Below are 144,179 nucleotides of genomic sequence, written 5' to 3'. Positions count from 1 at the left end.
GTATAAGACAATGTCTGATAGCGTTATCGGCTTTTGTCCCATATGTAGCCGAATGCCGACGAAGCAAGTTGAAAAGTTAGTAGTAACGGTAATATAATAGAGCCGTTTTTATTATTGTTTTGCTGTTTAATAAACTATAAGAAAAACCACCGAATTTGTTTTGATTTTCGTTCACCATTTAGCAGTCAGCTGTCAGTTTCAATTTTCTTTCATTATGTGACAAACAGAATCCATTGTATCCTTTGTGTCTATTGTCAGCCGATATCCGTCAGGCGATGGTCATGTTTACCGTTATTTGTATGGGATTTCAAAAAGGCGTGATTAACAAAAATTATCATACCATTATAATGCACAGATAAAAATGTTTGCAAAATATAGATTTAGACATGTTTCGTGTCTGTTTGGTATGATCGTATTCGTAAAATGACTGTTTCTCCTTGCATTTAACAATTAACATTATATGATGATGACGATGTTACATCAGTACCCGTCAACTTTTATTTTCAAACCGGAATCCAACATAACTGTCAAAATAACAACAAAATACGTACCTGTCTATTTGAAATTAATGAAACAACCGTAGAATACAAAACCGCAGAAATAAATCCCATCAACGTGAGAAGGAAGACACCGCAGAAATGAGATACGCAGAAATTTAATACCACCTCATTTTTGAAAAAAAATCGCAGAATATTAAGCCCGCAGAAATAAGTATTTATACGGTATATGAAAACGATTGTGTAGTGTAGATGTTAAGCACTGGTCTGTAGAAATATCGTCCAAAATCACAAGATATGTTTTCAAATACGAGGATAAATGTATGTGATGCCAGTTCAGTGTTTATCTATCATGGATGTCAAGTCGTCCCTAAAATTTATAAATTCACTTTCGCCATATGATAGAATTTAATAAATCTCAACTTTTGTCATCGCATTATGACTTTCCAAAGTTACACGTATATGCATGTACACCGTCAACCCTGCACATAAATCCTACTTGCTGGAATATTATTTCACGGAACAAGTTCTTAACATCCTTATGATTATCTAAATCTATATTTAAACATTGAAACCTCGCTCTAGCGCTTTCGCACCCACAGTCTAGCCATTCACTCTTTTCTAGACTAAACAAACAGGGAACATACTTGAAGTGAAAGCTCTAAAGTTTAGTCTGAAAGTCCACATAAGCATTTTGGTTATGAGGACAGCTTCAATTTTTCATATACAATTAAGATCATTAAGCTTGTAAAAGTTGTAGCAGAACCATATGTGTTAAGGTCTTATATGTATATGATCTGCGGAGGTGCTTGAAAATACGCTGATAAATAGCATAACGACGGTGTCGATCGAAAATCCCGAATAATGAAAATGCATTTTTTTTGCCGAATAATGTTCAGTATTTTCCCGCGCACATTCTCTCCAAATCTGGGATCAATTAGCCAATGGAAAAGGGGTGAAACATGAAGAAACAAAATACCGAATAACGAGAAAATAGAAAATGCCGATTGATTTCGCTGTTTTGAACAAATAAAGCCGAAAAGTGAATTTCAACATTTTCTTAAGTTAAAAGTGTCTTATCAATACTTTTCAATAAGCATGTAGCTAATCCAAATATCAACCAGCATTGCAAGTATGGATGTTCTGTGTTGTTTACTTTTTTCAGAAATTGATCTGAAAAATTCATTATTTGATATTTTATTTTTGATTTAGAAAAGGCGGGAAAACACTAAAAATAGTTTTTTGCCTCCGATTATTATATATTATGCTACCCCGAACTTTGTCTCTATGCACGCTACTAATCTCATATGCTATCCCGAATTTTGTCTCTATGCAAGCTAGTTATCTCATATGCTACCCCGAATTTTGTCTCTGTTCAAGCTAGTGATCTCATATGCTACCCCGAATTTTGTACTATGCAAGCTAGTGATCTCATATGCTACCCCGAATTGTTTTCTCTATGCAAGCTAGTGATCTCATATGCTACCCTGAATTTTGTCTCTATGCAAACTAGTGATCTCATATGCTACCCCGAATTTTGTCTCTATGCAAGCTAGTGATCTCATATACTACCCCGATTTTATTCTCTATGCAAGCTAGTGATCTCATATGCTACCCCGAATTGTTTTCTCTATGCAAGCTAGTGATCTCATATGCTACCCCGAATTGTTTTCTCTATGCAAGCTACTGATCTGATATGCTACCCCGAATTTTGTCTCTATGCAAGCTAGTGATCTCATATGCTACCCAGAATTTTGTCTCAATGCAAGCTAGTGATATCATATGCTACCCCGAAATTTGTCACTATGCAAGCTAGTGATCTCATATGCTACCCTGAAATTTACCTCTATGCAAGCTAGAGATCTCATATGCTACCCTGAATTTTGTTTCTATGCAAGCTAGAGATCTCATATGTTACCCTGAATTTTGTCTCTATGCAAGCTAGTGATCTCATATGCTACCCTGAATTTTGTCTCTATGCAAGCTAGTGATCTCATATGTTACCCTGAATTTTGTCTCTATGCAAGCTAGTGATCTCATATGCTACCCCGAATTTTCTCACTATGCAAGCTAGTGATCTCATATGCTACCCTGAATTTTGTCTCTATGCAAGCAAGTGATCTCATATGCTACCCTGAATTTTGTTTCTATGCAAGCTAGTGATCTCATATGTTACCCTGATTTTTTACGCTACACAAGCTACCCATTTATCAAGTTTAATTGCAATTAGTCATTTTTAAATTTGTTCAAGACACACCTCTAATTTAATCATTATGCATCAAAACTCCTAACTGTATTTTATTCAATGGTAACATGGAAACATTAATTATTCATTAAACAGCTCAGAACAAGGTCATGATTACCCTGGATCACTCACCTGGGTTATATGAGCTACCTGTTTCAAATATCAAACTGATGCTAAAGTATTAAGAAAGTAGGTCAGTAGGTCATATTCATGGTAACTGAAAGTCAGTTTTAGGATTAGTGCGCATAACTGTACATGTCATCCAAATTTCAAGGTTGTATCTTAAAAAAAAGAAAGTAGGTCAGTTGATCACAGTCATAGTCACTGAAAGTCAATTTTAAGATCGGTGTGCTAAACTGTACATGTCATCCAAATTTCAAGAAAGTAGGTCAGTAGATCACATTCATGATCACTGAAAGTCAGTTTTAAGATCGGAGTGCTAAACTGTACATGTCATCCAAATTTCAAGGCTGTATCTTAAAAGATAAGCAAGAAAGGTCAAGGTCACAATCGGGTGACCCCTTATCACTTGGACAATTATAATTAAACAGTTTAGGAAATATGATCTGATAATTTTTGAAGTATTTTTTCCTGTATAACTCATATAACATGTGACCCCCAGGGTGGGGGCCTCTTTTTATACCAGGGGCATAATTTGAACAATCTTGTTAGAGATCAACTAGGCAATGATACATACAAAATATCTAAGGCCTAGGACTTGAAATTTCAGACAAGAAGATTTTCAAAGGTTTTTTCCTATATACATCTACATGTATGTAAAACTTGGGACCTCCAGGGCAGGACCTCTTTTCATCTCAGAGGCATAATTTGAATAATTTTGGTAGTAGACCACTACTCAATGCAACACACCAAATATCAAAAGCATAGGCCTTGCAGTTTCAGGCAAAACGATTTTTAAATATTGTTCCTATATAAGTCTATGTAAAACTTGGGACCGCCCGAGTGGGGCCTCTTTTCAACTCGGGGGCTTAATTTGAATAATCTTCGCAGAGGACCACTAGGCAATGCAACATGCAAAATATCAAAAGCCTAGACCTTGCAGTTTCAGACAAGAAAAGATTCATTTTTTTCCCTACAGAAATCTATATAAAACTGAGTGTGTGTGTGGGGGGGGGGGGGGGGGGGGGGGGGGGCCTCTTTTCACCCCAGGGTAATAATTTGTACAATCTTGGTAGAGGACCACAACGCAATGATAGATACAAAATATCAAAGGCCTAGGTCTTATGATTTCAGGCAAGACAATTTTTAAAGTTATTTTCAATGCAAGTCTATTTAAACCATGTGTTGATTATAAATATTGATGGAAACTTAAAAATGAAAAAAAATAAATGAATAAAATGGGTGCGTGTGTGTAGGGGGGGGGGAGGGGGAGGGGCGTCATGATCAAGGTGGTAAGCATGACTGGGTGGAGGAGTGAGATGGGGGAATGGTACAACTTTGCATGTAGATAAATATTCATGGAAGGTTTGAAAAAAAAAATAATAAAAAGAAATTTTGTGGGGGGGGGGGGGTAGGGGGGGGGAGAGGGGTGTGACCAAGGCAAGGTTGTGACCAGGTGTAGGTAAACAACTTCACATGTTTATAATCTGTCGATTTTTAAACAATTAAAGGGCAATAACTCTAAGGGAAACCGACCAATTAAAAAAAAATTGACAGGCATCATCGAAGTATGTTGGTTCGTATTTATTTCAAATTACATCAAAAGGATTCAAATTACATGAAATTCTACCAGCTTGTTACTGAGAAATGGCTGCAGACGTGGATTTTTCATTAAATCAAGGGCAATAACTCTAAGGAAAATTGACCAATCTAAGAAAAAACTTGACGGGCATCATTGCAGTATATTGGTGCATGTTTATTTTAAGTTTTATGAAATTCTACCTGATAGTTACTGAGAAATGGCTGCGGACGGACATTTTTGGGCATTTTTAATTAAATCAATGGCAATAACTCTAAGGAAAATTGACCAATATAAAAAAAAAAAAAAACTCGACGGGCATCATCGCAGTATGCTGGTACAAGTTTATTTCAAGTTTCATGAAATTCTACCTGCTAGTTACTGAGAAATGGCTGTGGACGGACGTGACGGACGGACAACGCCATTTCAATAACCTCCTCCCGATTTCTTCGGCGTTGGATAAAAATATCAAAGCCCTAGACCCTGTGCTTTTGGACAAGAAGATTTTCAAAGTTTTCCATATATGTCTTTGTAAACCATGTGACCCTCAGGGTAGAGCCATATTTGACCCAGGGGAGATAATTTTAACACTCTTAGAAGACCACTAGATGATGCTACATACCAAATACAAAAGCCCTAGGACCTGTGGTTTTGGACAAGAAAATTGTTGAAGGTGTTTCCTTTCGATTGACATGGCAACCAGAATTCTTCATGGATTTCAATTCTTTGGGCAATTTTGAAAGGTGGCCATCTAAGGATCATTCCTGTAAAGTTTGGTATAAACCTGCCCAGTGGTTTTGAAGACGATTTTTGACAGGCATGGAACAGATACAAAAGCTCACCTTGAGCCTTTGGCTCAGGTGAGCCAAAATGAAAATAAAAGGCTGAATCTGGAAAATTCAGTTACTAATACCTTAAATGTGTTTCCCTTAACTGTTATTTTCAGTGTGAGTCTTTCGTATCTTAACAATACAAATGAGCAAATGTGCAAAAAAAAACTCAATGAGGCTATTCTAGCTATATGCAAGCACACTTTGTGCATAGTTTTATCACATGTACAAACCACAGTGATAACTGAAATTGTACAGCAAAAACAACCTCTTCTGTTTTAAGTAATGGTGGCCCAAGCAACCGAAAATGAAATTGAACATATTGTCTGCATGCAGGCTACATCTATGTACCTAGCCGTGTCCCAATATTTCTTTTCTTACTGGTTACCTTGTCTCCAGTGAGGACACTGCAATTCTTCAGTCTAACTTCAAAAACAAGAGGGTCATGATGACTCTGGATCGCTCACCAGAGTAGTATGATCTTCATGTTTCAATGATTCATGTTTCATGTTTTTTCCTACATAAGTCTATGTAAAACTTGGAATCCCTGGGGCGTAATTTGAACAACCTTTATAGAGGACCATTAGATAATGTTACATGCCAAATATCAAGACTCTACGCCTTGTGGTTTTGGATAAGAAGATTTTTTTCAATTTTTCCTTTCGTATGCCATCGACCAGAGTTCTGTGTGGAATTCAATTCTTTGAACAACTTTGAAAGGAGTCTGCTTAAGAAACATCCCTGTGAAGTTTCATCAAAATTGGCTTTGTGGTTCAGGTGATTTTGTTTAAAGGAGTGTGGACGGTCAAAGGACGCCGGACGGTGAGCGATCAAAAGAGCTTACCCGAGCACTTTGTTCTCAGGTGAGCTAATAAATCTACATGTTTGTAAAACTTGGGACCACCAGGGCGGGGCCTCTTTTCACCCCAAGTTAATAATTTGAACAATCCTGGTACAGGACCACACTGCAATGCTACATACCATATATCAAAGATGTCTTTGGTTTCAGACAAAAATATTTTTAAAGTTTTTTCCTGTATAAGTTTATGTAAAACTTGAAATCATCGAGACGGGGCTTCTTTTCACACCAGAGGCATAATTTGTACAATCGTCATAGAGGGCCATTAGATGATGTGACATGACAAATATCGAGGCTCTGCGCCTTGTGGCTTTGGACATGAAGACTTTTCAAGGTTTTACTTTTGGTTGCCATGGCAACTACAGTTCTCTTTGGAATTCAAGTTTTTGAACATCTCTGGAAGAGAACTATCCAAGGACCATTTAGGCCAAGTTTCATCAACTTCCACCAAATGGTTTCACAGGAGATGCTGTTTAAATGAAAGTGCAGACGGACGCCGGACAGTGAGCAATCACAATAGCTCAACCCAAGTACTTTGTGCTCTGGTGAGCTAGCAACATCATGCTTGTGACAAGTAGTATTGCTAATTGAAAACCTGTATAAAATAATATTGTAATAAACCCTAATGTTGAACGAATACCATATTTCAAACTGATTTGACTTCTTCATGATTGTATGTAAATGTCTACTTTATAAGTTTGCATTATTATCATTTTGATGACTATTGTTTTAATAAACTGTTGACTCTCTTCCTATCCCGGAACAAGTAGGGTATAATTAATGTAAACAATATTAAGTACACTTTTATCATTTCAAATTTATTACCAACCTGACGACATGCGAACATACATTTTTCTTTTGTTATATTTTCACTGCAAATGTAACAATACTTATTCATTTCTTATATTTTCACTGCTATTCTAATGTTGTCTCTATTATAATACACTTTTGCTTCTTGGCTAGAGATACAGTGCTGCAAGTCTTATTCTTAAATATTTCTTGAGCATGGTCCATGAAAGTCGATTTAGATATTAATTTTGGTCTTTATAGGAGTACCATATTCAAAGTTTGTTTCTGTAATGTTTTTTTTTGAAGAGACGTTTCGATAGCTGATTTGTCTTTTCAGCTCCACGATGTTCTTCATCATCCGTTTTGGTGGCCCTCCATACCTTAAAAAAATAAAATGTTATTTCATAGTTTCATGTTAACGTATTATGATGCATAAACTAATAATCCAAAGGCATGCTACACAATTAATAAATGACCTAATTTAGGGTTAGTCACTGGTGTTTGTTTTTTGATTTAATAAAGGGATCCTCACTGCTGTAAATATCATATTGGCCTGCAACGGAGGTGTGTGAAAGAACACCAGCGATCGAGACAATATCATTCCTGTAAACTCAGAGGTCCAGTATAATTTGGTATACAGTTTGTACTAATTAATCCGTTTTAGACCAACTGCAAAAGGTCAATTTATGTAACTTATCCTTTGAGAGAGAGAGAGAGAGAGAGAGAGAGAGAGAGAGAGACAGCGAGACAGAGGGAGAAAGAGATTTTCATGACTTGCATCCATTTTCAGCTGAGTAGACTGAGACACATGTGGTATCTGGAGTATTTTCCAAAGGAGACACCTCAAAACAATTGACCTGATTCGGTCGGCCGTTACCTATATATGAAAACAAAAAGCAGAAGGATAAAAATTTGTGTGAAAAACTTTTATCAGATCGTTTGTTTAAAATGTATTTATACTTATTTGCTATATATATATATAAGTGATAACTTGTGACTGGGTTTGCATTCTGCAAGTCTACAATTGCTAAAAGATTTTTACAGCTGTAAATACCAATCATCTTACTTTAAACAAACATTTATTCTTCAATTAGTTGGAAAACCAGTGTATTGTATGTTATCATCAATATCTTCTGAACTTGTTATCCGATATAAGCCTATGAAATTGAATTGCTGTAAACCCTATGGCTGTAAACCCTATGGCTGACGAGATACTTCACTTTAAAGATTTTGCATTATACACATGTATATGTGTTCGCCATGAACTGTTAATTTCCCCAACAAAGTTACAGCAATGGCTGCATTGTACGTTTAGTTTGACAGTCTATCCAAGTCCATCAGAAAGCAATTATCATGAATGATGAACTTATTTCCTGTTCATCAATGTTTACAATCATTTTCCATACTTCATACAGATCTGTCATGGCTGACTTGTCTGGAGTATTATTAATCCTTCTGCACATAAATGTAGTCCTGTAGAAATGTTTTCTGAAAACAAACAAAACAACTGTTACATACTTAAGAAATAATGTATACATTTAAAATGAAAATGTAACCAGTCTTCAAATTCGGGACTGCACAATTTCAAAGAACAACTTCCTAGGATACAACAACCCAGAAGTCTTCAGTATCATGGTACCCATTAAATGATTTATAACATTAAGAATGGCAATGAGTTTGATACTAGAGTACTCGCCGATTTTTTTACCGAGTACTCGGTTACTAATTAAAAGTGATTTCCGTAACCGGAATAGGTGAGAATCGGCCATATTTAGTAGGACTAGGATAATTAGGTTTCAAATGTGCAAAACCGGTAATCGCTCTCAAACAATAAATACCAAGGGTCGTACTTTATCTTTATACATTTCTTTGGCCACCAGCACATCAACTTGAACATGATCAATACTCTCGGATTTGCATGTCGTGATATATTTAAAATAAAATACGCAAAAATATGACTTATTAATTGTCACACTGCTTGCAAACGATAAAGCCTGTAAGTTTCTAATGAAGTCAGCTTCTGGAAGTACTTTGATATGGTCGTCAGGAAAAAATACAGCATTTTCAATATGGCGGCCGATTACTGTGAAATCATTAAAATTCGCGGAGGACTTACTTTCGAGGATTTCATGGTTGAAGAACTTGAGTTGACTGTTCAGTGTCCACAGAAAAAAATCCTTACCATGTACAGATTTGTCAAAGTGAAAGTTCATCACTTCATGGCATTTCGGCCGATGAAATTATAGCACAACATATTTTAGGGTAGATTTCTAATAAGGTTTCAACACGGGATTCGTTTCAGCTATAGCATATAAATATCTCTGAAGCTGATTTTTTGGAAGTGGCTAGAGGTCAGATTATCAATAATCAGACCTGTCAAGTCTGACGCTTGAATCGTGATTCTCACGAATTCAAGGTTTGATCATGACTTAACTAATTTGGAGCATTTTCTCACGCTTTCTAAAAAAGCAGACCTTAAATTTGTAGACCACATATTTTGTCTAATTTGCCATCTGGCATCGTTATTGAGATGCCAATAAACAGTAAACATATGTCAAGTGTCATTTTCAATATATACGGATTACTTAACAGATGAAATTTAGCTGTTCCCAAAGCTTCCTGAGAGAGATTGTACCAATCAAATTGATACATTTCCATATGACTACGAGCAAATTAAGTAAATCATCGATATTTACTGACTGGTTACTATGTATGCTATTCGTGGACGTTGCAATGTCGGAAAAGTATTGGAATCATTCGCACACTTGACCTTGACCGACACTAAAACAAATAAAGACGCCAGAAAAAAGAAGAATTATTCGTCAAAATATAATAACGCTTCGGAACTAGATTTTCCTTTGCTTAGAAAACAGACAATGAACCTAGTTTTGCTTTCTGCAAGCTATGTAGGAAGTAAGATAAAGCACAACCGTACAGGTTCAAACCAAAAGTACATTTCAAATCAAAAGACTTGTACAATATGTAGACCAGTCAGACGTTTATTTATATTAAACATTTAAGTTCTTAGATACATTTTTATATCACGGCAGTAATGAAATGTTTAAAGTAATTGCTGGTAAAAATTATGATTGTCATAAAGTAGCTGTTATCACGTATTTTTGTAAATTTTATTTTATTTATAATTAACTCTGACTTCGGTTCGGGGCATATACTTGAATATGAAATTTTAACAGCGATTTAGGGCAGTCATCATTATTTATTTAATTGATCAAGCAGTAAAACAAATTTAACAATCCATGCCTTAAATACTAAGGAAAACATTAGGTTTATTATTTCAGTTCATCAGTCCCGAGACTGAATTAATAAAAGCTTCCAATTACGGCGTACACATTTCTATTTATTATTTATCGAATTTGCAATTGTATTTCCCCAAACCCCGAGGCTAAAGAATTATAAAGACTTATGTTTCCTTTCACTTACAATGTAAATGACAAGAAAAATACAAGAGCGAACTTAAGAAATCATTTCCCGTTTTTAAAGATGAAATACGTCTTCTTTTTGTAAATACCCTTTTCAGTATTCATATTGATTACTGGACATCTAGACAGTCCTATACACGTTGTACAAGTCCGGTTACTGGACATCTAGACTCCGGGTCTAGACTACGGGACTAGAGGCCTGGTTACTGGACCCCTCGCTACTGATGATTGTTTTAGCTAGAATGTTTTCTGTTCCACATTTCATAGACACAAGGAAGTGTCTAGACCTATGGTAATCAGACGCCTAGCCTGCGTTCTAGCCGTTCGGTTACCATCTGTAAACAAAATTTTATGTGAATACATACCAAATTATATTTTTCATCGTCTTTAATATTTTACTAATTTTTCAGTCAATAAAACGAATGAGATCGTGTTTGTATACAAATCTGTTGATATTCTATATTTAGAATGAATAAACATTGATCTCCGAATGTTATTTTGTAAAAAGTGATGTTTTTCTAAGTTAGGCCTGAACTTTAATATAAGACAATTTATAAAAAAAAAAATTGATGAATGGAAAGTTTTAAGACTTTTGAACATCACACTTCCGCTAATGAAGTTAAATGTCATTTCAAATAGTTATTCATTTGAAAAAAAATATTTGAATACTAAAATATGAAAACTGCAAGTATTTCAAACTTTTAATTTTGAAAATCCAGTGGAAAAGTTGTTAAAATTCTGATCCAATAAAAACATTGTTTTGCCCGCCACTAAATGAATAGATTTTAATGAGTGACGTCAAGGCGATTTCGCCAATAATTTAACTGATTTTTGCAAACTTTTTTTTTTATCGGCTGAATGCCGTGTTTATTCGAGAAGGTTTCCATGCAATGTTTTTGCTTCAAACACACGCTAAAATGCACCATTTGCTGTTCTCACATTTATAAATAATCAAGGGGAGGATACACCAACAAACCCCCATTATGACTGCTTACTATGAAAAATGTCCTAGCTACGTGCTTGAATACTGATTTTGGCAAACTTCCGTTTTATTGGCTGAATGCAAATGTTTATTTGAGATGATTAAAGCTAAAAGCAAATCTTTCCTATGTACTCATACAAACCTTTGTTTGCATAAGTATCGATATCTTAAGTAAATAACAGATATCATTTAACTTATTCATTAGGAAACCTATTACCGAACGACTAGAAAATCCCCTGAGAATTTTCTAGCCGTTCCGGTCCAGATACCGGTAGCTACACACTTTCTTCATACAACATGTACAAATAATTCATGTCATGTCAATCATTAGTCCAACTAATTTGTCGCGATCCTAGGAAATATTGAGATATTTTTTTCATATGAGCAATATCCCCACTCGCGTCAAACACTCAAAAGACCAAAATAACTGAAAAAAACTCCGATGAAATTTTCATCGCTACCTGCGCTTTACATGCTATAGGTTTAAATGCCGATTATTTCATGAATTGGCCATAAATTCAAATAAAACTTACATGTATCGAAATGGGATTCAATTTCTCATTGATTTATGTAAAAAAAAATTATCAAAGAATATCCAACATTACGAATTTTCTGGTTATTTAAACCTAATTTTAACCTATATATGTACAGCACACGATTAACGTTTACCGTGCTGACACGCTTATATGCACAAGCGATAAAACCAATAACTTTACATGACGGTGTACTGTATCCTCCATTATTTTGGTCAGTCACAATTCTGACGTTTAGATTGCCCGTCACAAAATTGTGACAAATATAAAACAATCTGAACGTCGAATTAATTTGACTAGTCAATCATCAACTCAACTCACCTCGACTTAAACTGTTTCATAGTCCAACTAATTTGATGCGATCCTAGGAAATATTGAAATAATCTAAATGGGCAATATCCCCACTCGATGAAATTTTCAGCGCTGTCGACGCTTTACATGCTATAGGTTTAAATGCCGATTATTTCATGAATTGGCCATAAATTCAAATAAAACTTATATGTATCGAAAGGGGATTCAATTCCTCATGGACTTATGTAAACATTATCAAATAATAACAAATATTACACATTTTCTGGTGGTTTAAACCTATTTAAACCTATGTATATACTGTAAACGATTAACGTTTACCGTGTGTACTCACCAATATGCGAAAGTGATATATAGTCAATAACTTTACATGACTGTATACTGTGATTTATCTTCCATTATTTCCTTCAAAGTTTTGACGTTTAGATTGCCCGTCACAAATATAACACAATCTGAACGTCGAATTATTTTGACTAAACTGTTTCATTGATATTTCCTTGGAGTTCAATGTAGTTAAACACAGAAATGAACACATATGTACTGAGCTACATAACTTTACTAACCAATCACATATTATAACCATCATGCTCGTTTTTAAATCTTATCCGAATCTTGTTCACGTTTACTTGGTTTAACTTTAGGAGAGACAGTTTCGGCTGGTGTATGTATAATATTCATTTTGTATCATTATCCAGCATTCGAATCACTAAAGCTTAGGCGAAATAAATCTTCTAAGCATTTCACTGATTGTTAAAGACAAATGTCAACCTTTAGTTCAATCCGGGCTTGTATAAATCGTCAATATTTTTCTCCGAGAGCTGTCACATTTCCTTGCAGGATGTGTATAATTCCCAAGTTGCATTGTGGGATAATTTATCAATAACATTAAGTATCTATGTCATCCTCAAAGATTTAAACCCCTGTTATTCATAACTTTATCATGACATCACCGTACACTAGGGGTTTTAACTGACCAATCAGAGAGCTGCATTTTCGAGTATCTGCACGTTTCCACTTGGGTATTAGACATTTTCGAATCCGAATCTGATTTCGGGTATAGCCTAGGGACTTTCTCAAAACATTTATTGGTTCAAATAATAAAATGGTTGTTTGTTGGCTAACATTTTAACGTTGGTCGATTGACTCCATAGTTTGATAAACTGACTATCATACTTACCATATTTCTAAGTAGTTGTCGGGAAAAAAAAGAAAACTTTACAAGATTTAGCTTCTTTACGTTAACGGTTCCGTATCTCCACATATCCTTAAGAGAGCAGGCTCTATACAATCTCGCCAGGCATACGTATATTTTTTCGACAATACAGAAAATGACGTCAGACGACCTTCAGCTTTCAGCGGCAGTAAAGAAAATGAAAGTTCACATGCTAAACTTGAAAATAAATGTCGCATTTGCATCGTTCTATAGTCAGAGTTCACGCGCAGGGGTCACCCTTTTTAAATGTATGGACGTGGACTTTCTTTCTTTTTGCTAATGGGGAGTCAATTTTCAGCACTTTCTTGTGATTTGAAAATACCTCGGTTTTAGCACGACGTGGCAGCGTTTCATGTGCGAAAAAAATGTTTGCACTCGGTAAACAAATACCACAGGTGTCCATAACGGAGCAAGGGTATAAGGCGTTTTTGGAGCTTCGTCAAATCGTCCAAAAGGTCCTTTTTGATGTTGTCTAAAAATAACAGTACCTGCCTCGAATGTCAGATATTTCCGTATTTGAAAGCTGCAGACCTAGAATTTCAGAAATATTTTCAAAATAAATTTCGTGCTATAAATGTTGATTCTTTACGGAAGCATGAGAGGGCCATCAGAGACTAATACGTTTCAGTACGTTACGGCTACGGAAATGATATGATAATTATTAAAATCATATTTATTTATAAAATGTTGTTCATCGAATATGGAACTCGAGCTGCCACAACATTTATTTCATAATCCCTGGTAAATATATTATAACTGCATTGATAACAAGCATATTGTAATTTTTGTTAGACCTTTCTACAATTTAAAAAGTAAAATTCCGGTGCACTGAAGAAATTTTACGTTAGATAAAATAAAGGATACGAATTCCATTGGTAAGTTTGCCTTATCTGTAAGTTAAGATTAACGTGGATTTATCCAGTGGTGTACTTCTTGATTTAATACGTTAGGAATATTTTGGCGAAAGAATGTTTTCAGTATGATCTACCGAGCTCATAACTTCGAAAAGCTTTTATACTGTAATAAAATGTTTAAAACAATACATAGACATCAGGAGATCTGAAATACATAATGCAAAATAATGGCCAAATGCAAAATTTAGTATGGCTGAATCACTTTCCCAGATCGCATATATGCTCTCCATATTTACTGTCGTGTATGGCATCAAGCAGGAAAACGCATGACAAGATTTGTTACCCTATTTCATACTTTTGTTTCCTAAAGTTTTGTGTTAAAATTATAAAAGACCGTCTAAATTCTTTCGAACTTACGTTCTTATATATAAAATATATACTCCTGAAAAGCGCCAAAACTCCACATTTCTCACAGCCCTAACAGGCCGGACATATTTCTGCCAAATAGCTTTGAAAACCTGACAGTAGATTCAGAGTAGAAGGTTCTGCTTCTTACAAAGAAGACCTTAAAATTTTATGCTATGATTGTATGAGGCAACTCTGTTCCGCTCCCTGACCGTCACACTCTTTTAACGTACCAACTGATCAGAAGGAACCTGGTAGATTGTCACCAAGGAATCATATTGAAATCAGCCTAGCAGTTTTTAAAAACTTTAAGGCGATTCTCAAAAGTTCCTTTACAATATGGAAACCTCCATTGCCCCCTGGTGGCCTTGTTTAATACAGCGAAATTATCTAAAGGAATTTGTCCGAGGGCCATACAATAAATATGTTTTGAAAAATAGTCAGTGAGGAGCAGCGCTTACGTTCGGTTGCTATCGCAACCGGAACTCTGTATCGAAGAACTAAATGTTTATGTATCGAAAAGAGCACACCAAAGAAATAATCCTGTAAGTTTGGACAAAACTGGCTCTGTGGTTAAGAAGACGATGCTCATGACAAAATGTACGGGAGCTGATGACGGATGTACGACGGACATCAAAGGATCATAAGTACACCACGAGCACGGCATGCTTAGATGAGGTAAATATTCTTAGGATTTTCTGTTAAAGAAATTAGAAAAAAAAACTACAACACGTCTTCGTGTAATGCAAATATCTTCACTGAACCTTTTAAGAAAATCAAATCTTAACTGATCAATGAAGTAAAAATCCGTAAAATATACAAAGGATACGTCTATTTTGTTGCAACGCAGAACGACTAATGTTTTAGGATAATATGCAGCCACAGGTTCAAGCCTTACAAAGAATTGACCGGATAGCGTATAACATAATGCCAGAAATAGGAAGGAAGACGTCCACTGTCCTTCCTTTGTGAATCCTCGGACAAAAGGCCATAGCGTCTGAGACAGAAACCTTGCCGTGTGTGACTTTGTTTCGGAAGAAAAATAAAACACTCTACAGATTTCGTTGTTGTCATCTAATATAAAAAAAATCGAGTGATTAAAGCTAAAACAGTGAATTATATAGACAAATGCGAATATTGCCAATTGATGTAAATAAAAATAAATTAATGTTTTGAGATTATCCCTTAAAATACCGTATGAATATCGGATTACGATCTCGGATTCGGTATCGGCTTAATTCGCAAATGTCTATTACAACGTATATTTACAATGAACATATACTGACTTTAGAAATAAATATACACTATTTTTAAAAAAAAATAAGATTTTTCACTGCACATGCCCCAAATGATGCTACAAACAACAAAACTTTGAAGTTTCATTGAAATATTATACGGATTTAATATCTTTATTTTAGTTTAAAGTTTGAGATTTTACACAGGGAGTCTATGATAAAGTCCGAGTAAAATGTAATCATTACCCAAGTGAAATAAGTATCATTCCGCAATGTTTTGGACATGTTAAAGTTATGAATATCCTGTTGCTGTACATCACTTTATTGAAAGAGTATCCATTTCGAAAGCTTAAGTTTAGGTTTTCCATGTAAGATTGTCTTTGTGACCAATTTTTGGTCCTAATGGTTAGTGACCCATTGGTCACAGTCAGCAAATTGGTCACTGATAATATAAATTTGGTTAATTAATATACAGCCTGATTACAGGTCTTGTAACCTGATTTAATTATTATAAACTTTATTATACACTTACTAAGCAGCAAAGATGGGTCTGAAGTTTTCATTAGCACGACTTAACCTATATTGCACTATTGCCAGGTTTCAGAGTGCTTATAACTATGTAAGGAACCTGATGTCATGCATGTATTCTACTTAAATACAATATCAATTCCTAATTGCTTGAATCATTAAATCCTGTAAACTATATTAACGTTTGCAAACTTTTAATTGCAACAACACAGGGTAAAACAACATCAACAATCTTGAGCTGCATGTCCATAAGACAGTCAATACTTGACCATTTTCAAATTATTTTCTCAGAAACAGGAATTATAATTACCAAAATGTTAAATTAATATCTAAAGAGCATAGGTGCCCCATAACCCCAACCCCTCCCACACTCACCACCTTTCCTATGCGTATAATTGATATTGCCCTGGGTACGCTATCACCCAGGTTTATATCCACTGAAGTTTCAATTCAATAATTATCTGCATTGACTTCAACCAAGAAGTCCAGAAGGGGGCATAATTTTGCAAAATACATGTCAGAGTTCTGAGACTCACCCAACGAGTTTGGTAACTGACCCAGAAAAAAAAATTCAAAGCTATATGCCATTAAATAAAATCCATATACTTTAACCAATGTTACGATGACGCCGACGCCAGGTCGAGTACGTAGAATAGCTAGACTATTCTTCGAATAGTAAGGCTAAAATAAAATGTGATTTAACCAGGATGGACCAATAACCCTAACCCACTTCTGGTTAGGTGTAAAAAATTGTTTGTTTCAGGTATCCCGAACGACCCTAAATTTTTGGCCTGACCCTTAATGTTTGTATGGCCTTGGAGAATATTGTTTTCAACTTTTGAACAAAATAGTTGCCAAACTTCACTTTTTATGCTTTAAATATTTTTTTAGCATGTTACCAGAAACAAAGAATATTTTAGGCCTTTTATCACATGTTTGGCGTCGCGGGAGTGTAAAAAAATGATAATACACTAGTGTAATAAAGCTTTGACGTCGACGTCATTTATAGTGTAGGAGACGTCGACGTCAAATTGACTAGCTTGTTTATATAGTAAAAAAGTAGACTTTTTGATGTTCCAACAAGAAAGGTTAAAAAATTATGATAAAAAGAATATTAAATTTGTGTTTTTCCACATATTGATCTTTGAAATGTCTAAAGTTCCCTACAATATGCCACAAAATGCGTCAGAATGCACCTGTTTTGTCTAAGTCTCCAAATTTTCCCAGAGACCCTTTTAGCGGTTAAAAATTGAATTAAGTTTGAACAATCAACCTGGAACACTTTTATTACATATTATCTGTCGTAGCGAAATCCGATCACAGTTGGACCTGTCCGAAAACAATAGCAGGGTTGGACGTGGAGGGTCAGGCTATAATCCTGGGTTGTTGTCTTACCAAATGTCAAACAAGTCTTGAAACGCATGCATTGGCCATGACTGTATTATTTCTGTAACACAAAAAAATCTGCATTTGGATCGTCTATATCCTAATATTTCTAGTCGGGAATTATTTGTCTAATTAACCGGATCTTTACAAATTGTATAAAATGTAAATAAACTGTCTTTAAATGTTTATAGCACTAGCGGATCCAGAGGGGGCCGCACCAGGCCCGCGCACCCTCTAAGATCGCAAAAGCATAGGTAATTTGTTTTCTGTTCTGGGTAAAATAAGCTAGTGCAAAATATACATTTTTTCCCGTTCGCTACGCTACATTCGCATAGATAATTTATCTTTTCTTTTCTGGGTGAATATCGTTCGCTCGCTACATTCGCATAGATAATTTATCTTTTCTTTTCTGGGTGAATTCACGCTTGTTAAGCTCGAATACGTTATTTGTCATCTGTTCTGGGTGAAAATATAAAATATGCAATTTTTCTCTATCGCATACTTAATTTGTCTTCTGTTCTGGGTGAACAAAATATGCATTGTTTCTCACTCGCTATGCTCCAGGATAAAGCTCATTACATTTTTTATGTTATTAATCCTAGGTAAACCCTCCCTATAAAAATCCTCAGAACTCGTGCTAAGAAATTACGAAATACTTGCGCAAGAATAATTCTGGAAATTGATAAAACATGACTACAGTTTGCATGTTATTTGTGTTGATTTTGTCACAAAATCTGTCTTCTGGTCAATACCAAATAAAGTACCTCAGAACACCCAGAATGCACAAAATGGAGCCATATTTTCTAAAATATTCCGGGGGAGCAAGCCGGACCCCTCCACCTACTTGCTTTACACTACAAATATTTACGCCCCTTCTAACACCAAATTCTGTATCCGCCCATGTATAGTGCACTGCATGTCCTCTGCTGTGAGGAATATTCTGCGGTGTTTGAATGTTTTTCTCTTTAAAGATAATGTTTATATAACGGTTTTCGGATGCAATTTTGGGACATGACATAATGTTTCATAAATTATTTTTGTCAACTAAATACAAGGCCGTCGCGGACAAGCCGGCCAGTCCGGTCATGGCCGGACCACAATATCGGCCGTGCCATTTTTTGCATTTAGTTTCATCTGTTGCTTTGATTAAAAGTGCCGAAGTATTGCCTTCTTAGTGTAATATAAATAATTCACAAAGAGCGGTATCTGTTATGAAATCTTGCCCACGGGTGTGAAAACAACTGGCACACTGGATTAATCATAATTTAAAGATTATCTGGTGGATATTAAATCCGGCATGATTTTGTCACAGGGTGATAAAAATGTGCAGTCAGTCCGGGGCGTAAACTTGGGACCCCTCGCTTACAGGGCGACTGCTCTACCGACTGAGCTAACCGGCTGCCTGACACATATGATCTACTACCCTTACGTGATCAAATCCGCACCGTGACATACACCCCCACAAAGTGGAAATTTATCCTCAAATTCCGGATGTACATTATATTACATGCAAGTGTGCCTCGGTCCCATGTTGGGCGCCAAATGTCACAGGGTGATAAAAATGTGCAGTCCGACTGGAGCTTGAACCCTGGATCCCTCGCTTATAGGGCGAGTGCTCTACCGACTGAGCTAACCGGCTGCCTGCACATCTACTCCTTTAACCTGACCAAGTCCGTACCCTGACAATTTTTAAGACGATTCCTTTAACATACCTAATTGTGAATAGTTATCCTTGAAAAATATTATGAAATTTACTTAAAATCTTAACCAAAATTGTTTCAAGATGCAAGAAAAACGCACTTACTGGCATCCTAGACCTAAAAATGTTCTCGGTGGGGACCCCTGAATCCCCCTTCTGAGAGAGGGGGTCCCTCCTCATGATGTCCACCCTTTCCTGCCTTCGGCATTTTGGCGTCCATTGGCGGGACCACTTTTTCGAAGCCAGCGACGGCCCTGGAATTTGGGCATTTTTCCCTTTTTTCTTTGGTGGCGGAGCATACTTGTTTAGCTGGGGACTGATTCCATTTACTAGAATAGTTTATGAAGAAAAGCAATCCCTGCAGACAGTAACACATTTATATTTACATTTATATTTTTATGGGACTTTATGTAAAGCGGCTTGTGTCCCATGTTTCTTAGCTACATTCCAGTGGTGATCTAATCTTTTTTTGGACTGTTTCAATTGTCTGTACACTTACAGAACATGGGAGATAAGTTCAAATTGCAGTTACTTTATTTTCGTTTCATTCAAATTTGCTGAAATAGCTGCAACATGCTTCTGATGATTCATAGATGTCGTCTCAATCAAAAGCATTGAAACAGATTCAAAAACATTTGTTCTGTTGATAAAAATACAACAAGTGGGTGGGGTGAATGACATTATATTAATTTGGACTCGTTAATTTGCAATCTATGGCCAATATTATTACTGTATGTCCGTTTCATTATAATTTCCTAAACAGGTCTGAGAGCTGTTTTCGATGTAACAGGAACAGAGAATAATGTAACATAATAAATACCTTTTTGGTTCCGGGTTTCCCCGACATTATTTTATATTGACCGAAGTAAAGAAAATAAACTCAAAGCACGCAAAATACCAGTAAAGAAACATATTTAGACAACTTTACCTAAAAAATCCGGCATTTACCTTTCATTATGTCTTTTATGATATATTATCGTTCGTTTTTTCAATGGATAATCAATCATCATGGGTACATGTACTATGAACTGTGCGGAGAGCTTTTACTGATGAAATATGCCCACTCCCCATCTGTAGATTCAAATTTAAAACGTTTGGGAAAATCCGAAGAAATACCCTGTAACTTATCTGGTATTTGCGAAAAAAAAAAACATCCGAGAGGGTTCATTGCCAGTCAGCATTATGTCAGACTAAACAAGATAAGACTACAAGCTCTCCGCATTTCAACACGCATTTTTGTACCGCGAAAATATGTAACAATTTCAGGTGTGTATGTCACAAATTGACATACGGGCCTTATTTTATCTGTAGTGTAAATGCAGGTATTGCATCATCTTTTTGTAAATTTTTGAGTTATTGAGGTAAATGTCAGATTTCACGCATGAAATACCTCTTATATTTTTCTATATTTCATAACATAAATTTCCATGTAAATTTCATTAAATTCTGTTCAGTAATAAGAAAGTTGATATTTTATAAACTTCAGTAATTTATGTTTTTATCCCCAAAACCACTATAATGGGCCTCAAATTGTCAATTTAAATTCGCGCCAAAGTAGTTAGATTTCCCGGCTATATCGTGAATCCCGTGAAAATGACAATAGTCATAGCTCACGGCTTAGCCGTGAATCCCATGAAATTTAGTATTTGGCGGGACATTATCCTTTAAATAGACTGGACTAGATATGCCTTGCGCACACCACCTTACGACTTTATAGACGAATCTATGTCTGAATTATTTTCTTGCTAGAAATTTATGCTCGATCGAGGTAAGAAATTTATTTCTTAGATTTTTGTATGATTTTTACATTGCGATTTTTATTTGATAAATTTTTGTTCATTCTACAGAATTCTGTAACATTTACTTTTTGGCACATGATTTTGGCTAGTTTCGGTATGTCAGGATAATTTATTAAATTTTTCAGACTTTTGTAAATTATTTAGAAAGAGGAGTCTAAATGTTTCGTTTATATAAGATGTAAAATTTATACTGAAATTTGTAACATGATAATTGTAAAGCACTGTTTCAAAAACTTATGTCAAACATTTTGTTAATTACGGAACGCCATTACTGCACTGTATTGTTATGTATAACTCTATATGGCAAGTCTAGTACCATGTATGTAATATATTATTGTAATATGAAATTGTGTGCCAGTCTATTGCATACACATACAATGTCCGTTTTAGTGTATGGCATTTGATATTATATGGATGCCAACTATCATATAACGTTTGATTTACATTGAATTTTGTTAATTTGTAGTTGTAAATAATAGCTGCAGTTTATCATTTCCATTACTATAATGTTTCATCATATACTTTTCATATCTTTTTCATACTTTAACTTTAGTCTTTTAAGTAAGTAATCTTTGTAATAATGGAAGTAATAAGTGACGTATTTTAATCATGTGACGTTTGAACTTAGTAGCACATATGTTTTGTATAAGTAGCACGTATTATTTATGGGAGCCTACGGAGGTATGGTGTACCCAAAGGAGCAGCTTTATGCCCTGACTTATTTGTTTTGCTATGGTGCTTACCATATGTTATATATTTTAGCTTCTTCCGCCAGACGATTTTACCTGGTGATGTCATAACCGGAAGTACAATGCCCGAGGTTCACTTGTCTTCACTCGCCTGGATGTGATATTCCCAGCGCAGAGCTTTCGTCCAGGGTTGTGCCGTAAACCGCAAAGACGATGATTTTTGTTATCCTCTGAAGTCAGCTCAGGGATGCAATCACCTACCACCATAGGGAGCCAACACGGAATCAACGTATTCACGGTTTAAAGGGACTGTATTTTGAATTTAGAAGCTATGTTTTGTTTGTGCTACTTAAAGTTCACAATTACATTAAAGACCTGTGTCACGTCAGATTAGAATGGAAGTATAAGAACTTTTGTATCTAGAGATACTGAACTTTCTTTTTTTTTCTTTCTTATAATCAGTTTTTTTTTTTTTTCATATCTATTCATTGTTAATAATCATCTTTTGTAAATAAACTTGTAAATATTGTAAAGGGTGTTGATTTGTTCTGATGGTTACTGTCGCCGGTACGGCCTTTCCTGTCACAATGGTGTCAGAAGTGGGATTGGTCGACCAGACACAGTAGCTATTCGAACATTATTAACACCCATTTAACTGCAGCAATAATTTGTAAAGATTCCTCTTGTTTTGTTCTATTGGTACACATATAATAGTTTTATTCATTTTTCAGAGTGACGTCTTACCTCAGACAAGACAAGGACAGATCCGTAGCTTCAGCTAACCAGCTTTTGTGGTCACAGACTAATAGACAGTTGTATACGACACTTGGATTCTGGGGTGAGTTCGTTCCTTTTATTTTTCTTTTGGGTTTTTGTGTCACTCTATGATTAAGCCATCATATATCTGTGCTGAGAGTGATCGCCCTTGACAAGGAGAGTTATCCTACTCTTAATTGTGCGTCGCCCTACTTCTCCCAGTGATCCTATTTTGTATTAGTGTACTGTATACATACCAGATACAGTATTTTTCTTTGTGTGTGTTAGCAAGATTGTTTACTTGCATATACTTTTACCTACTTTTAAGTTTTAGTGCTACACAGTTGTGTTATACCTATACTTTATCTTAGGATAAACACTTTGATTTATATTTGTTTTATTTGTTACACTAAAGTGTTAACACTAGTTACAGTTGATTGATATTTGATAAGGCTAGGGTATTGTTGCAGCCTACCGTCACTGTACTTTGTTGATTGTTGCCTGTGCAACCTTGGTTGACACATAGTACTGTTGCGCAACTTAGTGTATTATTTTAGTGAGGACGTTTTGTGTAGTATATACGTAGAGTATAGTATTTTGTTTTGGCTTCAGTGGTAACTGTAGAGCCTTAGTGTAAACTAGTGTAGTCTAGTATTCCCTCACGATTGTTTATTTAGTGTCTCAGGTTGTTATAGTAGCTGTTGTACTGTAGTGTTATATAGTGTTAACGTAGTGTAATCATGACTAGTGTAGTAGAGTTAACGAAGGTAGGACAGGAGTTAGGTTATGAAGGAGAGGAGTTACGTAACTTTGTTAAGGAAGAGCAGGCTAGGGAACGTGAGGAAAGACATAGTAGATTAGAAGCAGAGAAAGATAGATTAGAGGCAGAGAAATTAAGAGTAGAAGCAGAGAAAGATAGATTAGAGTTAGAAGCTAGGTTGCAGAAAGAAAAGATAGAATATGAAAAACAAAGTAGTTTAGAAGCAGAGAGATTAAGAGTAGAAACAGAGAGAGAAAGAGAGAAGGAAAGGTTAGAAGCAGATAGGGAAAGATTAGAGTTAGAAGTTAGGTTGCAGAAGGAAAAGATAGAATATGAACGACGTAGTAGCTTAGAGGCTGAGAAGGAAAAGTTAGAGTTAGAACGTAAGTTAGAACTAGATAAGTTAGAAATGGAAAAGGAGAAGTTAATGTTAGCTAGGAAGTTAGAAACAGAGAAGGAGGAAGCAGAAAGTAGGAAATTAGAAACAGAGCATAAGTTTAAGACAGACTTAGAAAAGATGAGTAAGAAAAAGGTAAAGGTTAAGATGTCTCCCTTTGATGAGAAAATTGATTCCATGGATGCGTACTTGAATGTGTACGAAACGTACGCTGTTGCGCAGGATTGGGATAAAGAGATATGGTCACTTAACTTACCGTTCCTTCTTAAGGGTACGGCAAGAGAGGTTTTTGATAGACTTCCGTTGGAAGATAGGAAGGATTATGATAAACTGAAAGCCGCTTTGCTACGTCAGTTCGAACTCACTGACGATGGCTATAAGAAAAGGTTTAGAACTGAGAGGCCTCGTGATAATGAGACCTTTGTGATGTTTCTAGCCAGAATAAGTAGATATTTAGATGGTTGGCTTAGACTGAGTAAGGTAGATAAAACGTACGAAGGATTGTTAGATTTTATTCTTAGGGACCAATTTTTAGATGTATGTAATAGAGAACTATACCAGAATTTGAGTAGTAAGAAGTTAGTTAAAGCTAGGGATGTAGCAGAAGATGCAGATTTGTTTGCAAAGACTCGTGGAGGTCCCAAGTATGTCGTGAATCGAACCAATAAGGACCGGAGCTATAAACCATATGAAACACCTCAGAGACAGTATCCTAGTAGTCGTAATGTAGGCACTAGTAATAGAGGTAGTAGCAATGTTGCTAATAGAGGTAGAGGTTTTCAACCCTTTGGTGTACTGAAGTGTTATAAGTGTGGTCGAATAGGGCATAGTTCATATTACTGTAGGAGTGGAAAGTATGGCGGTAATAGTGCTAATGCAGCAGCAGAGTTAGAAGTAGAGCAGGAACAGGAAAGTAGTAAAGGGGAGAATAGAAATAGTAAGGAAAATAGAAATAGAGGTAGAGGCCGTGACCGATCTAGAGGTAGAGGAAGAAATAGAGATAGAGATAGGAGTAAGTCAAGTAGGTCAGAGAGTGGAAATAGCATTATAGAACTAAGTGATGTTGAGGAGTTAGGTATGCTTAGTGTAAGTACATGTCCTACAAAACCCGGTACTTGTAATGGTAGGGATGTAATCGCTATGCGGGATACAGGTTGTACATGTGTGATAGTGAAACGGGACTTAGTAGAAGCAAGTCAGTTTTTAGAGAAAACCCGTAGATGTAAGTACATAGATGGGAGTGAACATAGGCTAGATGTAGCTAGAATAGATATTGATTGTCCGTATTTCAAGGGTACAGTAGAGGCGTTGGTTGTAGATAATCCTACCAATGATGTTATAATTGGTAATGTAGAGGGAGCTGTAGAACCTCAGTTTAGTAGTTTAGCGTCAGCAGTAGAAACTAGGGCGCAAGCCAAAGTTAAGAAGCAAGTAAAGCTTAAAGTTCCGTCTCAGATTTTAGATATATCTAGAGAGGAATTCTTAGAAAAGCAACAGAAAGATAGCACGTTAGATTTGTGTAGAAAGAAGGCTGAGGAAGGTACGATTAAGCAGTGTAGAGGTAAAGGTTCAGTTAGGTTTGAGATAAGGAATAGATTGTTATATAGAGAGTATACCGCCCAGAATTTAGACAAAAGTAGACAGTTGATTGTACCTAAATGTCTTAGAGAAACTGTGATGAAAGTTGCACATGATTCGTTACTGTCAGGCCATTTAGGTATAAGGAAAACTAGTGATAGGGTATTAGGCGAATTTTACTGGCCAGGAGTAATGGCAGAGGTTAGGAGGTACTGTCAGTCATGTAGTATTTGTCAACGTACTATAGCTAAGGGTAGAGTAAGTAAAGTTCCGTTAGGAAAAATGCCTTTGATTGATACTCCGTTTAAGAGAGTTGCCGTCGATATCGTTGGTCCGATCGAACCTATGACTGATAGGAAAAACAGGTACATTTTGACTATGGTAGATTATGCTACTAGATATCCAGAAGCTATAGCACTACCTAGTATTGAAACTGAGAGAGTAGCAGAGGCATTAGTAGATATGTACAGTAGATTAGGAGTGCCAGAGGAAATGCTTACCGATTGTGGATCGCAGTTTAAGTCAGACCTTATGGCAGAAGTTAGTAGGTTATTGTCATTAAGGCAGTTAACTACAACACCGTATCACCCTATGTGTAACGGTTTAGTAGAGAAGTTTAACGGTAGTTTAAAGCAGATGTTGAAGCGTATGTGTAGTGAGAGACCTAGAGATTGGGATAGGTATTTGAATGCTATGTTGTTTGCTTACCGTGAAGTTCCGCAAGAAAGTTTGGGATTTTCTCCCTTTGAGTTACTTTATGGTAGAACAATCCGTGGACCGATAACTGTGCTAAGAGAGTTATGGGCTGGTAAGACGGAGAATGATGAGGTTAAAACCACTTACCAGTATGTTATGGATTTGCAAGAAAAGTTGGAGGATACGTGTAAGATAGCTCAGCAACAGTTAGCAAAAAGTAGTGCTAGATACAAGAAGTATTACAATAGGAAGGCTAGAGATAGGAGGTTTAAGGCAGGTAGTAAGGTACTTGTATTGTTACCTACGAAACATAATAAGTTGTTGTTACATTGGAAGGGTCCTTACGTAGTAGTAGAGGTAGTAAATAGACTAGATTACAGGATAGATGTAGACGGAAAGTTGAAAACTTTTCACGCAAACATGCTGAAACAGTACTGTGAAAGGAAGGATGATAGTAAGTCTATACCAGATAAGGGTATTTTAAGTAAGGTTGAAGCAGCTATTGTAGAGGAGGATCAGAGAGATTATGACAGATTAGATCCGAATGAAAGTAGTGATGAGTTTTCGAGTAGAGTAGAAAAGGATATAGTTTTGTGTCCTATAAAGCAGGGTACAGAAACGTACAAAGATGTAGAGGTAAATCCAGAGTTACCAGTAGAATGTAAACAGGAAGTAGTAGATTTGTTAGAAAATTTCTCAGATGTACTGACAGATATTCCTGGAAATACTAACTTAGTTGAACATGATATTCAGTTGTCAACTACAGATCCGATAAGAGTAAAGGGTTATCCTATTCCTTTTCATTCGCAGCCAGTAGTGAAAGAGGAAGTAGATAAAATGTTGGAGTTGGGAGTAATCGAACCATCCAATGCTCCATTTTCCTCCCTATCGTCCTCATAAGGAAAAAAGATAACAGTATAAGGTTCTGTATAGATTTTCGTCAGGTCAACAAACTGACGGTTTTCGATGCTGAACCTATGCCAAACATGGAGGAAATGTTTTCAAAGCTATCTAAGTATAGATATTTTTCTAAACTAGACTTGAGCAAAGGTTACTGGCAGGTTCCTTTGTCTGAAAAGGCAAAACCCATGACTGCTTTTGAAACCCGAAAGGTTTGTTCCAGTTCCGTAAGATGCCCTTTGGATTAGTTAACGCACCAGCAACGTTTTGTAGACTGATGCGGAAGGTTTTGAAGGACCTAGGGCACTCAGATAGCTTCATAGATGATATCCTGGTGTATACAATCACATGGCCAGAACATGTAGTAGTCCTTACTGAGTTGTTAACCAGACTAAGAGAGGCTAAGTTAACAGCAAAACCGACTAAGTGTTTTATAGGTTTTCAGAAGTTAGAATGTTTAGGGCACATGATAGGAGATGTTCAGACCCTTGAACCAGTTCCAAATAAGGTACAGGCTATACAGGATGCCGAAAGACCGAAAACCAAGAAGGCAATACGTTCATTCTTAGGTGTAGTTGGATTTTACAGAAAGTTTATCCCAAATTTTGCCGCCATTGCAGTTCCGCTCACAGATTTGACGAAAAAGGGTCAGCCAAATCTTGTAGAGTGGGGTGAAAGTCAAGAAAAGGCTTTTCAGACTTTGAAGGCTAGCTTAATGGGTCCGCCTATTTTGAAGTTGCCAGATTTAGATCAGACTTTTATATTGAGAGTAGATGCTTCAGATTTAGGTTTAGGCTCAGTATTGCTTCAGGAAAGTGATGGAGAGAAATTACCTGTAGCGTATGCTAGTAGAAAATTGCTACCTAGGGAGCAAAAGTACTCAGTGATAGAGAAGGAGTGTTTAGCGATAGTATGGGCAGTAGCTAAGTTTCACCGGTATTTGTTCGGTAAAGACTTTGTATTAGAGACAGATCATCAGCCGCTCACTTATTTGAATAAAGCGAAACTTAGCAATTCCAGGCTGATGAGATGGGCATTGGCATTGCAGCCATATAGGATCAGTATCAGAGCAATTCCTGGTAGAGAAAATGTAGGTGCAGATTATTTAAGTAGAGTGTAGACAGGTGGCTATATTATATGATGTACAGATAGTGACAGTGTGTGTTTTCTTTTTGTGTTTGCTATTTTCAGTATGTCATTTTGCTTTCAATTAAGAAAATTATAAATTTTCTTTTTAAGGGGGGACGTGTGTCACAAATTGACATACGGGCCTTATTTTATCTGTAGTGTAAATGCAGGTATTGCATCATCTTTTTGTAAATTTTTGAGTTATTGAGGTAAATGTCAGATTTCACGCATGAAATACCTCTTATATTTTTCTATATTTCATAACATAAATTTCCATGTAAATTTCATTAAATTCTGTTCAGTAATAAGAAAGTTGATATTTTATAAACTTCAGTAATTTATGTTTTTATCCCCAAAACCACTATAATGGGCCTCAAATTGTCAATTTAAATTCGCGCCAAAGTAGTTAGATTTCCCGGCTATATCGTGAATCCCGTGAAAATGACAATAGTCATAGCTCACGGCTTAGCCGTGAATCCCATGAAATTTAGTATTTGGCGGGACATTATCCTTTAAATAGACTGGACTAGATATGCCTTGCGCACACCACCTTACGACTTTATAGACGAATCTATGTCTGAATTATTTTCTTGCTAGAAATTTATGCTCGATCGAGGTAAGAAATTTATTTCTTAGATTTTTGTATGATTTTTACATTGCGATTTTTATTTGATAAATTTTTGTTCATTCTACAGAATTCTGTAACATTTACTTTTTGGCACATGATTTTGGCTAGTTTCGGTATGTCAGGATAATTTATTAAATTTTTCAGACTTTTGTAAATTATTTAGAAAGAGGAGTCTAAATGTTTCGTTTATATAAGATGTAAAATTTATACTGAAATTTGTAACATGATAATTGTAAAGCACTGTTTCAAAAACTTATGTCAAACATTTTGTTAATTATGGAACGCCATTACTGCACTGTATTGTTATGTATAACTCTATATGGCAAGTCTAGTACCATGTATGTAATATATTATTGTAATATGAAATTGTGTGCCAGTCTATTGCATACACATACAATGTCCGTTTTAGTGTATGGCATTTGATATTATATGGATGCCAACTATCATATAACGTTTGATTTACATTGAATTTTGTTAATTTGTAGTTGTAAATAATAGCTGCAGTTTATCATTTCCATTACTATAATGTTTCATCATATACTTTTCATATCTTTTTCATACTTTAACTTTAGTCTTTTAAGTAAGTAATCTTTGTAATAATGGAAGTAATAAGTGACGTATTTTAATCATGTGACGTTTGAACTTAGTAGCACATATGTTTTGTATAAGTAGCACGTATTATTTATGGGAGCCTACGGAGGTATGGTGTACCCAAAGGAGCAGCTTTATGCCCTGACTTATTTGTTTTGCTATGGTGCTTACCATATGTTATATATTTTAGCTTCTTCCGCCAGACGATTTTACCTGGTGATGTCATAACCCGGAAGTACAATGCCCGAGGTTCACTTGTCTTCACTCGCCTGGATGTGATATTCCCAGCGCAGAGCTTTCGTCCCATGGTTGTGCCGTAAACCGCAAAGACGATGATTTTTGTTATCCTCTGAAGTCAGCTCAGGGATGCAATCACCTACCACCATAGGAAGCCAACACGGAATCAACGTATTCACGGTTTAAAGGGACTGTATTTTGAATTTAGAAGCTATGTTTTGTTTGTGCTACTTAAAGTTCACAATTACATTAAAGACCTGTGTCACGTCAGATTAGAATGGAAGTATAAGAACTTTTGTATCTAGAGATACTGAACTTTCTTTTTTTTTTCTTTCTTATAATCAGTTTTTTTTTCTTTTCATATCTATTCATTGTTAATAATCATCTTTTGTAAATAAACTTGTAAATATTGTAAAGGGTATTGATTTGTTCTGATGGTTACTGTCGCCGGTACGGCCTTTCCTGTCACAGTGTATCATCTAAAAGTTTCTGGCGATGATCCACAGTAGAAAAACTTAAACACCTTTCGAAGCAAATATGATCTATCATTTCATAATGTTGTTGACGATATTTGGCGATATCCCAGAATAAAAAAAAATAAAGTTACTTACTTGAGACTGAAATTTTAAGTGCAAATGAAGACTTTCGCGACCAACTCGGAAACCCACTGATGAAATGTCGGCTTTTAAATATGCTACGCACCGCCGACCCACCCGTTGTTTGGGGCCGGCAACCAGGGACTCATCATTTTAATCATTTTTTTACATGTTTCAGATAAAATCAAGCATTTTGAGAGGGGTCAAAATTTTTGTCAAATGGGACAGTCCTCAATTGCAAAGGAAGTCCCCAATTGTTGCTGTTAATTCTGATTGATGTCCGCAATTGGAGGCGCGTACACAGTTGAGGACACATTAAAAATGCAGTGTGGTGATAATTAGTACCCAAACAGGAAAAAAAGTCCTATAGTTGAGGACAAACTTATCCACCGCCAAATGAGGAACTAACAGCCAGATGAGGTCACAGACGCACTGACTGCCCAATATACCCGGTATTCAATTAAGTACGCACCATCAAATGAGAACTTAACATGAGAATAAGATTAAACATACTAATACTTACTAACTAAACAGTGCATACGTGAGAACAAACAGGTGCTAAACGGTAAGAAAGTCGAGAGAGAATTATAAAACTTGGCTAAGGCATTATTGTACTTTTTAAAAAAGTTTTTATGCACTTTAACTTTTAATATTTAAGTTTTATGGATCAATGTTTGGTACGTTGGTATGATTTAGACACGGTATAATCAATTTTAGCTCATCTAAACACTAAGTGAGCTTTTACAATCGTCGGATATCCGTCGTCCGTCCATTGTCCGTTCGTTGTCACCGACAATTTCTTTAAAGGAACTCTCATAATATTAATAGCTACAATGCCAGTTGCAACCAAATTAATCAGAAGTGTTTCTAAGGTGGTTTCTTTTCATATTCCTTGAAATCTAGATTATCAATGTAGTTCCCACGATAGCCAAAAGGTTAGCCAAAAGCCATGAATTAAACATTTCTTCTCATGAAATGCTGGTACGATTTTGCACTAACTTCACAGAAATGTTCATTGGGCAATCTTTTTCTTTTTCCTTTTAATACCTTCTAATAATTATATGTCGTTACTAATTTTCCTTATATAGGATATGATTGGTTCTAATTCTAGTATCTTGACACCAGCACTTCGAACTTAAATACTCTTTCTGTCAATTTTTGTTTGCCTTTATTAATCGTTCTAGGTAGTTCTGTTTCGATATGTCTTTTTTTCTGCTACCCTGTACTTTAAGAAAAAGAAATATTGAGACCAGCTCATATGTAATATTTTTAATAAATTTGTATGATAACCCGTCTTTCGGGGGCTTCAGTGCTCATTCTCTGGAATATAACGGGAATTTTATTTGCAGGATAGATAATACTTTAAATGGTATTCTATTTGTTTTAAGTCTTAAGGCATCCATGGCAACAGAGACGTTTAAGATATGTGATATCTTGCTTAAGATTGTAATTTCTTAGAAAATATAAGATAAGGTTATCATTCTCTTTTCATGTAGCTTCAAAATAGCATTTCAAAGTAAGTTATATGTCTTTGTCATTTGCATTAATTTAAACAAATATGTAAGCTTTAATATGCCTACAGCAGTTCTCGCCATCTCACTGTTAAATGGAAAAGTCGTTGTATTTGCAATTATTATTCTCATTAATTTTGTTGAAATACAGATAAAAGTTGAAAATTCATTTAAATGCTGGTTTTTTCCCATGGAAACATTAATTTAGTTCCGAATATCCCCATTGTTTACTCACATATGAAAGTTTAAGTACAAAAGACAAATGTATACAAGCACCAAATTATCAATGGAAACGGAAAATAAGATATAACAAATCAACCTGCCAAATTTAGTCGACCGTAATAAGTAACCTTCCAACCCAGCAAAGTTTCAAATTACACTAGTAGCCGTAAACGATTTTCTTACATTCTTCATGACACATCAATATAAGTACATAAAAGCTGCACATATATATTATTATTTGAATTGAATGACACATAAAAAGTATTTCATGTGTATATTTGTAGGTCAGTAGCCCTTATATTAATAGCAAGTGCTTTTGCCGCTGTATCCAATAATCACTCAACATCAACTTGTATATAATGAAATGAATAAACTAGCACGCAGAAAAAGTTCTATTCAAATATTTCAAATAAATGTAAACACAAATCTCCGCATCCGAACGTTTAGATGAAGTATAGATAACTATAGTTATACACCAAACATCATCACAATCAAACAATTCCATTCAGAATTTACAGTTCCATTAAGTCTGTAATTAATGAAAAAACATTATTTTAACATGTCTTTACATCCTTGAAAAATTATTTGAAGATGTATCATGCTTGAAACAACATTTTTTTCCCTGTAATTTTAGAAGAGGAATTTTACCATAATATTATTTTAAGATAGCTGTTTTATTCTTAATGTAGTAGTCCTAAGGCAGCGATTTGTATATATTCTCAAGGTATCAATTTTAAAAGAAGACGAAAATAAGATGGCATATATACTTAGTCAGCACTACAGGCACTGTTTTTTTTTTTTCGGTTTAGCCTGTGCTGGAACAACCAAAGCCTATATGACATTATACATTCCTTGTAAAATGTGCTAGTGCCTAAACATGTTTTATTTAGCTGAAACACTCGCCACTCTTATAATATAACAGACTAAGGAGATGATACAAGCAAAGGATAATGGAATTTTTTTACTTCATAAATTTTAGGTTTTAATATTAATTTCAGTTCCCAATGAGTGATTAAAAAATGCCCGTAAGGACATCTGGGTCATCCGCCATGAAAATTGCCAGACGACTTATAGTTGTATTGGTATGACGTTTTACGCAGAAATAATAAAAACAATATCCAAGTACTACATTACTTTGATTAATGTTTGTGAGGATAATTGTGAACATCGTTCTTGACACATTATTATTATACCTAGACATGTGTTTCATAAGTTCAATCGGCCATATTGTCGCATTCGTTTTTCTCTGATAAAGCCCTTTTCAGGCTTTCTATACTGATCACAATCATTCCTTGTAATGTTGAAACAACTGTCCCATTTAGACGGAAGTATAAACATTGACATAATTGTTTCGGCATGGCAAAATAAAGAGATGGTTTCTATTACTTGTGCAAAATGCTTAACCTCTTCATTGAAATCGTCTGGCATACGGTCTACTTTTCTACTAAATTCCTTCAAGGCAAAATCATAAAGCGAATAATCTAAATGAAGATACGATCCGATGGTATGCTTCTCGCTCTGAAGAAATCTCCTTTTATGTCTTGAGCGACTACATCCAGATATATATAATATATCCTTCACATGCCAGTTCATTATTCTCTTCATTAAAATTATGGAATGATTTAATCGCTCATGTATTAATATTAAATCAAACTCAGCATGAAGTCTAGCTAAGAGGTCATCAATTAATCTTTTGTCCCGCACAGTGACATTTGTTGAATTAGTTCAAAGAAAAAAAATAGAGGAAACCCAAACGCAAAAGACATTTTGTTGTTAGTCATTGAGCCTACAAAGTGATGATAGAGGTATGGATTCTTAGTATATTCAGATAGATTTGTGCTTTTTAATTGCTCCCCAAAAAAATACATATGCAGACTCAAGTCTTTCAATAGGTTCACGAACAAGCCCTACATAGAATGTGTCCTTGGGCAGATATCTCTCAAACCTATCGCGGTTATATATAACATGACAACACAGTATATCATTATTTTTTCCGGTTGGTGGTGGAACAATGTTTAGATCAGTCAGGCTTTCTTTTAAGCTGATTACGTTTGGTAAATAATCGATTTCTGCAAGATCAGTTTTGTCATGGGCAAGAATAATAGTAAAATTTCTCGACGGACCGAACCCCAACATTATATTTTGGACTGTTGTACATGCCGTTTTATGAACCTTAAGAAAGGCTACATGTGTTGTTTCGAATTTGTTGGGAATACTTTGAGCAAAGCATTCATTTCTTGGCTCAAGAGATGCATCTGAATAGATAATATTCTGTCTATTTATGTAAAGTCGCATTTGAAGCGAGAACAAAACAAACAATAAAAGAGAACCGAACCACAACCTGAAATAGAAAACAAAGTTGTAATCTACGTCATTAAGTCTGGTACATATCCACCGCACTAGACCAAACAATTTTACATAAGAAATACGTAGTCAATAAAGGAATGACTGTGAGTTCGTGTTTAAAGTCGCACTACGCCACACTTTCATGTCAGGGGGCTACCTTGCAGCTTTCTATGGCGAAGGAAAACACCGTGCATATTTGGAAGCATAAGCGGGGACCTTGAATGGCTTCATCTCATGAAAGAAATTGCACACCAAGCGAGGTTAAAGCGACTTTAAATCACTTTGCCAAGGACGCACCCAGTAACTTAGTAAGTACAACTTGACAACAACATATATTTACATACAATGTTGGCACCGAGGTTTAATAACAAATGCGTAAATTTTTCTCAGATAAAAGAGGACTTGATATTTACTAAAACGGAATGTTTCTTATTGCCTTTTATATAACGGCAAGAATTCACCGTTATATAGATGAGCAGTAACTTTTACTACAGATCGTCGGAACTGTTTCTCTGTATATATACTATAATACAATAAACTGTAAATTATAGGATAATATGTATCATCTTACTCATTTTTTCCATGCTGATAATTTCAAAACCAACCGCTCTTCCAGCTCATGTACGTGATCATATCTCAATATTACTCTACCTCTATCTCTACCACACTGTCCTTTCTACCCTTTTTACCGTTTTTCAAACAAACAAAATGAGATAAAAGTTGTCTAGCTTTGGTAATGTATTATTGATATGCATGTTTCATTTGCATGTTTTCCATAGTTTATAAATACTTTATTTTCTAAGTTACCAGCTATCCCTGTTATCTATTAGGAACGAGTTTCTAAATAAGCTTAGCTTTATACTCAATACTTGATTTGTGCAAATGTATGTTTAAAAGAAGAAAAAAAAAACTATAGTTCAGAGAGCATCCAAACAGTGGCTCAATAAAAAAATTACAACATCTAAAGCAACAAGTTAGAAAGTCAGCGTACATGGAGGCGTTATGGTAAAACAGATCAGTCTGAGTCGTATAAACAAGTAAAAAATAAATACAATTTTGAAATCAAACGTCAAAAGAGAAACACTCTGTGAAAAGATAGAGAACGCTAAGGGTGGTTTCAAGACTCTATTTGGATTGGTATCTGAGCTAACTGGTATCAAACCTGAAAACCCACTTCCTCAAGGAGAGTCTAATAATTCATTTGCCGAAAAAATTGCTGACTTTTTCGTGGCAAAAATCTCAAAAATACGTCAATCGCTTAGTGAATACCAAAAATTTGAACCTCAAGTAAGGATATACAAAATTTAAACAAATTCACTGATCTGACTCAAGATTAAGTAAAAAATCTCATCAATGAATTGAATACTACGTCTTCAGAGTTAGATATTTTGCCAACACGTATTCAGAAATCACATGTAGATGAACCTTTTTCTAGTATCAATAAATTGGTGAATCTCTCATTAGAACAAGGTTTATTTCCCTGTGAAATACAAACAAGCAGTTGTTAGACCTTTGCTAAAAAACGGTTTTGAACTAGAGCTGTCCAATTATCGTCCTGTTAGTAATTTATCATTTCTATCAAAATTATTGAGAAAGCTGTTCTTGTCAGATTAAACAAACATGTAAATCAAAACAGTATTTTGCCTAAGAACAAGTCTTCAAACAAGGTTTTGAGATGACCCCAAGTACAAGAACTTAGCTGTTTTATCGGTCAGGCAAATACAGAGGGTCGCGGAAAGCATGCACCCTCGCTTTTCAGTACTTTTTCTGTGTATTGACCTGGCTAATACGGGCATTGTACACTGACATTACACATTTTATGACTTTCTGAGATCACCTTTCTTTATATTGATAACTTCGTCATGGCAAACGGTAACATAAGACAGCATTTAACTGAAGTTGAGCTTTGGAGAGCAGTAGGGATGGTAAAGCAAGGGGCTACAAATCGTCAGGTTGGTGAGGCCCTTGGTATTCACCATACTGTTATAACGAGAGCGTGAGTGAGGTTTCGGGAGCATGACGCACCGGTCAGAAGGCATGCTGGTGGCAGGGAAAGAGTAACGACCGCAGCAGAATACCGATTTCTGATCATTCAGGCGGGTCGAAGCCGCTTTGCAACTGCAACTAGCCTTCGTAATGACCTCCTAAATGCTTCAGGAGTAAATGTTTCCACTCAAACGGACCAAAGAAGGTTGCATGAAGGTAGTATTTGATCAAGACGGCCATGTATATGGATTCCTCTCACTCGTAATCATCGACGGGCTCGTTATGACTGGCCAGGGACCACGTTGGATGGAGAAGACGAGACTGGTGGCATGTCCTGTTCAGTGATGAGTCTATGTTTTGCCTAGACTTTACAGATAGGCGTGATAGAGTATGGAGAAGGCGTGGAGAGAGATTCCATGCAGCCAATATTGCTGAACATGACCGGTATGGGAGTGGGTCAGTTATGGTATGGAGCGGCATTAGCTGGGATGGATGAACTGCCCTCACTGTACTCGAAAGGGGTATACTGACTGGTCAGCGGCATGATGATGACTTCTTAGATCCTCATGTCAGGCTGATGCAGTTGGTGATGACTTCATGTTAATGGATGATAATGCCCGTCCTCATACTGCCGGAGTGGTCCGCGAGTACAGGGAAAGAGAAGGCATTGTGCACATAGACTGGCCAGCTCGATCTCTCGACGTGAATCCTATAGAACACATGTGGATGAGCTGCAAGTACGCATTTCAGCTCGTCAAGTGCAACCAAAAAGCCTTCAAGAACATGAAGTCATGTTGGTCCAGGAATGGAAACCCATTCCAGAAAGAACAGTAAGATAGGGATAGGGAGCATGCAATGGCGCTGTCAAGCAGTAATGAATAGCCACGGGTGTCATACCCGATATTGAAACCCCAAAAATGCAGCCCATTGGTTTTTTGACAGTTTTAGAAAAATGCTCATTTAATGAAAAAACTCCATTTTTGGGGGTCATCCTTTTGACAGCTCAAAACTAAGGCAAATGAAATTGCAACTGTACAATTGTGTTTAAATCGTATGGAATAAACATACAATGAAAGGTGTAAACCCTTTGCCAACCCGTAATGAAAATGTACTCCTTAAAAACGTTGGTGCTTAGCAAAAGTTGATTAGTATATCATTTCTGTGAATCTGCGCTACTTTGGTTGGTCAATGATCTTGTAAGTGGTATGGAGAAAAAGGAAGTCACGGCCCTTTTTGCGATTGACTTAAGTGCGGTATTTGACACTGCCGACCACGACATTCTTCTAGATTTCCTAAAAGCACAATATGGCGTCTGTGATACAGCTCTTCAATGGGTAGTCTCCTATTCAAGGCCTCGTACTTGTAAGATTAATATCAACAATGCTAGACTACGTTATCGTAAGTAATCATCAGCAAGACATTTTGCACTCAAACATCATTTTTGATGATGAATTATGTCTTGTCTCTGATCATCTCCCACTTTTGTCTGTTTTTGCATTCCCTGTAGATGCGTATACCTCTGTTACGAGCCCTAGTATACAATGGAAAAAAATGTACATCGGATCAAATCTCCGCGTACCAGCATAAAATGTCTATGCTGTTAGGAAATTTTGATACCAATGCATTAGGCAAAACTACCTCCCCGCCAGTAGTCATTGATTCTTTGTACTGTCACATAGTATCTTCCATTAAAACCGCTGCAGCTGAAACATTGCCATCATCCCATTTTAACAGCCACTCAAAACCTTATTGGACAAATGATGTAAAGATAGCTCATTCAATACAGAGAGCTAAACGGAGGCAATGGGTTTCTGCTGGCAGACCGCGCAGTCCTACTAATAACCTATTTAGGTCATACAAGGACGCTAAACGTAGTTTTAGAAATGTGCAAAAGGCTTCCATTTCTGAATGCGAGTCAAAATATTATGACGAACTCAACAATGCCGCGGAATGTGACATGCGCTTATCTTGGCAATTGGTCAATAAAAAGAAAAATCGCAGAACAGGCTTAATAACTGAAATCTCTACGGAAAACGGTGTTTTCAGAGATCCAAATGAGATTTCAAATGCATTTAAAGACCATTATTCTAAGGTATTTACGCCTATCGAAAGCGACAGCTTTAATTACCCACATTATCAGAGTATCAATACGCGTATTTTAAATTTCTTAAAAGAAAATGTCAATCATTCTTGTGATAATCTTAACAAAGAAGTTGATATTCAGGAACTATCAGAACACGTGAAGTGCCTTAAACGGCGGAAAGCACCAGGTTTTGATGGCATCGTGCATGAACATCTCATAAATGGTGGTCAAAAATTGCTAGAATATCTTAAGTATTTGTTTGATTTAATACTCAGATATTCGTATGTCCCTAACCAGTGTAAATTAGGTGTTATCATCCCAGTTCTGAAAGATGGTAAGCCCAAGACAACTACAAACAGTTACCGTCCCATTACTCTGTTGCCAGTGATTTACAAATTATTGGAAAGAGTTGCTCATACGAGACTAAAAATTGGGTAGATTGCAATGGCAAACAATTCCCAAGTTTACAACAGAATGCCTACCAGGAACATCTAGGTTCTATAACTCTTTCTTTTAATCTTCAAGAAACCATAGCACATTGTATAGAACATTCTAACAAGGTATTTGCCCTGTTCCTGGACGCGAGCGCAGCCTTCGATACGGTATGGCACAATGGGCTATTAGTCAAGTTGTTAGACTTCGAAGTAAGCAAGCAGTTTGTGAGAACAATACACGCAAGCTATTCACAAATGAAAAGCTGTGTCCTTGTTAAAGGCATAACATCCGAAAGCTTCCCTGTCCTGCAAGGGGTAAGACAGGGTGGGGTCCTGTCCACTTGGCTCTACCTATTGTACATAAACGAATTACTTATCAAGCTGCAGCAAAGTAATAACGGGTGTGTGATTGGGCAACTGGCATGCGGCAATCCTACCCTTGCAGATGACCTCACATTAGTCTGCCCCAACATGACGTCACTCAACTCAAGTGCCTCAATAGTCAGATATTATGCCTCGCTCTGAAGGTACCAGTTTAACGACGCGAAATCTAAGCTTGTTGTCTTTGGGGACTTACAATCATCACAATATTCCATGACCTTTGGGTCGTCCAGTATAGATTCCTGTTGTAGCACGAAGCATGTAGGTATAGAACTTCATAAATCTTTCCGCAGCTCAAGTGCTATCAACGCACGTTGTAGAAAAGCCAAATCATCTCTTTTCTCCGTCCTGTCGATTGAATCCGTCCCTGGAGATGTCAACCCTTTAGTTCTAGCTAGCTTAGTCGAAAAGGTTGCACTGTATGGTTGCGAACTATGGCACAACACAACCCAGAGAGATATGCTATTACTTAAGCGATTCCTGCGATTAGCAGCTAAATCCATCCAAAACTGCCCACAAGGACACGTACCGATATGGTCCTTCCTCTCTTAGGATGGCGGCCCTTTGAATCACTCGTAGACAAAAGAAAACTCTGTTTCTTACAAAAGCTATGCATAATGCCAAATGAATGCTTAACCAAGCAAATATTTGACCTACGTTTAAACTATTTCATGTTGAAAGGGGCTAAAAATCAATTAGGTTTCATTCCTGATATTTGCAGAATATTAGCCAAGTACGGCTTATTTAATTATCAAAAGGAATATATCCAAATGTCCATCTTTTCATCCAAATGGGCATGGAAATCCATTGTCGCAAGCAGTGTAAACTCCTACTATGATATACATTGGGAAGACAGAATAAATTCAGACCCTGAGTTTGATAGGTTCAAATCTGTTCATCTTGCATGTACCCCGTCCAAGTTGTACGTACTAGCAAATACCAAATCACTCATACGTCACGTCCTCAATGTCGTCAGGCTCCTTACAGCGGGTGGTATACACAGCGAAGCCATCTGTCAAGTATGCAGATCGCGTGTCACTGATATCAATAGACACATGATTTCGGAATGCATTGGTTTTCATGAAATCAGAAAATCATTCCTTGTCACAGTTCTTGAAAATTTTGGGTACACAGTATTCCAGTATCTGTGCTATGATAATTCAGAACATTTTCTGCGCTGCCTGATAGACCCGGATATACTGACAGTACTAGGTTCAGAGGCTAGCAAGTCCCATGACTATATGAACTTAACATATAAGTTCATTGGTTCTGTGCAAAGCGCTTATAAGTTATCTGCTAATTTTTAATAGTTTAACTGTACTTGTAATCAATTCCCAGGCCCTTCCTTAAAGTGATCTTGATTTTTCGTTTCGGCAAGATTTCTAACAATAAGGAATGGTTGATTATATATAGCGCATACTAATTTGATGAATCACTCAAGTGATTAAATTTAACATGACGACAAAATTCTGCTTGCATTACTTGAAGTCTTAACATATATTGATATGTATTAACATATATTGATATGTGTATATGTATGTTTACGTATAAGTATACCAGTTTTGACCAATATGTAGATGAAACGCGTGATTTTAAATATGTATCATAAAACTTTTTGTACATGAAATTTATTTATAATATTATTTGAACCTGTGAATTCTATATATATTACTATAAAATCACAATTCCTTGATACCTCTTGCATTAACTTTTGACAAGGGGATTAAATATAAATGTTACCATTATCCCTATAACTATTTTATCTACTTTTTCCAGCCGGTGTTGAATAATATTAAATGTATGTTATTGTTGTGTATTGCTACCTGATATTTGTACTTCTCTCCGCTTTTTCATGTTTATACTAAAGTCTTGTATTATATGTTGCACACTTCTCTGAAACTTACAAAATGTTTGTTTCATGTACACTATTGTAAAATATGTTAAACGTTTTTCAGTTTTGAATGCCACACATTTTATATGTTATTGTTGCTCACTTTATTGTTTGTTAAAAATCTCAGCAAATAGGGAAATAAAGAGTATATATATATTCATCAGACCGTCATCTTGAATGCCGTGTGCCTCAGGGCAGTTGCCTTGGACCGTGGCTGTATATCACCTATGCTGGAACTCTTTTTGATGTCATTTCAAAATCCATATCAGTCTACGGTTTTGCTGATGATCATATAGCAAATAAATGCTTTCGTCCTACATCTGTTTCCGCAGAATCACAAGCGATCAGAGACCTTCAGTTATAATCAATGACTGGATGAATAGAAACAAACTGAAAATCAACACTTCCAAAACTGAATTTATTATGTTTAGTAGCAGACCTCAGTTGAACGTATGTTTTACACATTCTATAAACATTGCGGTTGATGATGTCAAACAAACGTATAACCACAATTAGATATCTCGGTTCACTTCTTGACGAAACCTTGAACTTTAAAGAATATGTAAATCGCAAATTCCGTACATCTATGTTGAACTCACTACCTACGGATTAAGAACATCCGAAAATACTTAACAAAAGCAGCCACTAAAAGTTTAGTTTAGTCTCTAGTTATTTCACATCTGGATTATTGCAATGTCATACTGTATAGTGTAGCTAACTGCGAGGCGCATAAGATATAGCGTATTCAAAACATGTGCTCAAAACTTGTCCTTAACAGGAGGAAATTTGACAACTCTAAACAAGCATTGTAACACTTATATTGGTTACCGTGAAAGTACGAATTGAGTTCAAGACACTTTCTTTCATGTATAGTTGTCACATTGACAGAGAACCTCTGTATTTAACAGAATTGCTTACAGAATATATTCCTAGTAGACAGTAGACAGTTTGAGATTATCTGAAAATTCTGAATGTCGTTATGTTATTCCATACAACAAGTGCAAAACATTCAATAATAGAAGTTTCTGTACCTTTGGTCCAACTTTGGAATGAACTGCCGTTAGAACTACGCAACAGTAAATCACTTATCACTTATCAAATTCAAAAAAAAAAAAAAATCTTAAGACACTGTATTTCAGAGATTTTGCTGTATTCTTTAAATTTTTTGATAACTGTTTATCATGCGAAAACAGCGGGTGATAGTTCTTAAATTTTTGTAAAAGGTTTCACATTTCAACATTTATGTTTCCAAGGTTTGTTCAATAAACGCACTTGTGGGTAAGGCTTCGTGGGTAGGGGAGTGTGTGGTATTTCTTTCTTAAATAGTATATGATGACACCATTAACCGGGGGTTTGAACCTCTCTATGCAGCTCGTCTGGGCGTACCAGATGCTTTAAGCACTGTTATTCGCAATAGGGGTAAAATGACCTCAAGGTAAGGGGTGGGCTCATGACTGTTCATTACAATAAGGCTGTCATTATTAATATTGTTATAATAACTATTATTATTATTTTGTACAACGCCATTGAATATATCATTGTATAAAATAGGCGTTTAATAAAATCATTCAGTTTCAGTTTCAGTTTGCTGTATATCTGCTGAAAAATAAATATTGTTTAAACTAAACGCGTTTAAACACCCAATTTCCTTTATACAGATTACTGACCGTTCCAAGGCGGTGCCCCTATTTTAAACTAGTTTTCTGTCTGTCTTATATTGTCTGTTGCGTATGTTTTCTTGTTTCTTGTGAAAGTTTTGTCTTCCATTTCTTCACTCCCCCTATTGCCCCGCCCCCCTTCATTTCCCTTTGCATTTGCGCTGTTTTTTGCATCACTTTCCCCCTTTACTTAGTTTTCGTGGCCCCCTTTATTTTTGCTGCCGGAATCCGAAGGCGATACAAGATTGTTTTCCTGCTTATAGGGGATCGTTTGTGTGCTTGTGAGTCTAAAGCGGTGCCCTACTGTGTTCTTGAATCTTACTTGTATGTTTATCTATGTTAGTTAGATCAGTGTGGTTGTGTGTTTAACTTTGGTACATAAAGCATACGCTATTGTGGTTTACGTTGTAGTGTAAATGTGATCGTAGCATTTCCCTCATATATTCATCCATATCCTACTTCCCCCTTCAACTTCCTTACCCATTCCACCCCACTCCCCATTTTACCCATTACCACATCCTCCCCCTCTTTCTACATTTGGCATAAATTTATATGGACTTTTTAAGCTACCCGTCTGTAATATTTTTTTCATTACAGCTTGTTTATGTTATGGGCATACTTTGAAAATGCTTGGCGTGGCTCTGAGGCTGTCTTTGGTGCTCTTTGCTTCCGAGAAATCTACCCTTACTTATCACTTTTTAAAGAAGTAAAACCTTACTAGTAAAAAAGGAAAATAAGGAAAAAATGGTCTCATTGAGGCTTGAACCCACACCCACCTGAAAATTGCATTCAAAGTAGGTTTATAGTAGGAATTGAATGCGCTTCAAAAAGGAGTACCTTATTACGGGTCTAATACCTTAAAATATTAGTATGGCCTTGACACAATCGTTCTCTTACAATAAAACGAAATCAAATCAAGATATTTAACAACATTTTAAATTGTTAGGAAAAATGTTGATTTTGAAATACCATGTTAAGATTTTGTTAAAATACATGGTGTCACTGTGAATATATAGTTGACTTGAATGCTCATGTTTTCGACATATGTAAGGAAGATTCCAGGCAATTAGATTTTATCATTTTATTTTTGCTTTTCATAAATATATACTAAGCTATGTTATGCCATATTTCATCGACTGCTCTCTTACTTGTTTCTTAGTGGTGAAACACTAAGAAATTAAATTTTATTTAAGTCTTAATAACAATAATTAGAAGTTAGTGTCAGCTTTATAAGCATTTAATATGATAAGTCAAGATTCACCTGATAACTTACACTCTATTCAATATCAAAGACACATCTTACTCTTCAGATAAACAGAAATTGCAATTATTCCTATTGTAAGGATCTAAAAGTACGATGTCAACTCCTTCTGCTACTGTAACAGTGGAGGGCGACTGTGATATGAACGCCCTACATGATATTAGGTACCAGTCAATCTACAGTCTGAATCTGGTAAACACAGGTAATAGAAAAATGGTTCCTGTTATTGTTGAGCGGTAACCGATATAATTTATCTTATTCTGCTTATTAGGCCATATGTTCTTTATCGTTTTTTATTTATATTTTCGTTTTAACTGCATTTCAGATTAAAGCCAAGATTAACCAAAATATGTCAGGTATTATCCTGTTTAAGATATTATCAATACGTAATTTTATGTCACAGTTTGTATTCAGTTAAGATTGTATGTGTAATTGCGTTTTAGTTTTGCATCTTTTTTTATCTAAACTCTTACATCTTGATTTTCAAAGATAAATTGTTTAACTTTAAAACCAATAGCTGTATATGGCTAATGGTGTTTATTTATGTGAAAACCGATTTGAAATATTATGTTGTTTTGCATTTTGTAGTTTAAAACGGTTTCTGGGTTGTGATTTTCCTAAATAACCTTAAAACCAACGTTTTCAGCATTTGCTTAAAGCTACTTGAAACATTATATATTTTCAGAAAGAGAGACACTTTAAGTTATTTCAGCATTATTTTAATTCAAAAGATATTGGGCAGTTAACCCACCGTCCGCCACGTTATTAGCAGTTCATTTGATTCGTTTCCTAAAATCCTGTCTTATAATTACCAACGCTGATCTGATTTTTACTGATATTTGGTTCTACTTTATATGCACGGCGATGTGTATTCAGCCGAAACTACGAAACTAAATGGAAAGTCGTCAGACGACGCTATTTTGTATGTAGAACAGGGATCACGGTGGCCGATTGGTTAAGGTCACTGGCTTTAAATCACTTGCCCCTCACCAATGTTTGTTCAAGCCGCACTCAAGGCGTAGCATTCTTCATGTGTGGAGGCTATTCAACCGGCATATGCCGGTGATTCTATCAAGGTACTCGCAAGTGATGAAATGATGCATGGGGAGGCACCTAGGGTCTTTCTCCAGCATCAAAGCTTGAAAATCCCCATATGACGTTATATTACCAGTGTGACGTTTAAACCAACAAAATAAATTGTACATAGAGTTAATCGGTGCGTACTTTATAATATATGTAATACTTTTTAAAACACAAAATTTCTAGACAAATTACAATATTAATTATTCAGATACTTCTCATAGTTAAAGTGGTATGTATATGTTATTTGCAATCATGCTTTGTTGTTTTTATAACATTTTGAACGTTGATGACTCTGTCAAGACTGTCCTAGTTTAAGCCATCATATGTATGAACAAGTTATTGATGGTTTAAGGTTTTCTAGACGTTTGCACAACAATTGCTTGTAAACAGGGTGTTAACATTATTGTTGGGTTTCTTGGTTTTCCAGAATACTTGTTTTATACTAGTCGATACATACAAGTGCTAGAATCTTCCATGGTGTTTAATTGGGAAGCTGTTTGAGGGCATATAAAACCTGAGCAAGATTTCATTGTAAAATGTTTCCGTTTTTCTAAGTTGCAAAATACTAAGAGTTTGAAGATTTAGAAATTGATATATTTACATTAACAGTTTTAATTTTAAAACTTTCCTTTAAGTAGAAGTTTTTTTCTATTTGGATATATTAAATTCAGTTTCAGTTCTGTGTAAGTTTTATAAATTTAAAATTTATAAGATTTAAATTTTACGTGGATAGCATTTGGACTGTTCTTGAATATTACAACTGCACCCTACAATTGCTACTTTTCAAAATAAACTGTTATAGTAGAATGACTGCATTTTTTTCTTAAGTCAGCCCAACATGTTGTGAAAAACCATCTTTATTCGGTACATATGGTGTTTAACATTTGTTACATATTTGTAAAAAAACAATTATGTCATTGCTGGATGAAGAACAGAATTAAAATTAATATTATAAAATCCTGCATAGTCTTTATATTAAAAATAACAATCTCTGCAAAAGATCAACACTTATCGTTCAAATGAGTTTATATCAATTTAAGAGTAAGAACTCAATTTTTATGCGCATTATTTAAGAATGAATGGTAAAGCATAATTGTCTTCATGAAAACGGACATGATTTGATTTTATTCGCAACGAGAAACAGCTGGTTAATGTGTATGCAAGTAAAAAAGTTGGAATTAATGTGTCTTACCTCTTGTTTTGAGTATAATGACACAAAGAATGTGCTTGGACAAATGCAATAACTGATACTATTGGTACAGGAGAATATGTTCTATGTTTTAGGAAGAGACATTAAGTAATAATATAAATGTGAAGTTGCTTTTTTACTTCATAACTAGTGATATGCTTCTGTCAGACATTAAAACATGATGTCCTTTAATTTGACTAGGGCGCGCATCAGAATAATTTTAACTGGGTATGTATCACAACTTTGTGTTCACAAATCGGAACAGTTTTCTTTTCATAGATATATTAAATGTCTTATACGGTTAGTGCAAGGCGAATTTGGAACATACATGTTATTCTTTTTCGGAAATATGCTGTTTTATGTTGAATATATATGTTGTGTATTATTGACGTTGTAGAATACAATTATTTCGTATTTGACCTTGACCAAAACATCGAATTTTGCAGTTCATGACATTCAACATTGATCATGCATGTCCATGTTTTGTTAAGCGTCTTTGTGTCAGGAAACATCGGAAATGTTTTTTATTGTGTGGAATAAGATAAACGAAAACAATTTTAGTCCAAATTAGTCCGTTTGTTATATTTTTACGAAGCCAACATAAAGTTAAATATTTCCAAACACAATCAAACTCCTATTTCCATATAATTGTTTGTCTTTAAATGCAAGATGGCGTAATGCAGCGTCATCTAGAGGGACGTCAACTATTACACTTAAAGACGCCACGTCTGTGCGTTCTAAGCGTTGACGGTAAACAGCTTAAATGCTAAGTATTTCATTTTGCATTCAGGTTTTCGTCATATCTAAACAATAAAATATGCACTTTTAGTCCATAATTTGAGTGTATATAACTATTGTCTACTTTTAATATATTAAATTTACTGATTTATCATTTTCCATCAAAGCTAGAATGACCTCCTAGAAACAAAATAATATTTATTTAACTTATGCCTAAGATTTTGTCAGCATTTTACCGTATTCATATTTAACACTCAGATAAAAATTTCAACCGTTTTTATCATTTATCAGTATGATTTTTATTTTTATTTTTATTTTTTTTTCTTAATAACGTGAATATTGTAACTGTATATAGGCGCTAAATTGTTCTCGTGTTTAATTTCATCTTGAAACAAAACCGGGTGATATGATTGAACTAAGGTATAAAATATTAAAGACCAGTGCAGTTTCCACACATTAACCCAAAAATTTAGAATCAGCATCCATCGAAACATAACAGCTAATTGTCTGTTTTAAAACGGCCTTATCAAAAAGAAAGAAAAAAAAACTTTCAAAAGCGATATGAATAAACGGGAGGGTAGAACTAAGAATGAACTTTTTTCGCGTTTTAACAGTTAACCTATTTTCCTTCTAGTTTAATCATATTTGATAGAGCCCGCCCGCTTAGCTCAGTAGGTAAGAGCGTTGGTCTACGGATCGCGGGGTCGTGAGTTCGATCCTCGGGCGGGGCGTATGTTCTCCGTGACTATTTGATAAACGACATTGTGTCTGAAATCATTAGTCCTCCACCTCTGATTCATGTGGGGAAGTTGGCAGTTACTTGCGGAGAACAGGTTTGTACTGGTACAGAATCCAGGAACACTGGTTAGGTTAACTGCCCGCCGTTACATGACTGAAATACTGTTGAAAAACGGCGTTAAACCCAAAACAAACAAACAAACATATTTGATAGTTCTTTGTTTCAAGATAAAATGAAACAAGCGTATCTGTTTAACGCAGAACAAAAAAAAAAAAGAAAAAAAACATCGGGCTGCAAGTTATTTCAAAATCGGCATATCAAGCCATTCTCACAATGTTCACTTTCATATTTTTAAATAAACATTTTAAATCATGTTTAATTGATATTTGCAATTCAATTTTTAAGATAATTTCAGTTTTGAAACTTAAATACAACTGATTCTTAGAAAATAGTCTCTTGTCTAATTCACCTAGTCCAAAAGTACCCCCACCCCTCATGTCGGACCAAATCACACACTGATTTGAGCTTTCGACTATTAATCGACCGATCTTGGGTTTGTTCTCCTGTGTAATCACCCTATCCGTTAATAATATGTGTCCATGGTAATTGAGTTGCATTTGAAAAAGGGTTAATTATTATCATTATTATTATTATTAATATTATTATTATTATTATCATTATATACCACATTTATATAGCACTCATTTTATGTAAAAATACGTTCGAAAGTGCTTTACATAAACAACATTTATATAATGATCAATACAAATTGTAATTGAACTATTATAGAAAAAAAAAATTATAATTACATTACGATGATAAGATACCTAGCATTTTAAATTTGATGTAAGCAGATCCAAACATGAAACAAAAAACAATATCGTAAAAAAAACATTAACTGGCCTATTAAAGACACAGATTAGAGCAGAAAAGAACAGAAGTTATCTTACGTTCTGAACAGACAGAATAAACCAGTATGATGCCTGCGAAATGCATCACGGCATGCAAACCGCCCCTGATGATTGGGTCAATCCCCACTTAAGCGGCCCGGAGAACATCCACGATACATCCCACAGAAAAAAAAACACTGTCTATATTATTCTGTCACACTAGATTTCTTGATTAGAATTGATTGGTAATTAATTAGGTTACTTTCCATAGAATTGTATGAAATAATGCGTCTTTAGCGCTTTTTTGAAACTTTGCAAGATCTTGCACTCTCTTATGCCAGATGGGAGGGGATTCCATAACCTCGCCACTGCTGTCTGAAAGCTCCTGTCACCGAATCGCACTGTCCGACATTTGGGCACCACTAGTTGTAATGCATTATTCTGCGATCTCAGATTTCTGGATGGAGTATATATTTCCAACATGTTCACTACATACGCTGGTGATTGACTTTCGATTGCCTTATATCTATGTGTTAGAATTTTGTATTCTACCATACTCTGCACAGGAAGCCAATGGAGATCACGCAGCACAGGGTTTATATGGTCGTATCTAGATGTTCTGGTGACGATTAAGGGCTTGTAACAAGATGCAATGAAAATAGACGAAAACGGACGTAAAACCCCTAAACAATAACTATTCCTGGCTAATTCTGAGTTTTAAGTTGGTCGAAATATGCACAGTCAAAACGATGTGAAGTTAACCTCAGGTGTTAAAAATGTATGGACATGAAATAAATAAGTTATTGCACGTATGCATTTGATAATCATTGTGTTGAGTTAACACCATATTTCACCGACCTTCCAGTTACGTCACGGCGGTCTGCTTACAAAACCTGTCTTTATACTTTCTTACCAGCAGGCGATCTCCGTAAGCATTTGAAACCTTCCCACTTCATGCAGTGCAGTTGCTAGTCGAGCTCGAACAAACATATCAAGATTTAGGGGAAATGTGTATGTAACTGTATACAAAACAGTTAAAATGGGCTTTAACCAAAAAAACAAAACGAGCAATTATTTAAAGGTCCACTATTAAAACGCGAACGAGTATTATATGAAAACCAGAGTTTGTAGCTGAGACTTCATATTTACTTCGGATCTGACCAAATAGTCGTGAATATGTTCAAGAATAACCAACAAATAAACAAAAACCTTTTACCTATTTCAAACTGAAAGTATGCTTTCCGACTGCTTACGAACCCGTCGAGCATCTTCGGCTTGTTTCGGAAGAATGCTCCGAAACGAGGCTATAATTTATAAATAGATCCAGCCATAACGTGATGTTTACAAACATAACATAGGGAATTCAACATTTTTGTAACTCAAAAAAACTTCATTAAAATCATTCTTATAATGCTTGTAATATACAGCTATACTACAAGTTTTCGGGTGGACAATTTAGGCCTTTTTCACAACTTTTTAGAAAAGTTTTAAGAATATAGATGAATAGCTATCTCACACTTTAGAAACAAAATGTGATTGAAATTTACCTGCATACACAGATTTTACGTACACATTGCTTCATTAATTCAATAAATTTTTATACATTAAACACATTGTCTTGGCCTAATATATGTCACTGTCCATTTAAAACTATAAGCTTGTATATCTCATATTTATCATGCAAATCATATATAATTACTGTCATGGAAATAAAAAAAAATACAGTTATTTTGTGGCGCGTATTTGAACGGACATTCGTTTTGAATTAATTATAAAATCACGTGATCCCGAAGAATTTCCGATCGGTTACGGAAAAACGATAAACACGAAAGTAAGACAAAATGACCACCCATGTCAGTCTAAGAAAATACAAAAAAAAAAAAAAAAAAAAAACATCATTCTTTTCTCTGCACATGTTTTGACTTGATGGGAATATTGCACGGCTATCGTAATGTTTAGATGTATATTTCAAAATGTGTAGTATTTTTAAGATTTTTTTCTTTTTTATTTGCCTTATTTGGTACCTTTAATAATTCCAGAGCCGTAAAATGAAGGATGCAAATACATCCTACAAACAGACACTATGGGAAAAAAAAGCACGGGAATAAACTTCCCATTTTCATTGCACCGGAGCGTGAAAATAAACTGGGCAATCGGGGACGTTTTTGGCAATAGAGATGCTGAAATAACTAATTACAACAGCTCTGTACAGATACACTAATAGAAATATATACTTGGGAAAAATACTTTGCTTACTTATTATTTTTCTTTCATATAAGATACGATTAGAACTCTAGGGTTAGGGTAACTGACATGACAGTATCATATCTGTATTTTGTGGAAACCTTGAGTACAATTTGTTTCAATAGCTACTTTGAAACTTCCGTGACCTCGTGACCTTGTTAAAAATATGGTCTTGATCAAGGATAAAATGATAATGCAGCGTGTGTTCTTAAATTTGTCGTAAATATGAACTGTCTATAAACATTGGATCTTTTAGATGGACTGTTTATTTATTTTTTTTTTTTTTTTTTTTTGATTTATCTTTTTAATTATCTTTTTAAGGCTGGAGTATCTGCTTCCGTAATAAAAGAGGATCTTCCCGTCTGTCCCTTTTTTTGCCGCTATATGGAGTTTTAACCGGTGGCAAATATTGAAGAAATCGCAGACCACAGCAACAGATAATCAAAATTTGTTCGCACGTACGAACAAAATTCCAAATTAAATGTACAAATTCTTGTTCATTTCTCACATTTTTTAATGAAATTTGGAATTTTGTTCGAACGTACGAACAAATATTGGCTGTTCGTACGTACAAACAATAATCCATATTCCGTATTATTTTCAGTTCTGACATTCTGTTCGAACAGCCCAGATTTGTTCGTACGTATGAACAAAATTTCAAATTGCTTAAAAATTCTTTTTAATTTCTCACAATCATTTGTTCGTACGTACGAACAGCCTGGATTTATTCGTACGTACGAACAAATGAGAGAACTGAAAAAAATATTTGAAAATGCAATTTGGAATTTTGTTCGTCCGTACGAACAAATCAAGGGACTGCGTGCAAGAAATTAATTTTCAGTTCTGACATTTTGTTCGTACGTACGAACAAATCTTTGGACTGTCTACGTTTGAAAATGGAAATTCTTTGGATGTTCTGGTCATTTTTCAAATGCATACAGTCCACTGATTTGTCTGTACCTACGAACAAAATAAAAAAAAACACTTGTAAATGCAATTTGGAATTTTGTTAGTACCTACGAACAAATCCTGGCTGTTTGTAGTACGAACAATAATCCATATTTCCATAATATTTTTCAATTCTGACATTCTGTTTGAACAGCCCAGATTTGTTCGTACGTACGAACAAAATTCCAGATTGCATTTGAAAATTCTTTTCATTTCTCACAATCATCTGTTCGTACGTACGAACAGCCTAGATTTTTTCATCAGACCTGGGGTAATTAAAAATGTAATTGTAATTAATTGCAATTAAATTACATTTCCTAAGTAATTGAATGTAATTTGTAATTGCGTCATTTATCAATTACATGTAATTGTAATTTAATTAATTACAGGGCAGTTTTAGGGTGTAATTGACAATTACATTTCAATTACTTTTCAATTACATGACACATGCTAATCTAGTTTGTTGGACAAATAGTATATATGTTTATTACCAGTGACATTTCACTTTAACATGCTAATTTGCATTTCATTGCTGTGAAAAATAACAATAGAATATTATGGTAGGTGTTAATCCCTTGGACATAGCTCCTTTGTTCTGATATAATTGTTTTATTAGAACAAACTGGTAATCTTTGATGATGTTTGTCACTATGTTTTAGGAGAAAATGATCAAATTATGATTTGTTATTTGCATCATTATTATTTAGATTTTTATCGAAGCAAAAATTGAAATGTTTAGCATTTAGTTTAATCATTTTTATCTGTGATAAAATTCGTTGTATTAAATGATACAAACAACATAACATTTGACACCACAGTTCTAACAAGATAAAAATATAATTATTATTGTAGACATTATGAGTATTCTACAGTTTTAGTGACATAGTTATTCTAGGATGGCTCATGAATTTTTTACAAATTATTTTCAATGTGGTCCTTTGGATAACATGTAGTTTCAAGGATAAAAACTTTAAATATATGTTATAAATGTAAATGATTAAATACTGAACTATACTAGTTAAATTTGAAACATATTGCAGAACCATGATCCTATAAACTTCAGAGAAATTCAGACCTCAGAGAAATACCTGACTTTACATGCATCTTCTGTAACAGAATTCTGCTTGACAATGTACTAACTATTAATTAGGGCTGACTTTTAGCTCCTTCTGCAATAATATTAAAGACTGAGTTATGTTCTCCCGCAAACACAGATTTTATTTTGAACTTAAATTCAGTTTTGAGATAACTGAAATCAGTTTACAGGTTAATTATCATGTATATGTAGTACTAATTAAAGGACTTTGCTGCAGTGTTCATGTAAGAAGCACCACCTTTGGTATTGTAATTGAATGTAATTAATTACAATTTGCAATGTAATTGTAATTTAATTAATTACATTGCTAAATTTCATGTAATGGTAATTGTGATTTAATTTGACATTTCTCAATGTAATTGTAATTTAATTAATTGCATTTTAAAGTAATTGACCCCAGGTCTGTTTTTCATACGTACGAACAGCTTGGATTTGTTCGTACGTACGAACAGCCTGGATTTCTTCATACGTACGAACAAATAAGAACTGAAAAAATATTTGAAAATGCAAGTTGGAATTTTGTTCATACGTACGAACAAATCTAGGGACTGTATGCAAGAGATTAATTTTCAGTTCTGACATTTTGTGTGTACGTAGGAACAAATCTGTGGACTGTCTACATTTGAAAATGGAAATTCTTTGGATGCCTTGGTCATTTTTCAAATGCATACAGTCCACAGATTTGTACGAACAAATCTTTGGACTGTCTACCTTTGAAAATGGAAATTCTTTGGATGTTTTGGTCATTTTTCAAATGCATACAGTCCACAAATTTGTTTGTACCTACGAACAAAATGTCAGAACTGAAAATTAATCTCTTGCATACAGTCTCTTGATTTGTTCGCACATACGAACACAATTCCAAAAAGAATTTGTAAATGCAATTTAGAATTTTGTTCGTACGTACGAACACATCCTGGCTGTTTGTACGTACGAATAATAATCCATATTTCCAAAATATTTTTCAATTCTGACATTCTGTTTGAACAGCCCAGATTTGTTCGAACGTACGAACAAAATTCCAGGTTGCATTTAAAAATTCTTTTCATTTCTCGCAATCATCTGTTCGTACGTACGAACAGCCTGGATTTGTTCGTACGTACGAACAGCCTGGATTTGTTCGTACGTACGAGCAGCCTGGATTTGTTCATACGTACGAACAAATAAGAACTGAAAAAATATTGGAATTTTGTTCATACGTACGAACAAATATAGGGACTGTATGCAAGAGATTAATTTTCAGTTCTGACATTTTGTTCGTACGTACAAACCAATCTCTGGGCTGTCTACATTTGAAAAATGTCCAAAACATCAGTCTGAGTTGTTCGTACGTACAATCAAATGTGAGAACTGAAAAATAATTTGTAAATGTAATTTGTTAACTTGTTCGTACGTACGAACAAATCCAGGGACTGTATGCAAAAGATTAATTTTCATGGGGACGCATTTGGAATATTGTTCGTACGTGCGAACAAATCTTGGGACTGTATGCACTTGAAGACCTGAACAGTTTCTGTAACAGCCACATATGTTCGTACGTACGAACAACCCAAGCTCTGTTAAAAATTATTTGAACATCTTGAAAATATTTCAAATGCAAACAGTTCCAAGTTTTGTTCGTACGTACGAACAATATTCTAAAAGCAAACAGATTCTTATTCAGTTCTCACATTTGTTCGTATGTACGAACAGTTTTCCAAATAGCATAAAGATTAGTTTTCAGTTCTCACATTTGTTCGTACATACGAACAAACCTGGGGACTGTCTGCATTTGAAAAATGTTCAGACATCCAAACAATTTCTAAAGCAGCCTAGGCTGTTCGTACGCATGAACAATTGTGAAAACTGAAAAAGAATCTGTATGCATTTGGAATATTGTTCGTACGTACGAACAAATGCCACTTAATACCATTTTGAAAATACAACAATCACTGAAAATTTCAACAAATATTTAAATCTATTTACTTAAAAAAATAAAACAAATCAAATACACAAAATAAATATAACACGAAGTCTAACAAAAATGAAATAAGAGCTGTCATTGACAAGAGCTGTTGATGTTGTACCACAGTAAAGTGGTCTCGTTGATTTCCCTACGATTAATTATAAAAAGTTACAAAATAACCTATTTACAATAAGCCCGCCCGCTTAGCTCAGCAGGTAAGAGCGTTGGTCTACGGATCGCGGGGTCGCGCGTTCGATCCTCGGGCGGGGCGTATGTTCTCCGTGACTATTTGATAAACGACATTGTGTCTGAAATCATTAGTCCTCCACCTCTGATTCATGTGGGGAAGTTGGCAGTTACTTGCGGAGAACAGGTTTGTACTGGTACAGAATCCAGGAACACTGGTTAGGTTAACTGCCCGCCGTTATATAACTGAAATACTGTTGAAAAACGGCGTTAAACCCAAAACAAACAAAAAAAAATATTTACAATAACATAAAAGGGAAGTAATTCAATTTAAATATTTATTGTAAGTAAAAATAAAGTATCTGCCAAAGAAAAACAATCGCAACGCAATGCAAGGCAATATACAAAAGAAACAAAGTCATGCGACCTTTGAATCCTAAGTATGGCCTTGACATTAAAGCGAGCCATCCGAAGTAAAGTCGTTTCAAGGTATTTCTATTTTCAGCCCCTAGAAGTGGCCAAGTGTCCCAATTTGAACAAACTTGAGAAAGGACGTTATAGTTTGATGAAAATCTATCAAAGGGTTGATGAGAAGTTGTTTATAGGTACCCAATTTTTAGCTCTAGAAGCTCCTAAAAGGGGCCAAATGCACCCCACATTTGAAAGAAAAATGGAGAGGACCATATAATAATGATGCTATATACCAAGTTTAATGAAGGTCAATCAAGCCATTTGTGACAAGAAGTATTTTAAACATATTTCTATTTTAGCTCTGGCGGCCCCAAAAAGGGGCCAAGCGCCCCTATTTGAACAAATATGTGAGAGGACCTTATTGCTGCCACAGACCATGTTTGATGAAAGATCCATTAAGCGGTTCATGGGAAGAAGTCGTTTAAAGGTACTCCTATTTTCAGCTCTAGCGGCCCGTAAAAGGGGCAAAGTGCCCCCATTTGAAAAAAAAACTTGACAGAGGACCACATAATGATGCTAAAGACTAAGTTTGATAAATATCTATCCAGCGGTTCATGTTAAGAAGTAATTTAAATGTATTTCTCTTTTGATGAAGATCCATTTGGCAGTTCATGCGAAGAAGTTGTTTAAAGGTATTTCTATTTTTACCTCTAGCATGTCTAGGCGGCCCTAAAAGGCGCCAAATACCCTCATTTGAATAAACCTGATAGAGGACATCACCAGGATGCTACAGACCAAATTTGGTGTTATTCTGACACATAGTTTCAGAGATGTTTCTGTAAAAATGTGGACGACGGACGATAGACGCATGTCCATCCACACTATACTAATAGCTCACCCTGAAAAAGCAACCAATATCCATGCTTCTCATATTTATGAAGAAACTAAAAACACAAACTAGCTCATAAATTAAAGAACAAAATAAAAAAAAATATATTTACAAACGACGAGGAGGGTGTCAGAATACTAGACACGCAAAATCAACACACTAGATGTAAAAGATTGTGGGATAGCATAATTAAGATAAATTATGTGAAATCATTAATTTTCGTGCAGGGCTAATTTTCGTGAATTTGTGGTTGATTTTAAGCACAAAACTTAATTCATATGAACAGATAACATTTCCGTTGTCAAAACATGAAATGCATTCATTAAATCCCCATAAAATAATCTTTCTGGTTAAAATTACGAAACTTCGCAGTATTCCAATATGTTTTTTAATTTTTTTCTGGTTTAACTCCATTCTTCTACAGTATTACAGTTATGTAAAGGCGGACAATAGACCAGTATTCTTGGACTCTCTACTAGTCCATCCTGTTCTCCCAACTTCACCACATTATTTGAGGACGAATGATTTCAGACACAATGTCTTATCAAATAGTCTGGGAGAACATTTGGCCCGCCTGGGAATCAAACACTCAACCCTGTGGTCCTTATATTTGCGCTTTCCCTAATGAGCTAAGAGAGGGGGTTCATATATATATATATATATGAACATTTCTTTAACTTACAAATAAATAAATTTAATTTCAAAGATAAACATTTCATCAAACAAACATTCATTATATGCAAAAATCAAACTGCAATAATGTTGTTTTCATATTTTCAAAAGTAAAGAGCATTAAATCTAAGAAACAACTGGAATGTCAAGTTGCAAAACCACAAAAAAATGAATGTCCAACTAAAACAGATTTATCAGTAAAGATCAAATGACTGTCTGGATAAAGGAAAGGAATCCAGTCTGTAATGTACCTTCATTTATAAAGCAGGGCTGCAGCAGGCTCCTGTTCTTGATGGTTTGTGGGAGAAACTGTTTGTCTTTATGTATATGTATGTCTGTGAGGCGAGATCCGCAATAACACATTCTTACCATACCGTACTTGGTTGTGCTAGAGTCAGTTTATAGAAAAGTTTTTTGCCAGTACATTTGGCACAGGTACTGTCGATTCATATTTGAGACCAGAAGTATCTGCAGCTGAATTAACATCACTGGAGCCAGCATATAAACATGAGCGGTTTTTTTCGTCTTGTTGATGTGTTTAAGCCAGCATACGTCTTTGCTTACTATTTTAACAACAACAACAGTTGCACTATTTTTGACTTTCCTAAACACAGAGACCTGAAAGAAATCACCATCCCATAAAGTTTCATTATTCTGAGTCAAGTGGTTCTTAAGTTATTGATTAGAAACAGTTGTCCATGTTAAGGCCCCTTTGATGGAGCAATAGGGGCAATCTACTCTGCATGTGTAATCATCACAGTTTCAACATTCTGGGTCAAGTGATTGTGATTTATTGATCGGAAACGGTTGAGGACCCTGTAACCTTGACCTTTGATGGAGTGGCCCTAAAACACTACGGGTCGTCTTATACATAAGGTCTACCACCTTATGAAGTTTCAAGGTTTCAGGCGAAATGGTTCTCCAATTATTGATTGGAAATGAAGTCTGACGGACAGACAGACATGGCAAAAATAGTATGTCTCCCCCACTATGAGTGAGACATAATTTTCTACATTTTTTACTGACTAAAACTATAAAAATCTGGAGGTGTTCAGCTACATTATCTACCATTTATAAGACTCTGTGGTCAATTTACTTTCCAGAATATTACCGGCAATTTTCATTAGGATTGTACCAAAAATGTGATCTCTTGAGTTTAAACAAGTATTTATGTCCTAGTGACCTACTTTCTGACCCCAGATGACCCATATTCAAACATGACCTAGATTTGATAAAGGCAATCAGTCTTACCAAATTTCATTAAGATAAATTGAAAATAAATACAGCCTCTAAAGCATACACAAAGTTTTACTTTGATTTGACCTAGTGACCTACTTTTTGACCCCAGATGACCCATTTTCAAACTTGACCTTGATTTCATGAAGGCAATCATTCTGACCGAATATTTGAAAAATACAGCCTATATTGCATACACAAGGTTTTTATTTGGTTTGACCAAGGGAATTGGATTATGACCCTAGATGACGCATATTAAACTTCGACCTACATTTCATCAAGAAAATCATTCTGACCAAAATTCTTGAAGATCAATTGAAACATACAGCCTCTATCGCATACACATGTTTTTTACTTGATTTGACCTAGTGACCTAATTTTAGACCCAAGATAACCCATACAAAATCTCGACCTAGAATTTATCAAGACAATTATTCTGACCAAAATTCATGAAGATCAATTGGTAAATACAGCTTTTATTGCATACAAAAGTTTGTTTCTTTATCTGACCTAGTGGCCTACTTTTTAATCTGAGATGACATATATTCGAACTCGAGCTAGACTTCATCAAGGCAATCATTTTGACTAAATTTCATGCAGATCAGTTGAAAATACAGTCTTTATCGCATACAGAAGGTTTTATTCGTTTGACCTAGTGACCTAGTTTTTGACCCCAGACGACCCATATTAAAACTCGACTAAAATGTCATCAAGGATATCATTTGGCTAAATTTCATAAAAATCAAATGAAACATATGGCCTCTATTGCGTACACAAGGTTTTTCTTTGATTTAACCTAATGACCTAATTTTTGACCCCAGACGACCAATATTTAAACAAAACCTAGATTTTATCAAGACAATTACTCTGACCATATTTCATGAAGATCATTTGAAAAATACAGCCTCTATCGCATACACAAGCTAAAGGTTGACAGAGGTCAGACGGACGCTGGGCATCTACAGTCACAATAACTCCCCTGAGCATTACTCAGGTGAGCTAAAAAATGGTCATATTCTAAACATTGGGGAAAATTGTGGGCGATTATATTGCCCTATATTGCTCATATGAGTTAAGTTGCTTGCTTAGACAAATTTCTTTGCTAAAGCTTCAAAAACAAGAAAGTAGGTCAGTAGGTCTTATTCATGGTCACTGAAAGTCAGTTTTAAGATTAGTGTGCAAAACTGTACATGTCGTCCAAATTTCACGACTGTATCTTGAAAAAAAAACAAGAAAGTTGGTCAGTAGGTCAAGGTCGCAGCCAGGTGACTCTTATCGCTTGCGGTCATCATGTAAATATGATAATGTCTAGGAAATATTACTAATAATACTTTTTCCCCAATAATAGATTTTGGTAAAATGTTCTGTATTACAAGATCATAATTATTATGATGTATTGAAAAATGAAATAAAAATAATAGGTCAATAATAATAATTCTTTACTCCTAAAATATATTTCAGTAAATTACAATAACCAGCAAAAATTTGATAAGCATTTTAAAACGGAAAACAATATATCTATTTGAAACATGCTTAGAGAAATCAAACGAAAATGATTTTGTAAAAAAAGAATACTTGTTCTGCAGACTCAATGGGTATTTTTGCATATTTTTATCAATCTTGAGTTTGTATTTCTGATATTTTATCGAGTTTCACATAATATAATTAAATCAAATGCTGCACATACATTTGGTTATGTCTACCCAATCTAAAACAAGAGGAAAGTTGATAGGCCACCATATTAGATGCTTAATTCAAATTACAATGAGGTGGGAGTTTGGCGGGCATTTATACAACGCAGCTCGGTACGAAATACGTAATCAATTTTTATTTCAAACAAGGGCATATATTCAGCCAAACTCTTGACAGTATTCTGTATTTGTCCACAGCATAAGGCAAAGATATTTAACAAGAGGATCAAATGGCTCAAGGTATCTAACCTGAGGAACATTTGGAATAAACTCGCTTAAAAAGTGATTGTAGAAACCTTTCTTCTGTATTTCTATAGGAAGAAATCATTTCGGCTGCCGCATCCTTTACCTTTAACATATTGATCCTAAAAGCAATAGGTGTTATCCACTCTATTTACCCAACTAAGTTTGAAGAGTGAAGGTAAAAGGCTTCTGGACAAATGCTACGGGAACTCTTTCAGTGTTTGAGCAAATGACTTAGAGATATATCAACTTATCAAACGGCGGATTTCTTAATAAGTGGATTTTTACGTGTTTCTGGAGTATTTTGATGTCATAGAACGATGTAAGTTTCCACTTTTCTCCGAAAAACCTATACTTTACGAATATGGATGCACGGTATGGGTACGGTACGGAATCAGAAACAACCAAAATGGCACGGTGTTGGGGTAAATATCGACCCATCCAGAAAAACTACCGAGAGCGCATTTAAACCTGAAAATTCTAAGTAAAAAGGGGGGATAATTCATGAAATATTGGTGCAAGAGGTATGGCCCTTTTGTCATATAATGTGAGTGATGATGTTGAATAACTATTTTAAGTTTGAATCAAATTCATTTAGTAATAACTGAGATAAGAGTGAAAATGCACTAAAACTTTAAAATGAAGTTCTAAGTAACAGGGGGCATACTTCATAATATTGGTACCAGAGTTACTGACCTTGTGTTATATGATGAGTGTGATAAAGTGGAACAACTATTGCAAGTTTGAATCAAATCCATTTAGTAATAACTGAGATAGTGAAAGTGCATCAAAACTTTAACCTGAAATTCTAAGTAAAACGGGGAGATAATTCATGAAATATTTCTGTGAAAATTATGGCCCTTGTGCCATATGATATGGATGATGAGGAGGAATCACTACTTTAAGTTTGAAACAAATCCATCAAGTAATTACAGAGAAAAAGTGAAAGTGCATCAAAACTTTAACCTAATTGCGACCGCGGAAGGACACCAACGCCGGGTCGAGTAATACAGCTCTCCATACTTCGTATAGTCGAGCTAGAAATGACAATTTTATCTTCATAAGTTTGATAATTATGATATAACAGGAAAACTATGACAAAGGCGTACGTAGGATTTATATAGGCAGATGGCCCCCGATTTTTGAAAAATAAAAAGATTGATGACAGTGTTAAAAATCGACAATTTTCATTAACAAAACTTTAAACTACCGAACTATGTCGTTTTTAATATTAACACATTCTCAGTATTGGTGTAAAGTGAGTTCAAAGTACGAACGGTACTGGCATTTTGTGTTAAAACTGCTGAATTCGGCCATTTCAGACTCAAAATTCGCTTATTAGCAACCCTTGCTCCGGTTAACAATTTATAACAGCTATTACAATTGTTAATTCCATTTAATATTTTCCTAACCAGAATCCGGAGCAAGGGTTGCTAATAAACGAATTTTGGAAAAAACGATAATATTTGTTTGGCCTTTTTCACGTATACGAGTAGCCTCCCTTGAAGCTAGGTGCTCGTTGCCAGGCAATATTATAGGTGGCGCCACTGTCAACATGTGGATGTGAAAACGAAAGTAGATTATTTATCGTGGAATAATAACAATTGTTTACCCTTCTACGTGGAATTTATATGGTAAGTATATTAAATGCCATTTTGTTGTGTTAAATAAACCAAAAGTGTATTCATTCGATTCTCTTTCAATGGAAAGCAAGCAGAATTATTGACACACAAGTGTCACAACGATACAGTTATCTGTGACACACAATAATTTGCAGTAATGAATAGAGATATTCAATTTGACATCATTAGAGCTTCGGACATACATAGTAACCGGACGATGTTTATGAAGTCCACAACAATAATGACATAATTTCATAAAAAGTTAAAATAAATGGACTGGGAAGGGATGTCTGTTAATTTATCACGCTTAAAACGGTGGTGTTTTGGTCATAACTCTCCGCCTTGATAAGACTGCAAAAGAAAAAAAATCTACTGACATGTAGTGTTTACATTTTGCTTTTTTTTCTGATTTGTTTATAACAGTAGATTCAACCTGATGAAAGGTTTGTAGACTCTACTCATTGAATTGCATGCATGATCACTATAATATTATGAATATTTCATATTTACTGAAAGTAATGAAGCAGTAATTTGACAAATACAAGCAAGCAGATATTGTTCATTGATTATTAAAATATGGAATATTTTTTCTGATGTCCTTCACAAATGAGACAAACCCTTCAGGTATAAAAGAATGCTTCACTGTCTGCTTCATTGTCAACATAATATGATTGAAATTATAAAGGTCTTATCAAAATTATTATTGTGATGTCTTGCACTAATCAGTATTTGTTTTGTATCATATTTCAGGTAATGGTATGAATTGAGATGATTTATTTAGTTACCTTCAACTGGTCAGTGGTCAACAAGGTATGTCTTTTTGATAATTGTAAAATTTTCCTTACACACTTTTTCTTATGATATAGGCTTTCCAAGTTAAGGGGACGCATATTGCTACATTCACAGTTCAAACAGCAATGCGGAAGGGGTGCATATTCAAGAAATCGATGGTGGGAAAATAAAAATCATATTTCTAAACTGATATAATACTGATGGACACCTGTAATATTCAGTATTTTGTTGATAAGGATGTGGTACTATGAATGTAATAGGAAAACAGAGGTCTTTGTGAAAGTACATTCAACACAAAATGTTAAGCTTTTGTATAAGGAAAATACAGGTTTTTTACAATAACAGTGTTCCAAATAATGTTGAAGGGATGAGATTTTCTTTCTAACACACCAGGTTTGCTTAAACATATAAAAATTTAACGCCACGTCTGTTCATCTCGGGATGGACGCCATATTTCTCATTGATAAAAAATGTAAACAAAAAAAATCAGAGTGGGATTAGCATTGCAAGGGCATAACATGACATTCTACACAATGAATACCTTAGAACAGATATCTAAGATGTTACACAGGTCAGGCGGGTTAAATGCATAATGTCGATCACTTGAAATTCATCTTGAAAAGGTGGTTAATTTTAGTTTGTTTACATGGTTTTTAATTTTCCCACGACTTCTCGGCGATTCACTGCAAATGTATTACTGCGCCGGACGAAAGGTAACTCTAATAAACAACGGGAGACAACTTAGGTGTCAGCACGTGTACGGTTTTTTAAAAAACATGTCGATGATTATAATTTCTTATCAAATAATGAATCCTATTCAGATATTCGTCTTTAATATTAGAAAATTTTTAATTTCTGCGGACATTTGTCAAAACATTTTACTTACAGTGGACTACTTTGCGCATCAAACTGGTTTCCGCTTCAGTTGTGAGGCACTTCCGTTATACTTTTTGACAACAATAACAAAAAACAAAATGAATCAATGAAGTCACTTATAAACCGACTGCTACTTAAATCAGTGTAAGTAAAGTTGTTGTTACAACATTATACATGTTCGTTACGTTATGAGATAAAGTTTATCTTGAACTGCATAATCCATTAATTACGTTTAGATGATATTGCATTTACAACTTATTTGACCCCGTTTTTTTACGTGAATGACAGCATTCTCGTGCAACTCGTGCAAACAGAGTTATGAAAAGTATGGTGGAGAATTCAAGGACAAATTATAAATGACATTAAAGTGAGGATAACTGTATATTCGTCCAGTTTTGATCATTGACATTCCTGCTGTGTATTAGTAACTTTTGTGAACAAGATTAGAATGTTGCTTTTGCACATATACACATTGATTGGACCTCTCAACCAAATTTCATACCTTATTTTAGGGAATTTTAAGACAATACATTTTCAAAAGTTTGTTGAATGTGTTTTGATATTTAAGTGCATTGTAGTTCATGAATACCAAGTTAAAAATTAATGATGGCAACATTTCTAGGCCTTTATTGTAAGCCACTAGACTTCTGTAACGATAAATGTTTAATGTATTAAGGGGAATATACTCTTTTAGTTTTGGAATGTGGCATTCCTTGACCACCATATCTTTTCTTATGCACTACTTTGTAAACAAACTAAATAATGCTTTTAGCTCACATATGCGAAATGAAAAGCAAGACAGTGAACTTATTTCACATTCTTTCTTTAAATTAGAATCTGTAGGACATTGATAAATGTTTGGACAAAGTGAAGCACTATTATTTTCGCACCAAAAAGTCTTAATTGTTGACTTTGAATGTACACAAGAAGTCTTATGTAATTCAACAATAACTTTCTTGTTTCAGTTTTTCTCATGTTTATTTAAGTGAGCAATCCTTTGTGTACTTATAACAGTTGAAACAGTATTCATTTCTATTACCAAAACCTTGTACTTTTTTGCAGGTAAATTTTATAATACCCCGACCACTTTTTTCTAATTTCAAAGTATGCGTCCCCTTAATCTCCACAGTTCTTTAACCATCTATATACTTTGTTTCTACTGAAGGCATAAACACTTTAAAATAATTATTCTATATTCTGTATATCCAGGGTTGCAGTGTATTACAAGGTCCTTTTGAAATTTCCTTGACCTGTATTTTCTAGAATAAAAGGAAATATTTGTCATATTTATGCAAGAGTAACACCAGATCAACTATAAGACCCAAAATATAGTAGTGGTGTTATGACTTGTGTTCTCATGACACATTCTATACATTGAGAGAGCAGCTGCTATGGAATGCCAGTCTGATACATGTACCTGTCTGGACATTACCTTTTAATTCAAGAAAATTGCCTTGAAATTCATTTTGTGACTTTATACCTGAGGCCATATTCATAAAGCTTCTAAGATTATTTTCATTTAAGATATTCAATATTTTCTTGTATTTTCATCTTAAATCTATATTTTCATCTAAGATTGAATGTAAAATTTTATTTGATGAATATTAAAAGATGTTCAGTCATATTTTGCAAAACTGTTAATAATATTGCTATGAATTTGCCTTTGTAGTGTGATGAATGCTGGTTATATGAAGGCATTGTTTTGATTCTAAGCTTTGAAAGTGTTAGAGACTTGAAGTTGAAATATTTTCTGAAACATTATGGATTATAACCTCTGTAATTAAATTAACACACAATTATGCATATTGGTTATGTCATAAATTATTCTTTGACTTTTTTATTTCAGAGAGTATTACTTTGTGTCTTGAAACATTGAATGCCCCAAAACAACCAGTATGATAAGAAGGTAATTTAGAATTCTTCATTGCCTTTCACAAAACACAAAACCTGTAACTGTGGAATTGAATTGAATTACCTAAGGAAGATCTGATAAATAAAACTTCAAAATACTAATTATGCTCTGATGTACACACAGATTGTACCTTGCATTTTTGTTTTTTGTAAAGATGAGAAGATAGTACATGTATATATTTGTTTCTGAACAAGATTCAGAATCAATTTTCTATAAACTATGACAAAAGCAGACAGATTTCAATATATGTCATAACAAAATTCAATATTTCAGTAACTCCTTTTCAAAAGGATATATTAAAAATTTATCAAGTTGCTTTATATTACATTACAGGCCAGAGTATACAGCTTCCCAAAATGTTGAAAGACTAAGCTGTTTTTTTTTCTAAGGACTTGTGAGTATTTTGAGTGTTTGATTTCTCTTTTTAACCCTATGATTGAATATTTCATTTCAATTAGTGATGGCACTTTTTCTAGTAATTTGCATCTACCTTTCAACATGTTTACAAGGGACAGCAAAATAGAAATGTATCTTTCCTTAAAATTTTAACATTTAACATTTTTTACACAGAAAACAAAATATTTTAAATACTTTGAAAATTATTTTTATTTCTTTTATTCTAGGTATACTATCTAGGTTGAAATTAGCCATGGACAATGAATTTGGAGGTGCATGCAGGAGCATCAGAAATTACAGACTTGGAATAGATATTTGCATAATATACAAATAACATTTACTGAAAAATGACTAATATTTATGTTAATAAAGTGCAATATCCATGCTTGCAACATTTATATGGGGGTAATAGTTACAGTGTTCAAAGGGACTACCAGTGTTACATTTCAATCTAAGTTACAGGTTGGATGCTAATTCTAAATTCTTGATAGTCAAGTGTTTATTCCCTTTTCATCTTTTCGTTGATTATGATTTATTTAATTTTTTAATCAGATTTCATTTTTATTGTTTAAGTTGTTTGTATTTTATTAATTCTGTTCCACAGGAATGAGTCAATACTTTGTTAATTTGTTTATGTTTCATTTCTTGAGATGCGTGAGCATTTATTTGCTAATGTAATCAATCAATCCGCACATCAATCAATTAGTCAATCAGTCAGTCAATCAATCGACTAATCAATCATTAAGTCAATCAATCAATCAATCAATCAAATAACCAACAGAACCACCAAACAGTCAGTCAATCAATCAATTCAACAGCCAATCCAATCAATCAATCAATCAATCAATCACTCAATCATCAGTCCATCAATCAACCAAACAGTCTATCACTTCATCACTCAATCAAGCAGTCAGTGAAGGATCATTCACTTATGCTCGAACAAGTACTTGATGATTGTTTAATTTAGATATCATCCTTATTCATTCAATCAATCAATCAAATACATGATTAATCAGTCGGTTAGGCTTTAATCAATCATCATTTTTTCATTTAGATATTAAATGCGTAAGCAGAAATGCAGGTGTCACTGCAGTGTATAACCGTTTAGTTCATTCACATAATGTCATTTGTTGGTATTTGTTCGTTCTTACATCAGCAACTCAATCAGTCAGTCAATCAACTAATCAGTCAGCAAATCAGCCCATTTATCAATCAGTTTATTCCTCGTTTAAGTAATTTCTCTTCATTCCGTTATTTTAAAACACATTAACAGAATGCTCATTTATTCAGTAAATCAGTAGATTTAATGCATACGTATATATATTCAATCAGTCAGTCAATACTCATTCAGTCAATCAATCAGCCCTCGTATTAGAGTCTAAAAAGTCAACCACCATGTCTGCATCATACAGAGTCGATCAATAGATCAATAAATCAATCACTCAAGAAGTCAGACAGTAAGACAGTCATCAATCAGTCAGTTACACCATTGATTGATCAGTCAGTCAATCACTCAGTCAATCAATCGGTAAACAAGTCAGTCACTGATCTGTTTCCTAGAGATTATCTATTTGCTATCTTTTGAAATAATATTTATCAGTTGTTCTAAGTCATCTGAATCTGACTGTGTATCAGATAATTTCGCTCTTACTAGAGAGTCTTTTAAATTTTTCTCTCTTTTCAATGCGATCATTGGTTTATCTAGGAAGACATTTTTTAAGTATGGATCCTTCTCAATTATTTCCCAGTGTTTGATCAAGCTCGCCCGTAATCCGTATACGTGCGGGTTGTATTTTGTGACAAGTATTGGGGGTATGACTTTTTCGATCGATTTTGGTTTCTCTTTAAGATATTCTTGTCTGTCAGAATGGTTTATTTGTTCATATATTGAATTAAATTCGTGCTTGCTGTACCCTCTACTCATAAGTTTTTCTTTAAATAGTTCCGCTCTAATTTCGTAATCTTCTTTATTTGTAGAGGTTCTCACAAAACGTATGAGTTCGCCCTTGATTAGGCCGGTAAATACATTTTCTGGGTGTGACGATTGACGGTGTATGTATTGGAACTTATCACTCGGTTTTGTATACGGTTTAAAGTCTAACATGTTCTCAGAGTTAAAGCGTTTTCCTTTAAACACAATGACGTCTAAAAAGATGCCTTCTGTGTAAGACACGTTATATTTGAATTTAAGCGTGTTGTGTAGCTTATTTGCATTTTCAAAGAAGGATTTCGCCTCGTGTATGTTTCCCGTAAATATAGCAAATACGTCATCTCTAAATCTTAACCACGTAAATATTTTACCGTTGGCCATATTAAGCATTTTTTTCTCAAGGTGATATATGACAATGTCGCAAATATTTGGAGAGGCGCGATGGCCCATGGCTACGCCTCTGCACTGATAGAAATTTTCTCCATTGAAATTAAAATTGTTGCATTTGATAGATAATTCTAACAGTTTCGTGAAGGACTCCAATGACGGTCTTTTAATACATTTTTATTTTGCCTTCACTCCTCTTCTGTATTTATCCTACTTTTCAACTTAGTGAACTTACCAATGTTAGGCACTGGAGTCGGGTTTCGATCAAGTTGGACCGTCTTTTTTTCTCTCAGAGTCAAAATATCGATTTCTAAAAATGAGAATCGATAATCGATCGACCAAAAAATATCGTTGATACATCGATATCGTTTCTATCGATGACAACCCTAATGTAACAACGATATTTTTTGTCAATCAATTATCGATTCCCATTTTAATAAATCGATATTGTACAGAGAGAAAGAATCTATCCAGATAAACACTCAGACCCTAAAAACAACTTAGGTTCACAAAATGTAAATGTGGATAAATGCAAAAGAGGAGTGAAGGCAAAATAAAAATTATATATGTTATTAATTTTTATTGATTTCTTTTATTTCATAAATACAAATACAACACAGTAATATGAAAAGTAGGCAATATAACTAAAAATAGGATTCAGAGGAAGGTATATAGTATGCATATGGACAAATAGGCTGTTAATCTAATTTTATAATCGATATATCGATGTATCGTCGATATTTGTCTTCTGATATATCGGTATCGTCGATATGTTTAAGACCCAGTCAATGACAGCCCTACTCTCCCAAGTCACATCCAAGCTAGTCCCAGCCTAAATATCTTTACAGAGGGCTGGCGGCAGTCAATCTCTGGTGCATTATCTTCTTTTTTATATATTAATTTTGCACTCTTCTTTTTACTTTATTATCTTTTAACTAATGCACTTAACTATATCTATTTTATTTTAGACTAACATTGTTGCCGTGACTAGCACCTCAAAGTCATAATCTTCATTGATTGTTGGGGAGTAACCTATAGAAGTAGAAATAAACATTGAGAAGAATGTAAAGCTTTAGAGTCTACGAAGTTGAAACTTTTAAGTGAACTGTCATTTTATGATAAATGCGTACATGCTACGAAAAGAAACTTGTTAAAGCTTTTACTTACCAAGCTGCCTCTAGCTAAGTAAACAATACTTTTCAACCCCAGAGACTTTATATTCTGCAGCCGTGTACACACTAAAAACACCTCGCGTTTTGAATTGGATGCTTTCATTATTTGTACACGGGGTTGCGGATAATCAGTCACTACATTTTTAAATATTGTAGAATCTACCGACTATTAAAATGAATGGGTTAATTAAACTTTTTAACATTTGTATAAAGCTTACGAAATGTTTGTTATTAAAAACGCCTATGACCGCTGATTAGAACTTGAATAAGAAATAAGGCATTGACTAAGCTGACACCCCTTATCTTAGCGTATTATGAAATGGACGCGTTGATTCAATTACACAACGTGTGGTTTCGGCTTTTGAGACTTTCTTTAACGATTCGAAGAGTGAAAACGGCTACCAGACTACATACACGCGTTTGTTTATTCCCCCTTTGTGTTGGAAATTGATGGCCCTTCCATCACTGTCTATAATTTAGCGGTAAGTTTATTTATACATATGTAATAATGGTAGCATAACTAAATAAGGTCTATTATTTGTAATTCTCTTTATCATCGTTATTGACGTTTTAAGACTTTCGACTAAAATAAAGGGACACTGGTTTTTGGAAAATCTTCTATCGATCTATGCTGATTCAGTGCGTGTGGATAATTTGTCATAATTCCATGACCATGGCAGTTTTCGGATCAGTTTGTGGATTTCGCTATTTTAGGCCTGCTTTACTGCGCTAGATTCATAATGAGGCGTCATTCTAATATTTGTGCTCCTCTGGAAACATAAAAGTGGGCCTTTAGAATTTCTACATCTTCAGGGGTTGATAGATATTTTTCTTCTTTAATTTTTGCTTGGTTAGAGGTTCTTATAACCTCTGAATGGTCACTGTTTGACTTAGCATGCATATAGAATCTAGACAGAAAATCACTGTTTGACTGAGTCAGGGCATATTCGGTCTAGATATCTTAGCAACTTCCTAGTCCAAATAATTGTACTCCAGAGTCGAATATCGTTTTATTTTTTGACTGGTCGATATCCCTCTAGGTAGACAACGTAAAATATCAGAATGTAAAATCTGTGTACCCGAGGTCTCATTATTTAAACTAAGCAATTTCCGATGAAATTTTCATCGCTGCCGATGCTTTACATGTTATAGGTTTAAATACCGATTGTGATTTTTTTTTAAATTGGAATATAGCTGAAGATTATGTCTCTGTACAAACTTGGTCACATAAGGGAAGAATATGTGTTAGGCAGCCGGTTATACCCTGGTCACAAGAACGCTACGAGCTCCGTACGAGTAGTTTTCAGTCTAATTGTAGCAAATTCGTACGGCGACCGTACGGACATCGGTGACTATTACGAGCGTCGTACGGACTTTTTGAACTCGTAGAAAACTCGGGAAGTCTATGCAAATGTTTCACCGAGCTCCCGAGTTGTCTATGAGCTCGTAGCGATTATAGAAGTCGGGAGCAGCTCGCAAGAGCCCCGTACGAGAACCGCACGGGTCCTGGAATAGCTCACACGGGCAACGCAAGATGTCCGTGCGAATTTGGAATGATGCTCACACGACTATCGCAAGGGACTCGCACGGTCAACGTACGATGTCCATACGATATCAAGGACACCGTGCGGAGAACGTGCGATGTTCGCAAGGGACTCACAGGGCCTTACGATAGCAGTACGGTCTCCGTACGACTTCCTTAATAAGTCATGATGGTATAGAAACAATAGTATATTTCAAGTTCTGTCGAGGCGTGGTACAAAATGGAGCCACATCGTCTCAGACTGATGCACATGCGGCTCGCAACGGCGCCATTCGATACCCTCATGCAGGAACTAATGCGAGAGTCCCGGGTGGACTTAAAAATGGTTCCTTCGGATGGACCCCGAGATGTTCCTGGAGATACTGCAGAGAGTTGTACCCCACATACGGAAGTGAACAAAGTAAATGTAAATAAATTGTTGTTAATATGTTTAAAATTATGTAAATAATTAAAATTGAAAAAACATTCATTATTGGAGGCGTCTTAATTTATGATATTTTAATTAATATTGATTAAGTAATATTGACTTTTAATGTAATCGCTTCAGCTGAGTACTACAAATGGACAATTTTCAGACGCCGCCAAACTGGTTTATTTCTGTCGCATGTATACCGTGCGTGCAACGTACGAGCGCCGTACGAGCCAAAAGATATCGTTCGAGGTACGACTGGGCTCCTTGTGAGCTCCGCACGACATGTCTGCGATGTCCGTACGGATAGCCTACGACTGCATTCTCTAAAGATCGTACGGGACCCGTACATACTGTGACCACACACAACCATTGTGCAGAGATCGTAGAGGATTCTAAAACTGGTGGACTCGTACGATTTTTTTGAAACCGTACGGACATCGTACAGTCTTGTGACCAAGGTATTAGCTCAGTCAGTTTAGCACTCGCCCATGGGGTAATGGGTTCAAGCCCCGGGTTGACTGCACATTTTTCTCAACCTGTGACAGGTTGCACCATTTTGGCATGCTTGCTTGGTCAGTCTTACCACATTTGCAATATTATGTAACATGGTCTCCAGAACTCGAGAACAAATTTCCAGTTGCGGGGTTGTATTCACATAAGGGAAGAATATTGTGTCAGGCGGCTGATTAGCCATGACATCACCGTGCATTAGGGGTTCTAACTGACCAATAAGAGAGCTACATTTGCGAGTACCTGCCAGTTTCCACTTGGGTATAACGAAGTATTTTTACAATGAACATATAGTGACTTTAGAAATAAATATCACACTATTTAAGAAATCAAATTAGATCTAAGATTTTCACTGTACATGCCCCAGATGATGCTACAAACAACAACACTTTGAAGCGCCATTGAAATATATTGATTCAATACCTTCATTTTAGTTCAATGTTTTAGATTTTACACAGGGAGTCTATGATAAAGTCTGAGTAAAACGTAATCATTACCCAAGGAAAATTAGTATCCTTCCGCAATGTTTTGGACATGTGTTGAAATTATGAATACAACATAAGCATTCCAGGTGCTTTTGTACCAACTAAAAAAATCAGCTACAGTATGCTGTCAGGGACGTTACCATCAGAAAATAATATTAGCGTCAATTAAGTTTATGGTAGTCAGAACTAATTGAAATGATACTTTGAAGCTCAATCAATTAAATAGTATTGTGAAGATTAGATGTCCTTCATTTACATCATGCATGTTTCATCATAACATCCCTTCTTCTTCTTCCATTGGTGTACAGGTCCCACTCTGGGGCAACGTCGTACAGTGGTTTAGATGAATGTAGATGTGGCCTCAAAAGGGCCAATTAATTCCATTAATATCTCAGTCAATCCAAGTAGTTTTCCAAACCTTTCATTTTACCAGTTTTATTGTTGTAACCTTTCTGTAAAAGCAATCATTTATAATTCTGCTATATAATTATATATATATTCAAAATTAAAACAGAATTCTAAAACCTGATATTAATGATAATGCTTTGAAAAGTATATTTCAAGAATTTATCAAATACTGGATCTATAAACGCTCATTACAGTTACAACAAGTTACATTTCAAACACGCTAAAAGGAACATTCAATATATAACAAAACAATAAACCGGGTATTCAACTCGTACCATAAGCTATAGGTAGGTAGTCAAATTCTTTAACCACTCAACCATGCCCAGGGACACTACCACAGCATGCCCACTCATTTTTAAAGTTAAGGGTACATGCACCCCCTGCCTTTGCAAAATAGGGTACAGTCCAAAATGTGGGGGTACACTTCATGGCAGATCTGAATTTTTTTCTATTTAACTATTGAAATTTGTGTATACATGCTTTTTCTTTCTCTTTTTTTTTCTTTTATTTCATGCAGAACTCTCGTGGGTGGGGTATAACAGACGAGATGGTTTTAGATTGTTTTTTTCCAAAGTTAAGATAGGAAATTCTGAACCAAGGGCCCCATCCCATCCGTAGGTCAAAGGTCAAAGTCACATGGACCTGAACATTGCAAATGGTTTCCGCTCAGTCAACAACTTGAGAAGGGTTTCACGGGTATATTGGTCTTGATGTGTAGATATTAATTTTGGAGTCACTGGGTAAAAGGTCAAGGCCACAGGGACCTGAACTTTAAAAATGGTTTTTTCTCAATAAATAGAGAAGGGTTTCACCTTGTACCTTGGAACTTCACAGGTTTATTGGTCTTGATGTGTAGATGAATCTTTTTGATTTTCGGGTTACTGGGTCAAAAGTCAAGCTCACAGGGACCTGAACTATAAAAATGGTTTCTGCTCAATAACTGGTGAAGAGTTTAATCTAGGACCTTGAAACATTTTTTTTAATAACTTACCTGAGTTAACTATATCTTATAACTAATACAGGTTTTAAAATGCTTGAATTATGTTGAAAAGGTAACTGAATTAGGTTACATTTATAACTTAAAACAGTTACACCCCTGACTGTTTGTGTACATTAATTTTATGAAAGTCAAGTACTTTGAATAAAGCGTCATTGCCTAATTGTGTATTTATTATACACATTATTGGACAGAGAATAGTTCTGTGTTAATGAAAGAAGATTAGATATATGTATGTGACTAATGAATAAATAAATGGATATATAGATAAATAAAGCATCTCAAATCTTACATTGTACAGAAGGAATTATATATGATACTTTCTACGTTTTTGTCCAAATTGAACAAATTATTTCAGTGCATATGTGTAATGAATATTTACATCCTCTAATGCTCGAACTCTTAATTCAGTTAAATGCAAGGAATGCTGGGCCCAATTCAAGTAAATTTGTTCAATGACCAGCTACAGTGCAGAGAAATAATGATATTACGAATTCAATCATTTTTTACCGCATGTTAATAGGTCCTGATCCAGCTCCCACCCCCACCCCACCCCCACCTCACCACCACCAGTTGGGTGAGAAGTCAACTCATAAAAGTTGCACCAAATTATTTTGGCAAAGGAATAAAATTTTCTCAAAATTGAGACTCAAACCGCACCAGAAACCACTATTTCATACCTATATTTCAAAACTGTTCAGGAGGGAGATCCCCCTGACCCCTCTTAAATGAGGGAAAAGTACCCTACAGTACCTCGAAATTTAGAGAGAAAAAAATGCACCTGAGGCCACCATTTCATGTCTAATTATATCAAAAACTTTCATTGACAATAACTATTTCTGGATCCGGGCCTGCATAGAAGCTGTTCGCATATTCTATTGAATATTATTCTTCAGGAGGTTTTAAGTATTGCACTAATTTGGTATATTATTAATAAAGCCTATTAAACATTTTTCATTATTAATTCTCATTTATTTACAGATTTGCCAAGCAAGCAGCAGAAGGAGTAAAACAGGCCTCTTTTCTCGACTGCAGTGGCTTCGCATTGGATAAGAAGATTGAGTTGACTTTTTAATATAGAATTCAGCTGCATACAGTCTACCACATGGCTGCTAAACCCTATGAAAGGAGCTGTAGGTATTTCCATGGTGCAGCTATCACCGGTTTCAAAATGGAAACAGGTGAGTAAATTCATATTTTACATTCTATTTTCGTTGATAAAACCACAGGCACCTAAGCACCTGCACTGTAGAGCACGCACGCGATCCGACTTAGAGAAAGTCAAAAAATCTCCCGTTTGAAAAAGAAAGATTTTCTTCTGATATTACTAAAAAGCATTTTTACTTTTCCGGTCACAAATTATTCCGGAATACACATAAAACCGGAATACACCGGAATACACTTACCATAACTGGAATACACCTGTATTTTTTAATTAAAGGTATTTTAAAGGTTTTTTTGACATAATTAAATCAACTTTTGAATATATATACAGGTTGAGTTACAGTGCATGACATTTTACGGCATAATATGCTTTCCACATCTGTAACATAATAAAACATATTAGCGCCTTAATTGTAACGTAATTTAACATATTAGCAACTTGTTACATAATTATCAGCATTTATTACTTTGATAACAGTAAATTCGTTCTTTTAACTATTTCTGAACTGTCTAGGTCTGCAGTTGTCAAATACGGTAATGGTCAACATCCGACGCATATTTTGAACAATTTTAAGAAGTTTGAAAAATCTCCATATATACCCTTGCTCCCTGTGGACAGAGTGCTTAAGTTGAGCTTTTGTGATCGCCCTGAGTCTGTCGTCAACAATTTGACTGTTAACACTGTAGAGGCCACAATTTTGGCCAAATTTTGATAAAACTTGGTCAGAATGTTACCCTTATTAAAATATTGGGCTAATTCAATATTGGGTCATCTGGGGTCAAAAACTAGGTCACCAGGTCAAATCAAAGGAAAAGCTTGTTAACACTTTTAAGCCCAGATTTGTGACAATATCTCTATGAAACTTGGTCAGAATGTTAATCATTGATTATCTTTATATCAAGTTTAAATCGGGGTAATGTGGGGTCAAAAACTAGGTATTTGGGTCAAAATAATCAAAGGAAAAAAACTTGTCAACACTCTAGAGTCCGCATTTATGATTGTATTTTCATGACACTTGGTCAGAATATTAACCTTGAAAATCCTTAGCTCAAACTCGAATCTAGGTTAGGTGGGGTCAAAAACTAGGTCAGCAGGACAAATCAAAGGTAAAATTTAAGTTTGAAACTCATGACAATTGATCAGAATGTTTGTCTTGATGACCTCTAGGTCAAGTTTGAATTTGAGTAGCGTTGGATCAAAAACTATGTCACAAGGTCAAATAAAAGGAAAAGCTTGTTAGCATTTTAGAGGTCGCATTTATGACTGTATCTTCATGAAACTTGGTCTGAATGTTAATATTGATAATCTTGACATATTATTATTATACCAGATTTATATAGCGCCCTTTTCATGATAAACACGTTCAAAGGCGCTTTACAGCAACTGCAGCCACACAGGGCGCGAAATCATCCTCTACTAGTACAGACACAGAGCGATCTGACCAGAGGGACAGAGTGAGACAAAGCCCCCACAGAGAGATCAGAAATCAGATACAGGCTTGTCCGGCTAACTTAGCCTAGCTCGTTGCGAATAGACAGCCTGGTTCTTTAACGTGCCCAGTGTATAGCACTGATACACGCATGTTGGAATCTAGGTCATGTGGGTTCAAAAACTAAGTCACCAGATCAAAACAAAGGAAAAGCTATATCACACTATAGCGACCACATTTATGACCATATCTTAATGAAAGTTGACCAGAATGTTAATCTTAAAGCCCTGCTCCGCGGCTTTTCAAACTCTGTTGTGTGTATGCAACCCACGATTACAATAGGTAACAGTTAACGGCCATTAATCATTAATTTTCGTGGGGGACTAATTTTCGTGGATTTCGTTGTAGAGTCAATCCACGAAATTTAATCCCAACGAACAAATAAAATTCCCTTTCATTTTATGTTCAAAAGTTGAAATCCACGAATTCATATACCCACGAAATTGCCGTTTTGACCAAAACCACGAAATTTCATGCCCACGAAATAAAATGATTTTACAGTATATATAATTTTTTTATGATTTTTATGTCAGCTTCGAATCTGGGTCACGAGGGTCAAAAACAAGGTCACTAGTTCAAATCAAATGAAATGCTTGTTAACACTCTAGAGGTCACATTTATTATTAATTTGGTCAGAATTTATTCTTGATGTTTTGGTGTCCTTAGGTCAATAAATAGAGAAGGGTTTCACCTTGTACCTTGGAACTTCACAGGTTTAAGTTTTATTGGTCTTGATGTGTAGACGACTCCTTTTAATTTTCGGGTTACAGGGTCAAAAGTCAAGCTCACAGGGACCTGAACATTAAAAATGGTTTCTGCTCAATAACTGGAGAAGGGTTTAATCTAGGACCTTGAAACTTAATAGGTTTAAAGTTTGTTTTAATATGTACATGACCCCTATTGACTTTGAGGTCAGTAGTATTGGAAATACCGAAGCGAGCATTTTTAACCTAATTTAACATTCAGTCCCCGGTCCAGACTGACCAATACCGGACAACTTAAAATCTACAGGTTTTAAACCCAGTAAAAACCAACTAAAAAGTTTTAAATACATATGATATAGATGAGTTTACAGAATAAAATATATTGTTTGAAAGAAAGAAGATTTACTGATAATATAAATCCTCATTATGTTACAACAAAAAACGGGAGAAAAATGATAAGGGCTACTTGTTCATCTTGTGGAAAAATGAAATCAAAGTTTGTTAAAAGTACAGGGGGTAATTTAGATATTCACAAAGCAATGTTACCTTTATTACCTAAGAAAGGTTTAACACTTCCAGGATATAATTATTGTTGGCCAGGAAATCCCCTAGATAATGGACCCCCTGTCAATGAACTGGATGCAGTATGTATGGACCATGATTTTTGCTATGACAGTGGTGTAAAAAAGGGTACATGTGATAAGCAAATGCTTTCCAATTTAAATAAAACTAAATCAAAAACATTTGGAGAAAAGATTGCAAAACATTTAGTTGTAAAACCAGCTATCAAAACGAAATACACACTTGGTCTCGGACAAAAATCAAAAAACGGGAAAAGGGGGTAGAGTATACCCCCGGAATCACATGGAGCGATGAATTAGCAGAAGAATTACACAAACCAATTAAAAGAAAATTTATGAAACGAAGAGTGATTGTTAATGATATTGATGATACTTGGTCAGCTGATTTAGTTGACATGCAAGCTTTTTCAAAATATAATAAAGGAGTAAAGTACTTGTTAACCGTTATTGATATATTTAGTAAATATGCTTGGGTTATTCCATTAAAGAATAAAACTGGAGAATCTGTTACAGAAGCATTTGAAAAAATAATTTTAGAAGGACGATTACCAGTAAATTGATGGGTGGATGAAGGAAAAGAATTTTATAATAAAAAGTTTGAATCATTTTTGAATAAAAATAAGATTAATATGTACCATACATTTAATGAAGGAAAGGCTGTAGTAATAGAAAGATTTAATAGAAGTTTAAAAAGAATAATGTGGAAATATTTTACAGCAAATAATACTTATACTTATTTAAATAATTTGCAGGATATGGTTGATAAATATAACAAAACAAAACATTCTAGTATAAAAATGACACCAACCGAAGCTAGTAAAAACTTAAATAAAGGTACTGTTTACTTTAATTTATATGGTGATTTAAAGATACCAAAGGGTAAAACAAAATTTAAAATTGGTGATCGAGTTCGCTTAAGAAAACTTAAAAGACATTTTGAAAAAGGATATACACCAAACTGGACAGAGGAAATATTTATAATTTATAAAATTAATAATACAAATCCCAGAACGTACACTATTAAAGATTTAAATAATGAAATAATTCAAGGTTCATTTTATGAACAAGAACTTTTACCTACTACACAAGAAGTTTTTAGAATAGAAAAAGTTATTAGACGAGACTATAAGAAAAAACAAGCTTTAGTAAAATGGAAAGGTTACAATGAAAAATTTAATAGTTGGGTACCATTTAGTAAATTGAAAGAAATTTAATTTAAAATATATATTATATAAATGGTCCATAAAAATTTAATTTCTAATAATGGAATAGAAACAATAGATCAGTTAATCATTCACTTAACCAAACTAGCTGCTGCTTACAGAAAAAGTTATAAATTTTGTGGGAGAGTAAGTACCGGATTATATATTACAGCAGGTGTCTTTGGTTGTTCAGCTGCATTAGCACTTGTTCCAGCTATTCCTATATTTGTAGCAGTTGCTGGCGCTGTTCCATCAGTAATTACCATATTTACTAACAGACTAAAACTTGACGACAAGAAATTTATTTTAAAAGCACATCATCACAAAATAAAACAACTTATAACAAAAGCACGGATTGGAAAAGTAAATAAAGAAGAAGAGAAACAAGTTATTCAGGATATTTTTACAATACTATTAGAAATGCAGAAAGAAAAAAAATATTCAATGCCTTTTGAAACGTATATGAAGGAATTTAAACTTAACGGATATAAAAGTAAAAAAGAAGAAGAGTTGTATTAACTTTAATTAAAGATTTTTTCTATAAGTATTTTATATAAATGAGAAAAATTATATCAGTTGAAGGTAATATTGCATCAGGAAAAAGTACGTTTTTAGATATTATTAAAGAATATAATCCTAATTTTAATATAATTCCAGAACCAATTCACGAATGGCAAAATGTTATGGACTTTGATTATAATTCATATAACCTTTTTGAACTTGCTGCTCAAGAACCTTCCAAATATTTATTTCCTTTTCAGCTAACAACTTTAAACAGTCATATAAAAATGTTATCTTCTGCTAAACAGTTTGATGGTGTTTCTGTCCTTGAACGTTGTTATTTAACTAACAGTAACGTTTTTACAAAACAACATCACGACAATGGTGTTATAAATAACCCGAGTGGGCAGTATACAATCTTTTCTTAACTGATTATATTATAAAACCATACGGAAAAAATCCAATTGATGGATTTGTTTATGTTAAAACCGACCCAGAAATATGCTTTAAAAGGCTTCAAAAAAGAAACAGAACGGAAGAAAACAAAGTTAGTTTAGATTATTTAGAAAAACTACACAAATTACACGAAGAATGGTTAAACAGAATGTCTCAAGAAGGTATTAAAATTTTAACAGTTGATAACAATTTAGAAAAAATGACTTTAAAATCTTATTCAAAAGATATAGATAATATTACCTATTTTTTAAATGTTCTTTAGGTGCGTTTTTAAAGATTTTTTTCTATAAGTATATTATATAGATGGTTAATAGAAAGGTAGATAGAATGATTATGTCAAAATTATCTAGCACTTTAGGAGAAATAATGAATCCAGATAAAAATTCATATAAGAAAGTTCTTAAAAGAAGAAATGTTATTAAATCAAAACTTGATCAAATAGTTAGCGATGAATATAAAAATCATGTCATTGATAAATTACAAAATGTTATAGATCCTTATCTTCGTAAAAGAACTTTATTTGAATGGGACTGTGGTTGTCTATTAACTGAAGAAGAAAATACTGAAAGATTATGTGATTGTCCCAGACCAAATAATTATCGAAACAATCCTAAAAAAGTAATTGTAACCGACTGTGATACTAATGAAGAAAAAACATATAAAAGCACTTACAAAGCATCTAAAGAATTTGGTATTAATGCTGGGTTAATAAAAATGTGTTGTGAAGGGACAAACCGAGTAAAATGTGGAATATCAAAAGTTAATGGAAAAAGATATAAATTTAAATATTTTATTTCTTCTTAAAGATAATTTAAAACGTTATTTATTTTATTATTTTTTAATTATTTTTTTAATTATTTTTTTAATCTTTTTTTTGCTTGAAGATTTCTTTCTAAATATAATATATAGATGGAAATCGAGAATTCTACAAAACAATATTATAAGAAATTTGAAATTAAAATTACATATAGACAAGATCCAAAGAATCAATTATATTTAACTATAAACGACTCTTATGAAATACTTAAATCTGAACTTAAAACTTTAAAAGGTATAAAATTAAACGTTGTTTTAAAAATAACTTTTGCAAAAATGGATAAAACTGATACAATATATAAATCAGCTTATTTTCAATCAAAGGCTTTAGAAATTATTAACACAAATGAAATAAAAAAAACTTTACATCAAGCTTTTGATGAAATAATAAATAGAATTGGTAATTGGATTTCTGAAGGAAGTGGCTGGAGAATAGAGTCAGTTGATGCTCATTATATAAATAGATATAAGTATAGTCCGTTGGCTGCTTCAAGTTATTTAGAATTACCAAAACCATTACAAAATTCAATGAAAGGATTTATAAATATAAAGAATGATGATAACGAATGTTTTAGATGGTGTCATTTAGCTTACAAATTTCCTGTTGAAAAAAATCCTCAAAATATTTCAAAATATAAAAAACATATAAACGATCTTGATTATACTGGAATTAAATTTCCTGTTACATTAAATCAAATACCTAAAATTGAAGTTTTAAATGAAATATCATTTAATATATTTGGTTATGAAGAAAATAGTATTTATCCATTGTACATATCAAAATATCAATACGAAGAACACTGTGACATGTTGCTAATTACTAATGATAAAATAAATGATAAAATAAATAATGATGACTGTAGACCCCCAAGAACTATAGTCCAACATTATGTTTGGATAAAAGACTTTAACAGATTAATGACTAACAAAACCAAAGACCAACATAGAAAATATTTTTGTAAAAGTTGCTTACAACATTTTACTCAAGAAAGAATATTAAATGAACATATTCCAAATTGTTTAGCTATTAATGGTACCCAAGGTGTAAAAATGCCAAAAGAGGGAAGTAAAGTACAATTTAAAAATTATCATAAAGGTTTAGCAGTACCTTTTGTAATTTATGCTGATTTTGAATCAATAACTAAAAAAGTTTTAACTGCTTTACCATCAACTGAATCTTCATTTACTGAACCATATCAAAATCATATAGATTGTGGTTACGGCTATAAAATTGTTTGTTGTTATGACGATAAATATACTAAACCAACCCAGATTTATAGAGGTCCTAATGCAGTTTACAAGTTTATTGAAAAAATGCTTGAGGAAGAGGAATATTGTAAAGAAATATTTAAAGAGCACTTTAACAAAGAACTAAGAATGTCTAAAAAAGATGAAAGTGAATTTAAAAAACAAAAGTTTTGTCATATCTGTGAAAAAGAATATATAGAAAGTGAAGTGCCAGTACGGGATCATTGTCATACAACAGGAAAATTCAGAGGAAGTGTTCACTCAGAATGTAATATTAATTTTAAACTAACACACAAAATTCCTGTTATTTTTCATAATTTAAGAGGTTATGACGGTCATTTTATTATGCAACAAATAGGGAAATTTAAAAAAGAAATTAATGTTATTCCTAACAATATGGAAAGATATATGGCATTTATGATTTCTGACTTGGTCTTTATTGATTCATTCCAATTTATGTCTCAATCATTGGATAACCTAGTAAAAAATATTCCAGAATTTAAATATTTATCTCAAGAATTTGATTGTGAAAGCATTAATTTATTAAAGACAAAAGGTGTTTATCCATATGATTACATGGATTCATTTAAAAAATTCAAAGAAACAGAATTACCTTCTAAAGAAGAGTTTTATTCAATTTTAAATGAAACACATATATCTGACAACGAATATGAACATGCTAAAAATGTTTGGTATAAATTTAAAATTAAAACAATGGGAGAATATCATGATCTATATTTAAAAACTGACGTATTACTTTTAGCTGATGTATTTGAAAATTTTAGAAAATTATGTTTACAGTACTACAAATTAGATCCTTGTCATTATTTTAGTAGCCCTGGTTTAGCTTGGGATGCAATGTTAAAAATGACTGGAATTAAGTTAGATTTAATAACTGATATTGATATGTATCTTTTTATTGAAAAGGGATTGAGAGGAGGAATAAGTTATATTTCAAACAGATACAGTAAAGCAAACAATAAATATATGAAGGATTATAATTCAAAAGAAGAAAGCAAATACATTATGTACCTCGACGCCAATAACCTTTACGGTTGGGCTATGTGTCAACCTTTACCCTCTGGAAACTTTAAATTTATATCTGAAAAACAATTTAAGAAATTAATTGCAAAAGGTAAAACTAACTTTATTGTTGAATGTGATCTTGAATATCCGAAAGAATTACATAAAACCCACAACGATTATCCTTTAGCTCCTGAAAAAATTATTATACCAGATCAATGGCTTTCTGACTATAGTAAAAATATTAAAACAGAATTTGAAATAGGAAAAAGTAATGTAAAAAAATTAGTTCCAACTTTAATGAAAAAACAAAATTATGTAGTTCATTATAAAAATCTTGAACTATATACACAATTAGGGTTAAAAGTAACAAAAATACATAAAATATTAACTTTTGACGAAAGTCCTTGGTTAAAAAAGTATATTGATTTTAATACTCAAAAAAGATCTAAAGCAAAAAATTCATTTGAAAAGGACTTTTTAAGTTAATGAACAATTCTGTATTCGGTAAGACGATGGAGAACTTACGCAAGAGGGTTAATATTAAATTAACTCATGATGAAAATATTTTATTAAAATACATAGCCAAACCTTCATTTGTTAGTTCAACGATGTTTAACTCTAACCTTTTTGGTATTCATAGAATAAAAGAAAGTTTGTTATTAAACAGACCTTGTTATGTTGGAATGTGCATTCTAGATTTATCAAAATATTTAATGTATGATTTTCATTATAATTATATTAAGGAAAAGTACGAGGGTAATTGTAAATTACTATTCACTGACACTGATTCATTATGTTATGAAATAAAAACCAAAGATGCATATGAGGATTTTTATAAGGAAAAAGATTTATTTGATAATAGTGATTATGATAGTAATTCAAAATTTTATTTTGATAATAATAAAAAAGTAATTGGAAAATTTAAAGATGAAGCTGCCGGCATTCCCATTGTTGAATTTGTCGGATTAAGAAGTAAAATATATTCTTATTTATTAGAAAATGAAGTTAATGTTAAAAAATGTAAAGGAATTAAAAAACTTGTTGTTAAGAAAACAATAGTTCATAAAAATTACAAAGATACTTTGTTTAATTCAACCCAAAGTAATCACACCTTTAAAGTTATTCGTTCTGATAAACACAATCTTTCCAGTTATGTTATAAATAAAACATCTTTATCATGTTATGATGATAAAAGATATATTCTTGATAATGGTATTGATACATTAGCTTATTCTTAAATTAATTCTTAAATTAACTCTTAAATTAATTCTTAAATTAACTCTTAAATTAAAACTTAAATTAACTCTTAAATTAAAACTTAAATTAACTCTTAAATTAAAACTTAAATTAACTCTTAAATTAAAACTTAAATTATAGAACCATAAATTGTTAACTGAATATTCATAACGTTTAAAGAATTAATATAAATAACATCATTTATTTTAAATTCATTTGCATAATTAATAGAAATAGATTCATTTTTTCTATTATTTTTTACATGATAACTTTGAAGAATTACATTTTCTTTATTTTTTATTTGTAATTTAGCTTCTCCTTTATCTAATTTAATTGCATCAACAAGAATAATTAAAATGCAATTAAAATTAATCGTTACATTATTACCATTTTGAACTAAACCAGGACTAGCATTTACAGTTTTCCATTGAAATAATCCACCATCGGTATCTTGGGTATAACATGTTAAAAACAATGGAGGTTTTCTTATTAATTGTCTTTCTATTTTATTTACTTTTTCATTTATATTATTGAATATTCCCATTATATTAATTATTCCAGTTAAATAAATGTCCTTATTGGTTAAAATAATTTATAATAGTTTGTTCATTTTGTTTTACATTATTAATTTTTAGTATTTTATACAATAAATCATACAACGGTACTTTATCTTGTAACATTTTAATGAAAAATAAACAATAATATCCGCAAAGCATACTTGTTTTGTCTTGATATTGAACATTGTTGTATTTTACATTTGGTATATACTTAATTACTTCTTTCGGCGGAGGAAGTCCAAATGGGTCAAAGTACAAAGTATTCAAGTAACAAACCCAATGTGTTCCAGGACCAACAGAGTCGTCTAAATTTATAATTCCACATTCAACCTTTTCTTTTAATTTTAGTAAATTATTTCTACTAAACACACCCCTAAAGTTTTTAATTTTTAATTGTTTTACCCAATGTTCAATTTCAAAGTTAGAAATTGGTTTGTTTATAAATTTTATTTTCTTTTTACTAAATTTTATTTTCTTTTTACTAATTTTTTTTTTTTTTACTATAGGAATTCGTCTGTAAGCTCTCCGTTGTGAATCAATCTGAATACCCTGGCCATGTCCCTTACCACTTAACAAAGATGTAATCAAAGGTATTCCTAGACTAGCAGCCAACATACCTAAAAACCCACCGTCTTGTTTTTGTTTTTGTGTTAATTTAATCACTCCAGATCCTACTAATTGCTTTCTTTGATTAGGTGTAAGATATGGTGATATCATATTTCTCTTATCATTAGCTACTGAAATCATACCATTTCCAAGTATTTTACTAACACCAGTACTGGCCAGTCCAGAAAGGGCTCCAATGCCTAGAGGGGTTAATATTTTTGGAGCTATTTTTGCTGCCATTGGAAGAATTGTTTTTCCTAACAAACCAGCTAAAGCTCCTAAAAATCCACCATTTTGACCTTGACTGGACATTTGGCTTTTTGAAATTGTAATTTCTAATCCCTTCTTATTTGCAACAGCTTTTTTAATTTGATTAATTTGTGTTTTTGTTAAAAGTAAAGGGAAGTTTCCATGTAATTGTTCATGTTTTAATCTAAAAGTATGTGGAATTTTGTTGTTGTAGGCTCGGGCTAAATTTTTCTTTTGTCCATCTGTAAGGTTAACTTTATATTCAATATAATTTGATGTCATTATATATAATTTATATTTATTTTATTTAAACAATAACAAGTTTATTTCCAATAGTATTTATTTCAACTGTTTCCTCATACAATACAATTGCGTAAATACGATACAGTGGGAAGTGTAGTTAATTTAATTGTTAATGTAATCTGCTTAGGATCTTCTGTTGTTACTTCCTTTTTATATTCTAAGTTAAAATGAACAAATCCAAACAAACTTTGAAAATTTAATCTATTTAGCAGACTTCCAGTAGTCTTATTATTTTGTTTATAATAATAATTAATTACATCATCATATATTCTTGATATATTTGTGTATTCTGTTTCTGGATAAAAAACACCATTACCAACTTCAAGACGACAAGAACTCAAAATGCAATTTTCATCTGCTGCATTAAGTTTAAATGTATCTAATAAATGTGGGTTATGTTGTTGTGAATTACTTTTATCAGGTCGTTGTAAATAAACAAATACATGTTGTGGTTTTGTTACACCAGCCGTTATTCTAAAAGTGTAATTAATCTGTTGTGTATCAGTTGATTGCGTCATCATTTCCCGAAGGTATGACCATCTTGCTTTTGTAAATCTTTCAGAAATTAAATTAAGTCCAAATTCATTAAAAATTAAACGTGGAACCCATAGAATTAATTTTGTTACAATTACTCTACCAGCATCAGTAGCATTAGCTCTAAAAATTAATTCATCATCATCTGTCAGCTGCAGTGTTATTTGAATTTGACTTGGAGGTAAAATATTAGTTTCTAAACCCTGAAAAAATGAATAATTATTTAATGGAATTTTAGCATTTACCTCTTTATTACCCTGGATTAATAAATTCCTAGAAGCAAAACCACTATTATATCCAGCTTGGTCATTCCTACTTTCAGCAACAGCAGTAGTATCTAAATAAATAAACTCATTTGTTCCAGTTGATTTTGCATAATCTTCAGATAGTTCAACCAAACTCTTTACATTTGTTACTTTGTATAAATTATTACAATCATATACAATTTTTCCATTTTGTTTAACCACTAATTGATCAATTAATGAAGCTGCATTATTAATTAGAGCAATTTGATTATCATCTCCACCAGCAACATAATTATTACCATTAGCAAGCTTATTTACTTTAAAACTTACTTCAAAATAACCATTAAACCAATCAAAATATGAACTTCTATCGTTAATTGTGAAGTGATATCCGTTTTTTTGTTGTTTAACATTATTTCCCAGGACAGATATTAAAGCTGTATCTAATTGAATAGGAGTTAATTCATATCTTTCGCAATATTGTTTTGTTCTAAACATGTATATATTATATATTATTTTATTTTTTATTAAAGTTAAAACTTTAGTTTTTATTTTAGTTTTTATTTTAGTTTTTATTTTATTTTTTATAAATTAATCTGTTAATACGTTTTTGTTGAGCTGAAGTTCCAGATCCTGACAATATTCTATTTATTCTCATATGAATATCCTCCTCTTTATCATTATTTTTTTTATTATTATTTTTACTGTTATTCTTTTCTTGTAATTCCTTGGCAATTAAATTACCAACTGCCGGAGCAGGTTTCTTTTTAAGTTTTTCAACAATTTTATCAGCAGCTAAATTTCCAACTTCTGTTCCAACCTTTTTTGTTCCACTTTCTAGTGCTGCTTTTCCTGCTGTTTCCAAAGCTTTTTTTCCAGCTGTGCTAATTGAAGATGCAACTCCGCTTGAAAACAATTTCGTTAAAGTGTCAAAGATACCTGTTCCATGTATGATTTCTTTTCCTGTGTGAGTATCAACATAAATAAATATTCCTTTATTTTTGTCATAAACTTTTTTGTACATTATATAAAACTAAAATTTATAATTTCATATTTCTTTTAAAATTAGTGTAAAACTTATTTCAACCTCATTAAAATTAATTATTCTACCAAATACATCTGTAATATATATTCTTATTGAATTTATAATATATTTATTAATTTCAGAATATCCAACTCTTTGTGGTTCTTTTGTAAATGGATAAGCTCTTGTTAAATCTGCAGTACTTAAAGCATAAATAATATCAATGAAATTACCATCAACAAGTGAATTGTCAATAAGATCACAATGAATGTAAATTTTATCCACAGAGTTAGTTATATTTGGTGTTTTAGTTCCCCATTCAGTATTTATCAATGCTTTTTTCTCAAACCCAAGCAATGTATGAAAATTTGACATTCTTAAATCCAACATAAAATTATCTGTAATTGAAATCAAAATCTTAAAACTACTTAAATCAAATTCCAAACTTATTGGAGCAATTTCTGATTTATTAAATTCAAAATCATCATTACTTATTAATGTTTCCCTGATATAATTATTAATATCTGTGTAACTGTAAGAACCGTTTGTAAATATGATATCTTTCCATTCTTTACCATTATTGTAACGAATTCTTTTATTGTCATATTCATCACTAATATTATGCCAAGAATAGGTCATAGTGTTAATACTATCCAAACCAACAACATAAGTTTTATTTTTATCTAAAATTAAAGAACGACTAAATCTGATTGTAAAATCACTCGGTTTATTTTTATTATCTTTAACTGTTTCAGAACTTAATACTATTTTTTGTTCCATTTATATATAACTAAAATTTAAATTCAAGAAAAATATTTTTTATATAACAGTTCATGTTGTTCTGGTAAAAGTGAATTCATTTTTAATAGTTCATCAATTATTCTAATACCTTCATTTTTTAGTTCTTCATTATTATTTCCAGCATCAATTGAACCACAAATTAACTCCAAGTCATTAACCAATTCTTTTGGATTACATGGACAAACGTCATAACCTTGTCCCCTAATTACTTTTTTAAATTTCATAGATCTTTTATTGATAGGTAATCCTGACTTTTCTGTTAATTCTTTAAATATTTTTATTGAATGATTTGAATGTTTTTTATTATTGTTATATCTTTTATTAATCAAATCAATTAAATCATCATCTACTTTAGTGTTAATGACTTCTTTTCCAGTTATTCTATCCTTAGCAATTAATTTGTTTTGACCATAAAGTTTATTTAAGTTAATAATTAAATTACCATATTGTCCATTTGGTGAAACTTTATATGGGTTATGATGTTTTATTCCTTTTCCTGTATATTTTCCTTGTTTTAAAATATCATTGATTACTTCTCTATATTTTTTTAAATTTTTCTTCTCGGCTATAATTGCTTCTTTTTTCTTCAGATCAAAATATGTGGGATTTTTCATTCTGGTTATTGCACCAGATTCATTACCCAATTTTTTTTATTTCATCCGATTCATGTTCTATAATACCCTCTACTTCTTCTCTAGTCATTCTTTTATCAGGATTTTTAGATTTGCTGTGAAAAAAAGTTAAACACTTCTTGTGGTGTGTTATATTTTTTATCTATAAGTTTTAAATCAATGTCTTTATTAAAATCAATTGTTAATTCTTTTGGTCTTGCTCCCAATTCTTCTTCTAATTCTTCTAATTCTTCAGGAAATTCTCTAGTGTCTTCAAACTCATCATCTTCATCATCCAAACCCATATGATCTTCCGGTGGTAATAATCGTATTGGTTCTTGGAATAGCTGTGGTAAACCCTGGTATGTTTGTATGTCTTTCATTTCATCACCTAGTAACGCTAATTGCTCCTTAATTCCAGGTAATGCTTTTAACTGACTTGATAATTGTTCTTTTTGACTTTCTATTCCTTCAGTAATTGGCTTATAAATTTCAGTGTACATATCCCAATTTGTAGCTTTTTTAATTTTTTCTTTCATTATTTCTTCTCTAAGAGCCCTCATCTTTTGCCCGACTAAGTTTTTTCTTATTCTTATTTCATTAAGTTTTGATTGCATTTATATAATAATGTAAGATAATGTAAGATATTGTAAAATAATGTAAAATAATGTAATATTATATAAATGGAAATTCCAAATTATGATACAAAAAGTGATAAATCCAATAACTTTAAACAATTTTATCCTTTTATGCCAGATTCATGTTTTAGAATGTTAATATGTGGATCTTCTGGATCTGGAAAAACAAATACATTAATGCATATACTTCGAAAACCTCTTATATATTATGATAAATTATACTTGTATGCTAAAAACTTAGAACAATCTAAATATCAAGATTTAATTAACAACTTAAGTCAAATTGCAAAAAAAATTAAAGTAGATCCAAATGAAATACTTGAATGTTCTAATAATGAAATAATTGATGTTAATGATCTTGAATCAGAAAAACAAAAAGTAGTAATATTTGATGATTTTGTATGTGAAGATAAAAAAGTTCAAAATGAAATAACAAAATACTTTATTCAAGGACGACACAAAAACTGCTGTGTTATTTAATTAAGTCAGTCTTACTATAAAACACCAAAAGATATTCGAATTAACTGTTCACATTATATTTTATTTGAAAGTCCAGGTAAACGAGAAAATGATATGATTTGTAATGAACAAAATGTAGATCGTGATTCATTTGCTAATGCAACAATTCAAAAATATGATTTCTTATATATTGACAAACCAAGGAAGTTTTTAAGAAAAAACTTTACTGGTAATATATAATGGGAGTTTTTAATGATACAAAACAAATAAGTGAATCTGACAGTATAAGTAAAGTTAAATTTGATATTAATTTAAGTGATTATGCTACTAAAAAACAATATAAAAAGCTTAGAAAGGACATGGAATCATATCTTCACAGAAATAAGGAACTTGATAACACAATGAACAGAGCATTAGATATGGGAGGTAATGAAATAATCAACCTAGGAAATCCGGATAAACCCGCTGATGCAGTTCCAAGACGGTTTGTGTATAAAAAAATTCAAAGTGTAATAGATAACTATAATCTTGAAGATATTAAAAGTATAAAACAGACATTAGAAGCAGCAGTAAAGAATATTGAAGAATTAACAAAAGATTTTAAAAAGAATTCATTATTGATAGTTGAATTACAAGGTAAAATTGAAAAAGAAATGAAAGCTATGACTGATTCTATTAAAGAACTTGAAGAGAAATCTGATTTGACAGATGACAATATAAAAAAAGTATTTAGAACCAATTTTGAAAAGTTATACACTCAAGTTCAAGAATTAAAAGATAGTATGATTAAACATGAAGAACTAAAAGACAAGATTATTGAAGCTGAAAAAAAGTTACAAAATATGTATCAGTTAGAAATCAGAACAGAAATAAATAAACTAAATACTGAAACTGAAAAAAGCATAAAGATTTATTAGAATTAATTTCAAATAAACTTGCAGAATATAAAGCTGAACTGGAAAAGGCAGCTTCACAAAGAGGTGATGACCATGATACAGCATTAGAGGACTTTAAAAAGAGCTTAATTCTAAAATAGATGACTTTAAAAAACAAATTCGAAATTGGATTAGTATTGTTGACAACCGTCATAATTTAAAGTATGCAGACTTAAGTAATATTACAAAAAAATTACAAGAAGATATGATGCAGCTTAATGCTAAAGTTGAAGAACATAAAAATGAACTGGGCTTTGTAGTTGAAAAATCAGTTAAACAAGGAGAGTTAATTACTGCTAATACTGAAGCAATTAATATAATTAATAATCAGCTAGAAAATTTGAAGAAACAACTTGTAGACCTGATTATTAATGTTGATGCACGTCACAATATAAAGTACGAAGAGTTAAGTAAACTTAAAGGTTTGTTACAAAAAGATATTAATGAATTTAATGATAAATTTAATGATAAAATTAAAAAAATAATAAATGATTTGGACACTGTAGTTGAAATATCAGCTAAACAAGGAGAGTTAATTACTGCTAATACTGAAGTAATTACTGCTAATACTAACGCAATAACCGCTAATGTCGGAGAAATTGCTACTAATGATGAAAAAATTTCTAATAATTGGGAAAAAATTATAGAAGTAAAAGATGCTTTCTTAAAACAAGAAACACAATTAGCTAGAACAAAGAATACTGTTGACAATCTATCTGCTTCTGAAGTTGCCACAACAAAACGACTTGATGATTTAGCTGAAATAATTCTTAAACTTAAAAAGAAAGACAAAAAAATAGAAAAAAGGCTAGAGGAAGTGGGACATGAAGTGTTTCTTATTTAATATAACAGTTTTTATACATATGTAAAAATGAAAAAGTATTTTAACCGTCTTGGTGCTTGGATACATTCAACATATGAAGGTATGGATGATCTGAACTATTTAAATGGAATGGATTTAAGATTTGGAATTTTCGTAGATTATAAAGATTTTATACACATAAACCAACAATATAATGTAGCTGTACCAAATGTGGTTTTGAATGGTGTGTTTGCGGTTAAAAAAACTGGAATGTATATAATAGATATTAAATTTTTATTAACGGGGGCCAGACCCCTAGGTGAACCGGATAAACTGAGTAAAAGCCCAATATCGCAGTTTATATTTAGGCGGTGGTATGATGATGATGATCTAATTCTTGGTATATTTGGCAGTAATATAATAAATATAGTAGCTGAGGACTTTGACACTGATCGGTTAATATCTATTTATAAGAAAAGAATTAAAGTTCATCTAACACAAGGAACAATGTTTGATATTCATCCTTATAACGATTCAGAATCTACAGAAGTAACATTTACGCTTTTGCCGGGTAGTTACATCAGATTATACATATCGGATGAACCTGCATCGAATACTGTATCGGATGAATCTGTATCGGATGAACATGTATAACCTGTATCGAATGAACATGCATTCCATGATAGAAACAAACTTTTGAATTAAAAGTTTAATTAAAGTTTTAATTACTATGTGTACCCTAATAATATACTTACTAATTAAAAATAAGATCAAATACCTTACATTTTATTAATAAATATAATCTGCCAAAGTTTTGCCAAATTTCTGCCAAAAGTTTGCCAAGTTGGCAGACACTGCCACATTGCTGCCACTTTGCAGAAAAATGGCAGGCTTTTGATTGGTTGAATTTGTGGTTTCCCACATTATCATTTTTAAAAAATGCACTTGATTTACCTATGACACTTATATTAAATCAGCTGTAAAACGTAAATCGATCACAAGGAAGTTTAAACGAATTGTACTACAAATGTAAACATATCGGTTTTATGAATGAAAGTAAATACCAATAGAACGACACCGGTGTCGCTTTACATTGAGCTCACAAACGATATTGATTGATAAACTTGTTAAAGAAAATGACACCGGTGTCGTTAGATTTTGAGGGTACAAGTGTACCGAGTGCAACCGAAGACTGTAGGTCTGACTGGGTCAAAGACCCTGAAGGTTTCGGCTTCGCGAGTTAGTATTACAAGTTTAGGGTTGGGTTAATTACTTGGTTTAAAACCTGTAGATTTTAAATTGTCCGGTATTGGTCAGTCTGGACCGGGGACTGAATGTTAAATTAGGTTAAAAATGCTCGCTTCGGTATTTCTAATACTACTGAGGTCACTGGATCAAAAGTCAAGGTCAAGGAGGCCTGAAACCTAAAAACAGTTGATACTTCTATGAATTCACGAATTCATTCAAATATCTATTGCAGATGGTGAGTCTCAAGTGAAAAAGGAAAAGTGGACCTCTCCTAACAACTTAAAGGGAGAACAATATCTTGCATAGCATTTTTTTCTAAAGGGATAATTCAAACAATCACATTGTGACAAATATTCCACTGAAGGCAAGTTCTACACCAAGGAAACAGACTCCAACAATATATCGACGTTCAAAAAGAGCTTGAAATTGTTTACCGATCAAAACTATGCCATAGGACTTAAATAACCTTCCAATTAGAACAAAACATATGGAAAAGTCTGTCACTTTCAAATCAAGTAACAATTTAAGATATTAAGATATGAGACGATTCTAATGATGACAATGAATATGGAGAAGTACAATGTACTTGAAAATGTTTAGAAATGGAGGAATGTGAAACCTTTTTGTATTTATTTGCTGTACATCAAGGCTTTGCCATTAATAAGGCAGATAAGTTGATTGATTCTTTGTTTGTTTACAAAGAGAAAAGTTGAAAAAAGCTTTCTAGGAGTACTTTTGATCAAACTTGTACAAAACTTGTATTGGTATGATATCTTGGTTCTTTTCGAAAACTGGCCAGATCCCATCATGGGTTCTAGAGTTATTGCCCCTTAACTCCCTGAGGCCGAAATGTGACTATAGGCGTTATATTTTCTACCCCTGTAGCGTCGATATCCGACTATACGCGCGTTATCAGGACTCCCCAGGACGGCAATTGACGAGTATAGTCGCGGCATCGAGATCATGCTGATTACGTCATGTATTTGTTAATTTTTGATAATCCTGACAAAAGCAAAATTATTTTGCATACCGGCTATTATTTTTTAGATGTTATAATTATTAAATGTGCTAATAATTAGTTCCTTTGATAAAATAACTGTTTGTAATTATGCGGTCATGTAAAGGAAATAAAAAAGGACAAACTCCGCTGGGTTCCGTTCATACTGTATTTCAAAAGAATAAAATAATGTCGTCTGCCAAAGATCTTTCTTAAAATGAAGAAAATATTCATTATCATGCTGATTCTGACATATCAGTTCCGTCGGATGGTGATTCCGACGATGACATTCCATTATCAGAAAAATGAATGGTCGGAAAATCTTGTTTTAGAAGGCTGAAATATTCGTACACTTACATCGCATACGACACAAAAAGAAAAAAAATAACACAAGAAAAAAACGTTTCATAAAATACACAAAAAAAAATCTGTGCAAATAAACGCATGTTTGTAAATTTAATAATACTTGAATTATGGGTGTAAATATAACAACTTAACGTCTCAGCGCGTGTCACAGAACGTCTGCATTTGTAATGTTTAGAAAGAGATTATACATCAAAATCAAACAAAAACGGGTATAAATTTCGAGTAATGCAGTGATGTAAATATTCTGTGTTAATAATGTATTTCTTTTTATTGGAATTTAATGTGTTTACATGTGAAAGACGTAAGGAAATCAGAAATGTTCAACTGTTTATTAAACGCAAAAGGTGTGTTAAAATTGTGAATATTTCGAAGTGAAAATATTATTCTATTTGGATATACGTTACGGACAAAATTGGATATAAAAGTATTTGTTCAAACTTGGAAGATTTTGTAAGTTTATTTAAATTTACACCCAAGTTAATAATATTTCCCTGCATGATTTCAATTGACTGCATGCGAGTGTCATTATCATAAGATGAGATAATGTTCTTCAACGTCAGGTGGTAATTCTTATCTCTCCGCAGCAGGAATGTTACGATATCGGGCCAGAATTTGCTTGCTTGCGTCAACAATTTCTTGTCTGCACGATAATGGTTTCATTTATGATTTTCATTTAACCAAACTTGCACACAACTTGTATCACCATACGATCTTGGTTCTTTTCTTGAACTGGCCAGATTCCACTATGGGTTCCAGAGTTATGGCCTCTGAAAGGGGCAAAATTAGCTATTTTGCCCTTGTCTGCACAATAGTAGCTTCATTTATGCTTTTATTTTAACCAAACTTGCACATAACTTGTATCACCATAAGTTCTTGGTTCCTTTCTTGAACTAGCTAGATGCCATAATGGGTTCCAGAGTGATGACCCCTGAAAGGGCCAGAATTAGCTATTTTGACCTTGTCTGCACAATAGCAGCTTCATTTACGATTTAAATTCAATCAAACTTGCACACAACTTGTGTCACTATAAGATCTTGGTTCCTTTCTTGAACCGACAAGATCCCATTATGGCTTCTAGAGTTATGACCCCTGAAAGGTCCAAAATTAGTTATTTTGACCTTGTCTGCACAAAAGGAGCTTCATTTATGATTTGATTTTAACCAGACTTGCACACAACTTGACAACTTGTATCACCATTCGATCTCGATTCCTTTTTTTACGCCCAAAGGGACGTATTATGTTTTCGCTTCGGTGTACGTCTGTCTGTCTGTCTGTCTGTTGGTTAGCAATTTCCCTTCCGCTCTGTAACTTTTGAAACCCTTGAAGGATTTCAAAAAATAGAAACCTGAAAAATGTTCACCGCATCGAAACAACGTGCAGAGCGCATGTTTCAGATGGCTCACTTTAAGGTCAAGGTCACACTTAGGGGTCAAAATGCATATGACTTTGTTTTGTGTGTATATTGCTCTGCATTTGCGTTGCATTGCAGTGCTCTTTGTTTTATTTAGCAGATCCTTAAGGGTGTAACGATAAATCGCAATTCACTGTATCGCGATACCTTTGTATGGCGATACCTGTATCGTATCATGGACCATTTTCACGATACAGGAACGATACAGTGAAAAAGAAAAAAAAACATTGAATGAAAACTTTCATTACTTGATGAAAATAAACAAATGTATCATTTATAACAGTTTCTTTAACTTTAATACAAAATGTCAAGTACTTTACAAGTGTAGGAACTTTGTTTCTCCTTTTTCATTTTGTCACATAAATGCTCAATGTGTACCGCGATAGTACCGTATCTTTGCATCTGTATCATGATATGTATTGTATCGTGAGACAGCCCTATCGTAACACCCATACACATCCTTCTTTTGTTCACTTACACTACTTTTTTTAATTACTTCCCTTTTATTTTACTATAAAAAGCTTATTTAATATTTTTTTTTTATTATTTGCCGTAGGGAAAAACCGAGACCATTTTTCTGTGGTACAACATGGATGGTACCTCCAATTTTTAGGTGTATTTTCACATATCTGTACCTTGAAAGATTTTTTTTCTTTTTGGTTAAATTTCTTCCCTTTTCCGTTCCTGTTCATTTTTTCTGAGGACTAAGATTTATTTCTAATTTCTTTCCTTTGTTGTTATGAAATATCTTATGATTTTTTTATTTGGATCATGTGGGGTCAAAAACTAGGTTATCGGGTCAAATCAAAGAACAAGCTTGTTTACACCCTAGTGGGCACATTTTTCATTTTATCTTCATAAATTTTTGTCGGAGTGTTTGTTATCATAAGGTCTTGGACAAGTTCGTATCTAAGTCACGTGGGGTAAAAAATAGGTCAATAGGTCAAATCAAAGAAAATGCTTGTTTACACTCAAGAGGCCACGTTTTGTTTGGTCCAATCTTACTAAAAATTGGTCATAATATTTGACTCCTTTTAATCTTTAGGTTAAACATGTTTATATTGTTATGGTATGTTACACAGGTGAGCGACCTTAGGGCCATCTTGGCCCTCGTGTTAAATAAATAGATTAAATTATGTTGTAATTTTCAGTGATTGTTATGTTTATGTCCCCCTTGGAAGAAGATTGGGTATATTATTTTTCAGATGTTGTTCGGTCCGTAGATCAGTTGGTTGCAGGATGATAACTAAAGAATGGATATGCCTAGGATCACGAAAGTTCATGTGGAGGATGAACAGGACCAGCAGATGACCCCTAGTTTAGTTGCTAAAATGTCAAGATTACAGTGATCCGCAACAGTTAAGCGGTTTCTGGATGATAACTCAAGAACGCTTGGGCCTAAGATCATGAAAGTTGATATGGAGGTTAATAATGACAGCAGATGACCCCAATAGATTTTGAGGTCAGTTGCTAAAAGGTTAAGGTCACAATGAACCGGAACAGTTGAAAAGTTTTCGGATGATAGCTCATGGACGCTAGGGTCAAGGATCATGGAAATTGATAGGGAGGTTAATTATGACCAGCAGATGGCCCCTATTGTTCTTGAGGTCAGTAGGTCAAAAGTCAAGATCACATTGACCCATAACAGTAGATCTTCTGTTTTGCCAAGTAGCTTCTTAGACAGGGCCGTCGCCGGCTTTGAAAAAGTGGTCCGGCCTTAGGTCGAGATCACAGTAACCAGGAACAGTTAAACAGTTTAACAGTTTCTGGATGATAACTCAAGAACACTTGGGCCTAGGATCATGGAAATTCTCATAGGGATGTCACATTGACCCAGAGCAGTAGATCTTTTTTTTGGCCAAGTAGCTTCTAAGACAGGGCCGTCGCAGGCTTTGTAAAAGTGGTCCGGCCTTAGGTCAAGATCACAGTGACCAGGAACAGTTAAACAGTTAAACAGTTTCTGGATGATAACTCAAGAACACTTGGACCTAGGATCATGGAAATTAATAGGGATGTTAATTCTGACCAGATGATGGCCCCTTTTGTTCTTGAGGTCAGTAGGTCAAAGGTCAACATCACATTGACCCAGAACAGTAGCTTTTTTTTTGCCAAGTAGCTTCTTAGACAGGGCCGTCGCCGACTTTGAAAAAGTTATCCGGCCTTAGGCGTCCCGCGAGTGCCGAAGGCAGGAGGGGCAGATGGAACACAAGAGGGGGAATTTGCCCACCCCCCCTCTCTCTCTCTCTCTTAAAGGGGGTTTCGGGGATCTCCTTCGAGAAAATTTTTAAATTTTGGATGCAAGTGTATTTTTCTTGCATCTTGAAAGCGTCCCACGAGTGCTGATATGCCGTTATGATTAATCGAGTCAAGCAGGGTTAGGGTTACGGTACGTTAGAAATGAAGTGTGCTTTAGTTGTTTTTACATCTGCAGGCAATCATGAAAGAAACCGCTAGTTGTAGATAATAACATTAACAATGCATTATTCGGGCACTTTTAATCAAAGCAAAAGTTTAAATTTAATGCAAAAAAAAAAAAAAAACGGTATGGCCGATTACGGCCGTTAATATGCAAGGCCAAAAAAGTGGTCCGGCCATGGCCGGACCTTCCACGATGGCCTTGTTAGATCATATTTTATACAGAGGTTACTTATGATTGATAAATCCCTCATAATTATTGATTTGAGGTCCGTACATCAAACATGTACACAGTGACCAAATAATTTCTGTTCTTTGTGCAAATACTGAATGCATCAATGGGGGCATTTTGAGTTTTATGGGCTCTTGTATCAAAACGGTATTAAGTTGAATATGTTCCCTTTCTCTGATGTATAAGGTACTGGCAGTTAGTTCTACACAGATAAAAAATTAAGAAAACAGTACAGGAACATATTTATCTTGCAGGAGCATATTTATTATTTCTTAGGTGATGCTTCGAATCTGCATGAATAGGTTGTGGGACCATTTGAAAGAAATCCTTCAAAGAATTGACTTTGATGCTTGGAATCTTCTTTTTTATGGAACAATTTTCAGTTAATACATACCAACAATTTTCTGTAATTGTATCCAGGTTGGAAAATTGTTCAGACGTCCAAACAAATCTGGGGACTTTATGCAATTGACAAATGTTCAGATGTCTGAACAATTTTATAAGAGCAAAGGCTTTTCATACATATGAACAAGTATGAACAAACGGAAACAAATTCCAGACGTCTAAACAATTTGGGCTGTTCATATGTACAAACAACTTTGACAACTGTAAATGCAATGAAAAATTGTTCATACTTCCGAACAAATATAGGGAAATATTTGCATTAAAAAATTTCAAACATCTGAATAATTTCTTCAAAAGCCTCGGCTATTCATATGTATTTACATGTGTAGCTTGTTAATAATTAATTAATGTTGATAATTGTTTATACGTACGAACAGATCTGGGGTCTGTGTGCATTTGAAAAATTTCAGATATCTGAACAGTTTCTAAAACAGCCATTTCAAGTTCTCACATTTGTACGTACAAACATCCCAACCTGTTATAATAGTTGTTTATCCGTCTACTTGAACAATATTCAAGATGTCCAAACACTTTTTATAAGAGCTAAGGACGTTCGTATTTACGAACAAATGTAGAGTAGCTATTACAGAAACTGTTCAGATCATGAGCATTTTTCATGTGTATACAGTCCCCAGGTTTGTTCATACGTACGAACAATATTCCAATGCATAACGGGTCTTGTTCAGTTCTCACATTTGTTCGTGCGTACGAACAGTCTTGGCTGTGTTAGAAATTGTTTGGGTGTCTAAACATTTTTCAAATGCAGACAGTCCCCAGATTTGTTCGTACTTACCAACAAATATGAGAACTGAAAATTAATCTTCATGCAATTTGGAAAATTGTTCGTATGTACGAACAAGTATGAGAACTGAAAAACGATCCGTATGCTTTCGGAATATTGTTCGTACATACGAACAAATCTGGGAACTTTATGCATTATAAATACATCCAAGATGTCCAAACAATTTTTATAAGACTTTTTGTTGTTCGTACATACGAACAAATGTGGCTGTTACAGAATATGTTCCGAAATTGAGCTTTTTTCAAGTGCATACAGTCCCAAGATTTGTTTGTACGTACGAACAATATTCCTAATGCATGCTTTAATACTTCACCGTTGTTTCACGCACCGATGTCAAATAATATTCTTTCGGGATTCACAAAGATTCAAAAGTATTTGGGTAGATAAAACACAAAACATGACTGTATTGTTTAAACACAACAGAGGATATTGGAAGAAAACCCTGATTTACTCACTCAGTCATAGCTGTGTAAAAGAATTTACTGGAAAACATTTGAATACACAACAATATTTATCATATAAAGTGAATCTATTATGCCTTCGAGTTATGAATAAGGAAACTGATTTGTCAGATTTATTTTCTTTGCAAGGGCATTCCTTTCCCGCCATATATGTGTTGGCACATAATCTAGGAGTTCGGTGACATGCTCCCCGGAAAATTGTTTGGTATTCAAATGCCATGTGATACATTCTGGGCACATCTGAGTACCTCTCCAGCAACATATGACTGGAAATTTATTTTATAAATTTATTTTGACTTTTTTTCCAGAATTTGAAACTGTGGTCAGAAGCCGGTAGTGACCTTTTTCACTCACAGTTTCCCGAAGAACGACTTAGAGGCACTGAGAAATAACAATGCAAAATAGGCAGAACTGACCTTTTTTTGGCTCTATTTAATTCAGCGACCATTTCCACACCTATTTTATATTTGAAAAAACATCTTGTACTACACTAGAGTTTTACATTTGATTTCCCTCAGTTAAAAATACTACACCATGCACAAAATCGTACCAATAATTATCTTGACTTTTAGCTATTCAAATTTCACCATTGGGTTCGGTTATTTATTAATCATTTCTAACGACCGCTACAATATGTTGTACGCTTTTAACAATAATTATTCGGTAACTTTTGTCTGATATAGAAGGAAAAGGTCTAATTTACAGAATCGTAAAGAGCTGGCATTGGGTCAGAAAAATTCCATATTCAGCATTTTCTTGAAGAGAAAGCATTTAAGACGTGGTCTACATCTTTGCAAACATCCTTTTAAATGTGTATAGAGCTAGAAAAACATGATTCTATCACTTGTCATTGTTGAACGAAAGTAGTTTTTGAATGCTTTCATTTTACTGAATGAGCGTTCGCAAAATGCAGATGTTGGAGGCATAGTCAGAAGCACAAACATAATAGTGTTTACACACGGAGGGATGTATAAGAGTGGTCTGAAGTCTGTGGTTTCTGACTGGCAACATTCAAGTGTAGTTTCTACTTTGTCACCTCATTTTTAAATATTTGAAATGTGCCATGAAGATCTGGTGAATATGCGGTGTAAATAGGCACTGGCACTTCTGACTTGTTTTCAGTAGATTTTGGCAGCAAAGCGGACTTCATTTTGTAGAATGTGAGTTGCCATTTCTAGACAAAATGCTCGGACAATACATTAATACCATAAACTCAAAGTAATCCAAGAAAGATTCTGCATCATGGTTGTCTGTATGCATTTACCTCCCAACACGCCTTGATATAGATGTTTTAGTGCCGAAGTCTCTGATTATACGCCTTGCCTTTTTGTATCGGGCAAGCCACACTGCAGAGTCATTCCGCTCAGTCGAGAAAACTTGTATCTTTATCTATGTAACGGCATTTAGTAAGTCCATATCTTCCTTCTGAAAAAGGGCTCGTTAGCGCTACGATGATACTCAACACATTTTCAGATTCAAAAGAAACGACAAAGTCAAATCTAAGAACTGCAGCAAGATACTAGCCTGCCTTCTCATTTCCATCTTCATGCAGTATTTTCTGACCATGGAATATCACTGGAAACGTGCTCTTGAACATGCTGAAGGCCCGACTTGCCCACAGAGACTCAGAAAGGATTCGCATTTTAATGCGTTTTTCCAATTCCTCCCTTGGAACTTTGTCCCTTGCCAGTTCCTCGGTAAACGCTACCGATCATTCAGCTGAGTAATCGAACAGAAAGCTTATATCTTGCACAGTTGACATCAAGGTATTGAGACATGGGATTTAAGAACTGCGTACTAAGGCTAAATTCAAACAATAGATACTTTAAGTTTTAATGTCATTGTACTGTCGTTTACTTCAGTAATTAGTATTTTCTGAACAAAGTAATGTCCGTTGATACCGTCATCCCAAAAACTGCGAATGTATTCAAACTTCCCAAGTGTTCTCGGAAAATATAGGTGAATGGCACAAAGGAAAGGTACCAGAGAAAATTGGAAGGTAAGGGGCATATGATAGGACATATTAGAACATCTAAAACAAATGTTTATCAATAGAAATACCTTGATTTTCCTGACGAATCGTAGAAATTATCGGCCATTTTTCCGTGTAATCTGCCTTTGTAAGTCACGTGATTCCCCACACTGGTTAAAAAAAAGTGAAATTTTCAGGGGTGCTGCCTATGCGTCGAAGCGGCCTATACGTCATTTTATTTTTTCTAAATGGGCCTTTCATGCGGCCTATGCAACAGTTTTAACTTTCACTTGCATTTTGAAAGCCGATCGAATCAATTAGAATGTACAGAATGGACAATTTTGCCGAGAGGGCCTTTGAAAACAGCTCACGAAAAATTATATTCGGACTTAAGAGTTCACTGCCTGCGACGGATTAACAAGTGTGATTACCTGTAAATACAACCGATTTCAATGACTATTTATCGGGGACAGTCTGTATACGACATGGTCATGTTCGCCTCATTGTGGTGTATAGGCCGTGGCCAATATGATGGAGCGGCCTATGCGTTAAATTTTATTTCTGATATAGTTAAAATATATGGCTTCGGCCAATACGTTGCAGCGGCCTATTGTCCGGAAAATACGGTACAGTCCCTGGATTTGTTCGTACGTACGAACAAAATTCCAAATTGTAGTCACGATTTTTTTTCAGTTCTTACATTTGTTTGTACGTACAAACAGCTCAGACTGGTATGGAAATTCGTTGGATGTCTTGGACATTTTTCGAATGCATACAGTCCACAGATTTGTTCGTACGTACGAACAAAATGTCAGAACTGAAAATTAATCTTTTGCATACAGTCCCTGGATTTGTTCGTACGTACGAACAAGATTTCAAATCGCATTTACAAATTATTTTTCAGTTCTCACATTTGTTTGTACGTACGAACAACTGATGTGGAAATTTTGTATGTCTTGGACATTTTTCAAATGTAGACATTCCACAGGTTATTTTTCAGTTCTCACATTTGTTCGTACGTACAAACAGCTCAGACTGATATGGAAATTCTTTGGATGTCTTGGACATTTTTCTAATGCATACAGTCCACAGATTTGTTCGTACTGTCAGAACTGAAGATATTAATTAATATCTTGCATACAGTTCCTGTATTTGTTCGTACTTACGAACAATATTCCAAATTGCATTTTCAAATATTTTTTCAGTTCTCATTTGTTCGTACGTACGAACACACCCAGGCTGATGATTGTGAGAAATGAAAAAGAATTTTTAAATGCAATTTGGAATTTTGTTCGTACGTAGGAACAAATCTGGGCTGTTCAAACAGAATTTCAGAACTGAAAGATATAATGGAATATGGATATTTGTTCGTACGTACAAACAGCCACGATTTGTTCGTACGTACGAACAAAATTCTAAATTCCATTTACAAATTATTTTTGGAATTTTGTTCGTTTTGTCACGGGACTGTATGCAAGAGATTAGTTTTCAGTTCTGAAATTTTGTTCGTACGTACGATCAAATCTCTGGACTGTATCATTTGAAAAATGACGAATGTAGAAGACATCCAAAGAATTTCCATTTTTCAAATGTAGACAGCCCACAGATTTGTTCGTACGTACGAACAAAATGTCAGAACTGAAAATTAATTTCTTGCATACAGTCCCTTGATTTGTTCGTACGTACGAACAAAATTCCAAATTGCATTTTCAAATATTTTTTCAGTTCTCTCATTTGTTCGTACGTACGAACAAATGATTGTTAGAAATGAAAAAGATTCTTTTAAGCAATTTGAAATTTTGTTCGTACGTACGAACAAATCTGGCTGTTCGAACAGAATGTCAGAACTGAAAAAATAATACGGAGTATGGATTATTGTTTGTACGTACAAACAGCCATGATTTGTTCGTACGTACGAACAAAATTCCAAATTTCATTAAAAATGTGAGAAATGAGCGATGATTTGTAAGTATAATTTAGAAATTTGTTCATACGTATGAACACATTTTGATTTTCTGTTGCTGTGGTCTGCGATGTCTTTAATTTTAGCTGTGATTTTCACAGGTAAAAACTCAATATAGCGGCCAAAAAAGAGGGACAGACCGGAAGATCCTCATTAAATCTGTCTTCTTGAGGTACCCTAGGCAAAATGATATGGACAGTTTTATTTCGTGTTTTGTAATTGTTTACCAATAGTTTGATGTTTCTTTTATCAACATTAAGGGAATAATGAATACTCTGCAAGCGTTTTGGATAGTGGCCTTCATTTTGAATCTTGTCTCTATTTGAGCTTGAGGAAATAACATCAATAATGCAAAATTTATATAAAAAGACGACAAGGTAAAAGTTGTTTAGAAATTGCAACACAGTGCGAAACACGCTGAAACTTTAAGAATATACCAAGCAGATGACACTTTTTAAATATTACTATTAGGGATCCAATACCTTAAGTGATGTTCCTTGTCAATTCATTCTAGAATCTTCGATATTTAATATACAGATCAGCTCACGCGGAAAACCCATTCCACTCGATACTCGGAGGATGACCAAAACGAGTACCAAGTCTCCGACTCGAAGTTTCATCGAGTCAGTCAGTTTCCGTCAAGGAATTTCGCTGTCTGCCTCCGAGGATTTACGCGAAGTCACTCGAAGGAAATCCTTGGAGTGACTCGAGATGAAATACAAGAAGAGGAATACACACCTGTATTGGTTTCCATTGTTCCCGGTCACTTGACGGAATTCCTTCGATTGACTCCGAGACTAATAAATAATTACCTAGTATACAAATTTAATTGGATCTTCGAGTACCTTCAAGGACAGATTTAAGATTACAAGGAGCAAGATAATTATATTTTACATAGTGATACGCGAAAAAAGTAATTTATGAATAATTATTATAATATCTTTCTATTTTACATTAAAATAAACCAGATAGTTTTGTTCACTTATAAGATTTTATGACTTTTTGAGTGGATACGGCTGCAACTATTTTCCCTTTTTATAATTCCTTCCAAATGAATAAATGAAAGACCATTTTCATAATGAAAATTAATCAATTCTCCTAAGGATAATTTTCAATGAAAGGTCACTATTCATTAACGGTCATTATTTTAAAGTTTACCTAGTTTTATAAAATTCTTAATTTAGTTCAATTTACATAAATGTGTTTCTGAATCTAATTTGAACTGTCAGAAACCATTTCAATATGATATTTAACAAATCACTATTCTTTCTGAAGAAGGCTAATGTAGCCGAAACTTATACGCCAGTTACTTGAAAGTTTGTTTAGTTTTATATAATCCTTCAATTTTGTCCATTTGACATAATCTATTTCTTATTTAAATTGCAAAGTCAGAAAGTATTCAATATCATACTGAACAATTGGCTTTTTAGCGGGTGTTATTTTAAAGTATATCTAATTATACATTATGCTTAATTTAGTGCATTTTACATAACTTTATTTCTAAATTTGATTCACGAAGTCAGAAATTATTTCAATATCAAAATTTAACAAACCGCTTTTATTTAACGGCGGTCATTTGAAAATTTATTCAATTTTATATGATTAATGATTTCATACATTTTACATAAATATGCTTCTCAATCTAATTCGTATGGTCAGAAACTATTTCAATACCAAAATTCACAAAATTTAAACAGTAAAAGGAACAAGCTAATTAAATAAAAAAATCCAATTAAGGTAAGGGAATACTGCATTGGAGTTTCGTAAAATCATCTAGCGTCACTCGAAATGACCGATTAGTTCTTTATTACAGGCTCGGAGTCGCGCGGAGTGGCCATAAAATACCGGAAATCATTATAGTGTTACCTGTATAATTTCGACTCGGAGTTCCGTCAAGTAATTTCTCGAGTGACTCGACGAAATTCTGCAAAAGTAATAAAACTATAACAGTCGGTACTTCGAGTCAGAATAAGGCAGTGCTCGGAGGAATTTCTTGCTAAGCAAGACTTTTCCTTCGAGGAAAAACGGAAAGTCGATTTTCCGCGTGAACTGATCTGTAGGCTAATGAGTTTGTGATAAAAAAGATATAATGTAGAAAAATAGAAATTGCGATAAATACTCGCACTTATATTTCTATCTTTTCTTTACATTTAAGTAAATCCAGTACAATAATCAGCTCATTTAACGTAATGTGCTTAGAACTCCACTAAAATATCATTGAGTCTCATAAATGTCCAGGATCTGAAGAAACTTTTAAATGCTGGTGGAATATTCTAAACTGCTAATATAACATTGGTATGTTTTATTCAGATGCGTTTAAAATATAAATTACGATACACATTCGAAGGGTATATTGTTTAAATTTACATATTCTGAAAGTTTTAGTTATTCTAGAATGTATATAGAAAAACATTTATCTCCCATTTTGATTAAATGTCCAATATTTCTAGATTAAAATGCGATTATGAAATCATCCCATATAGAGTTACTATTTTCCTGTTTTCAAGGCGCACTAAAATGTTAACACCGAAAAGTGTTATTGATTAAAGCCCATGAATGAATATGTGCTACCAAGTATGAGACTCGAAAACGAAAGGATATTTCACATATTTATCGATCAGCATTTCATGTGCTCTGCCAACTATACTAAACAGGTGATGTACTGTATTTTAGTACGCTTAATTAATAAAACTTTAAGTAATTCTTGAAGATAACTCATAAATGACGGCACAGTTATGCACATTCTGGTCAAAATGTATTCTACAATATACAGTTTTATTAACCCACGAGTTTTAAGGCTTCGTAATACACTTTGAAATTTCTGCAAATATAAAAGATAGGCATGTGCACGGGGGAGGAAGTGTCACACGAAGGATGGAGTTCTTCTGATAACCTGTCATGTTTTCTTCTTATAACTGTTACGGAGTTCCTGGAAAACGTTACGGAGTTCGTCTGATTTCTGAATGACGTGCCAAGGAATCGTAGAAAAAAATGGTAATTATTTATCTTTAAATAGAGAGAATGGGGTGTAAACCTAAAGTTTGATGATCAAGGTTGCCTGATGTCTTGTGTTATGCCTCTGAAAAAACTGTTTAGTCTAATAATCAGCCCCACTACTTTGAAAGGAAGACATTTTGAGTAAAATATCGAAATCGTTTGCTCATTCATACATATTATTCTTCTTACTCACGTTCTTAAGGAGATGTCACGGCTGAGATAGTTTAACATTATTACAATACACAGTCGGTATTGAAATTGTGTTTCCAATACATGTGCTCATTAGATAAATCCTCAATATCTATGTGAAAATAAGGGATGTGTTTTGTATGATTGCAATACTGTGAGTTGCTCTAATTACTGACAAATGACTGAAACAATAGGAATTCGTACGAGAGATGGATAGACAAAACGACAGTGAGGTAACAATATATTCTTTTATTGTTTTAATGTACGAGTTGTAAGCTACAATAAAGAATACATATTTTATGAAAATCAAACTGGAAGTTAGAAATAACAGAAAAAAATTAATTAGGTCATGAGTCATCATATACCTGTCAAAATTTGTCATTAATTTTCACGAGCTGTCAAAATTACTTTTATCTCTCTATTCTGCAAATGCATTGTTTTTGAAAGTATCTTGGACGGATATTGTAGTGTGTAACTTACTTTACATTCCACATTAATATTTGTGCTTGAAATTGCTTTGTTGAGCTCACCGACGTCACATATGAATGTCTATTGTTTTAGTTTACTGTCTGTTATAAAGGTATCAAATCTCAATATTAAGATATAAGAATTGTTCCTTTCTGGTAGACAATGGAAACTATTTGGTTGAATCATAATATAACAGTTTTGGGAAATAACTGAATATTCAAAAAGTGACATCACCTTCATCCGCAGCAAATGTTACGGAATTCCGGTGATAACTCTGAAGATGTCACAGAGTTCTTATGATAACTTTTATTACTGCCAGGGTGTTTCTTGAGCTATGTTAAGATACTTTTTAGCTATTTTTTTATTTAAAAAGGGTGTTAACGATGTTCTAACGTAATATATTTATCCAAGGCACAGTATTGTGGTTATATAATGTACGGTATGAGTCTTTAGTAAAGTTTAAAACTATATGCAGTATAATGACATATATAGTAAAATACGAATAGATAATAAATGCAGTAAATTGTATTTTTTCGTTCTATCAGTGGATGTGCTAATGTTCGTGAACAACGATTTATTGGTTTCCGTTTTGATTGATCACTGAATTGAAATCAAATCCGTTATCTTTAATTTAGGGTACATCTATTTGCTGCATTTGCAGAGACTGTCTGTTTCTGAAGTGGTTGATCGGATTAATGATAAAAAATAATGCTATATAGTATGATTTACCACGATAATTATAACTTTACCATCATAATTTTTTAAATCCTTCATATAGTTGACACTGAAAAAGTACAGTCACAATGCGACACTACACAACACAGAGAGCGAGCTACCGCTTCATGTGTAATCAGTTGACACGAGTCATATGATGCTATAGCATATTTACCACAGATTTGAGGCAGATAACCGACATGTTCGTAATGTGACTGGCATTAATACTGCAGTATTGTCATTACATGTTACAGAATGCATATAATTTTCGATGCGCTGAATACTGCGTACCAAATAGGGGGTTGTCATCCTCAAACATGCATATACTATTTGTCATATAGAATATCATAATAAGTGAATAATGTGAATTTTAAAGTGCTATCTAAATGCTATGAGATGAATAGAATGGCATTTTAGAGTTTAGCTGGAAATATCATAAAGTAAGAGGATTCTGTACTTTCTTACAATAGAATCCACAATGTAATTTCCAAGGCAATTAATTAAGAAATAATAAATATGTCCCTAAATTTTATCAGTTAATAAAATATGGGCAGGAATTCGGATGCGTAATAATTAAATCACGAGTGCGTAGCACGAGTGATTTAATATTCGCATCCGAACGACTGCCCATATTTTATTAACTGATAAAATAATTGGAACATATTTATTATTTCGATTCTAACCACGCAAATTCTGCGCATTTTACAGCACTACATTTTAGCTCAATATGTCATTCGGCTGGCCATATGCTATTACAAAAACCTCCCACGAATGGAAAGCGTTGCATAAAACGGAATTTATCGATATTCATTCAATTTTAATTAAAGTATTAAGTTGTGAAAATGCTATTTTCAATAATATCTAAGGTCAGATATAGAAATCAGATGTAAATACTTTATTCAAACCTTATACATATGCAGTTTCTTAAAATAGTACACGTCACTACATGATGGCACTGAAACATACACGCCAGAACATTGCGGCATATAAACACGTAAACACTTGAGTCTGGAAGATTGGAACATGAATTATAATTTTATTTTAGTAATGTCAAAGTAGAATCTAGTTGACATTCGTGGTGCTTACAGCGCAGAAATTGTAAACTACGTACACGACCGGATAGATGCACTGATGTTGAGGTTGAAACTTACCGGGCTGAAACATTTTCTTACGGTAAAAATATAAACAAATAAATTCATCAGTTAGAAATTGTTTGTTTCAGAAAATTTGATGTACATTTTATTACTACTGCTTAGCACTGAAAAAGTTGAGTATTTAGTCGGCATATAACGGAAGCAGACTAGAATCTCACAGTCATGTTGCAATCGTAGGGTGGAATGGAACAGCTATATTTTATCGTAGATTCATGTATAGGCGATTTCGCTATATGTTTATATAGCAACTGCTGCGGATCGTGTTAGAAATGAAAATAAGAGTATATTTCTGTAACTGTTTAACACTGTACATCATTTATGTGCAATTTGTATTTAAAAAATTAACCATAGTTAGCCAGATCATCATTATTAGCGTAAACAGCCCCTTTAAAAGCAACATCTAGAATAACAAATAATAACAAATATAACACTAAAAACTTATCATTGGAACTCAAAAACACACATACCGTACATTATATAACCACAATACTGTGCCTTGGATAAATATATTACGTTAGAACATCGTTAACACCCTTTTTAAATAATAAAATTAGCTAAAAAGTATCTTAACATAGCTCAAGAAACACCCTGGCAGTAATAAAAGTTATCATAAGAACTCTGAGACATCTTCAGAGTTATCACCGGAATTCCGTAACATTTGAAAAATCGGGCATAAAATTGTTAGAAAGTGGTATATGTTTGCAACTTTGCACTAAAATTATTCTATTGCATGTGCTGCGGATGAAGAACGTGAATAAGAAGAATAATATGTGTGAATGAGCAAACGATTTCGATATTTTACTCAAAATTTCTTCTTTTCAAAGTAGTGGGGCTGATTATTAGACTAAACAGTTTTTTCTGACGCATAGCACAAGACATCAGGCAACCTTGATCATCAAACTTTAGTTTTACACCCCATTCTCTCTATTTAAAGATAAATAATTACCACTTTTTTCTACGATTCCTTGGCACGTCATTCAGAAATCAAACGAACTCCGTAACAGTTATCAGAAGAAAACATGACGGGTTATCAGAAGAACTCCATCCTTCGTGTGACACTTCCTCCCCCGTGATGTGCTTAACTGATAAAAATATGGACTTCGCACAAGTTTTTAAAATGGACGTCTATGGGATAATCATTGATAAAAATGTTCGCACATAGAATTTGTTCTACAAAGTAAAACCTCTCACAGTCCTAAACAGTTATATGGTTATAATATAGTGAAACAAATGTTTTAGGTATAGTCCGCCTGGGATAATGTTTTGTTTACAAACATTAATTGGAAGAGTCAAACACAGCAAAATAGCAAAGGGTTGTGACATTGATAGCATTTATACCTAGAAAGAAATGCGAAGGAAATGCAAGAGCGGGAGTCTACTACAGTGGTTAGAGCACAGGAACTGTACACCAACGACATTTTTATTGCGGGTTCGAATCCAGGTGGAGACAGTATTTTTTAACTTTTTGTTGCTTCCGTTTTGGCACGAGTTTTTCATGTTATTTGCTTTTTACCTTCACTGAAAAACCGTTTCGAACGTATCAAGACAATCGAGGAAGTATACTGGGCTGCTGACATTGTTATTGACAAGGAAATGGAAACACTTGAGTTTCAGGTTACATCAAGTGACTCGGCGACAGACACTGACTCTGAATCTGAATGTTGGCCTTCTTGTACAGACACAGCCGACGAATGTACTGATCTTTTGTAACTGCTGCTAGATATTGTAATTACATACATGTACCATGTTGAATTTAAGACTACAAGACTCATAAATGCTCATTGTTATTGCAACTGATTTCATTAGAAAGATAAAACACTAGATTAATGAATAAAATAAATAAAGAAATAATAGGCAATAAATAAAGAAAAAAGATAAAAAACAAAATAATAAAAAAAAAAAAAAACCTTCATCGTCTGGTTTCGAACCTATGCCTGTCCGTAACAAAAACTATTACAAGAAACAAACGGACGCGTTACCACTACACCAACATGCCATTCAGAATATAAGACATAAAAATATGTACTTATTACTTCATATACCATTATCTTTTGATAATAAACCTGACTACCCTATTATCAGTTAGACCAAAATTTCTCGCGTTTCATGTTATCCTGGGAGGATTATACATGCGTTTCTTTTTTCTTTTTTGTTCTTTTTTTTTCTTTTGGAACCACGTTTAAGTCCCGTTTGTTTCGTAAATACATCAATACATCATATACAGATATTTATACAATATTTTAATTTTGAATGCACTATAGCTAGAAAAAAGGGAAAAAATAACAAGAAAAGTATAAAAAGGAAACATGTAAAGAAAAAAGGTACCGGCTTTGGTAATAAACATCGTTTGTACATATTACATATTCAACACTGGTATGATTTTATTTTTTCAATACTGCCTATAATAAAAGCCATTCAAACATAACACGCTGATTTGGACACATTTTTTGGAATACTTCAATGAGTCAAACGTTTTAATATCATGTTTTTTTTTTCTTTGGAAACATTCTTGACTAGGCTTCATTCTATGCTATCGCATACGCTATAACTTCCACTTAATCTTTTCTTTCATTCTTTTTTTGCTAAAGTGCAACGCGTTATCACTGTCTGATGATAAAGAAAACGACTCGAAAAATCTATCTTGCAGCTGTGCTTATATGTTTTGTAAAAAATATTAATCGCTGTATGTCATTAATGACATAGTGAGAACAATTAAGAATAAAGTAAGGTATGAGCTGATGGTGGAGTTGATCCGGCAAAATTGAATCAATTGGACTAAGTCATGCATAATGACATTTTATTAGATATCGATGATTTTTAAAGCGGTTAGCTTAAAATGTTTAATGCAGACACTACGCCTCGTGCACTTTTTCCGTAATCTGTGTATTGTGTATTTCGTTCAGGTACAATTTGTATGTGATTATATGTTTTATTATGTGAAGAAAGCTTTAAAAGTACTACAACTATTTTGTTCCATTGATTTGTTCCTTATCTGTCATTATCTTTGCTGAATATTCACATTGAGAAAATCTGATATGCTTCCAGCTTACCTAAATTCAATGTGTAAAACAGTATCATAACTAATAATTACACATAATACGCATATTCTATTTTTGTTTAAAGTTGTTTGAAGTTGAAAAAATCTGATTGTATCAGAACCAAATGCTTTTTGTTTTAATTGTTGACTTTTTGAGAGGAAATGATCAATATTATATGCAAATTTATACATTATATCCATAAAAGCAATGTGGACTTCATCTGCCATTAATAGCTAGCTATCATGGCGCCTCAGCTAGACAAAAAGGGCCTCATTGACCGAATGGTTAAGGCCTCTGACTTTGGATCTCTTTGGACTAATATGTTTCTTTGGGCGATGATTCTTTATGTCAGGAAGTCATATACCTGACTTGCGGATGGTCAGTTGCTCTACCCAAGTACACTCCGGTGATAAAATAATGATCGGAGGGCACATAGGGTCTTTCTCTTTCATTAAAGATGGAAAGTCTCCATGTGACCAACTATTGTGTCGGTGCGACATTAAAACTAATAAATGCATTGAATAAAAAGTGTATGCTGATATTTCAACGGATCCGGAAATCTGCATACACTACACTATTAAGATGTTGCGAACTTGTTACTACCACCGAACACGAGGGTTTTTATGTTTGCAAACATATTACTAATTAATTCCTTAAGGTGCGGTGAATTAACTTAAGAACAGAAGCCAGCCGAAAAAGGCTCCCACTTGAAGAAAGTCATCATATACTGAATGATGATATCACGTTTATTCTGAACTGATAAATCGTACATTCGCATGTGGTAGTTCCCGCAGAAATTTCGATCTTTAACTAAATAAATACAAATACAAATACATGGCATTTATATAGCGCAAAAATTATAAAATATTCTATTGCGCTTTACAATTACATAACACACATTTAACATATATACATACAAAATATGAACAGGATTCTAGAACTTAGATTTAAAGATATGGACATATATAAATACTATTTTACACCACTTCTGAATATTTTGTATTTCAACAAGACTACACTCATTGTTCATAAAACTGCCTAAATAAATGTGTTTTCAGTTTTGATCTAAAGCTGGCTTCAGACTGAATGTTTTCCAGATAGCTAGGCAGATCGTTCCACCATTTGAGACCAACGACTGCCATAGATCTGTCTGCTAGTTTTGTTCGCCGTCTAGGGATGTTAAAGTTAGTGTCACTTTGTGAGCGAAGTCTGTATCGTTGTCGAGTAGGTAAAAACATTTCCCTCAGGTATACTGGAGCTGTACCATTGATGACACGGAAGACTATTACTAAAACTTTGAACATGAGCCTAGCCTTAACTGGAAGCCAGTGTAATTCTTTCAGAAGTTCGGTACTTGGTTTTTCATAGGAAGCATTCTTGACTACTCTAGCGGCATGATTTTGGACTCGCTGTAGTTTATTGATTTGGTAGGCTGGAATTTCTGTAAATAAACTGTTGCAGAAGTCAATGTGAGAATGAACCAATCCATGCACTAATGACTCAGTTGACTTCTGTGTGAGATGTTTCCGTATAGCCCTAAGGTTTCGTAACTGTACATGAGCTATCTGACACTTTTTCTGAATGTGATGGTCAAAGTTGAGTGTATTGGTCATAGTTTCACCTAGGTCTCTGACGTGATCGACGCATTTTACGTCACACCCACCAACGTTTACACTTGGGATGTCCAATTTCGCTAACTGTTGTCTTGTTCCATACATAATAATTTCAGTTTTAGACTGAATCATTTTCAGTTTGAAGGTTGTCATCCATTTTATGATTTCATTTAGACAACTGTCGAGTTGTTGAAGAACAGTTGTCTCATTTTGAGAATTTCCCGCTTGAATTTTTAACGCAATCTTGTGGTCGTCCGCGTATCCATAGAGATCAGCTGGATATTTCTGCACCACTCGGTTAAGAGCCGATATATACAGGGTAAAGATCACAGGTCAGGCACAAGAACCCTGCGGGACACCAAACCTCAGTGGCCCCGTGTCAGATGCTGACTGTTCGACTAAAACTTTCATTGCTCTGTTCGTGAGATAAGATTCTATCCATTTCAAGGGAGTGCTATGTATACCAAAGTCATCTTGAAGGATTTGAATTGGTATCGGGATATCGATGGTATCGAACGCTGCACTCAAGTCGGTCATGACCACGATTGTTATTTGATTTTCATCTATGGTTTCCAAAAGATCATTATACATTTTGACCATTGCTGTTTCAACCCCATGATATGTTCTATAGGCACTTTGGTAAGCTGGGAGGAGATTGTTAGCTTCAATATGCTTGTTGATTTGATTTAGTGCAGCTTTTTCAAGAATTTTGGAGAGGAATGTTAAATTTGACACTGGGCGATAGTTTTGCAGTTCAAGTGGGAGACCTTTCTTCTTCAACAAAGGTTTTATCACAGCACTTTTCCATTCATCAGGGAACACACCAGATAGCAGTGATCGATTTACAATTTCTGTCACAACGGGAACAAGTTGTGAAAAATGCTCCTTTAATTTCTTAGTTGGTATCACATCAAGTTCACAAGTTGTAGATTTTGATGCATATACAAGTTTCAAAATATCGTTTTCGGAAAGTGGTTTGAACGCAGTAAATGTATTCATAGTCACAGGTGGATTTGAGTAGGAAGAATTACCATTGGGTGTTTCAGTTGATATGTTGTCCAGATCATTTCTCAACTTGATTATTTTATCAGCAAAGTATCGTAGAAAGTCATTTGCCAAAGATACTGCACTTGTGTGTAATGGGAGCGGATTGTCTTTCGACCTTCCCAGTAAATCGGATGTTACGGCATACAGCTTTTTGATGTTTCCTTCTGCTTCTCCAATCTTGTTCTGGTAATACTCATCCTTGGCCCTAGAAAGCTCAGCGCTATATACATTTCTTACACCACTATACACTTTCTTTGAAAGGTCAAATTTGTCATTCATAAAAATTTTTTCTATTGATCGTTTGTATTGTTTCAGCTGTTTTAGGTATCCAGAGTACCAAGGAACTGTCGGTCTACAGAGAATATTTCTTTCCTTTAGAGGGGCATGTTTCTGAACAATGTCGGACGTGATTCTAGTGAACTCAGACACATGATCATTGACATTGGAAGTGTTCACTACAATTTCATTTAATTGACCGAATTCTGATTGTAATATGTCACTTGATACAGATTTCCAATTGCGAGATTTGATTTCTTTCCTGATCAAGGGAGGGCGACACTGTTCAATGTTACAACTTACAAAGCAGTGGTCAGAGATGTAATAGTCTTGCAAAGGTTCTGAGACATTCACACGTTTGTCTTCTAGCTTTGTGATCATCAGGTCAAGAATATGACCACCAGAATGAGTAGGAGCATTGACATGTTGAACCAGTCCAAAAGATCTTAAACACTGCTGAAATTGCTTTGAACAAATCAAGGAGCATAGCATTTCATGCGGAAACATTTCAACTGCCTATGACGGGAATCAAACCCAGGCCGCTCAGGTGCTAGTCCAATGCTCTAACCACTGATCCAAAGAGTGCACTTTCTGACGCTATTGTCAAAGATTGGCTTTTAAACTTACAGTGGATACAGAAAAGATCATAACACTTTCCCTCTTCAAGTAGCATTTTACATTTAGCCATTACAGAAATTAGAGCATATCGTTTTAACGGAAAATCTAAACTGCCTTTGGCGGGATTCGAACCAGGGTCGCTCGGGTACTAATACAATGCTCCAACCACTGAACCAAAGCGTCGACTTCCTGACGCAATTGTCAGAAATTGCTTTTTTAAACTTACAGGCTATGAAGAAGCGACCGTAACGTATATAAATCTTCCAAAGGTTGCTTTTTATTTCTTTCATCAAATTGAATCAAATAATGGTCTAGTCTGTTTTATTTTATAACTGATAACGTTTAGCATAAAGCGCTTTAGATATTTGTGTTGTATGTTACAAAAAAAGGCATTCAAACATTACACGCATTGGACACATTATTTGGAATACTTCAATGAGTCAAACGTTTTAATATCGTGTTTTTTCTTTTGAAACTTTCTTGTGTAGGCTTCATTCTATACTATCCGCAAATGCTATAACTTCCACTTAATCTTTTCTTCCAATCTTTTTATTTTTATTTTTTTTCCTGAAGTGCAACGCGTTATCTCTTTCTGTTTTTAAGGTAAACGACTCGAAAAATCTATCTTGCAGCTGTGCTTATATGTTTTGTAAAAATATTAATCGCTGTATGTCATTAACGACATAGTGAGAACAATTAGAAATAAAGTAAGGTATGAGCTGATGGTTGAGTTGATCCGGCAAAAATTGAATCAATTGGTCTAATCATGTTAAATGACTTTTTATTAGATATCGGTGATGTTTGAAGCGGTTAGCTTAAAATGTTTAATGCAGGCACTACGCCTCGTGCACTTTTTCAGTAATCTGTGTATTGTGTATTACTTTCACAATTTTTTTATGTGATTGTATTTTTTATTATGTGAAGAAAGCTTTAAAAGTACTACAAATATTTTGTTACATGTTTTTCATAATAATTTAAACAAAAATTAATTACCAATATTTTATTTGTTCCTTATCTGTCATTATCTTTGCTGAATATTCACATTGAGAAAATATATATCTGACATAACATCTTCTTGCTTACCTAAATTCAATGTGTAAAACAGTATCATAACTAATAATTACATATAATACGCATATTCTATTTTTCTTCAAAGTTGTTTGAAGTTGAAAATATCTGATTGTATAAGAACCAAATGCTTTTTGTTTTAATTGTTGACTTTTTGAGAGGAAAAGATCAATATTATATGCAAATTTATACATTTATATCCATAAAAGTAATGCGGACTTCAGCTGCCATTAATAACTAGCTATAATGGTTAAGGTCTCTGACTTTGGATCACTTTGGACTATTGTCTTTCTTTGGGCAACGGGTCCGGAAATTTGCATACACTACACTATTAAGATGTTGCGAACATTTGTCTTTATAAAGTGTTACATTTATCTGTAATGTCCACAAACTACCGCCGAACACGAGGTTTTTTTTTTGCAAACATATCACTAATTAATTACTTAAGGTGCGGTGAATTAACTTAAGAACAGAATCTAGCCGAAAAACACACCCACTTGAAGAAAGTCATCATATACTGAATGATGATATCACGTTTATTCTGAACTGATAAACCGTGCATTCGTATATGGTAGTTCCCGGACAAATTTCGATCTTTAGCTTTAACAAATCAAGGAGCAAAGCTTTTCATGAGGACACATTTCAACTGCCTGTGACGGGAATCGAACCCAGGTCGCTTGGGTGCTAGTCAATTGCTCTTACCACTGATTCAAAGAGTGGACTTCCTGACGCTATTGTCAAAGGTTGGCTTTTAAACTTACAGACTATACAGAAAAGATCATAACACTTTCCCTCTTCAAAGAATTCATCATTTATGACGAGTAGCATTTTATATTTAGTCATTACAGAAATTAGAGCATATCGTTTTAACGGAAAATCTAAATTGCCTTTGGCGGTCGCTCGGGTACTAATACAATGCTCCAACTACTGAGCCAAAGCGTCGACTCCCTGACGCAATTGTCAGAAATTGCTTTTTTTAAACTTACGGGCTATGAAGAAGCGGCCATTGCAATATATAAATCTTCCAAAGGTTGCTTTTTATTTCTTTAATCAAATTATATCAAATAATGGTCTAGTCTGTTTTTTATAAGTTATAACGTTTAGCATAAAGCGCTTTTGATATTTGTGTTGTATATTACAACTGAATAATGAAATTGTAATCAAAATAACGTCAAATCACTTAAAAGTATCAAGTCTATCAGCCTAGCAGACTTCCAACGTTAAACAGCTGTAAAAACACTGTTTTTCTGTACTGGTAATGCAGGGATGATTTTCTTGTTTTAACTCTGCAGAGTTCAAAGATATTCCTTAGATATAATGGTCTAGTTTGACTTTTTTCCGACGTTTAACAGCTGTAAAAACACTGTTTTTCTATAGTGGTAATGCAGGGATGATTTTCTTGTTTTAACTCTGCAGAGTTCAAAGATATTCCTTAGATATAATAAAACGAACCGGCGTTAACGCTATTCTAGTCAAAAAGGAAAATGAAGAAAAGCTATTTACCTTGATGCAGTGACTATTAAAGGCATTACGTGTCTATTAATTCGCGAATATCAGCGTAGATAGATTGCTTTGAAGTTTGTTCCTTTTGAATAACCTATTATTTGGACATTATCAATAACTTAATCCTTAAATATATAGAGTAGTTTGACAGGAGATAAATGTTATGCGTTCTCTGTTTTCAGGACGTCTTTCTACATATGTGGATATTTTGGATTCTTAAAGAACATCGACCTTATCAAAAACAAAGAGCGTTCCATAACAACAAGAAGAAACATTACTTCTTCGGATGGATACTATGAAAAATATGTCAGATATACTAATAGCCAAATGCATTTTTACACCTCAAATATGTTGAGACACATAGCATTCTTGAAAGTTCATAAAGCGGGATCAAGTACAATGCAGAATATTTTTTTCCGATTTGGCTTAAAATATAATTTGAATGTTTTTGTTCCGAACACCGGGAATTTTCTGCGTAGCAGATATCAAATAATACCTCTCAAAGGAAATGACCATTACGATATAATTGCATGTCATACATATTACAAAAATTTCAGGTTATTTAACATACTTCCATCAGATGCAGTCAAAATTGGAATAGTCCGTGAACCATTAAGCAGAATGATCAGCTCTGCATACTTTTATCGCGATATGTCTAGGTTTCCATATTTGGTGAGAGTTCCAGATTCAAAATTCATAAACAATTTAGTAAATTATCCAGAACGATTCGAGCGTAAATACTTTTCCTTTACGAGAAATGCAATGGCCAGAGACTTCAGTTTTCCATATTATCAGCCATCAGATAAAGCTCACATCCAAAAGTATCTAAACAAACTAAACGAAGAGATTTTGCTAGTTCTAGTCCTTGAAAGATTCAACGAGTCGCTCGTGCTAATGAAGAGAATTCTAAATTGGCGATTAACTGATATAATATACCTTGCCTCAAACACTCATGAACACGAGCAAGTCTTTTTAAATGAAACGGAAGTTGCAAACTTTAAGATGACAAATTTCTTAGACTTCGAAATTTATCAGTATTTTCTGAAAGTGTTAGAGTCGAAATTGCAGCAAGTTTCGAAAGGTTTCAATGAAGAAGTCACATTTTTTAAAATAGTGCTAGAGAAGGTTTCCTTTTTTTGCACTGACTATCATCAAACAGAACGCCAAACGCTTGTTATTGAAGGCTTTGATAGAGGTGACGACATCATAGTTTCTGAGACAGACTGTAAGTTAATGCAAAGATCGGAACAGCATTTCATTTCATCGCTTCGAAAAAATCTTCTGCGATTGCAGCGTTGAAATGATGTTCAAGATTTGTCAATATTTTCACAGATGAAACATCATGGCATGTAATGTCGGTACAATAAAACCTTTTGCCGTACATTTTGATAGTTTAAGCAAAATATGTATAATTAGACATAAATTCATTGATGTGGAAATTAAAAATCACTAGCATTCTGCAGCCTATATTCATACATACTGATATATTTGTCTCATTTTCTTTCCAGTTTGCCAGAAGCCCACATATTGTCAGGGACATTGGAATAATAAAATAATTGGAAATTGTAAAATCCCAGCCGTCAGTGCCCAATTCCAGACTTTGGAGTCCATCTATACATATGATGGAGACATGCGCAACTTTTATTCTCCCAGTTTTGACCTCCTCTAGTGTCAGCATTGTTCTATAAATTGCATTCTTACAAAGTTATTCTTACTGTCAAAAGGCAGATGACTTAGCCCCTGTCATCTCTTACTATTTCATTTCTTCCACATATTATCCCTGGCTGTATGATCCATGATTAAATTTCGTATTATTTTTTAATTTCGACACTAACAAACTAACATTCTTACACAATAATTCTTGCTTTTTTAAGACCAGGGGACTAAGCCCTTTCAGTCCGTACTACCCCATTATCTTCCCAGTATTGTATGATCCATGATAAAATTTCATACTTTTCAAATGTCGCCTGTTATAAAATTACAATCATGCAAAATATGTCCTACTACGAAAAGGCTAGGGGATTACTACCTCGTGTATTCTCCTTGTTAAATGACTCATGATGAAATTTCATATTTTTCCAATTTTGCCACTTACAAAATCATAATTTTATCAAATAATTAAGATACGAAAAGGCCGAGCCCATTTCAGCTCTTCATACCTTCTACCTCTCAGGTATATTCCAGTTGTTTTGTGATTTATTTTTATATTTTTCAAATTTGGCCACTTAAAAAAATACTATATTACAAATTAATTGTTACTACGAGAAGACTGGGGACTTTCATCTCTTCCCTCAGGGTGCAATTTATTCATCCTGACCTAATTAATTTTTGATCCGCGCAAATTAAATACATAGAGGTTTCCAGGGTACCAGAATAATACTTTTTTTCAGATTTCCGGTTTCGTTCAGACTTACTTTTATTAGTCTACGAAATAAAGTCATGGATTTGTTATCTATGTCTCAACATGTTTGACAGAACCACAACTAAAACCAAAAGTTTAGGACGAGCATCGAAAATTTTCCCAGACCAGATTTTTTCACAATTAATATGTCTAAACATGTATTTTTCTCGCAGAAAACAACAAACCATTCAGTTGTAGCTGTTGTAACATGTTTAAGAGTATTTACATGAGCTTCCAATATGAATAGCTGTTGACATTTGTGTCCGTCCGTAAATCTCTAGACTTGCTACGGGGATCGTATAATGGTTATTTTCAGAAAGTTTCACCATTTTTAATTTATTGTAGAAACAGTTACAGATAAAATATGAAACTGAAATATATTTTATTACAAAAAAAATAAATGCGAAACAACAATACAAATAAACTATTTCTACAAGATTAACAAAACCTAAGGCTTATGCTGTTCCTTAGGCAAAAGAAAGGACCTGTTACAATTATACAAAATCTATACAGAAATGCGCTTTGTTGAAATGATGGATTCCGAGAGGACTCTCTCCTTAACGGTGGCAAACGAAATACCGAAGTCTGGACAGGCATGGTTCAAAAGCAACCAATGGGCATTAATAAGCTGTATAGTTTTATGAAGGAGATGAAAACGGAGGACGAAATTAAATGCGACAAACGATGAACACCCTACAGGTAATGCAAAAAGCTAAACATTGAAATTATTATGTTATTATCTTAAACTTGCCTTATAGTATACACATTTTTCTCCTTGGACAAAAAAATTCTCTGCTTTGTTGATTGTTTGTTTTTCATCTAAAACAAATCATGTCTTTCCTCCAAAAAAATCACCTCTTTAACACACATGAATAGATGTATCCAATTTAGTCTATTTTTCGTATCAGTTTCTGACAATTTTATTTTGTAATCCTTTCTGCTTTTGCGATCTTCCATTATCAACGCACCAGACTAAAGCCGACCCCGGTAAAACATCAATATTTCAAAATTATTGTCAGCTAACTGGAATTGTTAGTCTGTACTGTTACTCCTACACTTAGTGCCCTACAAAATAGAGAATAGAGAATACTTGTCAAAATATATTTAACTGGCAATATACTTTGAACATTAATTTTCAGTGCACGGAAATGGTTGATTGGCAATCAAGTGCCATCTCATAGATTTGTTTAAATTTAAGGTATTGGACGCCTAATAGTAATGTTTAAAGAATGGCATTTGCTTGATATATTCTTAAAGTTGACCGTGTTTAGCAATGCGTTGCAAGTTTTAAACAACTTTTACCATGCCGTTTTCTGTCCATTTTGTATAAATCGTGATATTTACTCAGTCTCAAGTAAGGGACAAATTTCAAAGTGATGGCCACTATCCAAAACGCTTGCAGAGAATTCATATTTAAATTAGACCCTATAATTTACCAAGTTTAAAACTATATATCAATTTCCAAGATATATTAAACAGTAGTGGACTTCTGTATTTTTCAATAATGAATAATATTAAACAGCAGTAGACATCTTAGTTTTTTCAATAATGAATATTAAACAGCAGTAGATTTTATAATACACATATAGTTGCAGGTCAAAATAGTTACCTTCCTAAACGGGCATTGTGTTCCTACCATAATCTCCATAACAACACTACATATTGGAAGGTATTCTTAAATTTTGTCAAGATCAGATCTATTTTTAGGGTTAAGTTTATGTAAATATATTCAAGTAAGAGTACGAATTATGTTTAAAATAGAGTCAATAAAGTGTGTTTTCCTTAGTCTAAACACATTTAGGCATGCATTACGGTCGCGATCTAATCATTATTGGCTTCCAAAGTACATTAATTGTGTATAGGAATATATCCTAAAACATGTGACACGTCTTTTCTCTTTATGTTGTTATCCTAGCAATATCTTAGCTAATCAGAGCAAATTGCGAATACAAAATGTGAACAATGCCATGATGTGTACATTCTAAGATTTCAACAGCTTTGTAAAGTCATAAAAATAAGAATTTGATGAAAAATACAAAATAACATCATTACTGTATTCATGTGTCACAATTTAACCTTTGTATTCTAAAGAAATGCATTTAATTGTTTTCTTAAGGGCACCAACATCATCGTCTACAAGCACACACACGGGGCGATCTAATCAGAGGGGCATAGAAAGCCCCCAGAACAGAGAGAGAGAGAGAGAGAGAGAGAGAGAGAGAGAGAGAGAGAGAGAGAGAGGGAAAAGTTGTTAGCATGTAGGCCTGTCCGGCTAACTTGACCTACAATCTGATTTTTTAACATGACAGTAGTGTTGTGAAAATAAATGGTCAATATTTTGTAGAACATTTATCTGTTGTTCGAATTTTTTGTTAATCGAGTTGATCGAAATAAAAAAAAAATAAACGTGGTTGAACAAATAGTTATTTTCGTGAAAATAGTGTTTTATGGGGCCTTTGATGGTATATAGAATATAGAACATTTAATGGTAGCAGAGCGAGGTTGTTTTGTAAGAAAATTGACTATAGAAACTGTACAGAAGGGTGTTTAATCGCCGCTCTAAAATAAGTGTAATAGTAATCGGACAGGAAGAGTATTTCGAATATTTTGTGAAATAACACGATTTTTTGGAACATATAACGCTTGCAAACTAAAATCGAGATGACTGAGCTGGAGAAAGCTGAAGAGGCTATTAAAAGCCATGAAGATGCATAAAAAATTGTTGAACTGAAAATGAAAAAATCTCGGTGTAAAGCAAAATTCACACGAACAAAAAACAAATTAATAGATGAGATGAATGATGAAACACCGGACACAGATCTAATGAAAGAATTAATAGACAAATTAGAGACTGCAATGGATGGCGCCACGGAGGCAATAGGAGAAGTATGTAATTAATACAAATTGCAAGCGAAAACAAAAGAAATGGTTGAAGCTATTGAAAAAGAGTACGATAAATTATAAAGGACTATCATGCCTTGCAGAATGAAACGACAAGCAATCAGTCAGATGCAGGTGAAGACACAAGCGAGAAAAAGCAACTAGATTTAGACTTAAAGCGCCAGAAGAAAAGAGTCGCGATAGACTGGGATGATGAACTCCCTGAAGAATTGTCTGAGGAAATAAAAAGGTGGTTTTCAGAACTAGAACAGTTGAATGGACTACAAGTGCCAAGATGTCTCGATATAAGGATAGATAGTACACTACACACCTTTGTCGACGCGTCAACTAAGGCATATGAGGCAGTTGTATATTCTGTAAACAGTGGAGATAACGGACAGACTGTGAATTTGATAGCCTCGAAAAGCAGGGTCGCTCCTTTGAAATCCATAAGTATTCCTAGACTTGAATTATTAGCTGCTATCCTTGGACTACAGTTGACACAGGCAATATGTAATGTGTTGGACATGCCAGTTGAAAATGTGGTATTCTGGTCGGAAAGTATTAATGTGCTTTACTTGATTCATGGAGCAAGTAGACAGTATAAAACGTTTGAAGCAAATCGCGTACGGTCAATTCATGAAATAACATCTCCAAATCAGTGGCGTCACGTACCAACAGTAAATAATCCAGCAGATTTGACATCGCGAGGAAGTTTGATTCTAGAATTTTCAGATTGTTCGTTTTGGTGGCACGGACCAGAATTCCTAAAATATACAGAGGAACACTGGCCGGAAAATAAGTTTGAAATGACTGAAGAAGTGAAAGTTGAAATGAAACGAAAATCTGAAACTGACAAGAAATACAATTTTGTAATTACTATGAAAGAAGAGGATAGGTTTAATCCTACTAACTATTCAGACTGGAATCATTTAGTTAGAATTGGTGCATGGATCAATAGATTCATAGACAATTGTCAAATGTCAAAGAGAGATAGAAGGTTGTCAAAAGAACTGTGTTTAAGTGAAATCGGAGAGGCAGAGAAAAGACTTATAAGAATAGCTCAAATTGAATGTTTTGAAGAAGAATATACGTGCATTTCGAAAGGTACAGCTATTCCTATTAGCAGCAAATTGGCTCCGCTGAATCCCATATTAGATACAAATGGTCTACTGCGTTGTAATTGTAGGCTAAAATACGCGGATTACATTTCATATGACGTTAGATACCTGATTATTCTGCCAAGAAAACATAATATCACAAAACTTATAGTGAAACAGAACCATGAGCTCTTTAATCACGGCGGTACAAACCAAACATTGTCATCATTATCAAGCAGATTCTGGATTATATCGGCACGCGAAGAAATTCGACAGTGGGAGAAGATTTGTGCTGAATGTAGACGCCGTAAAGCAAAGGCAAGCAAGCAAATAATGGCACCACTACCTGTTGAACGTTTAAGTCATTCAGTCAGGGCGTTTGCAAACACAGGCGTGGACTACGCGGGTCCATTCATTACTAAGCAAGGTTGTGGGAAATTCGGCTCAAACAGTATCTTTGTGTGTTCACATGTTTAGTGACGCGGGCGGCGCATTTGGAAATTTCGTACAATATGGACACAAACTCTTTCTTAAATACACTGTATAGATTTATCAGTCGGAGAGGTGTTCCTGACACTATAGTTTCAGACAACGGTAGCAACTTCGTTGGTTGCGTGAATGAATTGCGAGAACTGTACAGACAACTGGACGAAGACGTCATTATTCATTATGCTAAGGAAAAACGTATAAACTGGAAGTTTTTGCCGCCAAATGCCCCCCATTTCGGCGGAGCTCATGAATCAAAGGTTAAGTGCGCTAAGAGGGCTTTGTTCGCCATACTGAAAAACGGTTGATAACAGCAGTTGTTTGAGCGGAAGGCTTGATTAACAGCAGGCCTTTAACGTATCAGAGTTCGAATCCAAAAGACAACACGGTTTTGACACCAAATCATTTTCTTTATGGACAGGATGGTCGCAATTTTGCACCAGATATTAACAATGTTACTTCTAGAGATCTACAACATAGACGGCGTTTCATTCAAGAACTTTTAAGACACTTTTGGAAACGTTGGCTCCAAGAGTATCTTCCTACACTTGGTGTACGCAATAAATGGTTTCTGGGTACTCGAGATTTCACAATAGGGGATATCGTTATGGTCATTGATCCAGACGTTCCGAGAGGTCAGTGGCATCTTGGGCGAATCACGAAGGTATTTCCAGGACCGGATGGTCATGTTCGAGTAGCTGAGGTTCACATTGGAAACAATATTCTCAAACGACCAATAACACGTTTAGCATTTTAACAAGGAAATGAGCAGTAAACATAGTGAATGACAGTTTTAAAGTTCGCGGTACATGTATTTAAATTACGTACATAAACGAAAGTGAAGCATACAGAAAAGCAGTGTTAATTAATCTGAATAGTTTATAAACTAGCACTTGTAAGGGCATAATAATTACTGTGCTATTATAAAAGTGTGTAACTTAATAAAACTAATTTCAGAATAGATAATTTTGCTGAACTGTCTAGGATGAGCTAAAGAACATTATATTTTAGTATCTGTTGATAAGCTACAATGTATGTGCTATCTAGGAGGGGGGAATGTTGTGAAGATAAATGGACATTTTTTTTGTAGAGCATTATTCTGTTGTTCGAATTTTTTGTTAATCCAGTTGATCGAATGAAAAAAATAAACGTGGTTGAACAAATAGTTATTTTCGTGAAATTAGTATTTTATGGGCCTTTTGATAGTATATAGAATAAAGAACAAGTAGTAAAGGGTAATGATCTGGTACCGGTACCAGATCATCACCCCGTAGCACCGGTACCTCGGGTAGATGATCCTAGGAAAAATCATGGCACCGGTGCCAGATCATCGCAAAAACATAATGTGATTGGACAAACTACAGAATCCTATGGCATGCGCAACAGAAAATACAAAATGTAGAACGAAATGTTTTTCAGAATTTTTCCTTTTAAAATGGCCCCTTTTCAAATCAATTATAAGAAATATTTATAGCCTTTTCAAAAGTTCTATGTTCCAAGCTATTCCCTTCCAATAGACATTTAAAAATAACTAAACATTCATATCAATTCCCCGAAAATTTAGTTTATGATTTTTAGATTGCAGTGATTTCTACTAAAATATATAGTTTTGGATAACTCTTGTCTGTCCGGCCATCTAGAGACCGAATTGTAAAGGTTATTTTGACCATTTTTTTCATTGTTGTAAACACTCACTTCATCCAAAAATTGTTAGAGGACGCTTTTGGAGCAAATCTCGTACTGTATCTATTACATACTGTACGTGCATATCATGGGCATGTGTGCGTCACTTCCATATACATGTAAATGTTTAAAACGAAGAACACGTTTTGTACGTGCTTTTTTATACTTGTGATAAATAAAATCATGTAGCCTTCAGTAAGCAAAGTCTTACACTATAGCAATGAGTTAATTAATACTATTTTGTCGGGGTAATACAAAGTGTAACTCAATAAAATGATAAAAAAGAGTTTCTAGTTATTACTTTTGTATTAATATTTTACGCACTATACGTTTATTGTTATCCTCACTATTTAAAATCATTATTAATATACAGTTAGACCACTATGAAATTAAACAAAATGGTCTAATGAGCGAGCTTTGTTTTTCGTGTCTAAATCGTATAGATGCGACCTACATTCTGTCTATCGAGATCAATTTCTTGATCTTTTCGTCCCCAAAGTCCGTCCAAAGTACTTAGACATAGCATGAACTTCACGCTCCGAGAAAATGTATCGCTCAGTATATCCTCAAGTCTTATCTTTAATTCGTTACGACTTTTAAAATGTAATTTACAAAAAGAAACATTTTTACCAGATTTTACCAGAGAGAGGACTTCATTCTAACTTCCTTTAACGCTAAACCTACCCCAAACACGTAATTTGTGATTTTTCCGCGGTATTTTTAAACACTACTTAGACATAGCATGGACTTCACGCGCCGAGACAATGTTCCGCCCAATATATCCTCAAGTCTCAAACAGAAGATATCAGTCAATAACGAAATGATTTATTACGAAATATTGTTTTGTTTTTTTTTTTTCTTTTTTTTTTCTTTAAGTAATTTACAAAATGCATTTTATCAACTTTTGAGAGGAATTCATTCTAACCTTTGAAACTATTAGCGGACCACTTACGGAAATGTATTTTCCACTTCACAGAAGCAGCTCAAGATGACCGAAACTAGCATACTTGTATTTCCTCTTGAAACTATTTTAATGAAAATGAGAAAATTTCATACTTGTGCGGGTACGCGTACGTGAAGGATTTATTTTTTTATTTCAATAAGTGGCTGAGATTATTACGATGCTGCACACGATTTAGTCTTATGTACCTGTAGATTTAAATTTGAATGTCTTAAACATATAAATTTACGTGACAGATTTTAACAGACGCTTAAATTTTTTTCAAAGAATTTTACTCAATGTACGCGGATACACATACTTATTCAATCGCTACCTCTCTGTTCTTTTTTTTTATTTTCACTTGCATTCGGGAACTCCTTCCTTTGTGAGATAGATAAAGTAAATAATGAGACTGAGATTTCAATACATGAATAGTGTACTTGTTACACGTTTCGGGGGAAAAAAACAGTCTCGTTCTTTAGCGGAATAATAAAGTCGCGCAATATTTCCGCTGCAGAACACATGCATATTTCACGATACGAAGCTAATAACCTTTAAGTTTTTCATCAAATGGCATAAAATAAAATTTCATACTAGTACGGGTACGCGTACGTGAAGAATTTCATTTTTTTTTTATTTCAATAAACGGCTGAGATTATTAGGATGTTGCACATAATTTAGTCTTAAAGAATATGTAAGCGGATTCACACACGTAGGAAATCGAGAACTCTTTATTGTTTTTTATTTTCACTTGCATTTTCGGAAAACCATTCTTTCGTCAGATGGATAAAGTAAATAATGCGGTTGAGATTTCAATACATCACATGTATGGTGTTCATGTAATAAATCTCTATTATTCCGTATATGTGGTAATCTTTAGCGTCTGAAATAATAATAGAGTGTCGTTCCCATTTTCGGAAAAATAAAAATATAGACAAGTTTTGTCCTTATAATTATATGAATATGTGTACGTCTATTTTCGGTCTAAACACAAGAAATATCTAATTTTAATGGTAAAATTACTTGAACAATGTGAAAAATACCTGTACAGTTATAAAATACATCCAAAAAACATATAATGACTGATTATATTCAAGCTGTCAAATTATAAAGGGATAACTGAATTATGCACGAGGTTTCTGCTTTTTGATATAATGTTTGAGTAAGATAGATCAACTCACTGGTTCGTCTCGTTTCATTCGATGTCTGTTTTGCTTAGAGGAATAAATTCGTGATCTATCATAGACTGATGCGAAAGAAAATCTAACCGTATATAAATAACTTGAAACATATTCATACATATACAGAGGATATTTGTTTATTTTGCGAGGTTATGGAATATATACCATCGAAGGTGAAACGATTAAATATACTGACGAGCGTCTAGCGCGAGTCAAAATGTTATCCGTATCCATGATAATCAAACATATTTCTGTTATAAAAACTATCAGGCCTATATCACTCACAGTGTGTTTGATATGGACTTTATTTCGTATTTCATAAGTTAGCATATTTAATGAACAGGTGTATTAAAAAAATTGCTTGTTTTTTTCTTTACTAACGCCAATGGTTTTTTAACTCCAACTGTTTTAAGAATTTGCTATTCGTACAATATTTCAAGGTGGTTTGTAGATCTTATCATATATTAACTGTGGTGTTCATTTTGTCTTTAGAAGCGAGTCATGACGCCAGTGTGCCTATGCCGCCAATGTGCCAATTTGCGCGTAACGTCGTGCGACGTGATCTTTTTGGCGTCTGTCCGATTTTCACTGAAATTTAATTTTGACGAAAATTTTGCGCGATGACCACCCTTTTTTACTGTTTTACCTTGTTTCTCATGATTTACGCTATACCACAATATGAGTCATTAGCTGATTGAATCATTTAATGTTGACCAAATCGTGCCGTAAATTGAGCAGGGTGACGGAATTTAGGGGTAAAATATAATTTTAAAATGTACGTATTCGTCAGATAAAGAGCCAGAAGATAGTGTTTTGAAAATTATTGTAGACATAAATTTAAGCGAATTACGCGAAGAAAACGTCAATTTTACCATTTATGTATTCGGCGTCGCGTTGCTAGGAAACGAAGTGAAATATTGAAAAGAAAAAATAATAGCTACAAAAAACGTACGGTATGTCAAAGTATATTTGTGGTGATTTTCATAAAATTCGGCAAAAACTCGATTTTTGGCCGATGACGTCGGTGAAAGGTCGCATAAGTCCTTAAAGTAATTAAAATATTGTTAAGCATACGTCCTTCAGGGAACTGTATAGCAATTTGTACCTTTGTATATACGATATATTAAATTAACCTTGTGGAAAATAATTACTCAAAAATAATTACTCATTTTTATAACGTTGATTCTTATTTTACTGGCTGAAAATATGTGAAAAAGCATTGAACGCGCTACGTAATAAAATTATAAAATTAGAAAATGATGGAGTTTTCAGAGTTGTTTCCTTAAATCTAACTTTTCTTATATTTATATACATGTATATATATATATATATATATATATATATATATATATATATATATATATATATATTATATGTATGGAGGTACCTACATAACACCATGATTTAGGGAACATTTTAAATTTTAGTCAGTAGTTAGTTAGCCGAAAAAGATTCTTGAACATTTAGGAAATAATACCCCTCTGCAAAACTTTTATACGATTATTTACAGCAAATACAAATTCTCTTTTTTCTTTACTAGTACAAAGCTACATTTATTTTTCAGCAACATTAGCAACCGGAAATGTTTAAATGATAAAATATAATTAGATATCCGTCCGAATGTTTCGAACGTACACAGTAGCTCGACGTATATATCTTCGCCAGCGTAATAGGACGAACATGATGAGGACGAAAAAACTCTTTTGCTTTGTTCTATAAAACTAAGAAATCAAGTCGAATGAAACTTGTCTAGAAGATTAAAAATGTACAAACAATTTATTACAATCAATCTCAATATATGATTGGTTAGAAATTTCGCCAAAATCCTTGTTTAAATACATTTCGCCCAACCGGAGCAAATATATATATATATATATATATATATATATATATATATATATATATATATATATATATATATATATAACCACAACAAACTAATTTAATAGATATTTTTATTCGCAACAGTTAAGAAATAGAAATATTTACCTGTACACTAAAATATTACTAAACGACCATGAAAGAAATCTGGTTGGTAACACGTGTACATTTTTTCCTGAAACTCGGGAACTTGTTTTTCATTTTCGAAATCAAGGCTGTATGTTTCGCTTTATTATCCAAAGATAGAAAAGATTCAATCACATGAGTTATGTACAAAAGCATTCATTCACCATTACAGTACTGACTATATTTCTAAATGGTTTCACATATTTACCAACATCAGGATTAAGAAGAAGAGGACCCAATGGTCCAAGGTTGCTCATTTGTGAACAGTTTGATCAAATTTAATGAATGTCATGCTTATAATGCGACCCTTTTTGAAAAGGCAAGGTATTTCTATGATTCGACAAGGTGACCTAGTTTTTGACCTAAGATGACCTATATTTGATCTAGACCTAGCCTTCATCAAGATACACACTCTAATCAAATCATCATCTTGATGAAGGGGTAAATTGACCAAAGTTTTATGAAAATCCTTCAAGGGGTTTAGGATATACAGAGCTCAAACCTTTGACATTGAGTTGTGACCTTGACCTTGAGTTTAGGAGATACAGAGTGGACACAAAATGGAAGGCTCAAAACTTTGACCCTAAGTTGTGACCTTGACCTTGATCGGACATGGATGACCGAGTTTAGCACATTGTCCTGATAAGGTGATCATTTGACCCAACTTTTATAAAATTCCTTCGAGGGGTTTAGGAGATATAAGCCAACACGAAATGGAAGGCTCAAACCTTTGACCCTTAGTTGTGATATTGACCTTGACTTCCTCGACAAAGTGAGGAATAGTGACACTGAAGTTACTAAGACCAGGATTCCAAAGTGTGTCCTAGACTTCCTCGACAAAGTGAGGAATAGTGAAAGTGTTGATAATACAAATATTGAAATTTCCATATTTATTAAGGTAGATGGAATGGAGCTTGTAGGAGAAAGGGTCAATATGATAAAGATATCAATGACCAAAATGATAAACAAACTGGTAAAAAAAATGAAGGCAGACAATGAGGAATAGACGTAACACTATGATGTTGCAACTGTACTTATCTTAGCTCCCTTCAATGTATTAGTTATGTTTAAAGAAACTTATTTTTCATTTAAAGCATAACAAGCTGTTGTTTCTTTTTTTTCTGAACATTTTCATTTTTGTAGCTACATGTATTTCGTGGAATACACTTACTATTTGCTAGGATAAATTTGTCTTAAGTTGATCACCTATACTCGTTTTATGAACAGAAAACTAATAATCAATGAATAATTTTAGTGTAACACTGAATTTCAATGTGTCCCCTGTAAACCTGTAAATAACTCAATTCTGATTTCATAATTTTAGAAATATTTACAGGTGAGCTAAAAATATACGAGTGTAAGCATTATAATGAAAGTTAACAAAAAAAATTACACTGATTCAAATACACTTAAATTTTGTGAATATACAATTACACCAAAATGTTTTGGAAATACTTATAAATACTGCTTTAAGATTGCAATAGCCACTGAACATTTTAAACATCGACTCGGAATTTTATTTTTCCATGACTTTTCTAAAATTCCATTTTTCATTGACCATTAAGAAGATTTCCCTGACAATTTAATGACCTTGCAAAAAAAAAAACAACAACATTTCTAACCGCCTTCTCAAGTTAAGTGGCAGAATGTTAGCAGAAAAAAAAACAGCTTGATTTCCTTCTTTGTCTAACTGGAAATCAAATGGTCTTGTTGTGAATTTACTTTAAACAATTATGGCAAAACAATATAATGGACAGCTTTTGTGCTATACTAACTAAGTATATCTTGTGCATTTTAAAGTTTTACTATTTTTTCTGATAAATGAGGTAAATTTTAGACAGAAGCATGAGGTAAAACACCCTTTTCAATTACTACACTATTTCATTTCAGTGGTAATTCAGCAAGAAGGACGAGGAGTTCTCAGATGTACTTGGTAAGTGTTTTTTTTTTCTGTTTCAAGAAATGCAATTGAAAACAGATCAACAGCTTTCAAAAACACATGTCATTCTATGGGGATTTCCTTTAAGCAATTACTGAAAATTTGAATTTTGAGTTCACAAATGATTATAAAGTTTTAAGATAGTTTTGCTAATTTAACATGCATCTAGATCAAAAGAACCAGTATTGATTTTTGGACCGACGTCAATCATCTTTATTTTACAGACTATTACATGGAACTAGATGAGCTGGATGAAGAACAGGACCACAACAGTTTTACATTATCCTTTTTAATAGCAATCAGCAGTTCCTTCGTTTCCCACAATAAACTAATTATGTTAAAGATTTAAAGTTACAAACTGTCACTACCTCTGAATGTCAATAAATGAAATAAAAAAATACAATAGGCTCACAAACAGGTTAGGGGTCATCCTCTTCATTTAACACTATGTGTTTAAATACACTTTGTTATTGATGCTTGTTCAAAATACCTTTTAATATAGAACTTGATAAATTCCATACATTGATTTTTCCGTCTTATTTACAGATGATTAAGACACAACCACAAGTGTGTCAAGGGAAGAATGGAAAGGTAATGTAAACTTTGTGTATTATTCCGAGATGCTTCTGCTAGAATAACACGACTAACTTGTAGTGACGTTAAAGTTTTTGTTGCGACCAAGAAAGAGCGTTGCTGTATTGTACCTACTGTTTCAGATTAAAGCAATATTAGAATCAAAATAATTAATAGTAAAACCGTGTTTTAACACTATATACTCAGGCAGAAACAAAGCTCCCCAGTGGTGTTTTTGCCACTGACCGTTCCAAGGCGGTGCCCCACTGTGTTCCTTTGTTTGTTCGTTTTGTCCTAATGTGTTGGCTTTGTGTGTGTGCGCGTGCATGTGTGTGTGTGTTTGTGGTGTGCGCGTCTGCGTGCTGTGGGTTTCGTTTTGGGGAGGCAGCGTTTTTGGTACGTGGCATTCCCTGTTTGATATTTGTCTTTTTTTATTACAAATAATTTCCCTCTGGCTGCCCAATTCTGAAATTATAACGCCTGACGTATAATTGCCCATTGATCATAAATATTGTTAAAACACTCTTTTGTAAATTATTTGTTAATTTCTACGAAAGCAGTTAACTGCTTTAACCTTATCAACACATGGGATCTTAATCATACATTTATTTAAACAGTAATTGTTGCACACTTTTTCTGAATAACAAAAAAAAAAATAAAACTTGTTGACAATTTCAAAATTTTCTCATTGCAGAGCAAAACTCTGAAACACCAGGACTGTCAGGAGAAGAGGAAACTGGTAATGATTGTATTTCATGATTTTCTTACATTCTAATTTTGCTTGTAACTCTTAAATAAATGGCAACAGTTTCAATTTTGTTTTAAATATGCCATTAAGTAAAACATTTTATCAAATTTGAATGCGCTATTTCTAGATATATACATGGCGATAAATATCAAGTCGACGTGACGTCAATATCATATCGTTGTGATGATTAAAGCATTGTTAACCATATTAGAATATTCATTTAACTTATTTAATAAATTAAGTATGAAAAGACACTCTTGTAACATCCTCTAATTTGACATGACAGGACTGTCACAGAATTGTTGCTTTGCAGCCCATTTGTTTAGTTTACTTATATATTCTTATTTTATGTTATTTGAAAAACTAAAGTCTTTAAAATGATATATATATATATATATATATATATATATATATATATATATATATATATATATATATATAATGACTTTATATGCCTTTCCAACAGTATTCAATTATAAAAATACAAACTAGTTTCGCCTATCAGCTCATCAGTGTACATACAATATAACGTGACGTTACTATGGTAATGACGCGACGTCAATATAAAGGGACGTAATTCTGACATTATTTGTCTCAAAGGGGCATAATAAACATTGTTATTTAATTATTTAGAATTCAACTGTTACTTTCTACTTTCATTTTAAAAAATGGGAACATTTGAAACTTTGGATCTTTATCACTGCAAATATTTATATGATTACTGAGTGGAATTTTTCTAGTTGAAGGGTCTCTTATTTGTTGTGCGTGAACAGTTCTTCTTGTTCTTAATTTATCGCCAGTATGGCTATATATATGAAAAGAAGAAGCTTTTCGAATAAAATCTATTTTGTCAAAACATGGGAATTTAACATTCAGAAACTTAAGGAAGCCTTTTTGGGTATGATAAACAACAACGGACACCATGAGACATATATTGTTGGATTAATGGATAACCAATTGTGATACCAAAGTATCTTCAGAAAAAGAAATTTCGTAATAAACATCCAGATCAAAGAACTGTTAGAGAGAATGCCACTTCGAATGATTTTAAAACGGAAATACAACTACAAGAATTAAGAGCTCAACAACATGAGGAAAGATTTAAAAAGCTGGATCATGAAATGGAAGAAATTATCAAATTAAAAAGTAATGGTTCAGTCCGTCAAATCCTTATAGAAATGTGAAGAGATGAAACTCCATACAACGAAGGTATTTCAAAAAAACTTACAGAGAAGAATCTCCCTATTTTAAACAAATGGACACAAGTCGTAAATTACAGTTAACATATGCCCAAGCTGCAAAATCTAAACCCGTCAGAAAAAATTATAACAAATTTCAATAGATTCCCACAAACAGAGGAAATAGCAGAGCAGAGAACAGAGGAAATAACAAAGCAGAAAGCAAACTGAAACAGAACGCATTAAGAAAAGATCTGATATGGAACAGAAATAGAGATTATAGAACAAATGATAATTATGATAGACCAACGACATTTATCAAACCGAGACGCAGACAGCAACACAAAGAAAGATACCCAGAAGAGATATACGTTGATTCTGATAATGACACGTATTTTTTAGAAGAGAGCGACAGCTCAGACACACTTACCTAGCTGAAGCTAACACAAAATTATGTCAAAATATTCAATTTATCCGACAGAAAATTAACACAAGGTGAAATAAAAATATTATTGAAGGGTCTCAAATTTACACCTACACCCAAGAATGAAAACAAAGTAGAATTCGACACAGATTTAAATGAATTTCATAGAAAACTTAGACTGAAGGAATTGTTCATGATAAAATTATAGATAATGATGATTCATTAACAAGAGCAATTTTGCACAACGTAAAGGTCGTAATATAAGTTAAGACCAGTTTATCGAAGCCAATAAAAACTTTCCACACGCACATTTACATGTCAATCAGAAATATAATATAACATTGGAGGAAAGGAAAGCAGTCACGTCCTTACAAAATGATGACAACATTGTAATCAGACAGGCAGACAAAGGGATAGGCACAGTTATAATGAATAAGAATTATTATAAACTTATAATTCTATAAATGCTTGATGATAAAACATTTTGCAGAGAAACTGATGAAACATGTTGTAAAACAACAATTGAAAATTAGAGATGTCATTAAATTTAGTAAAGATATTAATAGGAAAGAAATAGATTATTTATTAAACTTGGAATTCAAACCTTGTATGTTTTATGGTCTGCCTAAAATTCATAAAAGTAAGCTTTTAAAAGATAAGTGCATTGAACAAAACACTGAATATATAGAATTATGAGAACCAGATGATCACAAATTTAGACCGGTAGTAGCAGGCCCGATATGTTAAACACATAGACTTGTAACCTCATAGATATTTTATTAAAACCCTTTGTCTGTCATGTTAAAAGTTATATTAGAGATGATATAGACTTTCTTTCCCACATTCCATCAATTACAACTGAAGATGCATTATTAGTTTCATTTGATGTTACAAACCTTTATACAAATATTTCACACAACTTGGGACTAGAAGCAATTCAACACTGGCTTTGAGAACATCCTGATTGTATTCATAAAAGATTTACAAAATAATTCATCTTAAAAGACATCAAAACAATTTTGGAAAATAACAATTTTTCATCCAATGGAACATTTTACAATCAAATCAGGGGAACAGCTATGCGAACATAATTTGCACCTACATATGCAACATTAGTATAAGGTTACATGGAAGAAAAACTTTATACATGGAACATGCAACAGACACAACATTTGCTACATATATAAAAAAGGACTGGAAACGATTTCTAGATGACTGTTTTGTCATTTAGACAAAATCACAAAACCTACTTGAGCATTTCCACGTCCTGTTAAATAATTTACACCCAGATAGAAACTTCACAATAGAAATAGGGGAAACACAGTTATCTTTTTTAGATATTTTGATTAAGAAGAATGGTTGCCATCTTTCAACAGACAATTTCTTTGAAACTACAGATACAAAACAATACCTGAATTTTAAATCATGCCATCCAAAACATACAAACATACAAAATTAAGCCTACCATATAATTTAGCAAGACGTATTTGCACAATTGTTTCAGATACTAACATTCGGAATATACGCTTAAAAGAACTTATGACATCACTTCTTAACAGGAATTATCCTAAAACTATCAACCAAAATGGAATCAGCAAAGCACTTAAAATTCCAAGAGAGACACTACTTAAAACACAATCAAACCACCTAAAGACACAATTCCTTACATATCTACATTCAACCCTAAACACCCTGACCTATATACAAATATCACAAATAATTTACCTATAATAATGTCAGACACTAAAATGAAAGAGGTACTCGCAAACTCATAATTTATCTAAAGCAACCGGCAACCACCAAATCATAAAAAAAACTATTGGCAAAAGCTAGATTCACAATAAAGTCTGATAAAAGCGGAAATTTTACCGTTACCAAATGCAAAAGAACAAACTGTAGTTTATGCAAACATATAAAAGAAAGCAATTGCTACAACTTTAACGGCAAAACATTTTACGTAAATGAAAAATATATGTCATGTGATGTGAAAAAAAAATGTACTGTTTGTAAACACCTGCAACGGATGTGAAGAATATTATATTGGCCAAACTGGCGATAAATTAAGAACAAGAATAACTGTTCACGCGCAACAAATAAGAGACCCTTCAATTAGACAAATTCCACTAAGTAATCATATAGATATTTGCAATAATAAAGATCCAAAGTTTCAAATGTTCCCATTCTTTAAAATGAAAGTAGATAGTACTTCAGCTAGGTTAGCGAAAGAACAATATTTTATAAAATGTTTTAAACCAAAAATTAACAGACTACAGTAACAGTTAAATTCTAAATAATTAAATAACAATGTTTATTACGCGGCTTTGCTATACATTATTTTAAGCCCTTAATCTACAACCGTAGAAAAATTATGGCAGCGCTCTTTCTTGGTCACAACATAAACATCAATTTTAAAGCACATTCACATGACATCATTCTGGCGTAAGCATGCTTTTACAGAGACATGCATATTAGAATTTCGAATAATTTTAAATATCATCATAGAGTAATACCTTGCCAATAGTTGGGGATGCAATACCTCTACAAACAACACATTTTCTTATTTCGATTATCAACTCTAGCAAAACGAGAAAGACTTGTTGGGTGGCGTAAAGAGAGGAATGAAGATGAAAGCTACATCCCTAGGAAAAGAGGTATATCTATAAATATCTATATGTATTTTTGTTTTGTGAAAAACTCTCGGAACATTCCATGGTTTTTAATATGGCTATTTAAAGAATGCGAAGAGCTATACTACTCGCCCTAGTGTCTGCGTTGGATATAGTTTTTATGAAAAGCATTTCATAAAAATTCATTTCGTGTAGTAGCATTTCATAGTACCATCAAAGATAAATACTTCAAACTTGAAAGACTTTCATTACAGGTTTCTACCTGTAGGCAATAGTATATAATTCAAGGGCCATAATCAAAGATTGCCTGGTTATCCAACTTGACAGAGATATTATGCCCACAAACAATGTCACCAAGTTTGGTGAAGATCGGATGAAAACTGTGCGACTTAGAGGGCAGAGAAGGCTAAATTCGTAGGTTTTGAGTAATTCAAGGGTCATAACAAGAGTGCCGCCTGGGTTGATTTTGCCGGTTATAAACTTCGCCGCGATATTATGCCCACTAATATTGTCACAAAATTTGGTAAAGATTCGATTAAAACTTCGGCAAAATGTTGCATTTTCATTAATTTCAGACTTTATTGAAAACATATATAGAACATATATATCTGTTTTCTTGGTTGTTTCTAACAAGTTTACAATAAACATGGTAATTTCATGACATTGCTTTATTATACATTCCAGTTGGAGGATTGTGCTCATAAAAGCAGCACTACATGCTGTAATTATATGAACATTAGTTTTTTAGTATCCCATCCAGATCTATTAAAATAAATGATCTCTGTTGAAAAAAATAAGTAAACCTATTTCTTTATAAAAGCATTTCCATGCATAAACAACAATTACATTCATCATCACAAAAGAAACTGCTATACATATTCAAAATAAGTAAGAAAATGGATTAATTTGATTTCTTTTGGAAGCGTGAAGACAGATAATATTCCTGTATAACACAATGCAGACATATTGTACATATAAAAAATAACAGATGAAAGAACAAGTCTATGTTTTCTTAAATAAAGTATATAATTCTTTGACGAAAGACAGGAAAAATACGAACAGTATTTCGCCGAAAATGTAATAAACAAATCAAACTGACGTGCATTAATATTTTCCGCGAAAATGACGTCAACTTCTTGTCACAAGGTGCGCGTGGACGCCATGCGATTCATTCCATTACAACGTTAAGAAAGCGTTTCACGTCCGTATGAAAGCGTGCCACGTCAATATTGAAACTTATTGCATGATCGCTGTCCATTGAACTCAATGGAACATTATTTTAGGTATGTAAAAATAGTACTTTATGTAAGAAGACATAGACTTATTTCTATTGAGTACTGCCAGTTCTCATATTTCATTTAAACACCTTTTTTAATGGCATGTACAACATTTATTAGTAGGATCAGTACACCAAGCACCAACAATACAATTCCTTGGCATATAAACTAAATAATTAATATTAATTAGAAATATTGGTATATTGCATTTTTGATGAAAGATGTTCTATTTATAACATTGATGACAAGAGTACAGACATTTCAATCCCTCTAAATAATATATATTCAACATTTCAGCATACAAGACTCGAAATATGTTACTGCTTCATGATATGGGGACAAAAAAAATGCTTAAATGCTTTTTTAAACGTATTGAACTATCCAAGAAGTTCATTTTATGCAATCCGGAAAATGTACATAGGTAGGTACCACTGTTAAATAGAAATCAAAGTGATGCTTAACCTACATACAAATTAATAGGGATGTACTCTTAAACTTAGATAGTACTTGAAATTTTGCTTTAAAGTTTAATTAACTGATATAAATGATACATTTAAGTTACTATCTTTAACAATGATTATAAAATTGTTCATTCGATGTTTCTACTTTACACTGCATCTTGTAAAAACTGTAATGATACGATATACGTATCACCAGAATATTGTATCACATATTGCATTGAATTTCGATATATTGTTACACCCTTACAACTTAAATCTGTCAGTCAAATGAATGTTTGAGTAGTACTGCATGAAATATTTTTATGTAAAATATAAATTGCATAATTTTTTTTATCGTAATGTGCAGAGCACATTGTGCAGGTAAAACATGCAGGATAATTTTGTGATAATCTCTAAGAAGGTTATGTTAATTTAGCAGATTTCGGGTTCTGTTTATATGTTAAAACACCGTTAGGCTAAATGAGACTTTGTTATTAGCAAACCACAGTTCTGTATCTAACTTCTGTTAACGTGTATTTGCAAGAAAAAGAATTGTTTATTTCCACCAAAAAGCTTATAACAGGTTTAACATCTTGAACATTTCTGTTGCAGAGGAATAAACCACACTGCAAGCACTAGGTCGAATGACCGGAACAATGGGGCATCAGCAAAGTACTTTATAATGTGGATAAACTGGTTCTGCGCTAAGCATGCTGACAATCTGCCAGACAGTGTAAAATAAGCAAAATTTTACTGATGTCCACAAAAATGCCTCAATTTTTCTCATGAATTCATAATATTGGAAGAGACAAACATCAAAAGTTGGCACAGTTACCAGACAAATGTAAATTACTGTTTTATTTCACTTTTGCAGCAGTGATGTAGTGTTCCTAATTATAATGGTTATAGGGAAGTCTGACCAATAACATGCGTAAACTATTCAATAGCCTGATTCTGTGCATGCACAATTTTGTTCAGTATTAGTTTATCATACTGCAACAGATGTGTTCGACCACTGAATATACACCAAGTTGAAATTTGGTCATATTAAGAATATTAAGAGTTGTAGGTCGTGGTAAAGATTATTCAAGGTACTTACTGAAATCTGTTTAAGAATTAAACTGGTCGAAATTTCTATAATGGTGAACCTTGAAATAAAAGAAAGTAGGTCATGCTGTACCTTGAAAAACAAGAAAGAAGGTCAGTAAGTTATGATTAAGACATTTAAATCTGTATCAAACATTACACTTGTGGTCCAAATTTCTATGCTACTGCTGCAAAGAAGTCTATGTAAAGCAAAAGGGCCAAGATGGCCCTAGGTCGCTCACCTGAGAAACAAACCATTACAGTGTAAACATGTTTGACCTAGTGATTTCATGGAAACAATTGTTTTGACCATTTTTCATCAAGATATGACAAAAATGTGGTCTCTTAAGTGTTAAAAAGTTTATTTTTTTTTTCCATTTGACCTAGTGACCTAGTTTTTAAGCCAAGATAACCTACATTCGAACTTGACCTAGATTTGATCAAGGCAATCATTCTGACCAAATTTCATGAACCTCAATTGAAAAATATAACCTCTATTACATACTAAACGTTTTTGTTTGATTTGTCCTAGAAACCTAGCTTTTTTAACTCAGATGACCCATATTCAAACTTGACCTTAATTTCATCAAGGATATCATTCTGATAAAATGTCATACAGATCAATTGAAAACAGTCTGTATTGCATACATGAGGTTTTTTTATAGTGATCTAGTTTTTTTAATACAAGATGACCCATATTCTAACTTGACCTAGATTTCATCAAGGCAATCAATCTAACTAAATTTTATGAATAACCAGCGTAAAATGCAGTCCCTATTGCGTACACAAGGTTTTTCTTTAACTTTTCTGCGTTACCTAGTTTCTGACTCTACATGACTCATTCAAACTCGACCTAGATTTCATCCAGAGACAAACATTCTGATCAAATTGCATGAAGATCCTGTATAAAATGCAGCCCATGTCGCATACACAATGTTTGTTCTTGGATTTGACATAGTGACATAGTTTTGGACCCAAGAAGACCCATATTCGAATCTGACCTAGATTTCATCAAAGCAATTTACCTGACCAAGATTCATGAAGATCAGTTGTAAAATACCATACCTATCGCATGCACAAGGTTTTTCTTTGATTTGACCTAGTGATATATCTCATTTAGTGATTTGCTCTTGAGAATAAAATCATCGTTAAGACGCGTATTTTATATCACTCGGGCTGCAACCTCGTGATATAATTCCTTCGCATCTGAACTCCAAACAAATATTTATTCAGAGACAAATCACTAAATGAGATATATTATTTCATAATTATGCAATATTTATATCATGTCACTAATACAGGTTTTCTCATGGAACGACCCATATATTATATATATATATATATATATATATATATATATATATATATATATATATATATACTGCTTATTTACAAATTCAAGGAAAATAATATGTAAATTATGAAATGAAAATACATGTATTTATGGGCTATTACAAATTAGATACAAAACAAATTTAATCCATGGTTTCACTTTCCATGTTGTTAAACGAAGAGAGCAGATTATGAAATGCTGTTTTTGGACGCACAAAATGAGAAAGTAACACCAATTAGTTACAGCCACATGATGTTAATATGGAGAAAACAGTTAACACACATTAAAAGCCCCAAGGTTGGTGACACTAAGAGTAATGAAATCTAAAATACGAACTATCTTTAATAAAAAAGGGACTAAACAGGGGATGTTTTCATTAACTATTTGACAAAATAGAATTGTTTTTAAGATGACAACTCCTAATCGGTAATTGATTGTGATTTTGTACCAAGGCATACTTACTTACAATCTTGGAACAAGTTTGTTCTCTATTGTATAGAAATCAAGATTCAGTCAGTGTCATGTCAACATGGAATTAAAAGACAAACTTGCCACCTGTCAAGACAAGACACACAGAGAGGAACTAATACAGAAGGGAATGAAACATTTAGAGCAGCAGCAGTAAGAAACTTTGACACAACTTATACGCTCAACCAAAATGCCATGTAATACTTAACCGCAAATTTCAATTTTGTAAATTCAAAGAACATTTTAGCCATGACCTGGATAAAAAACTTTATAACCAGGCAAGAACAAAATGAAAAATTTATTAAACTTTAAATACAATCTATTAAACTTTATAAAAAGGCAAGAACTAAACAGTAGAAAAACTTTTAAACTTTATAAACAGGCAAGAACTAAACAGTAGAAAAAACTATTAAACTTTATAAACAGGCAAGAACTAAACCGTAGAAAAACTTTTAAACTTTATAAAGAAGCAACAACTTTTTTTTAACCAGACAAGAACTAAACAGTAAAAAAAACTATTAAACTTTATAAACAGGCAATAACTAAACAGTAGAAAAACTATTAACCTTTATAACCAGGCAAGACCTTAA

The 144,179-nt window shown here is 33.7% G+C and overlaps 2 protein-coding genes and 1 long non-coding RNA gene across 4 annotated transcripts; 2 read left to right on the top strand and 1 right to left on the bottom strand.

Annotated features, from left to right (window-relative positions):
• Positions 1–6,927: 6,927 nt before the first annotated feature.
• Positions 6,928–10,688, bottom strand: LOC123545258 (uncharacterized). The gene is made up of 2 exons (XR_006685293.2): positions 7,986–10,688; positions 6,928–7,299 (listed from the first exon to the last, which is right to left on the bottom strand). It is a non-coding gene; the product is annotated as an uncharacterized LOC123545258 (long non-coding RNA).
• A 34,944-nt stretch (positions 10,689–45,632) lies between these two features.
• On the top strand, positions 45,633–122,278 carry LOC123524874 (galactose-3-O-sulfotransferase 2-like). 2 transcript variants are annotated; one of them, XM_045303447.2, is made up of 2 exons: positions 45,633–46,531; positions 119,001–122,278. In XM_045303447.2, exons 1-2 carry the CDS (start codon positions 46,482–46,484, stop codon positions 120,115–120,117), a joined length of 1,167 nt encoding a protein of 388 aa, XP_045159382.1. In that variant the 5' UTR covers positions 45,633–46,481; the 3' UTR covers positions 120,118–122,278. The 2 variants fall into 2 exon arrangements, with proteins under 2 accessions (XP_045159382.1, XP_045159392.1); XM_045303457.2 differs by lacking the exon at positions 45,633–46,531 and adding an exon at positions 107,317–107,552.
• Positions 122,279–124,012: 1,734 nt separating this feature from the next.
• LOC123545211 (uncharacterized) lies at positions 124,013–125,676 on the top strand. The gene is made up of 2 exons (XM_045331557.2): positions 124,013–124,105; positions 124,204–125,676. The coding sequence occupies exons 1-2, from the start codon at positions 124,013–124,015 to the stop codon at positions 125,674–125,676; spliced, it is 1,566 nt and encodes a 521-aa protein (XP_045187492.2).
• Positions 125,677–144,179: the final 18,503 nt, after the last annotated feature.

This window comes from Mercenaria mercenaria, chromosome 1, assembly GCF_021730395.1.
Source record: "Mercenaria mercenaria strain notata chromosome 1, MADL_Memer_1, whole genome shotgun sequence".
Lineage (NCBI taxonomy): Eukaryota > Metazoa > Mollusca > Bivalvia > Venerida > Veneridae > Mercenaria > Mercenaria mercenaria.
This window is presented reverse-complemented; position numbering and strand designations above follow the sequence as displayed.

Coding starts and splice junctions, on each gene's coding strand:
- LOC123524874 (XM_045303447.2), top strand. CDS start 46,482: ATGATGTCCTTTAATTTGACTAGGGCGCGCATCAGAATAATTTTAACT. Junction 46,532..119,000: donor ATCAGAATAATTTTAACTGG/GTATGTATCACA, acceptor CTCTGTTTTCAG/GACGTCTTTCTACATATGTG.
- LOC123545211 (XM_045331557.2), top strand. CDS start 124,013: ATGAATGATGAAACACCGGACACAGATCTAATGAAAGAATTAATAGAC. Junction 124,106..124,203: donor CCACGGAGGCAATAGGAGAA/GTATGTAATTAA, acceptor CATGCCTTGCAG/AATGAAACGACAAGCAATCA.